This window comes from Grampus griseus (assembly GCF_964374135.1).
Source record: "Grampus griseus genome assembly, chromosome: 13".
Taxonomy (NCBI): domain Eukaryota; kingdom Metazoa; phylum Chordata; class Mammalia; order Artiodactyla; family Delphinidae; genus Grampus; species Grampus griseus.
In genome coordinates this window covers 58,813,922-58,958,100 of record NC_139007.1, presented here as the reverse complement: position 1 = coordinate 58,958,100, position 144,179 = coordinate 58,813,922, and the positions used below count along the sequence as shown (strand labels likewise).

The 144,179-nt window shown below is 39.3% G+C and overlaps 4 protein-coding genes and 1 pseudogene across 10 annotated transcripts; 2 read left to right on the top strand and 3 right to left on the bottom strand.

Moving 5' to 3' along the window:
* Positions 1 to 25,420: 25,420 nt before the first annotated feature.
* On the bottom strand, positions 25,421 to 25,842 carry RPS12 (ribosomal protein S12; the record flags this gene model as incomplete). Its single annotated transcript, XM_082669061.1, has 1 exon — positions 25,421 to 25,842. Exon 1 carries the CDS (start codon positions 25,775 to 25,777, stop codon positions 25,421 to 25,423), a length of 357 nt encoding a protein of 118 aa, XP_082525187.1. The 5' UTR covers positions 25,778 to 25,842.
* Positions 25,843 to 33,696: 7,854 nt separating this feature from the next.
* Positions 33,697 to 34,559, bottom strand: LOC309831737 (small ribosomal subunit protein uS2-like; annotated as a pseudogene). Its single transcript has one exon. The product of its transcript is annotated as a small ribosomal subunit protein uS2-like (transcript).
* A 27,687-nt stretch (positions 34,560 to 62,246) lies between these two features.
* Positions 62,247 to 64,921, bottom strand: LOC309831738 (small ribosomal subunit protein eS12). The gene is made up of 6 exons (XM_082669060.1): positions 64,825 to 64,921; positions 64,645 to 64,695; positions 64,348 to 64,464; positions 63,301 to 63,403; positions 62,747 to 62,848; positions 62,247 to 62,340 (listed from the first exon to the last, which is right to left on the bottom strand). The coding sequence occupies exons 2-6, from the start codon at positions 64,656 to 64,658 to the stop codon at positions 62,278 to 62,280; spliced, it is 399 nt and encodes a 132-aa protein (XP_082525186.1). The 5' UTR covers positions 64,659 to 64,695; positions 64,825 to 64,921; the 3' UTR covers positions 62,247 to 62,277.
* Positions 64,922 to 65,875: 954 nt separating this feature from the next.
* On the top strand, positions 65,876 to 114,310 carry SLC18B1 (solute carrier family 18 member B1). 6 transcript variants are annotated; one of them, XM_082668929.1, is made up of 14 exons: positions 65,876 to 65,972; positions 85,699 to 85,838; positions 93,068 to 93,163; positions 93,483 to 93,556; positions 94,279 to 94,426; positions 96,571 to 96,727; positions 100,679 to 100,815; positions 103,938 to 104,039; positions 105,347 to 105,438; positions 107,853 to 107,948; positions 109,584 to 109,658; positions 110,355 to 110,448; positions 110,545 to 110,597; positions 110,825 to 114,310. In XM_082668929.1, exons 2-14 carry the CDS (start codon positions 85,797 to 85,799, stop codon positions 110,889 to 110,891), a joined length of 1,233 nt encoding a protein of 410 aa, XP_082525055.1. In that variant the 5' UTR covers positions 65,876 to 65,972; positions 85,699 to 85,796; the 3' UTR covers positions 110,892 to 114,310. The 6 variants fall into 6 exon arrangements, with proteins under 6 accessions (XP_082525055.1, XP_082525053.1, XP_082525054.1 ...); XM_082668927.1 differs by lacking the exon at positions 65,876 to 65,972 and adding an exon at positions 84,349 to 84,529; XM_082668928.1 differs by lacking the exon at positions 65,876 to 65,972 and adding an exon at positions 84,349 to 84,529 and having other exon boundaries at positions 110,552 to 110,597; positions 110,825 to 110,912.
* A 7,894-nt stretch (positions 114,311 to 122,204) lies between these two features.
* On the top strand, positions 122,205 to 138,534 carry LOC309831883 (pantetheine hydrolase VNN2-like; the record flags this gene model as incomplete). The annotated part of the gene is made up of 7 exons (XM_082669227.1): positions 122,205 to 122,417; positions 122,536 to 122,666; positions 128,645 to 128,837; positions 130,786 to 131,074; positions 132,401 to 132,771; positions 134,151 to 134,321; positions 138,343 to 138,534. 7 exons carry the CDS (start codon positions 122,205 to 122,207, stop codon positions 138,532 to 138,534), a joined length of 1,560 nt encoding a protein of 519 aa, XP_082525353.1.
* Between the last annotated feature and the right edge of the window lie 5,645 nt (positions 138,535 to 144,179).

The window sequence follows — 144,179 nt, the reverse complement described above, 5'->3', positions numbered from 1 at the left end:
AAATCTGAAAGGAAAAAAACTGTGCAATGATAAGAACATTGATGTCTATTTAGAATCCATACAGGTCAGCACTATGGGAGAGAAGGAAGGGTAGGGAATAGATTTGGAGGAGCAAACAGAAGATACCCAGCACGATACATGCCTTTTGCTTCTTAGCATCCATTCTTATCCTTTGTTGGGTGAAAAGTGTGAAACACCAACACAGGGAATTCAAGAAGTCCTACCAAGTTACTGTACAATTGCAAAGTATAATCAGTTTGGTCATAATTCCATGTGAATCCTAGAATATTAGCCGTAACATGTTCTTCACATATTGTTGTGAGTAAAGAAAGGATAAAATAAACAGATAACCACAAATAGAGTATGCAGGAGTGTCTCACAGAATCCAATAGCAGAAATATAGCTAAGTCTCCAGAAGGAATCAAAGTAGAAACTGGGAGGCTCTTGGGAGTCAGAGGACTGCTCTTTCCACCTCTTCTCACTGTTTCTCTCAGTACACCTACTTTCTTCTATATTCTTCTTTTCTTTTGGTTGCAATTCTATTCACCTAACAAAAAATGACCACACCATACATACCAGACTTATACACCTCCTGTGTTTAAGAGACTTATTCAGATGGAGACCTAACTCTTTTAGTCTCAGTTGATATTTCCTGAAAGAGACAATATGACTACCCCAGCTTAGGTCCATATATCCACCTCTGAACAAATGAGCTATGTCCAGGGACACCTGCTTTGAGACCATGTGCCAGAGAAGAGGAACTGGGAAGATAACCCAAGAATGTCTATTATAGCATTAACTCTAAAACCAGAAACTAGGTTTCATATATTCTTGCCTCCTTTAGAAAAGAAACCCCTGTTTGGGGTTTATAAAAATATTCAAAAATGTTGGTTGATTTTAATTTTCATCAGCTTTCTATTCTTAGTGGAGAAGGAAATATTTCATACTTGAGGATTGTGACACAATTATTCCCCTAAGATTCACTTCTCCATTTTGAGTAATTCCAGTGCTTTTTTTCCCCCCTGTGTCCTTCCTACTTGTATTTTCCTAGTCTCTAAGAATACTTTTTAAATTTTTGGTAATGGTTTCATTTGTCTCACCAGAAAAGAACTAAGGGGACTTCCCTGGTGGCGCAGTGGTTAAGAATCTGCCTGCCAATGCAGGAGACATGGGTTTGATCCCTGGTCCAGGAAGATCCCACATGCCACAGAGCACCTAAGCCCATGTGCCACACTACTGAGCCTGCGCTCTAGAGCCCACGAGCCACAACTACTGAGCCCATGTTCCACAGCTACCGAAGCCCACGCGCCAAGAGTCTGTGCTCCACAACAAGAGAAGCCACTGCAATGAGAAGCCCACGCACCGCAACAAAGAGTAGCCCCCGCTTGCCACAACTAGAGAAAGCCCACGCACAGCAACGAAGACCCAATGCAGCCAAAAATTAATTAATTCATCAATTTATTAATTAAAAATAATAGTAATAAATTTACATTTAAAAAAAAAGAAAAGAACTAGGGAGTATGCATGGTGTTCTGGTTATAATTTCACCACAACGGACCAATGCAAAATATAAAGGAATTGCTTTTCATTACCTACACAGTTCCTCACATTGTGCTTAACTTTGTAACCATATAAACTTCTGAGGCTCTCTAGAGAATTTTCTCCTATGTTTGAACATGCCCTAATTTTATTTTTGTAGTGGTTTATTGCCATCTCCAAGTAACTGAAGAAGAATTAAATTAAATAATTTATACCCCAAGGATAAAAAGAACCACACACTGACCCATACACACAAAAACACACAATAAATTTAAAAATTCTCAGCAATAATATTGTCAGTGATATTGTTGGTATTGCTATTCTGAGGCTGTTATGTGGGTAATATGTAAAAGCAAATTAGTCATTAGCAAATTAGATCATATTCTACTTCTAACAAACTCTTGAGCACCAGGAATTTCAGCCTGAGAGAAAAGAGATACACATTTACCAGAGAGAATAAAATCCTGTAGTCCTGTGGAAACATCAGTATAAACTTAAATTTCATCTTTTGTATATGTGTGCATGTGTGTGTTGTATGTAATATCTGGGGTTTACTTCAAAATAATATGGGAAAAGGAAAGTAAATTGGGGTGTAGATGGAAAAAAGACTGGTTATGAGTTGATAATTATTTAATCTGGATGTTGAGTATATGAAGGTTTCTATACTATTCTGTAATTTTGAATATATTTGGAATTACTTCACCTTTTTAAGTGAAAATTAATAAATTAATTAAAATACAGTGTGATGCAATGAGGGAAACTCTAAACAGGATGATGGGAAACCTACCTGCATTCTAGTCCCCCATTTACAATATATAAACAAGATGCAAGGCCAAAAGCAAGTCACTTAACTTCTCAAAGTTTTTTTTGACTCATTTGCAGAGACGGGATAAAAGGTACCAGCCTCAAAGTAGGGAAACTAAACCAAATTGTCCATGGAGTTGATTTGAAGCTCTCAGGATGATTATTTGATAAACATCTCCAAACTTATCACAGCCTTCATGATTGAAATTAGATCACAACAGCACAAACTGGAATTTAATAAGTCATTATCCATTGGATTCAGTATTAGCTCATATTATTCAGACCCACAATTGGTAAAGCTCATACCCTTAACTAAAAAATACAGTTAATAAATAGCCAACTATTGTAATTTAATCATAAAATTAGGTTTCCATTGATATGTGCAATTACAACCAATTTTGTCTCAAAAATCTTTACTTAAATCAGTATTCAAAAAAAATCAATAAGATCTGAGACATCTTCATTCTAACTTTAGGGTAGTTTAATAATTACAACCAAGTCCAAATATAATAGAAAATACAAGAAAAATTGCAAAGTATTCTTTCAGAATGGCATTTTCAGGATCAACTTTACAAACATCCTTCTTAAAAAGTGAATTCTATAAAATTAATATTAAAACTATTTTTTCAAATCAGGCCTAATCCACCCATATGACATAGTAAAGAGCTCATCTTTCAAATCTCTCAGTTATGTATTTCTGCATCTGCTTGGACGAATTTACAGAGTATGCTTTAAGTTGTAAAACTTTTTCTCGCTTAGTACCTTATACTTACAAAATAACCAGAAAAATTTGTACTCTTCCAGCCAACTAAAAAATTTTTAAAAAAACCTCATTTTAGGATTTGCCCTTACTCATATACACACTCATTCAGCAAGCACACACACATATGTGCACACACACATTTTAGTTGTACTAAACTTAATGTGAAATTTTAGATTAGAGTCTCATTTATTGGCAATTCTGGGAAAGGGTTTTAGCTTAATCCCCAGTTAATGAAACCCTTGCTAGTGAATTTCCTTTGTCAACACTGCATTTAATGTATAGTGCTTCATACCTGCTGGATCATCAAAACCTGCAAAGTGATTAGGCTCAATTGGAATGTGAAAGTTGGAAGGAAGGATTTTTGTAATATTTTATAAAAAGATTATGCTCATAAGTTACATGGGCTGGCTCTATTTAAAAAAATGCATTTTTCAGCTCCTGTATTTTTCTATTAAAAGTAGTGAATAGTTATGCTTCAAACAACAAAGCATGTCTTACAAATTAAGCCTGATTGATAGATAATTCCTTGGGAGAAAGAAATCAGGTCAGATACTGGCTTAGAAAAATCTGGCCACTGTTCTTTCTTTTGCTTTGTCAAGGATGGACACATATGTGGAAATGACTCCCAGAAAGTTACAGCAAATGCCTACCCAGAAGATTTGGGGAAATGTACATATGATAATCAAATGTACATATGATAAACAAATCAAAAATGTACATATGATAATAAACATATGATAATCAATCAAAATCAAAAGAAAGCTATCAGTGATTCATATACTATTTTTATATTACCCATTTTCAAAAATATGGGCTACAGGAACATTCAGTAAGTACAAAATGCACATCACATTTTTTTTGAAGGATAGAAGGCACTTCCAGATTTGGCGTTGTCATCCAATAAGGTACCCTAGGTGGCTAAAGGAGAATTCCCACTAACCGTGGTAACAATCACAAGGCAGAAACAGGCATTACAGAGATCACCAAAGGCAACAACACTTGGCTGTTAGTGTGACAAATGTATGATGAAGTTAAAGTTTAATTTTATTGAATAGTATAAAATATAGTTCTTTGATATTAAAGTATAATGAAAATTCTACCCTGACCCCTTCATATTTGGTGTTTCTTCAAGGAAATGAATCCATAATTTCTACACAGTATCACCTTAAACCAATAAATATCGATTCCTATTCAGAATAAAGCAAGGACCTAGCTATGGAACCCAAAACTGACAGCAAAACGGTAAAATAACATCTATATCTAAAGTTTGTCTGCTAAAAAGACCTTTCTTCTTATGTTTCTATGAATGGTTTCCTTATTTAAAAGTTGCAAATAGTACAGCCAAGTGCTTTTTGGAAATTCTTGAGTCGTGTCAGTTTGATGGTTACCATTTTTATTGGAAGAAAAACTAGGCAACTGAATAATTATGACTTTAATCCAAAACACTCTACAATTTCAGAGATATAATTACTTTGAGTGAACTTCTTCAAAGCTTAGCTACATACACACAAAATCTAAAAAGCACACAAGGAACAAAAAATCCAGATGGAGGCCTAACCCCCAGGTGTAAAAGAAAAATGTCCGCCTGCTCTTCAGAGGGATTGGCTTAACCTCTTACGCAACGGTGTGAGGTTTGATAACCCTATTCTGCCATTTTAGGAATAAAACCAAACATTTGTCTCCACGACTTCTGGTCCTGAATTTATCAGCCTATTACTTCAGTTTGTGAAAAGGTAATCTTATTTCCTCTAGCAATACTACTTATTAACAAAACAAAATGTTTTTTTCCTAGGGAATTCCCTGGCAGTCCAGTGGTCAGGACTCCGCACTCTCACTGCTGAGGACCCAGGTTCAATCTCTAAAATCCCACAAACCACATGGCCAATAAATAAATAAACTACACAAGTCAATGGTTTAAAAAAAAATTTCTAGGTTCTTTCTTCTACATGAAGGGATGTCACGATAAATATGACTTTTGACTTATTACAAAATACCAAGAGAAAAAGAGGTACACGTACATATGTTCACATACATATATTTATAGCACCTTATATTACAATGAGGTTATTAGCTTTTAAAGAAAGCCATTCATCAAAAGAGAAAGTTGCAGGAAGGGGAAAGGAGCATACAGCCCTTTCTCCTGATACATGTGTGTAGCTTGTCATCACCTTATTCTGTCTGAAGGCAGAATGGTCTGTGACATGTCAGGAGACTTTGCCCAGTGTGACTAGAATATCTTTTCCTTTCAGGCAGCTGTTTAAATATGGGATCAGAACTCTTTCTCTTCCTTGAATTGGGGAAGAGGGACTGTGGTACACTCATTCTTTAAAAGAACATTTTGGAATATATAACAATGCACTAATTTAAATCTTTGCAATCTGTGCTGTAATACTAAGAGCCCCCGAAGAGCCTTGAGCTTTTGTGGAAGTAAAATCTCTATCAATAGTAATGAGGTCAATTCTCTCATATTTTGAAGGGCGTGAGTGAAGGTTTATAGAATGAATGGAGCAAAGGCAGCTTAGCCCTGGATGTAGTGGTTTTCAAGTGTTTACAACACTCCTGCTCCAGTGGCAGAGCAAAGCTGAAACTTACAGTCTCTTTAAAACATGAGACTCAAGCTCATTATTACCATAGTGGGTATTCTCTCCATTCTTTTACTGCTCCCTGAAACCATTCCTTCAGTTTATAGGTAAGTGTGAAATATGTTAAAATGAAAGACAAAAAAATCACAAATAAACCATTTAAGGCAGCAATTTAAACAGGTATCAGAAACTCCCTTTGGATCCAAGTATGTACTCATAGAAGAAAAGTCAAGAAATTAGGAATTTTTAAAAATCATTCATTAATGATTGGGGACCTGAAGGAATAAATGAAGGAATGGGATTCACAAATTTGGCTCTATGATTTCAAACAACAAAAGTACAAATTCAAATATAGTAAACTATAAGATTCAGTATCCATAAGATTAAAACACAGCATCTATTTGGGAAAAGCATTCCTTATAGTGAGGCTAGAGAAAAAAGTTTCCCATAGATTCTCACAAGTAAGACCCTACATAATGTCACAAACAGCATCCTTAATGTTGAAACAGCAACAAATTTAATAGAGGCATCTTTTTAATAATCAAAGCTAATGGCCTCATCTAAAGTACAATTTCATAAGCACAGTGAGGCTGGATTTGTGCAGAAGAGAGAGGTAATAATAAATATTGTACAGAACTGTGGCCCTCTGTGGCTTAATCTTGGCTTAGAATTTAGAACATCTATGACTGGGTAAACAACATGTATTTCAAGCAATATTCCATACACATTCACCTAAGCTTTTGGGGCCATTGAGTGGTGTTAATATAGAGATGAACATTCCTGTAAGTACCAAGAGTTATCAAGTAAGAGAAATATATAACTTTAATAAAAGATAATTCTAAAGGATTATTAGAATCTCAATGAAAATATCAATGTGGTATTCTTTATACAATGGAGGTAGAAATGAAAAAAGATACTAACACTTATTTAAGAAGAAAACTTATGTAATAACTTTTTAAAGCCAATGGAAAATGAGAACACTGATGATTAGAGTCATCATATATTAAAATCCGTTACAAGTCTACAATTGTTAAATTCATATGGATCTGGTACAAGATCAATGGAGCAGAGAAATTATCTGAAACAGATTCTAGTTAATATGTATATGAACTTAATAAATGCTAAGATCTTAGAAATAAGATTTTAGAAATAAGTGAGAAGTTCAAGAAACATTTATAAATTTTGCTAGGAGAAAATAAGCTACTTAGAAAGAAAAAATAATCTGAGATATTCAGCAGTCATCGTAACCCAAATAAATTCCAATCGGATATGAAAATTTGTTGTTAAAAAAAAAGAATTAAAAAACTAGTAGAATATATAGGTGAAACCTGTTTAATCTCTTTTTAGGAAAAGACTTTCTTAAATTTTTTAAAGTATTTAATAAACTAAAGAGACATATGATAAAACAATATATGAAATTTGATTGGATTCTGGATAAAAAATAAAAGAATATAAAAGGTTTATTGGCGAGATAAGAGGGAAAATTCAAATATGAAATGGACATTAGATATTACAGAATTGCTAATTGTCTTAATTGTATTATTAGTAGTATGTTAGTAGCTAGTAGTAGTTAGTAGCTAGTTATGCTGAAAAATATCCTTATTCTTTTTGTTTGTTTGGGTTTTTTGTTTGTTTGTTTGGTTTTTTTTGTTTGTTTGTTTGTTTTTTGGTACGCGGGCCTCTCACTGTTGTGGCCTCTCCCGTTGCGGAGCCCAGGCTCCGGACGCGCAGGCTCAGCGGCCATGGCTCACGGGTGTAGCCGCTCCGTGGCATGTGGGATCTTCCCGGACCGGGGCACGAACCCGTGTCCCCTGAATCGGCAGGCGGACTCTCAACCACTGCACCACCAGGGAAACCCACCCTTATTCTTAAGAGAGATACAACGAAGAACTTAGCAGTCAAGTGTCTGAAGCTTACTTTCAAATAGTTCAACAATAATAAATAAATATCTTTCACTGTGTGTGTATACACACACACAAAAATATATATTCACACACATACATATGTATGTATGTGTCATATATATGAGATAGAAAGAGTGGCGGAGAAAAATTGATAAAACATTGTCAGCTAGTGAATCTAACTGAAGAGTATACAGGGTTCAGTGGATTATTCTTTTGTTTTTTTCTGTAAGTTTGAATTTTTTTAAATAAAAAGTCAGAAGGAAAATTTTCTAGTAAGAATAATAGATTTAATGAACTAAAAATGTAAATCATCTGTATGTAAAACAACATGATACTTCTAAATTATATGACAAATGGTTATACACTTAATAAATAGAAAGTTCATAAAAGTTGTTAAGGAAAACATTAGGACCTCAAAATAAAAAATGAGCAAAAGATACAAACAGATGCTCCTCAGAAGAAATTCAAGTGACTAAATGTGGAAAAAAAAAAAGTTAACCTTGCTAGTTGTCAAAGAAAACAGAATACTATTTTTCCCTATAAAAGTAGCAGAGGGTTGTTTTGTTTTTTTATTTGTTTTGTTTCTAATGATTATACTTTATACTACAAGGGTACAAGGAAAGACATCTTTTCAATGTTGATGAATTTGTAAAATGGTACAGAGAGTCTGGAAAGAAATTCGGAAATGGTTTCAGAAGCATGAAAAAAGTGTATAAACTTTGATCAATCAATTCTTTTCTGGCAATTTTCCTTATGGTAATAACAAAAATTGGGAAACTGTATGCTAAAAAATTGTCACATATGGCAGTTCTAATAAAGTAAAATAGAAAACAACCTCAATGTCCACTGTTAGGATAAAGGTAAACAAAACTTTTTACTACAGGGCACATCCATTTGGCAGAACATTATGACACTATTAAAGATGTTTATGAGGCATTTAATGACACAGAAGCATCACATAATAAAATAGTAAGTGGAAAAAACAGGGTACCAAGGCATATAAGCAGTCTGAAAAAAATTCATAAAAAATATTGAAAAAAATACTGAAGTATGATAAAATATGAACAATTGGTGCCTATAAGTAGTATGATTATCTCTGGCTTTTTTCCATTTTTTATACCATTCCATATGCCCCAAACTTTTCTCTATAGCCACATATGCAGTGAGATATGAGTAAAGTTCATTTAGAAATCTTTGAAAAGAGACTTTCCAGAGTACTCAGGTAACCAAAAGCACACTGGAGTCCAGTCAATATTAATTTGGTAGTGTGAGTGTGTATAGATATGTTTACATAAAATGAAATAAAAACAAATTATTTGAGATAAATCATATACCCCAGAGATATAACTTTTTGAAAACATTTCCAGCAAGCTCTTTCTTCCTGTGTTTTTATAAGGATCTAAATATTTCCCAGAGTTTTTTGTTTGCTAGTTTGCTCTGTTTCATATTCTCTTTAATATCAGATAAAAGGAGTTGAAAGTTAAGTGAGTGGGTGTCACTGAGGTGATGGGAGAAGGAAGTTGTGGTGTTAAAACCTCAAATGAAGCACTCTGAACACTGCCCCCCCACACACTTTATAACTCCATACTTGTAAATTAGACACTTCTCTGAGTAAGTTAACCTTTTCAGGTCGTAGATAATCAAGTCAATTTTCTTGACAATAGAAATGTTTTACATCAAGTATCAATATACTGGGAAAAACACACAGATAATCAATTTAAATTTTTCATATATTTAATTTTAATCTCCAATTAAGTTTATACATGAACTGGAAAAGCTAATCATTTTGTTTGCACACTGACACTCTTTTAAACAGTCTACCCATAGTTCCCTCAGAACCCACTGAATGAGCAGCAAGAAATGTAACCCAAATCTAAGCCATGGCTGATTGGACCAGAGAGGACACCTAATCCAAGCAAGGTCTCTGAGATTCTCTTTTCTGGGAATTTGCTGTAAAACACAGAGAGACTGAATTGATTTTCTGAGGGCACTCTACTTGTCAAGTTGCTAGATTAGTGGCTAAGACTACGAACTGAAGACTTGGTGTGATAAAGAGCCAAACAATAGAGCCAATCTATGGGGAAAACCAAGAAAATGAATTAGAAACACAAAGCAACATAAAGAACAAAAGTGGTGCAGAGAAGAGGCAGTTGATTAAGGAGCTATGGTTTCTGAGGGCTTTCTAGTTCTCTGTTCCAAAACCTCATTCACACCTTAGTGACACATCTCATCTTTGGTTTCATGAGATATGCCTGTTATCTTATTAAAACTCACCCTTTATTTAAACAAACTTTAGATGTTATTTTGTTGCTTGAAACCAAAGCATCCCTGGGTAAATAAGTACTTGTCCTTTCTAAATTACATTAAAATATGGATAAAGCATGTACTTTCTATCCACCTTTAATAGATCAGGAACTGAGTCAAATAATTTAACATCATATGTTTACTTACTGTAGCCCTGTGACTGGAATTTAGATATTTCAATTCCAGTTCCTCTCCTGTTAACTCTTCTGTGTCTAGAGGTAAATATGGCCAACACTGTGCTGGTAACCATTGAACACATCAGCAAAGATCTGTCTACAAGGTGGTGTAACTGGATAATTGCTACATCTGGATTCTGCTGTGGTAGCACTATGTGAGGAGACCGTGGGTTATCAACTCAGTTAAAAGCATCAGGACCATTAACTTGTAGTTCTACCATCAAATTCATAGAAAAACCAAAGGAAATTGTATTTTGACATTACTGTTAACAAAAATGTACTGCAGCTTCTATTTTAACCACAGCTATAGTTTCAGTGTTGAATGGTTCTTGTCATCAAGGGAAAAGCAAATAAAAATACTTTCTGACTCTACATTTAAAATTCTGATTTATAAACTCAATCAAACATCTTTAATTCTATCCAATAAAAAACAACAATTAAAGTCAGCTAGAATCTACTATATGCCCTTAAATCTCCAAGTGTTCTGTGTAACTAAAGATATGTAGTTAATTTGCTAATAACTATCATATAGATACCATTTATTGAGTGTCTACACTGTGGCATGGGCTGGTCTATGTATTTTACACACATTATTCATTCATTTAACAAGTATTTATTTTATTGAATAAATACTGGATACACACTGTTCACATGTCATACTTACTGAGAATATAACAGTGAACAAAACAAAGTCCCTGCTCTCAAAGAATTTTTTAGACTTCATTTAATCATCACAATTAACCTGCTGTTGTTACCATTTTTTTAGACCCAATGAGGTTAAATAATTCACCCAGGGTCACACAACAGATGAGGGGTAGCTTAGGCTTCTTAAAATCTCAGGCTCTTTCCATTTGACTACAGTGTTGTCATTAAATCATTGACTATGGAAAGAACCATATTTACAGCCAGGTGAACACTGTTGAGAAGCTGATAATCACTGATAATCCATGCCAGGGCCTTCTCACATACACTAGTTCCTTGATGCATTTACTACAAATGTAGAATACTTCCCATAAAGTAATGTTCTCATTGAAACCAATATTTCTTAAAATACTTAAACAACCTTTTTTTTTTAAAGTTACCAACCATACCTCCCAAGTATATTTTATTTATTTATTTATGTTTTTATTATTATTATTTTTAGCGGTACGTGGGCCTCTCACTGTCGTGGCCTCTCCCGTTGTGGAGCACAGGCTCCGGACGTGCAGGCCCAGCGGCCATGGCTCACGGGTCCAGCTGCTCTGCGGCACGTGGGATCCTCCCGGACCGGGGCACGAATCCACGCCCCCTGCATCAGCAGGTGGACTCTCAACCACTGCGCCACCAGGGAAGCCCCTTAAACAACCTTTGAAATTTATCATTGGATTATCACTGGATTGGAATCTAAAATACTCTACAGTCAATATGAACAAAATTCCAGATGTTCAATATAAGGTGAATGCAAGTAATTTTATTCAACCAAATTAGGCTGAATTTATTTTTAATTTGATCCATTCATATATATGAATGGATCAAATTATACATATAATGTGCCAGAACAAGTTCTAGGTGCTGGGATACAGCAAAGGAAAAAAATCCCTACTCTGATGGCATTTACATAAAATATATATTTCATTATATGGTAGCAAGTGCAGTAACGAAAAATAAAGCATGGAAGAGGTCTGGGAGTATAAAGGGCTAGGACTTACAATTTTAAATAAGCAGGCCAAGGAAAGCTTCATTGAAAAGGTGAAATTTGAACAAACTCTTAAAGAAATTGAGAGAGTGAGCCACAAGGAGATCCAAGCAAAGGACACAACAAGTTCAATATCCCTGACACGTGTGTATCAAAGCTATCGGGGTGTCAGGATTATAGAAGTAGCAGGCACCAGATGATACAGGACTCATAGGCATCATGAGGAGATCAGCTTTTACTCTGAATGACGTGGTAAGTCATTGGAGAATTTTGAATAAAGAAATGATATTATATGTCTTAACTTCTTGAAAGCATTCCTGGCTGTTGTATGGAGAATGGACCATAGGAAAGGACAGGGTGGAAAGAGGGAGACAATTTGGGAGATCTGTAATAATCCAGGTAGGAGATGATGGTATCTTCCATCAAGAGTAGAAGTGCCCAGATTTCTGGATATACTTTGATCATAGAGCCAATAGGATTGGACAACAGATCAGATTTGGGGTTTAAGAGAAAGAAAGAAGTCAAGGATAACACCAAGAATTTTGGTCCAAGTAATGGGAAAGATGGAGTTGCCATTTACTATGGGAGGAGCATGTTTTAAAGATCAAGAGTTCAGTGTGGGGCATGGAGAAAGCATTTTTCACAGGAGTGATCATGTGCATCAAATGCTACTGAGAGGCTGAATGACATAAAGACTGAGAATTTACTATTGGATTCAACAATGTAGAGGTCATTGGGGACCTTAACAGAGCTGTTTTGGTGGAGTAAAAGGATAAGAGTGAAAGGCTGATTAGTGTGGATTCAAGAGGCATGGGGAAAGAGGAATCAAAGGCAACAAGTCAACTCTTGAGAAATTATTCTATAAGCAGAGAAAATGGGCAAAACCTGAAAGAGAAAGTGGGGCTGAGGAAGATTTTCTTCATAACAGGTTAAGACTGAAGAAATAACATGTTTGTCTATTGATAGGAATGACTCATTAGAAAGCAAAGAATTGATGAAGTTTGTTTTTGCAAAAAAAAAGAGGGCAATATAGTGAAGAAGATGGTCTTAGAAGAGTGGAAAGTTCATCCACATCCATGCTTTTATGATTATAATCTCTCAATATATTACATGATTTTTATAATTATTCCTACACTGCTCTTACTGAAATTTAGAAGTTTATTTGTTAAGAAGACTGCCAATTTTCTCACACAATATAAATTTAATTTATCAAGAATAAGTAATCTTGCTCAACTTTTCATCACTATTTTTTGAAATGTATTCAATAATAAATATTGTCATGTTTACACTATGGTTGCATGAAGTAGTAATGTATGCATGAATGTTAAGAGACATGTTGTTGGTTAAAAAGGACATGGTTTCCCCCTAGAACCTGTCCCCCCTTCTCTACTATATGGTGTACATTCAAACTCTCTCTAGATTTCTGACCCCTAAAAAAGTTTCAGAATTATTTTGAAAGGCTTTATATAATTTACTATGACAATGAGTTACCTCTTTTGATATTTCATACCTTACTGAAAACAAACTTGATAATTACAAAGGTCACAGATTATTTTTGTTTTGAATTTTTTAACAAGAACCTTCCAAATTTAAAAAAATAATAAACATTTATTTTTAAAACTCAAGAATTCTATTTGGGGATTTTTAAATATACATAATAATCTTAAATTATTTTAATTAGAAAATAAATCTTACAGCTTTAGAAAGCAAAGACTCCAGGATCATACACTGTAGCTCTCAAAGGTATATAATTGTCAATTAATCATTTATCTATTCACTCAGCACCTTATCCTCATGTACAATTTTATGAAATTGATATTAAAGTGAAATTCAACATATTATATTTTGACAATAACATGCATATATCAATTATTCTCTGTAAAACAGAAAATGTTCTAACATTTATTAAACATCTAATGTTAAGAGATAAGTACTATCATTTACTCTCGTTGTATAGAAGAAGTTAGATAAACTTCCCAGATCACATAGATAGAAGTTCTGGGATTCAAATCAAGCCTGTGTGATTCCAGAAGCCAGATAGAAACCATTACCTCACACTGTTATCTGTACCATGGTACCCCTTACACATCTACTAAATCAAGATACAATTCCAAGACACTTCACCTACCTAGAAAAAAATGTATCCACAAGAGAACTACAGTTAAAAATCTATTCTTTCCAAGAGACCTTCAAGATGGCAGAGGAGTAAGACGTGGAGATCACCTTCCTCCCCACAAATACATCAAAAATACATCTACATGTGGAACAACTCCTACAGAACACCTACTGAACGCTGGCAGAAGACCTCAGACTTCCCAAAAGGCAAGAAAATCCCCACGCACCTGGGTAGGGCAAAAAAAAAAAAAAAGAAAAAACAGAGACAATAGAATAGAGACAGGACCTGCACCTCTGGGAGGGAGCTGTGAAGGAGGAAAAGTTTCCACACACTAGGAAGTGGTGGAGACGGAGGGTGGGCGGTGGGGCGGGGGGAAGCTTCAGAGCCATGGAGGAGAGCACGGCAACAGGGGTGCAGAGGGCAAAGCAGAGAGATTCCCGCACAGAGAATTGGTGCCGACCAGCACTCACCAGCCCGAGAGACTTGTCTGCTCACCCGCCGGGGCAGGCAGGGCTGGGAGCTGAGGCTCGGGCTTTGGAGGTCAGATCCCAGGGAGAGGACTGGAGTTGGCTGTGTGAACACAGCCTGAAGGGGGTTAGTGTGCCACAGCTAGCTGGGAGGGAGTCTGGGAAAAAGTCTGGACCTGCTGAAGAGGGAAGAGACCATTGATTCTGGGTGCCCGAGGAGAGGGGATTCCTGCTCTGTGCACCCACAGAAGGCAGAGCACTGCCTAAGCGAGCTCCAGAGAGAGGCGCGAGCCACGGCTATCAGCTCGGACCCCAGAGACAGGCATGAAACGCTAACACTGCCGCCGCTGCCACTAAGAATCCTGTGTGCAAGCACAGGTCACTATCCACACCCCCCTGGAAGCCAGTGCAGCCCACCACTGCCAGGGTCCCGTGATCCAGGGATAACTTCCCCAGGAGAACACATGGAGCACCTCAGGCTGTTGCAGTGTCACGCCAGCCTCAGCTGCCAAAAGCTTGGCCCGCACTCCAGTTATGACTACCGTACCCCTCCCTCTCCCAGTCCTGAGTGAGCAAGAGAAACCTAATCAGCAGCTGCTTTAACCCCCTCCTGTCTGGGCAGGGAACAGACGCCTGAGGGCGACCTACAAGCAGAGGTGGGACCAAAACCAAAGATGAACTCCAGGATCTGTGCGAATAAAGAAGAGAAAGATAAACTTCTCCACGCAGCCTTAGGAGCAGTGGATTAAATCCACACAGTCAACTTGATGAACCCCGCATCTGTGGAATACCTGAATAGACAACAAATGTTCCCTAAGCTGAGGAAATGGACTTTGGGAGCAACTGGAGACTTGGGATTTGCTTTCTGCGTCTGATTTGTTTCTGGTTTTTATGTTTAACTCAGTTTAGTTTTTAGTGTTTGTTATCATTGGTGGCTTTGTTTATTGGTTTGGTTGCTCTCTTCTTTCTTTCTTTCTTTATTTTTCTTTTTTCTTTTTTTCTGAGTGTGTATATGTGTTTCTTTGTGTGATTTCGTCTGTTTAGGTTTGCTTTTACCATTTTTTCTAGGGTTCTGACGGTTCGTTTTTTGTTGTTGCTGTTTGTTTGTTTGTTTTCTTTTTATGAGTGTGTGTGCATATGTTTCTTTGTGTGGTTTTGTCTGTTTAGTTATGCTTTTACCATTTGGTTTCAGGTTCTATCTGTTTCAGTTTTTTTTTCTTCCTTTTCTTCCAAGCTGTGTTGCTGGCAGGGTCTTGGTGCTCCAGCCGGGTGTCAGGCCTGAGCCTCTGAGGAGGGAGAGCCAAGTTCAGTACATTGGACCACCAGAGACCTCCCAGCCCCACGTAATATCAATCGGCAAGAGCTCTACCAGAGATCTCGGTCTCAAATCTAAGATCGAGCTCCACCCAATGGCCAGCAAGCTCCACTACTGGATGCCCCATGCCAAACAGCTTGCAAGACAGAAGCACAACCACATCCATTAGCAGAGAGGCTGCCTAAAGTCATACTAAGTTCACAGACACCCCAAAACACACCACAGGATGCAGCCCTGCCCACCAGAAAGACAAGATCCAGCCCCACCCAACAGAACACAGGCACCAGTCCCGTCCAACAGGAAGCCTACACAAGCCACTGAACCAACCTCACCCACTGAGAGCAGACACAAAAAACAACAGGAACTACGAACTTGAAGCCTGCAAAAAGGAGACCCCAAACACAGTAAGTTAAACAAAATGAGAAGACAGAGAAATATGCAGATGAAGGAGGAAGGTAAAAACCCACCAGACCAAACAAATGAAGAGGAAATAGGCAGTCTACATGAAAAATAATTCAGAGTAAAGATGATCCAAAATCTTGGAAATACAATGCAGAAAATACAAGAAATATTTAACAAGGACCTAGAGGAACTAAACAGCAAACAAACAATGATGAACAGCACAATAAATGAAATTAAAAATTCTCTAGAAGGAAGCAATAGCAGAATAAAGGACAGATGAAGCAGAAGAAAGGATAAGTGACCTGGAAGATAAAATAGTGGAAACAACTGACGCAGAGCACAATAAAGAAAAAAGAATGAAAATAACTGAGGACAGTCTCAGAGACCTCTGGGACAACACTAAATGCACCAACATTTGAATAATGGGGGTCACAGAAGAAGAAGAGAAAAAGGAAGTGTCTGAGAATATATTTGAAGAGATTATAGTTGAAAACTTCCCTAATATGGGAAAGGAAAGAGTCTGTCAAATACAGGAAGCACAGAGGGTCCCATACAGGATAAAACCAAGGAGAGACATGACAAGACACATATTAATCAAACTATCAAAAATTCAAATCAAAGAAAAATTATTAAAAGCAGCAAGGGAAAAGCAGCAAATAACATACAAGGGAATCCCCAGCAGATCTTTCAGCAGAAACTCTGCAAGCCAGAAGGGAGTGGCAGGACATATTTAATGTGATGAAAGGGAAAATCCTACAACCAAGATTACTCTACCCAGCAAGGATCTCATTCAGATTTGACAGAGAAATCAAAAGCTTTACAGACAAGCAAAAGCTAAGAGAATTCAGCACCACAAAACCAGCTTTACAACAAATGCTAAAGGACGTTCTTTAAGTGGGAAACACAAGAGATGAAAAGGACCTACAAAAACAAACCCAAAATAATTAAGAAAATTGTAATAGGAACATACATATCGATAATTACCTTAAATGTGAATGGATTAAATGCTCCAACCAAAAGACACAGACTGGCTGAATAAATACAAAAACAAGACCCATATATATGCTGTCTACAGGAGACCCACTTCAGACCTAGGGACACATACAGATTGGAAGTGAGGGGATGGAAAAAGATATTCCATGCAAATGGAAATCAAAAGAAAGCTAGAGTAGCAATTCTCATATCAGACAAAATAGACTTTAAAATAAAGACTATTAAAGAGATAAAGAAATAGTGATCAAGGGATCAATCCAAGCAGAGGATATAACAATTGTAAATATTTATGCACCCAACATAGGAACACCTCAAAACATAAGGCAAATGCTAACAGCCACAAAAGGGGAGATCGATAGTAACACAATAATAGTAGGGGACTTTAACACCCCACTTTCACCAATGGACAGATCATCCAAAATGAAAATAAATAAGGGAACACAAGCTTTAAATGACACATTAAACAAGATGGACTTAGTTAGTATTTGTAGGACATTCCATCCAAAAACAATAGAATACACTTTCTTCTCAAGTGCTCTTGGAACTTTCTCCAGATAAATCATATCTTGGGACACAAAACAAGCCTCAGTAAGTTTAAGAAAACTGAAATCATATCAAGCATCTTTTCTGACCACAATGCTATGAGACTAGATATCAATTACAGGAAAAAAAACTGTAAAAAATGGAAACACATGGAGGCTACTAAATAACCAAGAGATCACTGAAAAAATCAAAGAGGAAATCAAAAAATACCTAGAAACAAATGACAATGAAAACATGACAACCCAAAACGTATGGGATGCAGCAAAAGCAGCTCTAAGAGGGAAGTTTATAGCAATACAATCCTACCTCAAAGAACAATAAAAATAGCAAATAAACAACCTAACCTTACACCTCAAGCAATTAGAGAAAGAAGAAGAACAACAACAAAATAAATTTAGCAGAAGGAAAGAAATCATGAAGATCAGATCAGAAATAAATGAAAAAGAAAAGAAGGAAACAACTGCAAAGATCAATAAAACTAAATCTGGTTCTTTGACAAGACTAACAAAATTGATAAACCACTACCCAGATTCATCAAGAAAAAAAGGGAGAAGATTCAAATCCACAGAATTAGAAATGAAATAGGAGAACTAACAACTGACACTGCAGAAATACAAAGGATCATGAGAGATTACTACAAGCAACTATATGCCAATAAAATGGACAACCTAGAAGAAATGGACAAATTCTGAGAAAGGTACAACCTTCCAAGACTGAACCAGGAAGAAATAGAAAATATGAACAGACCAATCATAAGCACTGAACCTGAAACTGTGATTAAAAATATTCCGACAAATATATATATATATATATTCCGACAAACAAAAGTCCAGGACCAGATGGCTTTACATGTGAATTCTATCAAACATTTAGAAAAGAACTAACACCTATCCTTCTCAAACTCTTCCAAAATATTACAGAGGGAGGAACACTCCCAAACTCAATCTATGAAGCCACCAACACCCTGATACCAAAACCAGACAAAGATGTCACAAATAAAAGAAACTATAGGCCAATATCACTGATGAACATAGATGCAAAAATCCTCAACAAAATACTAGAAAACAGAATCCAACAGCATATTAAAAGGATCATGCACCATGATCAAGTGGGGTTTATCCCAGGAATGCAAGGATTCTTCAATATACGAAAGTCAATCAATGTGACACACCATATTAACAAATTTAAGGATAAAAACCATATGATAATCTCAATCGATGCAAAAAAAAGCTTTTGACAAAATTCAACACTATTTATGATAAAAACCCTGCAGAAAGTAGGCATAGAGGGAACCTACCTTAACATAATAAAGGCCATATATGACAAACCCAGAGCCAACATTGTTTTCAATGGTGAAAAACTGAAACCGTTTTCTCTAACATCACGAACAAGACAAGGTTGCTCACTCTCACCACTATTATTCAACATAGTTTTGGAAGTTTTAGCCACAGCAATCAGAGAAGAAAAAAAAAAATAAAAGGAATCCAAATGGGAAAAGAAGTAAAACTGTCACTGTTGGCAGATGACATGATAGCATACATAGAGAATCCTAAAGATGCTACCAGAAAACTACTAGAGCTAATAAATGAATTTGGTAAAGTAGCAGGATACAAAATTAATGCACAGAAATCTCTTGCATTCCTATAAACTAACGATGAAAAATATGAAAGAGAAATTAAGGAAACACTCCCATTTACCACTGAAACAAAAACAATAAAATACCTAGGAATAAACCTACCTAAGGAGACAAAAGACCTGTATGCAGAAAAGTATAAGACAGTGATGAAAGAAATTAAAGATGATACAAACAGATGGAGAGATATACCATGTTTTTGGATTGGAAGAATCAATACTGTGAAAATGAATATACTACCCAAAGAAATCTAAAGATTCAATTTAATCCCTATCAAACCACCAATGGCATTTTTCACAGAACTAGAACAAAAAATTTTAGTTTGTTTAGAAACACCAAAGATCCCAAATAGCCAGCACAATCTTGAGAAAGAAAAACGGAGCTGGAGGAATCAGGCTCCCAGACTTCAGACTATACTACAAAACTACAGTAATCAAGACAGTATGGTACTGGCACAAAAACAGAAATATAGATCAATGGAACAGGATACAAAGCCCAGAGATAAACCCATGTACATATGGTCACCTTATCTTTGATAAAGGAGGCAAGAATATACAATGGAGAAAAGACAGCCTCTTCAAGAGGTGAGGCTGGGAAAGCTGGACAGCTATATTAAAAGAATGAAATTAGAACACTTCCTAACACCATACACAAAAAATAAACTCAAAATGGATTAAAAACCTAAATGTAAAGCCAGACACTATAAAACTCTTAGAGGAAAACATAGGAAGAACACTCTATGACATAAATCACAGCAAGATCCTTTTTGAAGCACCTCCTAGAGAAATACAAATTAAAACAAAAATAAACAAATGGGACCTAATGCAATTTAAAAGCTTTTGCACAGCAAAGGAAACCATAAAAAAGACGAGAAGACAACCTTCACAATGGGAGAAAATATTTGCAAATGAATCAATAGACAAAGGATTAATCTCCAAATATATAAACAGCTCATGCAGCTCAATATTAAAGAAACAAACAACCCAATCCAAAAGTGGGCAGAAGACCTAAATAGACATTTCTCCAAAGAAGACATAGAGATGGCCAAGAAGCACATGAAAAGCTGCTCAACATCACTAATTATTAGAGAAATGCAAATCAAAACTACAATGAGGTATCACCTCACACCTGTTAGAATGGGTATCATCAGAAAATCTACAAACAACAAATGCTGGAGAGCGTGTGGAGAAAAGGGAACGCTCTTGCACTGTTGGTGGGAATATAAATTGATACAGCCACTATGGAGAACAGTATGGAGGTTCCTTAAAAAACTACAAATAGAACTACCCTATGACCCAGCAATCCCACTACGGGGCATATACCCTGAGAAAACCATAATTCAAAAAGAGTCATGTACCAAAATGTTCATTGCAGCTCTATTTACAATAGCCCGGAGATGGAAACAACCTAAGTGCCCATCATCGGATGAATGGATAAAGAAGATGTGGCACATATATACAATGGAATATTACTTAGCCATAAAAAGAAATGAAATTGAGCTATTTGTAATGAGGTGGATAGACCTAGAGTCTGTCATACAGAGTGAAGTAAGTCAGAAAGAAAAAGACAAATACCGTATGCTAACACATATATATGGAATTTAAGGAAAAAAATGTCATGAAGAACCTAGGGGTAAGGCAGGAATAAAGACGCAGACCTACTAGAGAACGGACTTGAAGTTATGGGGAGGGGGAAGGGTGAGCTGTGACAGGGCGAGAGAGAGTCATGGACATATACACACTAACAAACGTAGTAAGGTAGATAGCTAGTGGGAAGCAGCCACATGGCACAGGGATATTGGCTCGGTGCTTTGTGACAGCCTGGAGGGGTGGGATAGGGAGGGTGGGAGGGAGGGAGACGCAAGAGGGAAGACATATGGGAACATATGTATAACTGATTCACTTTGTTATAAAGCAGAAACTAACACACCATTGTAAAGCAATTATACCCCAATAAAGATGTTAAAAAAAAAAAAAGAAGTTGCGGTACATATATACAATGGAATATTGCTCAGCCATAAAAAGAAACGAAATTGAGTCATTTGTTGAGACGTGGATGGACCTAGAGACTGTTATACAGAGTGAAATAAGTCAGAAAGAGAAAAACAAATATCGTATATTAATGCATGTATGTGGAACCTAGAAAAATGGTACAGATGAACCAGTTTGCAGGGCAGAAGTTGAGACATAGATGTAGAGAACAAGCGTATGGTCACCAATGGGGTAAAACCGTGGTGGGGTGGGGATGGTGGTGTGCTTAATTGGGCGATCGGGATTGACATGTATACACTGATGTGTATAAAATTGATGACTAATAAGAACCTGCAGTATAAACAAGCAAACAACAACAAAAAAACAACTAATAACAAACTTTCTTTGGGTTATTTGTATGGAAATATGTTAATATAAACGTTTCAGACATTACATGAAATTTCTAAAAATCTTATATGTTCTGGTATAATGTTATAAGTCATAATTCTAGTTATTACTCTAAAATGTGTATCTCAGAAATAATTAAATTTCCTTGTCAATTGCATTATTACGAACTGTCATCAAATCGTTAACCATGGTCATTTTTAAGTCTTTTGTCATTTACAGACAGTTCTGGGTGTACTCTGATGCTTTTGCAAAAATGTTCATAAAAGGGTTTCATCTTCAAGGAATTCATGGAAAAGACTCTGACAAGTACAAGTTTCTGGTAACTGACTATACTGCTGAACTGAATGAATAAGCATTTTCAGAACTCTAATGGAAAACTGGTAAATTAATAAAAGTGCTAACAAAAGATCAAGATAAAAAAAATTAATTACATGGGACTGAGTGAACTGATGAGGATGATTATAATTTTTGTGACTTTCTGTTTGAATAAAAAAAAATTCCCACAAGGACTCAGAGGCAAAAAATATACAAATCAATTTTCACTGTAAAGTAAAGGAGCTGTTACAGTGGAGGATTACTGGACTGAATGTCAATATTATGACATAGTATGAGTGTGTTTCATGTTTGGTAATTGCAATCATTGTTGCTTTTGTTGTGGTCATCCATTTACAATGCTTGGTGTCAGTCTATTTATCTCTTGTAAAAATAAAATACAGTGTGTGTGTGTGAAAAAAAGTCATTTGTATAACTGATTACTTCCTTAAAAATAATGGAATTTTTGGGTCAAGGAATGTGTTTTTTTCTGCCTTATGAAATATATTACTACATTATCCTCCTGAAAAACAAAACAAAACAAAACAAAACTCAAGAAAAACAAACAACCCAATCCAAAAACGGGCGGAAGACCTAAACAGACATTTCTCCAAAGACATGCAGATTGCCAAAAAACAGATGAAAGGATGCTCAACATCACTAATCATTAGAGAAATGCAAATCAAAACCACAATGAAGTGTCACCTCACACTGGTCAGAATGGCCATCATCAAAAAATCTACCAACAATAAATGCTGGAGAGGGTGTGGAGAAAAGGGAACCCTCTTGCACTATTGATGGGAATGTAAATTGATATAGCCACTATGGAGAACAGTATGGAAGTTCCTTAAGAAACTAAAAGTAAAAAAAAAAAAAAAAAAAAAAGTAGAACAATCATATGACCCAGCAATCCCACTACTGGGCATATACCCTGAGAAAACCATAATTCAAAAAGACACATGTACCCCAATATTCATTGCAGCACTATTTACAATAGCCAGGACATGGAATCAACCTAAGTGTCCATCGACAGATGAATGGATAAAGAAGATGTGGCACATATATACAATGGAAAATTACTTAGCCATAAAAAGAAACGAAATTGAGTTATTTGTTGTGAGGTGGATGGACATAGAGTCTGTCATACAGAGTGAAGTAAGTCAGAAAGAGAAAAACAAATACTGTATGCTAACACATATATATGGAATCTAAAGAAAAATGGTTCTGATGAACCTAGGGGTAGGACAGGAATAAAGAAGCAGATGTAGAGAATGGACTTGAGGACACGAGGAGGGGGAATTGTAAGTTGGGACGCAGTGAGAGAGTAGCATTGACATATATACACTACCAAATGTAAAAGAGATAGCTAGTGGGAAGCAGCCGCATAGCACAGGGAGATCAGCTCGGTGCTTTGTGACCCCTCTAGAGGGGTGGGATAGGGAGGGTAGGAGGGACTGCAAGAGGGAGGTGATATGGGGATATATGTATACATACAGCGGATTCACTTTGTTATACAGCAGAAACTAACACAACATTGTAAAGCAATTATACTCCAATAAAGATATTTTTAAAAATCTATTATTTCCTTATAGTAAATATTACTCTATACAAATGTGTGTATTATATAGAATATATTATAGGCTACCAACAAAATTTAATACATATCATATTTGTAGAGATTTATTAATTGAGTCCCTGAGATATGGATTGGATGGTTTAATTCAATTGGGGGAAATTCTTGGTAAAGATATATTTTGAATTTTGATGAATTAGATGGATCCAAATTAGTAGAAAGATGAGACGAACTATTTAAACATGGGAGATAGATGCACAGATGTGAATAAAGAATATGAAATAGAAAAGAGAGTGTTCAATGCAAAGCATAGGGCAGGAGCATCCCTGGCCAAAGAAATGACAGATACGGCTGAAAGAATGAGCAGCATAGCTAAGTGACCACAGAGACACATCTAGTGCCATCATGAGTCAGAGTTACTCAAGTGACATCTTGGTAAGATGGCTTTTTGGAAATAAATTGCCCATACATTTTCAATTAATTTTTATTTATGTAAGGCAATTAGGTTAGAACCTTGCTATTCAAAGTATGGTCTAGCAGGAACCAGCCATATCAGAATCACCTAGGAGACTGTTAGGAAGGCAGAACCTCTGGCCACATCGTCGACCTACTAAATCTCAAGGTGATTCTTGGGAAGCAGTGCACCTGTGTCCTAATGCTGATTTGGTTATTTCCTTAGCATGTAACTCTAGGCAAGTGCTTTCATCTCTAGACCTAAATTGCTCATCTCTAAAGTGGAAAGGATTCCTGCCACGTTAATTCAGGGGGTTGATAAAAGGATCAAATGCAATGAACTATGTAAAAGCACTTTGAAAGCTATAAAGCACCACTAGAAATCTCCCCTAAAACAGGCGTCTGTGTTCAAGGAAAATCCAAGGGGCCAGGGCTGGTGCCTGGAATGTCTTGGCCACGTCCCTCACAGCTGCCTCCACTATCCCTGTATATAAACAAAGCCTCAGAGAAACATCTCACTTGGTAAAATAAATACTCAGGTTTATGAAAGTGTCATGGAGCTGAGTTACCCCAGGAGATTCATAGGGTGATGCCTGACCCAGCTGCTCTCCAAATCAAGCCAAGGAATTTGCCCTCGTGTCAGTGCACCTGTCACCGCTCTGTGACGTTCCTGGTTACTCCCTTTCTATTTTTCCCATCTCTTATCATCGGAGGACTATGGGATGGCTGAGGAAACAAGGCAAGGCAGGAGCTGGGATCTTCTGAGGAGTAGCACGTCAGGTAAAAAGTTGACAGGCTCAGGGCGCTCTCCAACCATGAAAGCAAACTGTCACGCAGCAGATCTTTCAGTCCCCTGAGAACTGTCACTTGGAACTTTCTAGTTCAGCAAGTGTCCTTTAACAAAAGTTTTAAAGTTATTAAAAATGAATATTTCATTGTTAAAAATTATTTTCCACAAGACCCTGCTCCTGGAGGTGTTTAAGAATTCTGAGCTCAGGTAAACTGGGGAGGCTGATCACCACCCCGCCTCCTGGAGGAGGGGCACAAAAAGAATCCGATTTAAATTTGCCTAATCAGCATTCTCCAAACTTACTTGACTGCAGAACACTTCCTTGCAGTATTGCCTATTAATACACTGCAGTTTAAACAGTAGTTCCACTAAGAACGCATCTTGAAAATCACTGTCTTTTTTTGGTTATAATATTTAATGTAATCTTAATCGCATAGCACTACTTTTGTGGAAATGAAATATTCTAGCCTGGAAACTTCTTGACTACAGGAGCTGTTGTTTTTTACTCTCCAGCACTTAGCAGAGTACAAGGCATTTAGCCAATTCTCAGTGAATGTTTGTTAAATTTTAAAAATCAAAATAGAATCCATTTTTCTTTTTGCATGAGAAAAGCTATTCTCACTCTATACCAAAAGGATATGACGAGTTTTTATGTGTGTTTGTTTGTTGAGGAACAAGAGCCCAGTTTGTTTATTTGATCATTTCTTGCATTTGACATACTCCTCGGTGACATCCTTGGCCTGAGCCTCTTTGCCATTGTCCTTAACCACCACACAACTGCAACCAACCACTTTACGGGGTTTTCCCTCTCTGTCAGTTTTACAGAGGCCTACCCATTCCCCTAGTTTCTTGTCATCAACCTTAATCAGGTTGATTTGGTGCTCAGCACAAAGGGCCTCCACCAACTCGACATACATAGGCTCATCACAGTTGGATGCAAGCACACAGAGCTGGGCATGTGCTAGGCCATCGCGGATGAAAGCGGGCCTCAGCACCTCTTCCAGAGCAGTATTAACGTCCATTACACCCCCAGCAGCAATGCCTTCCTTGGCCATGGAGGTGGGTTACAGGTGGAGCTGAATCTTAAGTGCACCCGCGCCTCTACCTCCACGCGACTCCGCGGCGGCAGTGAAAGAGCTATGATGAGTCTTTTAATGGGTTTTATGTGATGGATATGTACATTCAAATAACTTATTTGGGCTGATTATTTGCTACTGTAAGTAACAAATAAGGAAAGGCCATCCTAAAAAGGAATTTATACAGAAAAATACTGTCAACCATCATAGTTTTTCAACATTTATAACATATCATGTTTCAATTTTTCTAATGAACCAGAAGTTACTTTTTTTAAAAAGGCAGGAGCTAGTGTCATTCTCTATAAAATAGTGTGGAAGGTGAATTGTAAGCCTGACAGTCTATGGGGACTTGGAATCACCGTTCAAAGTTTATAGTCCTTAGTTATCAAACTGCTGGTAAAGTATAAAAATACATCCAGGGGGTCTTGATTGTTCTAAATCACCACTGGTGGTTCAGCATCACATCCCAGACCTCTGCACTGTGTCCTGAGAGAGGCATTTTGAGTCTGCAAAACTATCAGAAAAAAAAAAAAAAAAAAACAAACAAACAACAACAACAAAAAAAACAGGAAGGGAAGGCTGAGTGGGGAGGAGAAATGAGCATTCTAAACTAAAAACAGAAATATGGATGCTGACGCTAACAGAGTTTCCTCAAGGAGAGAACCCTAGGTAAGCATGCATAACTTTGAAGTGACCCACAAACTTCTCCCCTTCAAGAACCTTGTCCATCTTACCCAGATTGTATTTCCCATAACGGGAAATACAAGCCCTTTGGGTTCTGCTCAAGTGGATGATTTGCTGCAATCACAAGACCAAGTGACTAAATATTTCTAGCAAGCCCGTGTATTTATTGAATCTTGCTTTTAGAGATTTTTTTCAAACCTTGGCCTTAGAAAGATGAGAGAAATACAACCTGGGAGCAAAAATCTGGTCTTCCTGAGCTCAAAAAAGGATTTGACATAAATTGCTCTATTAACAAAATGCTCTTTGTTACAGCCCGAAGGAAAAAAAAGAGGTCATCCTGTGCAAAAGCATTTTCTAAAGGTTATCCCAAGGACCCTACTGGTTTCTCACTAAATCTCAAAAACTACCTGAGATTATAGCCCCTCTCCCATTTGTTTAACCTTCTATAATATTATTTTCAAATGTTTCTTTGATGCTACTAACAATTGAACAATATTATTTTTAGTCTCAAATTTCAAATCTAGCATTTCTTTAGTATTTTTATATGTTAAATCAGATTTTATACACTATTTAGGTAAGCATTTGTATGAATACACACACACACACATATATTTACACAAAACCTTTCAAACAATGGTGTTGAGAACCGGTTTTAGATTTTTAGGTATACCTGTTATCACTGTAATATTCATACAAGACAAATAAAATGGAGAGAAAAAATCCAAAGGAGGCTCAATAAAATATGCATTAAGAACATGGCAGATACTTAACCTCTTGAAACCTCAGTTTCTTCAGCTGTAAAATGGAGATAATATTGATAACCTACAATCATAAAGTGCTTTAAGGATAAAAAGAGGGTATATTTAAAACAATTAGCCTTATAAATATTAGCTAATATTACTGATGTTGCTGTTGTTGTTTTTTATTATCATTATTATTTTAAACTTCTTAAAATTAAAATTATTTTTAGTGAATCCCTATAGATTGTTATTCAATAGAAATTTACCAATGCTAAATATGGAGAAGCAAAAGAATACGGCTAATGTTACAGCCTAAATTAGAACTAGGAACAAGGTTTTCTATCTGAGTTCTGAGCCTATTCTGAGTTCCATGCTGATCTCTTTTTAGAATTTAACCAACACCGACAAGTCAGCACTTTTGAAAGGCAAATATAAGGGAATCCACCAAAAAGTGAGTTACACAAGTTTCCTGGTGACCAAAATTGAGTCATTCATATATATATTGGATTCATCCAAACCATTGTTTGAATTTGACATTAAAATTCATATAAAATACAAAATTATTAAATATGTTGTATATTTATATTCATTGTACATTATTGTGACTTTCAAGCAGAAAAAAGACAAAAATAAAAGAAAAAATGTAAAAAGGAAAAATGTATATATTTCCTCTCATACATGATCTTTGCTTTATTCTGTTGAGAAAATCAAATAAAAATATTAACAATATTCCTAGAATAAAAGTTTCTCATTTTGTTTTGTTGTTCTGTATCTAAGATTCTGGAATATGAGAAACTTTCACACAGTTATTTTGGTAAAATAAACACAAAGAACTTTCTTAGAGGCTTTAACTTCATATTTTACATTCAACAGGATTCTCCCAAGATTTTAGACAAAATATCAAATCTTCCATATAGTACACAAACTTGACACATAATAAGTTCTCAAGATAATATACTTGTTGAAATAGAGAATAACAATTTATTATGAAAGCGCCTATCAGAGCGCCTATACTCAATAGGCCCTCAATAATAAATGATTGTTGGATCCGAATGTTATCACTTCTGCACCAAAATGACAGCACAGAATTGTAATTAAAGGATTATAAAAAGGTTGACCATCCCTCAAGTGGAAAACCTTCTAAACTGTATTAAATTTTATGCTGTGATAGGAAGGTTCATAAGTACTCTAAATGGGCCTTGAAGGGCAAATTGGATGAAGTGGGCTTAATGGTATTTCTTTAGTGCAGAATGTTACATTAAGACCTTCCTGAAAACCCCTCTTTGAAATACACTGCCCCACCATCCTCATAATAATCTTGCATTTATCAGGCCTTGATTCTGTGGTGTAAAGAGTTACATTTCTTACCCCATATTACACATGACAACTTCTTTTGGCTAGAGACAAAAGTGATCTCAGGTATATTTAAAGCAAGTGTATAATGAGAGTGATAATGTACAACAACTGATAAATATCATGCCCAACACATTTATTAGATGTCCTTACATATCTCTTGAAAGTACTAATGTTGGAATGGGTGATAAATTGACTTAAGGTTGAACACTAGTGTGAAAATTGAGAAGTCCTGGATAGAACTGGAGAGCAGGGAGCTTTGAAAGACTAGAGAAGAAAGGATGAATGAGAAATACAAATATACAGGACTTCCCTGGTGGCACAGTCGTTAAGAATACGCCTGCTAATGCAGGGGACACGGGTTCGAGCCCTGGTCCGGGAAGAACCCACATGCCGCAGAGCAACTAAGCCCATGCGCCACAACTGCTGAGCTTGTGCTCTAGAGCCCTCAAGCCACAACTACTGAGCCTGCGTGCCACGACTACTGAAGCCAGCGTAACCAGAGCCCATGCTCCGCAACGAGAAACCACCACAATAAGAAGCCCACGCACCACAACGAAAAGTAGACCCACTCGCCGCAACTAAAGAAAGCCCATGCGCAGCAACGAACTCAACACCGCCAAAACTAAATAAATAAATGTATATATTAAAAAAGGAAATACAAATATACGATGGAGTTTTCTAGAAATAAAGTAATAAGAAAAATATAAAACCTACAAAAGAGCTTGATAAAGTCAAAGGGATGCCTAAGGAGACAGAGTATCAGAAAGCTTCAGGTACCATCCTAAACTTGAGAGTTAGGCTTGCTCTCTACAAGCTATGGCTATCCGAATTTAGTAAAGCCACATGGTGGAAACTATCCTAAATCAACTGGCATAGTGGATATTGATTATAGCAAAACCCTTGATACAGTCTTTCAGGATAAATTTGTAGATGAAATAATGATCACAGACCATGTTTTATTTTTTCCCAAGACCTATCATATTGCCTGATATATAGAAGGCACTTAATAAATTGAAAGAATCAGGAATGTGACCTAAGGAATACAACACTAAATGGATTCATTGCTGGCTGGAATATATTTATCAATCAGCGCATTACTAACATCCCTATTGAACTCTAAATAGGGCAGAGACCATGTAATATTCTTTATCTTTGCATCCCAAGGCTGAGCAGAGAATGCACAATAAGTATTTTCAGATCAGCTGAACTTTGAGGGAGATGCTCAGTGGCTCATCACAGAACTCAAATGCTCAACGTTTTTATCTGTGATGTGAATGAATACCTTAGAGGTTTAAGCTAGTCAAATGTGCAGATGATACAACTTTTGGATGGTTATCATTACATAAAATGCTCAAATACTTTATTATCAATAGAGCATCTTAATACATATTAAATATAGCAGTTAATGGGGTGGTAGCAGCAATATTAATTGAGTAAAGTCAGAACCATTAGAAACAACTAGATCCAAAGGTAAATTTAGGGAAAACTGTGTTACCTACTCTCAAACAAGATTACTTTATTTTCCCCCTCTGGATGCCATTTAAATAGGTAGTGAAAATTTGAAATAGAGTCTAATGTAAATATGTAATATATTTAATTATGTCTGATTTAAAATTTTGGGTGAGTTTGAAAAAAAGGTTTGAAAACTTGATCTGAAAGCATTTAAAGGAGCCATTTCATGACAGTGCCCAAAAAGTAATTTGGCAAAAATAACACTTATTGAGTGGTCACAAAAAACATGTGCTGAATGATCATCTAATTAAAAACAAAAATTGTTAAAATTACAGCATAAAATAGGTTGTGAATAGGCCCTTGGCTGGGAATGCACCAAATTAGAACACAGGGTCCATCTGGCAATCTCTGAACCTGAGCCAGGGCCATGAAAACCAAGAGACTCCGCCCTACATTTGGCGGCAGTTCTACTTCCTAAGCAAGAGGATCTCAGGAGGCCTCTGAATCTGTAGGGCGATGGGGACCAAGATGTGGGGACAGTGTTCCCGGGCCATGATTCAGCGAGGAGAGCCCATTTCACATCACACGAAGATCACAACAGTAAAGATGATGGTCCTAGCCTCCACATTTTTTTTTTGTTTAAACAGTTTCTTTCCTGCCATTTCCCACAAAATAAAAAGATGTATTCAGAGGTAAATTTCTATAGTAGAAATTTCTGACATATGCAGAAACGTGCACAGAGTTAGATTCTGACTGTGTAATTTTATCCTGTCTTCAGCAAGAAATTTGGAATTTTCTCCAAACTCATAATTTTTTGAGAACACTGTCATCTCACCATGACAGCAACTTGAAGGAGTAAAAAAATTTGAGGGAAGGAAAATTAAAACATTATTTTAAAAGACTAAGGATTGCTATGGAGCAGTCGGAGGAGTTTAGAAAAATAGTCCAGTGACTAGCATTTTGCCAGATCATTTGCCAAAATGTTGACATGAAAGTTCCCTGAAATCTTTGTCTTAGGTTTCCGAAAATTTCTCTGAGGAAATTGCTAAAAGAATAAACAATCAGTTCAATTGCATACAGTGAAGAATAAAGTCCACATCCAATGTGCATATTCTGTTTATAGCTGGGAAGAATTTAAATTACTTGCCTAGCACTCCTTTTTTCTTTTCAAGTATAAACTAACTCAAAAAATTAAGTAAAAATTGATGATCTAGCAATGTTTCTCTGGCTGCCATACAGTACGGGCAATGAGTTCTAGACTCCAATTTATAGGTTTGTCAGAAAGTTTGGTTATTTTCATCAATTTAGCTTTACATTTAACATTCCTCCACTTAATTGAAACCATGCGGACACATTTGGTTAGCATCCACATTCCTACAAAAGTAAAAAGGGTACTTTGTTTCAAATTCTGCACAGTTTACTAGTAAATTCTATTTTTCTTGCAGTAACAAACACAGTTGGCACTTAATAGCGAAAGCCTCCTAATCCCTATTGTCAATGGGTACAACTCAGCTTTAGCAAATATCCAGTCAGGTGGAGGAAAAAGCATTATCCATAACTTTGTCTTAATAATTGAATAAATGATTTTCCAGGGACTAATCCCAGGGTTTCAAAGCATGGCCCTTGGAAAATTATAGCAGTTTTGAAGTTTATTTAACCCCCATTCTCTACTTCTTGCCCTCCTGAGATCCTGCACCAAAGTGCTAGCTGAAGGATGGGATCTGAAGGGTAAGCTAGTAAGTGCTACGCTTCTTTACTGACTGTTCTTTCTTTCTCAATCCCATTGTGGAAAATGACTCTGGATTGGTTTATGAAGCGAGTTTAGAGAGTAACAGGTTTCTAGGATTTGTACTTTCTCTGCTTTGGCAAAGTAATTCCAAAAAGCCCAAGATACAACAGCAGGATAACATGCATCGCTAAAATAACAATATTTTGAGGTTGACTAACTAATGAAAAAATGATGTCCAACCGCCTTTCCCTGTTAGGAAATATGCAAAGAATAAGGAGAAAAAAAGAGAAGAAAGTATGAATTAAAATGACTCCTAATTGACAATGACAAGGTTGTAGCAGTTAGAATTACCCTCGGGTATTTACGGATGGGTCCACTGTTGCAGGCAGAGCTCTCCTTTCAGCAAGTATTTGCTGAGCACCTACTATATACTACTCCCCTAGACGCTATTGCTACACGTTGCCACTTCTGTAGCCACAAAGAGATGGACATGACCTGCCCTCTCACATCTTACATTAGAGTCACCTCCACCCTCTCCCTCCTCTTTCTCTTCTTCCTCAGGCACCCATGTGACCAGGCACTGAGACCAGTGCATCTTTCTTGCCAGAGACAGGAGCAGGGAGGCCACACCTGATGTGAAGAAAGCCAATAAGACCTGAGTGGCTAAGCGAGTCAAGAGAGGTCCAGGGGGTCAAGAGAGGAAGGAGTCAGGGAGAGTGCCAACTGCAAGAGTGAGGACAGAAGACAGGCCACCTGTCAAGGTAACAGTCTTCACTAGTGAACCCACTGGCTGGCCTCCTGTCTCTGACTTGCTGGACTTCTCCCCTTTGCACAAAACCAGAGCTCTTCCGGTGTGTGAATACAATCCTGTCACCCTTCCTTAAAATATGTGATTTCCTATTCATTGCCCCAAAGATAAAATAAAAATCCATGGCTTACAACGCCTTTATGACCAGAGCCTTTCCCGTTGCTTCCACCCTTGTACTCAGTACTGCAGCCGTTCTGAACTTCTCTCCCTTAACTTCTGTGCCTTTGCCCACAATGTTCCCTCTGAGAAGAATAATCTTCTACTCCATTCTGTTCTCTCCATCTCCTTGCCTACAGGAACTAGAATTTCACATCTTGGTTTAAATGTTACTTCTTCTAGATGACCTTCCCTGACCCTCCAAATCAGAGTTTCTCAGACAGCAGACCAGCAGTGGTTGTATAAAATATTTCTGTGTCCACTCCATGTTAACTGAATCAAACTCTCTGGGCTGGGGTCCAAGAAATCACATTTTTAGCAAGCATTCCACTTATTCTAGTGCATATTAATGTTTCAGGACCAATGATTTAGACTCTGGGATGATATAAATAATAATAAACAACCCACACAGCACAATTAATTCTCCACCAATCAAAATGGACATACTGGGCTTCCCTGGTGGCGCAGTGGTTGAGAGTCCGCCTGCCGATGCAGGGGACACGGGTTCCTGCCCCAGTCCGGGAAGATCCCACATGCCGCGGAGCGGCTGGGCCCGTGAGCCATGGCCGCTGAGCCTGCGCGTCCAGAGCCTGTGCTCCGCAACGGGAGAGGCCCGCGTACCGCAAAAAAAAAAAAAAAAAATGGACGTACTGGCCAATCAGGACAGATGCCATGACCAGTCAAAGTGGACTCTGGCTATCAGACTCTCATATGTACTAGTCTGTAGCAACAATAATCGGCTGGCCCATGCTCTGTTTCACTGCACCCCACCTTTCCTCTGGGCTGGAATATATTAGCTGATACTTACCGAGTACTTCCTTTGTGCCAGGTATTGTTCTAAGCACTTTTCTTACATCATTTCAATTAACTTTCAAGATAATCCTATAAATTAGGTGCTATTATTATTTTCTTTCTTTAGAAACTGTTTATTTTCCATCAACCTGTTTCCATTTTGAGTTTGTGGAAGAGCAGCTTAAGACCACTCAGCGGTTGTTCCTGCCCATTCAGTGGCCTGAGCAGTGGTGGGCTGAGCACTGCAGTCTCCAGTGGGAACTGCAGAATAGGCCCAGAGGGCACCTGCACACCTTCGGACCCGTCCACCGCCTCAGGCTGAGGAGCGGTGAACTCAGGAGCTGGAGCAGCCCATTCACCCTGAAATTCCTCCTTGGTCACAGCCTTCTCAGCTGCCACCTGCTCTTCCTTTTCAACCTCTTCAGGATCTCTGTAGAAGGAGACATCAGGCATGACCTCCCATGGGTGTTCACGGGAGATGGTGCCACACGCATGCACAGAACCTCCCGGGCAAGCATCCACCACATCAGACCCAATGAGTGAGCTCCCTTGTTGTTGCACAGGATGGCAATGTCCACATAACACAGAGGAGAGTCTGTGTTACACAGAGCAATGGTAGGCAGGTTAACGTAAGAGGCCTCTGTGAGAGGCTGGTGGGCAGCCCTGGGATCAGTAACCACTGGAAGTCTTGGCTCCCGGAAGGCTGCCTGGATCTGGTTAGTGAAGGTTCCAGGAGTGAAGCAGCCAGCAATAGGAGTGGCTCCAGTGACAGCAGCAAACTTCAGCCCAGCTCGCTGGCCAGTATTCCTGGAGGATACGACACTGACATCAGCTGGGTTTTCAATGGCAACAGTGGCACGAGCTGCCAACAGAAGCTTCTCCCAGGTCCTCTTCAGATTTATGATGTAGATGCCATCACTTTTCCTTTTGTAGATGTACTGTTCCATTTGGGAGTCAAGGTTGGTGCCACCTAAGTAGGTTCCTGCTGCAAGGAATGAGGACATCCTGCTGCTTCATTTTCAGGACATCAAGAGCTCTGGACATTGTGAGAGCTTCCCTTTAAGTTACAATGAGAATGCAGAACAAGCCATGTGGACCCCTGTCTGGGTAGTGTGGAAAGGCGGTGCTATTATTATTTTCATTTACAGATAGCAAAACTGAGACACAGAGATGTTAAGTTACCTGGCCAACATTACACAGCCAGTAAGTGGCAGAGCTAGAGTTCAAATGCAGTAAGTGGCAGAGCTAGAGTTCAAATGCAGTCTGGCTCCAGAGCCCTAACCTACACTGCACCTGTCATGGTATGTATGAGGCTTTATTTTATTGTCAGTCTGGTTATTTGACTTTCTCACTACCCTGTGTTCTCCATGGGGGTAAACCTGATACATAATAGGCTGTCAATAAAAAGCTGGAGAATAAATGAGATCATGCTAATTTAGTTTAGGATCAAGAAGAGGGGACAGTAGAAGCCTGACCAATTGCTTACATTATCTCCTAGGGTTTTGAGGCTTGCTTTTAAAGAACTTCAAGGACAAGAAGCTTGGGAGCTTGCAGGAATTATGGTGTGGCAACCATCTGAGGCCACTGAAATCCATGCACCTAGAAAGCCCCGGCCATAGAATTGGTTTTCCTGCTCCAAACATTTTCAACCAAAGTGATGAATATAAAACTGACATGCATACTCTTGGCAAGTAAAATCATGTCAGAAAGATTAGAACCAACAGAGAGGTGACAGGCCTCAATATTCCATGGAGTTAATTTCTTAGAAAAACCTTTTCAGAATGCCTGTTAGTGGAGCCAGCTGGAGCCCAAAGCCTCAGTAATGAAACTAGCTGTGTCATGCAGATTCATCACACAAAACCAAGACACTGAGTTGCTTTCTCCAAATGTATAAAGTCGGTTTCTTCTCCCAGGGTGGAGCACTATGATGGTCACTCCCCAAAACCCAGATTATTTTTTTTTTTTAATTTTTATTGGAGTATAGCTAATTTACAATGTCATGTTAGTTTCTGCTGTAGAGAAAAGTGAATCAGTTATACATATACATATAACCACTCTTTTTTAGATTCTTTTCCCATATAGGTCATCACAGAGGTTTAGGAAATTTACCTGTCTAGCAGAAATGCAGTTTGGCTTGGAGAGTAGCAAAACTGGAGTCAGGGAAGCCATTGAGGAGAAATCCAGGTAGGGTGACAAAGGCCTAGGGAAGGTAAGATGGGTAAGAGGATGAAGCGAGGTAGCACTTTTTTTGTGTTGCAGCAGTTTTGAAAGAAAGGTTCAACACAGGACCTCAGTTACGAATAATTGGGGAGGGGGCATACATACCCTTCTTACCTTCCCTAATTCAACGTGTAATGAGAATAAAACCGTTCTCTTAGTGGTCTCTTGCTACCTTAAAATTATTCAGGTATTTGAGGAAAATACGGCAGTATTTCTTGACTGTAATTCTTCTAATAAAAATCAGCATCTTGGCATCCATGTCAAGGGAGAAATCCAGAAATCAGTGTACAGAAGAATTATCTGGTAGACTTCTGGGGTTGCAGTGAGACATGGAAAGAGAGGAACTAACCATGGACCAGAATGAGGAGTTTTGACAATGTTCAGAAGTTATTGTATGTTCTTCCAGCTACCCAGGGAAGCCACATTCCTTCCTACCCATCCAAATACCTCATGGTTCCCACATTGTTATCCAAGTTACAAAACTTTGGGATTAGGTCCTGTTCTGTTTTTTTTTTTTTTCCAAGCTCAGTTTCCAAAAGAAATGCTTGAAGGATCCAGCTCTGCCTCTAACACTGAGTGCCCCTCACCTTAATCCTGGACAGCTCCCATCTTAGTCCTCTGAGTTTCCATTGTTTTCCATGGCTGGAGGGGACCTGGACTACTATATTATCTTGTCCCTGTTTGGATTTGGTCTCATAACTGGCCCTCTCCCAGAGTGGGGAAACAATTAGGAAGAGAGGAGATTTGGGGACATAAGATTTAAAAGATTCACTTCCTTAATGTCACTTTGACCTGAGAGTCTATTAGCTCCCGGCTAATGGCCCATTTCTGAGCCTCCCTTACCCACTACCGCTGCCCACCCCTAATCCTCACTGTTGCTTGCACCAAGCTTTGGTGCCTGTGCCACCCAGAACTGGGATCTAAGGCAATGATGGAAAGGAGCAAAGCTGATCTAAATAGAGAACTTGAATGTTAGGAATAAACAAAATTCTTACATTACACTGGCATAAGCAAGTATCAAAACTATAGAAGTTTGTTTGTTTTTTTTTTTTGGTTTTGGTTTTGGTTTTGGTTTTACGAATGGGTTGCATTGCTTTCAGAAGTAGGAAGAGAGAAAGTGTTGAGTTCTAAGTGGAAAATTCCAGTTGGATGAAAAGACTAGGGAAGACTTGTAAGTAACACGGTGACTACCTAGAAAGATTCATTTCGATAGCTGCAAGATTTTTAGTCTGATGCTAAAGCACACATTTCTATTATAATCCTGTTCACTGCTTTTAATGAGCTACTTGTTCATAGAACAAAGATTAACTGACATCTAGCCCATGTTTGAGTTGCCACAGATCTTTTATCCCCTGATCTAAATAAAAATTTTCACTCTGTTACCTAATGAATCAGAGAAACTAAAAACTGGTAGGAGGGACAATCAACAATAATTCCAAATGCCACTCTAGCCCTCTGGTGATTGGCCTTTCCTGCAATGTCCTCTACCACCCAGAGTTCACACCTCAAGATCATCTCTGGCCTACACTTCAGTATTTGGTTAGCCCTTTCCAGAAGGCAATTCTGTTTCACATATACATTTAATACAGATATGCCTTTTAAAAAGCAAATTATTATAATGAAAAACATATACACACTTAAGGAGTTCTTATGTGACTCAAGTTTTATCTACTTAGTGTTACTGACACTGAAAAACCACTCGACTTTGGGGATTTTTTCGTTTACAAGGTCATTAGGCAAGTTCAGTGGAAATACAGCCTATTTGTACAGTGGGGCACATTTGAAGATCCTTATAATTTGTCAATAATTAGACTCCTCCAAAGAAATATTTTACATTTCTTAAGGACTTGACTCCCCCAAATCTTCTGATTATATTACCTACTATAAGAATAAAATCTGGGCAGTTTATCATTGTCAATAGATTTTTCCCAGGAGAATAATTTTTCTGAAAAATAATATCACCCATTTATGTTGGTAACTTGGTTCTATACCAGATGAATTAGAATTTCTAATTTCTAAATTATCCATGTTAGGTAGAGATACAATTAAGAAAGTTTTTGTCAATTTGAAAACTCTGGGATGAGGGAAGAGGTTGGAATAAAAGTTAAGACCATTTAAAACCTAAAATAAATGTCTAATTAATTTATGAAAAAGTATGCAGTACACATTATTGCCACAGCCAGTCAGTATGAATACTTAAATGGCAGTTTCTCCAAACTATTATCTTCTGTATTTTTATTTGTGTTTTTGGCCACTTCACTCTCTACAATCAGGAAATCAGTTATAATGTTTAAAAGGATCATACAAAATACATTTCAAAGTTTACTATCTTAAAAATATGACTCCCTTCGGAGAGTTGAATATGGCTTTCTTGGATTCTTGCCTTTATTGATATTTCCTGAGGGCTACATCCATGAGTGAGGTCTTGGAAATCGGGTAACCAACCCATTTTTCATGACACAGTGTAACTCCCTTAGCAACGTGGTGCTAAAACCGGGAAAGTGACATTTCCTCCATTGTCTTTGGCTGTAGCTATGAGTTTCCTTTCGAAGAGACCACAAAGCAGGACCCAGCCAGTTTAATAATCCTGATAGAACCAGCATGAGTGAAAGTTATAAGCACAGACGGAGAAGCTTGGGAAAAGTAAAACAGTAGGGAAGGCAGTCAGCACATGGAGGCAAAGACCATCAGTCACCAGCATCAATTTTCCACTGGTTTATAAACCAGGATATTGGGGAGAGTGGGGTTTGAGAATAGGAGCTGGGAGGAGAGTCGTTTTTAATATACTGTTTTTCCTTTCGGTTCTTCCTTTTAATCCTGTGGTGTTGAAAGCACAGCTTTCTCAAAGACAATCTGACCTATAGTCAACATTATAAATCACTCTCTAACCTCATAAACTGAGGGTCTGCAATGAAGATCTGTAATCAACACTGTAACTCATTCTTCTAACCACATAAGTTAAAAAAAAACAGACCCTCTAACATCCTTATGGTCAATTCTAGAAAACAAATACAAAGATAAGGTAGGTGTTTTTTTTTTTTCTCGGAAAACTTTTTATGCATCAACACTACTTGAAGCTATTACTTGTTAGTTCAGGGCTTAATATATTGAACATGGATCCCCACCAACACTTTCTGAAATCGATAAATGTAGGGTACACAGTAATGAGAATACTGTGAACAGCACAGTTAACTATTGGATTACCCCTCAAAATCTAAAACAGAATGAAAATCCTGCTTTTAAAATTCCAATTAATGTAATCAGAGTTTTTCCAGTTAATCTGGAACTATTCCTGGATGTAGCATCATATCAACCTACCAACGTACTAGTAAATTGGCTAATTTCTGCCTACCACTTATACCAACAAGCATGAATCTGTAGGATAGGATGTAAAAAACTCTAAGATACAGAGCAGCCCAAGCAAGGTGCCAGGCAAGTGCCAAAGACAAGAGCTCCGAGCAAGAACATAAATAAGAAAATATATAACAGGACTGTGAAGTAACAGTATGGTTCCAGAGGTAGGAAAATTTTAGTGTCATTCTATTCTATGTGGATCAGAACAACACTCAATGCCTGGATCTGGGTGTTACATCTTTAAATAGACAATACAAAATAAGTGTCTACTGGAGACCAATCAGTTTAGAAACCATTAGCTATGAAGAAAAGTTACACGAACTAATTTTCGTGACAACTTGGCAAAGAAAAGATGGTGATAGACTATGGTGATATATATCAAAAATTGGAAGAGTAGACCAGTCTCTGTAACTTCAGAGAACGCAACCGAGCAGTTTTGCTAATATATTTTACTCCACATAGAGCAAAAACGAAGTGGTAAAAAATAAATAGAGGTGGCTGAGTATTACTACTTCGAGCATCCAAGCAGAGATCGTGTGATCATGTGCCAAGGGGGATGATGAAGAAATTCTTAACTTTTCACCCAGCACTGTGATTTCGTAGATCTCAATGCATGATCCTTTGCCAAACATAACTTTTTATTTAAAATTTTTAGAGATTAAAAAGCCAGAAATCACTTAAAAGTTTAAATCCAGCCTATGACAAGATGCATATCCATCCTTTAATATTCATTAAGTTTATTCTGGGCTTATGATACAGTTCACTGCACATTAGATACTGTTACAACTTATACACTTAAGATAAAATAATAAGGAAAGGCAATAGAGTCAACAGCACTTATATTTTGAAACATGTTGATAACAGCTTAGTAACAATACTTCCTAGCAGGTGGAGACTGTATTGCATGCAGTGTAAAATGAGAAAAAATTTTAAACAGTGGCACAGAATTTGAAGTTGGCAAGACTGATGCTATCACTAACATTGCATAGGAGATTTCCATATGCTATTTCTGTATATAAAAAAGGGTCACAAATTTGCTTAGATTGGACCACACACACAGAGGGATAATTCAAATTCCCTTGCTCTTTATAATCTCTTCTCCATGTCACTAATTAATCCACTTAGTCAACATTTATCTAAACATATGTATGCCCTCACTATCGAACGGCATCATTTAAATCCATCTCCTTGGACTCCACATGCTTTAAAAGCATTAATGTCCTACTACATCAGGCCGTAATTTTAATAATATTTTCCACTGTATTTAAGGAATTACTTGGTGGGCATGGATTAGAAGTTTCAAAATTAGCATGTTCTTTTTGCATAACTTATTTGCAAAAGCCCCTCTGTCTTGTACTGGTGATTACATTCCCTGCACGTTAGTGAGCGCTCCCAGAGCTGGATGCATGCTGAGGACAACAGCAATCATTAATGTTTATGATCTACATAGCATTCCGTGTTTGTCTCTCATCCTTTTCCCTTGATAATTTTTCTTCATAGCGCTTAGCAACCCTGACCACAGATCTGTATCCCTTACCCAAAACCTTTGGGACCATCTATGCTTCCAAATTTAATTGTTTTAGAATTTTTAGGAAGGCTTTATGGCATACTCCCATCAAGTTTTGTGACAGCTCCTCATAAGCAAACATTAACATTTCTTCAATGCAGTTCACGGGAATTCATACCAAGAGGGATAAACAAAGACTACAAATAGCTTCATCTTTCCCCAGGTCACGTTCTGCTGCCAGAGAAGTTCAAGTCAGGTCAGGTTTTGCTGCCAACTGAGTTAGGAAATACCTTTCAGTTTGAAGAGCTTTTTGAATTTCAGAATTGCAGATAAAAGATTGTGGACTTGTAAATATTTATCCTTTGTCTATTTTCTGTCCAGATTTAAGAGCTGTGGAGACCTGAATATTTTGTTTATCTTCTTTGTTGTGTTTCCAAAGTCCAGAATAATGACAGACACAAAATCTCAGTAAACAGTTGTTGAATGAATGAATGAATGAATGAATGAGATGGTCTGGCACTAGAGCTCTGCCTAATGGAAGAACTCTATAATGTCTACCAGATCATCTCTTAGGGATTTTAAATAGTAATACACGGAGTGGGATACAGGCCGTGAACTATGCAGAACCTGAGAAACAAGACAAAACAAAACGAAACTACCAATGGAAAGGAAAGGCATTAAGCAAAAGCAGTTAGGCAAGAAAAGATGTAAGCAGAAGCCATGAGGTAGAAAGAGAGAAGGTCCTTCTTTAGTCAGAAGTATTAGAAATAACAGAGATAGTGGAAAAGATGCCAGAGTCCACACAATAGATTCTAAGACTTGGTATCAGTGACACCACACAAAATGTCCATTAACTAAATCGTTGTTTGACTTTGTTTCTTGCAACTTGAAACACCACCTTAGATGAACTATATAACTTCTCTGAGCCTAAATCTTTACCTATTAAATGACGAGTTTGGAGAGAGGATGCCAAAATTTCCTTCCAAACAAAATAATTGTGTACAGCGGTGGTTCTCAAACATTAGTATACAGAATCACTTGGAGGGATTGTTTAAACTCAGATCACTAGACTCCACCCCCAGAGGTTTTTTGTTTGTTTGTTTGTTTTCTTTGGCTGCGCTGCACAGCTTGTGGGATCTTAGTTCCCCCACTGGGGATCGAACCAGGCCCCGGCAGCAAAAGCACCGAGTCCTAACCACTGGACTGCCAGGGAATTCCCCAGGGTTTTTGCTGTAAGATGATTTGGGTGGTGCTTGAGAATTTGCCTTCCTCAGATGAAGGTGATGCTAATACACTGGTTCAGGGACCACAGTTTTGAGGGCTGCTGGTCTACTACACAAGCAGCATTTATTTTACAAAACACATGTAAGCCATTATCCAAATTCTGGTGCCCTCTGCAAATTGTTTGAGTTTGTCCATCTACAAAGCTATGTGCAAGCTTCCCATCCACTCCTGATATTCAATTTGATTTGCAGCCCTGAAATGCGAAAAACAATGACAGAATTTCTTTTCATCGTGACGGCTATTTAACCATAAAGTTAACGTTTTTGAAATTAAATGAAACTGATGTTTAATACTGTCTCACAGACACCCAGAGACAGGCTTGAAAGAAGAGAAATTTCAGTATTTTTATTCCCTTTGGACCTACTTGTGGCAGCTGCTTATTTTCTGGCATTCAGAAATTTTTAACTTCAAATGACACGGCACGGCCAATCTATGTCCGAGTTTAAGGCACAAAGTTGCTCACTTCCCTAGCAAGTTTTTATGAACTGAAAACTTTACAGAATAATTCTGATTACTCTTACCAGTGCAACAAAGAAGCTACACAGCTTGGTGGGTTTTTTTTGGTCAGATCAAAATTATCATTAGAAAAACGGATTTCCAGTGGGGCAGGTTCAAAAGTAAAGTCTCAGAAAATCTAGAGCCACCAAATTAATAGAGTGACTTCTTCGGGCATAATTATACTTCAAAGAAAGTAAATGCTATTACTCGCTTGCAAAGACAAGAAAATAGGTACAGACCGCTGTAAGTGCTCCACAGCTCACTAGAAAACATCTTGGAAAAATCTTTTATTACCAAATGACACCGTGGCAAAGCTATCCACCCTGCTGTCCTGGGGGAGGAAAATGGTGGTGGGGGCAGAGATAACCTGGGGCAGTGTTGTAGCTGACTGATCCATGCACGATTATCACGTACAAATATGGGTGTGACAAAGCATGTAAAAGGCACTCAAAGTGCACGTGTGGGTCACCTGACGCTCTTCCAGAAATGAACAATGGATCCCTGAAGACTGAACTATGCATGGTACCACAGTCAGGAAAAAGAAGATGGAAAAGGAAGGATTAAAAGGTTGACAATGATTTTTTTTTTCTGAAGCCAGTTTATTTTTCTTTGAGCTAAAAGTGTTCTGCCTCAAGGCTGGCATAAAGCAGCCTTTCCAGGAAGCCACATTTATCACACCAAAGAAAAGCACCACGAAGGAGACAGCATGATAAATACCTGGTTTGGGGATCCCAGGATAGAGTGTCCAGAAATGAGGATAAGAATTTATCTCCTTGAAGCCTGGGCTCTAGCTCAAATAATATTCTCAGCAAAATTTGCTTCAAAATACCCAAATCTACTCATTGGTTTAAGACATCAGATATATTAATTACATGATGCTTCATCATATTCTAAAGAAGGTTTATAGAGTTGTCCTCTGATCCAAGACACACATGCAAGTTATTTGTTATGGTGACTGCTTGCTTTGCAGAGTCTCTGCCCTTGATCCAGTCCTATAGATCAATGTCAGGCCAAGTGAGATCTCCAGAAAGGGACAGCATGAACCCTCTCGCCAAGGTTAGGCTTTTGAAGCTAAAAGTTGGTCCCTGACTCTGGGATCAGGCTGACTTGGGTTTGAATTTTATCTCCAAACTGAAAGTTGTATGACCTTAAGTGACTTAACCTCTGGAAGTCTCAATTCCCTCCAGCGTAAAAGGAGGCTAATTATAAATCATGCCTCAAAGGATGTTTGTGAGTGAAAGTGAGGTGTGATAATATACATATGTGTTTATGTCTGGCACATAGTAAGTGTTCAATACATATCAGTTACTATTACTATTATTAACACCACTGTTTTTATAATAGAACTTCTCTCAATGACCTTCCATTAACTGATTTGCCAGATTAATTCACCATACTATCCATTCCTCCTGTTAAGCATAAAGACTGATGTCCACAGCACTCTGAATGCTCTCGACAGCAACCTACATCTCGGAAACCTGTACACTGAGTTTTATGCTTAACAAAAGCCACATAAACTTATTGCCAAACTTGATTGTGACCATTGTAATAGTTATTGGAATTTTGTAATTTAATAAATATTATGTAAACTTATAAAGCCTAAGAGCAAAAACAAAGAGTTGTTATCTCTGTGGAAGCTAAGTGAAATGCTTTGGAAAGATAAGTAGAAAAACAATTTCTGCCAAATTAAGTGACAAAACTACAGAAGGTTAGGGGAAAAGATCACAATAATCTACAAAGTACTGCACGTAGATTGCCTCATATGTATGTTTAAGATCATTCTACATTTTAAAGAAATACAAGTGGAAATTGTAAAGAAGGCATTTTGTATGTTGCTTGTGAAAGATACTGGAGAGCTCTAATCAGCAGACCAGTATGTCAAGAAAACACTCTGGCCCTACATCAAAAGATGACAATGGAATGTCCGTACATATTTTTTAAGTTAAAATGTTTGGTGTATGAATATATCATTCCCCCCCCTACCCAGTTGCTATTTTTGAAAGCAAACAATACAACACCAAGAGTGAACTCTAAGGTAAACTATGGACTTTGGGTGATGATGATGTGTCACTATAGGTTCATCAATTAATTGTAACAAATGCATCACTCTGGTGAGGGACGCTGAAAGCAGGGGATGCGATGCATGTGTGTGGGCAGGGAGTATATGGGATATTTATGTCCCTTCCTCTCAGTTTTGCTGTGTACCTAAAACTACTTTTAAAAAAATAAAAGTCTTAAAAAAAAAAGAAAAACGAAAAGTAAATGACCATTGCTGGTCCCAACTGACTTAGATATATCATTATTCAAGTACCCTTACTCACTAAGCCGCTTTTCAGAGTTCTAAATTTAAATACATTAGGGAAAGGGAACTACTTCAGCAAGTAGGTAGGGACTTGTTTTTGTGATTTACCCACACCATATTCAGTCACACAAAATAGCATTTCCTGTAATACATGAGATCCAGGCCAAGAAGTGTTGCCCTGAGGTAGCAAAAGAGGGGCATTTGGAATAGAAGTTTACAAGTGCTGCTCTACTAACTGGCATCCTCAAAACTGTCAGGAGAGCTTTCTGAAAGTACAGATTCCTAAGACCCATGTCCAGTATTTGGAAATCGTAGGTCTGGGGTAGGACCCAGGAAACTGTGGGGTTTTTTTAAGTTTCCTAGATGCTTCTGATGGGTAACCAGGTTTGAGAAAGATTGATGTTGAGCAGTGCTGTCTAACCTAAATATAATGCAAGCCACATTTTCTGGTAGCTACATTTTCCAAAGGATTTTCTAGTAGCCTCATTTAAAAAAGAAAACTTAAGACATTTTATTTAAATCAATAAGCTCAAAATAATTCAACATGTAATCAACATAAAAATTATTAATAGGATATTTTACGTCCTTTTTATTTGTACTAAGTCTTTGAAACCCAGTGTGTGTTTTACACTCAGTGCATCTCAGTTTGGACCAGCCCCACTGTCAGTGCTCAACAGCCACCTAGGGCTACCGGCAGCCACACTGGGAAGAACAGATCCGGGGTGTAAAGCGGTATTCATCTTAGCGATGTACGCTGTCTTGGTGATGGTACTATACTTTGATGGTTCACAACTACTAAGTGATGGAGGAAAGAAGGTGATTAGAAAAGTCAAAAAGGAGAATGAAACAGCATGAAAAATGAAGGATGAATATGACACTTAACTCTTTAACTGGGAGGGTTTTGTACTGTAAGTGAAGGAAGCACACATAAATATTCAAGGAAAAACAAATAGAACTGATGTCTGTGTACGCAAGAAGGGGAAAAGCTGGACAATTCAATTAGACAAGAGTAAAAACTGTCTACCACACAACTCCAGTTTTTAAGTCCAAAAAGAGAATTCCTACGGAACTCATGTTCACCTTTCAGAAACCTGTGCGACAGTAGAGTATGGAATAAATACCTTTATGGAAAAAGTAAACTGCCCAGCATAAAAGTAACTTATAGAAGCATTTCCAAATGTTTTAAGCTGTGCACACACTTTTTCATCTATCACGCTATAATGTTAGTGAAAACACATTTTGGAGGCTGAAATCATAAATCTGAACAAAGAGCTTAACATAGAACTGATGCACATTATCCTTTGGGAATTTAATTAATTTTTTTTTTTTTTTTTAAGATTTCAACAGTAAAGTATTCTAACCAGGACTATCACAGCCAAAAATGCTGTAAATCAAACAAAACATTTGTGAAGGAAAGCTCCTTAATTCCTCACCAAACACTTGTATCAATGAAAAAACAATCAGAATAGAACAAATTCCGTGTCAGAGGTTAATGGGGATGTGTGAGGTATCATATTGCAGACTTTTATTATACACTATGTAAAAAATCTATGGGAGCCAAGTGTTTCTTCTGAAGCCTACAACTGCACTCAATTTACGTATGAATTTAACATATGAAATACATTTTTTCATTTTCCTCTTACCTAGTAACTTCAGATGGCACAAAATCAGCTTTTGGAGCAAATACAGAGGCAATGATAAAGTTCTAACAATTCAATTTAAAACTGAATTCTTTAACATGCCAATTCAACAATACATAAAATGATGTTCTCGATCCTCCATTTGGAGACACATCTTTTACTCGTTCATCCAATAGAGGCATTGGATTTTCACTGCTCTGCCATCTATACTTTTGCTCAGGTTAGAAGTGGCCAAGGAAACTCAGGATCCAAATTATAAATAAGCAGTAACTTGACAACATGAGCATCTAGTTTGTATATTTATACACCTAAGTCACAATGGCTGTATTATTAACGATTAACAAATGAATAGATTTTTCTGTAACTTCTTTAGGGATAGATCCAAAAGGTGTTTGAAATCACAGCAATTAACTTTTAGCTAAGAAAACAGATATGTATCTCCATGTATCTCTTGGATAGGTTAAATTATTGACTATTAATTGACTATTTTCAATTAACAGATTCAATCAAGACAGCAGTTAAATAAGAAAAACATTACACTGATAACAAGTGTTAATTTATTAATATGCTGTAGTTTATGCTCATTTTTCAGTAGATTTTTATTCATTCAACTAGTGCTTGCATTTTTAATACGCAAAGCCCTTTGTTAGGTGCTGTACTAAGTTAAAATTATAATAAAGAACAATTTGTTCTTTTTAATTTAAAAAAAATTTTTGTACTTATTTATGGCATGCGAAATCTCAGTTCCCCAACCAGGGATTGAACCCGTGCCCCCTGCAGTGGAAGCCAAGAGTCTTAAATCACTGGACCACCAGGAAAGTTCCATAATAAAGAACCATTTGTTCTTTATGTCCAGTCTATGAGCACTGTGCATACTCGCAAATACAAACACAAGACCAACACACACATATTTGAAAAACTATACCTACTGATCCCCTAAGTGCCCAGCCTGCTGCTGTCCCTATCACAGGTGAATATGAGACTTTCTCCTGAATTTCCCTCTAACTTTGTAGAACTGATATAAAATTGCTTCCCAAGTTCTGCAGCATCTCAGGTTTTTTTTTTTTTTTTTTCCCTTCTGTTTATTTTAGGTTCCTCTGGCCATGTAAGTGCCTCTCATTTATCCTCTGCAGATGGCTTCTCCTTTAGAGCTATTCTGACACAGGCGAACTGGTGGTGGCCTGTTTGTTACTCCTATTTACAAATCAATATCATGCAATCATAGGACATGCTAAATAAATGTAACAATGAAGGAGATATTAAGGTTGGAGAGCGCAGATGCCAAAGAACTAGAAAAAGTGAGTTATTATCACCTTTCTGTGAACATTTGACTGGCTGGAGCTTGATATTGAGAAAAAGGCAACATCGGTCTATCAACTTCTCCAAAATGTATCCTAATTCCTGTTCCTACCTTTGTGATGATCAGCATGGATTTGGACCATGTGACATCTGGCTGCTCTATTTTCTATGTGAAGGGGTAAGAGATGACCACATGTTGACTGTATCTTGAAGGTAAAAACAGGATACTCTGACAGAACCGAATGTGGAGTATACAGGAGAGAGAGGAGGCAAGCTTGACTCCCAAGCTTTTATCTTGAGCAATTAAGAGGATAAAGTTGTGATTTCCTGCAATGGGGAGGAATCAGGAGCAGAGTAAGTTTTTTGAGGAAATATCAGAAGTTTGATTAAAGAAGCCTGTTACATATTCAAGTAGAGATGTCAAGTGAGCAGTTGGGTAAATGCTTTTGGAGTTCAAGGGAAAGGTCTGTGACCAAGATATAAATTGGAAGCCCTCCACATCTATATGGATGAGACCAAGAGAGTGGGTGGATAAGAAGAGATCCAGGGAATGAAAGCTGAGTTCTCCAAGACTGGGTCAGAGACAGGATGAAGAATTAGTAATGCAGACCAAGAAGGAAGAGCCAATGAAGTAGCAAAAAACAGAAGACCAGAAAGTACTTCAGAGGAGGGAGTGGTCAACTGTCAAATGTCACTGAAAAAAAGTTAAGGACTGAGAATTGACCATTAAGTTTAACAGCATGTAATTCACCAGTGCCCTTGACAAGAGACATTTAAGGGGAATTTTGAGTGATTACCTGATTGGAGTGGTTTTAAGATGAACTGTGGAAGCAGTACTGAAGACGGAGAGTATAGACAACTCTTGTGGGTAGTTTTGCTGTAAATGGGAATTGAGAAATGGGGACAGTATCTGAAGGGGATGTGGGATCACATGCTTTGCCCATTCACTCTGTCACTCTCCTCTCACCTCAAATCTTCATCACCGCCTCCCCTCATGCTGATTCTAGCTGGTAACTTTGCTTTCTTATTTCAATGAGAGAAAACAGAAACAATCAGGAAGAATTACACCAAGTTGCCACCACAATTTCTAACCTCCTACCTGCATCCATATTCAATATGAAACTAGTTGGTTTGGTTGTGTGCTGTTCTGTGATGGTGTTTAGCTATGTGGGTGCAGGGATGGACCAGAACTATTGTATTATCCAGGGTTGGGGTTTTGCTAGGGGAGAATGAAGAGTGCTGGGGACAAGAACAAAACAATTATAACTGATACATTATTTTTGATTCCTAAAAATATAAGAACTGTCCTACTGTCAAAGCCAGGGCCCTGCCAGTTTAATAGAATGACTCAATCTTGGCAGAAATGCCATAAGATGGCAGCAGCTCACATTAGCTTTAAAGTTCAGATTTCTTAAAACCCACAGCTTCCCTCAACTATTCCTTCTACATCTTGCCTCTACACTTAACCAAACTTACTCTTTTCAGCCCATATCACCTCTTGGAGTAACATGTTCTCTACTCAATATGTAAAGTAGCTGTTTAATTTCTTTTCTAAATTAGCTGAAATTAAAGACTGTGTTTGTTAATCTGTACCATACATATTCCCTATCATAGTATTCAGTTGTCCTCTTTCCAGGATCCTTGGCGGTGCTCACATCCCTAATACATAAAATATACAGTTCATATTCACATTCTCATTTTTTAAGCACTATTTGAACAAAACATCTTATTAGGCATTAGGGAAAGCACATAAGAAGAGTGTTTCCTACCTTCAAGAAACTCAAGTATGCGATCTATAAGCTAACATGGGCAGTGCAAATGGGCAACCAGAATGAAGGGCAGGGAAAGAATGATTATCTGACCTCGTTGCTCCAAGACCTAAATTGTAGTTGAAAGAAAGCACAAAGGACCCAAAATCAAAGAGCTTTCAAGTAAGAAGACCTAGATTTTCAAAATACTTAAACTCATTTTGTTTCTTAGGTAAAAAACAACAACAAAGAGATTCTAACAGAATTAAAATGAACACATTGTGTTAAACATAGAGTATGTTAGCATAGTGCAAAAGTTTCCTGTTCGGGAAATACTGTTCAGGATAAAAGCTCCAAACGGCCACAACCAATGCTCTTAAATGAACATGCTATCTATGGAGGCACAAAGCCACAGTTGAGAGCTGAAGCCAAGAACAGGAGTCTGAACAGACATAAACTCCCACTGGGCAGAACAGTTTTCTATAATCTTTCTAAATAATCTTTAGACCAGCTTCGATGAATCCCGTAGGATTGGGACCCTAATAAAGTCCATGGCCTATGAAAGCTATTTATAAAACTTTCCTGAGAAGGTTACACATACATATTGTCTCAAGCACTGTGTAACAAAAAGTTATAACCTATTCCTTAGGGGATACCTGAGTTTTTAACAGATCTTAAAGCTATCTTTATGTAGGTTAGGGATTTGGAAGGAAAAAGTAGTCTGATTATACTTGCTGTATGTACTTAAATCTGCTGTGCTAATTCTATTATCACCATAATAACCACCATCATTTATGTTCTGGACAGTGGACTAAGCACTTTACACATTATCTCAGTTAATCTTCACAAAAACAAGAAAACTCTAAGACGGTATTAGTATTCCTATTTTAGAGAAAAAGAATTGGGATTTAAATAAGCTAAATAGGGCTTCCCTGGTGGCGCAATGGTTAAGAATCCACCTGTCAATGCAGGGGACATGGATTCAAGCCCTGGTCCAGGAAGATCCCATATGCCACGGAGCAACTAAGCTGTTCACCACAACTACTGAGCCTGTGCTCTAGAGCCCACAAGCCACAACTACTGAACCCACGTGCCACAGCTACTGAAGCCTGTGTGCCTAGAGCCTGTGCTCCACAACAAGAGAAGCCAATGCAATGAGAAGCCTGTGCACCTCGACAAAGAGTAGCCCCCGCTCGCTGCAACTAGAGAAAGCCCGCACACAGCAACGAAGACCCAACGCAGCCAAAAATAAATAAATAAAATAAATTCAAAAATAAATAAATAAGCTAAATGACTTTTCTAGGGTCTCACAATCACTAACTGGCAAAGCCAGGATTCACACCCAAGGACTCCACCCACTCACCTGACTATAAAGCCAGTGTGGGCTGAACAACCACTACAACGTATGTGTCTCTGTGTGTGTGTGTGTGTGTGCGCGCGCGCACGTGTGTGCACCACTGCCATCCCCTTTTCAAGGGGATTGGTACAGACACTATAACAACCTTTAGTAACCAATCTGATGCCCAGCAGTCGGCCCTACAGACACACCAAAAACCTGTCAAATCCCATTTTGAAGTCCTTAGTATGTCAAAAGGGATGAAAATTAGTACCAGTGTCTTTGTTCACAATTATTTAATGAGACCCAGCATACTGAAAAAAGGTGAAATGGGTTTTAACATTAGATATTCCCTCCCTACTATGTATGGAGGCCAGGATAAACCTCTGACTGCATTGTGATTCAACATCTATGGTTTTCACTCATTCAAATTCACACTCAAGTCATTATTTCTGATGTAGTAACCCTGCCAGGGATATAAGCCACCAAGCGGTAGATGAAATTTCAGGTTCACCTTTGGATCTCTGCTGAATCCATAAGTGCTGTATTATGCATTTGTTAGCCAAGGATTTTAATGGAAAGTGAGCATATTAAAAATGTTCTGTTCAGTGCACAAAAGTCAAATTTATGCCATTACAAAAGGGTTGCTTTCTCAAATTGGTGGGGTGTGGGAAGAAACAGCAAGCATTGCCCAAAGCAGATTATATGCAGACATGAGGAAATTAAAGCTCAAAAGTTAATGCAAATGAGCAACAGAGATCCATATTTTAGAGGTCAGATTTTCGGAAATTATCTCCTAAACGAGATTTCTAAGAATATAGAATTTTTAAGTGAAAGTTGAGGCTGGAATGCAACTCGTCAATTTAAAATAATCCTTTGAATCTTTTCTTTCCTAACCAGGGTAAAGACATAACATAAGCAGCAAGAAAACTTTCATATTTAGGCCTTCATTTTCTCCTCTTTTTTCTTAAAGCCAATACATGTTGATTCTCCAGGAACTTTTCCAATAGCTGGTTAAATTTCCTGAAGGAAGCTAAGAAAGAATACAAGTTCTTTATACACATGCGTAAATTTATTTACACACACACACACACACACACACACACACACACACACACACACATATTCCAGCAAAATATATCCAGGTTGCACACTGCAGGTTTGTACTCCCTGGAAGCTGCCTCCTCAAGGAGAGGTACAAACTGGATGTTAAACAGAAGCTGAGGTCTTAAGACCTTGAGATCCATGGATTTACCAATCTAACCTTTTCTCTCCTGCACTAATACTACAACAAAACAGACAGTAGCAGTTCAGGTGCATATATGTACTTTTACTGACCTGAGATCTGGTTACTTATTATTATTAAAATTGGTTCAGAAATTTGAGAAGAAATAAGGAAGATGAGTGTCTAGTATTATTAGAAAATTACTACTCCATAAAAAAAAGAGAGATCAGAAAACCCACAGCTGTAGAGCCAAGTTCTTTGTTAGGCATGTACAGCTTTCTAAATCCCATAAAAATCTCAACATCTGACCCATTTCATTTTTACAAGGGAAGGGGCTATTACTCTGGAAAATACGCGTAAAACTCCGCAGCATTCAGAGGCATTAAACAGTTTTACTTCACATTTGTTTCCTGTGTATCCTGCTTGATAGACACACTGCAGCACCTGCTGCTATAACTCTGCTCTTCATCAGCTCCCAGCCTTCTCTGTTCAGAAAGACTGGTTTGCACTGCTTTTCCAACAGCTGAGGTTATGCTGCCCTCTCCTGTTCACTGCACAGAATGTACTGAAATGACGCTCAAAAGGAACGCAAAGTGGTGTTGGATAAAACTAACAACTAGAGATTGTTCACTCTTTATTATAAAGGTTTTTTAAGCCAGTAAATCAAAACCAATTTTAATCAAGATGGCAATGCCATAGTAATTTTAAATTTGGTTTTAGATAGAAGCTATTCCAGAGAATTTCTGAAGTCTTTATTTAAACATTAAACTGGTAGTTGACTTTTCTGAATATTGTTTTCATATTACCTAAATTGTAATGATCTATTTTGTACAATAAAATATTTTAAAACATTAAAATAAAACATTTTAAACATATAAAAATAAAACATTTTAAAACATTAAAAATAACATATGTTAAATTTTAATATTAGCTAAAGAATTCTCAGGAAATCGATTTCTCTCCAATGAATCCAAATTTAGAAACACTCAAAAAGAAGCAAGTAAGGGCTTCCCTGTTGGCGCAGTGGTTAAGAATCCGCCTGCCAATGCAGGGGACATGGATTCAAGCCCTGGTCCGGGAAGATCCCACATGCCGCAGAGCAACTAAGCCCGTGCACAACTACTGAGCCCACGCGCCACAACTACTGAAGCCTGCGAGCCCTAGAGCCCGTGCTCTGCAACGAGAAGCTACCACAATGAGAAGCCTGGGCATAACAATTAAGAGTAGCCCCTGTTCACCGCAACTAGAGAAAGCCCGCACACACCAATGAAGACCCAACACAGCCAAAAATAAATTTGGTTAATTTTTTTTTTAAAAAAGCAAGTAAGTGGATGAGAAAAGCTAACAACAGAAATTAGTCTTCCTTTGGAATTTTACCGAAGCACACATACAAGAAAATAAAGGAAGTTTTCAAAAGGTTCTTTTCATCTCTAAATTTCAGAATCTGAAAACATACCCACCAGAATTCCGTATCTCCAAAAAGTAGTTTTTCTTCTGCTCTCAGAATCAACTATAAATCAGTAACACTGGCGTGTTAATGCAATTGTCTCCCCAGATTTTTGTGGACAGGAACTGCACTGTAGTCTAGGATGAGAATCTGCATCTTATGCTCATTCATCTTAAAGAGATCTTTAAGAAGCAGGTTCTTCTCTGCCAACACTATAGAATGGATACCTAATCCAGGATTATTTTTAAGGCCAATTCCCCTACCAACCAACTATAGATAACGATACTCCTTTAAAGTTATTTATAACTGCTTCTGAAAATTAACATAAATTTATTAACTTTAATGGCAAGGCAAAGAACTAGCTGCAATCTTTTGTAAAATACACTCATTATTCACTTTGAGACAGGTTTTCTTCAAATCACGTTCTTATGGACAAATGCCTCCCCTTGTCTTCCCTTCTCTTTTAAGACACATCCTCGGATCTGCTAGTTCACCTGTGTATTAGGGGCCCAACAAGGGTTCCGTGGTAGATCCCTAGTTCTGGAGACTTCATCGCTCTACATCACTGTTGGTGGCCTAAATTAATGGGACAAGTACAGATCAGGAAACACTGCACAAACTCAAAGTGCACAGTGCAAATGACCTGTGGGAGATGATGCTTGTGTATTCTGGCTTTGTATAAACATTCTTCCACATCTGTACACACCTCTTGTGGAAGCCAATATATTGCCCTTGTTAGCTTATTTTTCATGCACTAAAAAGTGTCTCTGGGGCTTCCCTGATGGGGGTCCGCCTGCCGATGCAGGGGGTGTGAGTTCGTGCCCCAGTCCGGTCCGGGAGGATCCCAGGTGCCGCGGAGCGGCTGGGCCCGTGAGCCATGGCCGCTGGGCCTGCGCGTCCGGAGCCTGTGCTCCGCAGCGGGAGGAGCCGCGGCTGTGAGAGGCCCGCGTAACTCAAAAAAAAAAAAGTGTTTCTGGACTCATAGTACGTTTGTTTAAGTCCTCATCCCTGATATTCTTCACCAATACACCCATATCAATTTACAAAGTATATTCCTTCCACATATATTAAATATAGAATATTTTAATCTTCAACAAAATGACAAATCCTATAATCAGTTTACCCACATGTCCAAGTCTGCTTGGAGCATACCCTGGGATGTGGAGGCTCTGTCTTCTCAGCCGGAAAATGAGGGAACCAATCATTTTTCAGGTCCTTCCAACTGAAAAATTCAGATTCTAACTGCAAGTAGAGTCTGCAATGCGAGACTCATCACTTCAGGCCTAAACTCCCAGCCCAATTCTCTCTGGGCAAGAGAGAGCATCTTCTCCAGAAATACAGCAAGAAAGTAGCAAGGCCACATTTTGGTCAGGCCACAGTTACTTCTAGAAAATAACACAACCAGTAATGATACTACTAACTCTAGAAAGTAATTTACCACAATCATCATTAATAATTACTTTAGATGACAGTATTAAAGAATATCACTTGTGTTATTAAGTAGAAGACTGTAATCATTTGTTTTAATTCCCTAAATTTTGTATCATTTAGCAATAAACTAAGTTTGAGAGGTAATCATGTAGATATTATAGAAACATACTTTTTTTTTAACACAGAGCCCAGAATTACATAAGAGCCCCTTCCTGGTAGGGCCTCTTCAAAGGACTAAAATCAAACATGAAGCAGGTTGGGCTTCCCTGGCAGCACAGTGATTAAGAATACACCTGCCAATGCAGGGGACATAGGCTCAAGCCCTGGTCCGGGAAGATCCCACATGCCACGGAGCAACTAAGCCCGTGCGCCACAACTACTGAACCTGTGCTCTAGAGCCTGCAAGCCACAATTACTGAAGCCCACGCGCCTAGAGCCCGTGCTCTGCAACAGAAGCCACCGCAATGAGAAGCCCACACTCACTGCAACGAGAAAGCCCACGTACAGCAACAAAGACCCAACGCAGCCAAAAATTAATTTTTTTAAAAAAACAGAAAACAAAAAACATGAAGCACGTTCATGCCCCGTGGGTGGGTTCAATCCCACCCACGGGGCGTGGGTTCAATCCCTCGTCAGGGAAGTTCTCCATGCCCCGTGGTGCGGGCAAAAACAAAATCAAAAACATGAAGCAGTTTGGGAATCGCATAGGAGAGCAAAATGTTAAAAGAAACAGCTGTATTTCTTTGCACAACTGTTTACCTTTCATTATCAAAGCATCAAAGCAAAAATCAAGAAATCAGAATTATAGGGTTAAAGGAACAGTTTACATGCTCTTCCACTCAACGCTACATAGGGGTTCTGTTTTTGTTACATATTGTTTATATGTTGGGGAGATTTTGCTTTGGTTATTTTCTAGTCTACATAAAGCAATATCAATCTTATTAAATATATCTTCTCCCTTAAATAAGAGTTTGCATCTCTTATCCAGAGAGTTTGCATCTCTTATCCAAACTGGCTGTTAATTTCTAAATGTGAATGCCTTACTAGGAAGACAAGAGTTAAACTGTATAGGTAGGGTAAAATATTTTACTTTGCTGCTGAGAAAAAATTTCAACACACAAGTACACGTCTGGGGACTGGCAATGATTACGAGCACTTTCACTTGATTAATATACCATTTCAGTTGAGACTCACCAAAGAAAATAACTACTGGGGTTCTACCCAATGCAATAAAAGATAACTGGTCAGCTAATATTCAACTCAATTATACTTATTTTCGACTGATTTATGTTAAGTGAATGCTCACCTTCCAAAATCAAAGGTGAATGTTCACATTTTCTTTAACTGAAGAAAATAATGTGTAGAATAAATCAATCCTTTGTACTAGTTTATAGGCAACTGAACGTCCTCTCTCCCTCCCTCCCCTCCCATCTCCCTCCTTCCATCTCTCTCTCTGTCTCCCTCTCCTCCCCCCACTCCTCTCCCCCACCCCTCAGAAATACAGCTTGCTTTTAAAATGTTGCCTTCACGTCCCACAAATGATCTGTACTCTTACTTGCAAATGGTCATTATGCCCCGGACGGTCCTGGGATTTATCAGGCAGGCAGGTTTCTGCTTCATTGAAGAAACTTGCTGCGCACTGTTATACGGCTCTGACTGTTACACGGCTCTGACGGGAGAAACACCCTCAGCAGTTTTACCAAAACACAGAAGTTTCTTGAAGAGCAGCTCATTTCTTACCTGCTTTATTTTTACTACCACCCAAAAGGAAAGTTTCAAACTGTAACTGAATGTTAGCTAAACCTCCATCTGCCCTGCAGTCTATTACCCGAGACTCCACATGGCAGCAATGCAACCTGCGACACTTTGAATGAGCCTCACTTCACAGGGCAACACTAGGCAACAATAAAGGTAATAAGTATATTTATGCCTTGATAAGTTATTTTAAAATGTAAAAAATTTCACATAAACTGTTTCCTCTCCACGTAGGGCTCTGAACTTTGCTTCTGCATGTTAATATCATCCACATTATCATTTTCATGTTTATTTGAAAATTAAATTTCTAGACTCTTTACATGACAGAAAATTGGAATATAAAATTTTGAACTGGATAATTTCAAAACCCTAGCTTGTGGGTGGGGATAGAAAAGGTTTTATTTCTGCTTAAAAATTATACATGTACTCCCTCCTGAAACTGGGGTAACTGCAACACTTTATGACGTGTGTGGGTAAACACCTCCCAGCAAGACACAACATGCACCTATTTAGCAAAACATCTGCTGAGCCCCGGAACTCACCAAGTATATGCAAGCATCAAATCTAAGAGAAGACAGAATGTTTAATTTGCAGCATTCTGTATGTCAATACTTCATTTTCCCCTTACGGATCTCATATTTATGTGCATTTTGCTCCTTTTAATCTGGTGGCAACACTGTGAAATATCACAGGTCTTTTACCCCACATTTCTCTAACAAGCCAACCAGGTACAAACAGGATTTTTTATCTGTTTGTAAATTTTAGTTGGGAGCAGTTGAGTTGAAAGAAGGAAAAATAAAAAGCCAAATACTACATTTGTGTAAGGTTTAGTTCACATCACTCATACAATACTGTGCTGCTGGCATGTGTCTCAATAAACAAGCTTCAAAGAGAAATTACTGCAGTGTAAAGAGTTTCCCTGAATTCACATGCTTTTTACTGTTCCCAAGCCTCATACTGGCTTTTAAATTTTCAGATTCTTAGAGGTGTGTACCCCATATTGTGATAGGATACGTTTCTCTACCCTGCTCCCTAGAGTAGAGCTGGAGGGATGGGAAGTTGAGACAACTTGGCACCATTCTAGTTTAGAAGAGGCCCTGCTTGAGGTTCACTTTTGTTGCCAGAAAAAAAGGAACATGAGAAATTAAAGTGTCAAAAGAGGCTGGGGAGTTTAAGCCCGAGAAGGAAACCCACAAATTAAATGACTAAACAAATAGGCAGGTCAAATCTATTCATCCAACAGATTATAAGAGTGCCTATTACACCAAGCACTACTCTAGGCACCAGAGATTACAGCACAGAACAATGTCAGTGCTTCCATGGAGTTATACTGTGGATTATAATCTCCAGAGTATGGCTGTTGCCTTGATGCTCTCCAAATTATGCCCATTTTTCCAGAATACGCCTGCTCTGAAACCTTTTAGTCTTCAGGTAGCTTCAGACAAATTCTCATTTAGTGGAAGAGAAAGGGGCCTAACATACAGTCCACTATCACAGAGCAAAACCTTTTCCTCTAGGAATATGTTGTAGTCTCTATTTCTTAATTGTATATAAAATAACTAGTCACCTCTACTGACAACCTCCCAAAGCACAAGTTGAATTGACCTCACCAGCTGGGGAGTGTGGATTCTACAGTATCAAGACAAAGAGCAAGAGCAACGAGAAATAGTAAACTGAAGCCCAACAATTTTCAAGGAGCGGAAGGAGAATCTTTTCCTAAGGGGAGCCTGCTGTACAGTCTGTGCTTATCTCCACTTCTTTTACTGATAGGTCCCTCTGACGCTAGCTTCTTACTGCCCTCTGCTGGGTAGGTCTGAACTCCCTCTCAAAGCTGCCCTGTCGTATCCACGTGCTATTTGACAAGTAAATTCACATGTTCACAAAACATACAAAAATGTTTAGTTTTATATTAATGCTACTTAAAATTAATCCTAAGACTATCTTGTTCCATTCTTTCATTTAAGAATGTTTTCTTACTACAAAAGCAATACATATTAAAGAAAAAAAAAGGAAAACCAAAATACCCACCTTTCCAGACGTAACCATTAAAACCTTAATGTACATCCTTCCAACCTTTCTTTTCTCTGAAGGCATGTGCCTTTTTTTTTTACAAAATGTGGTCTTACTGTACGTTTTAACTATTGCTTTACGAATACACTGACAAATACCCTCCCATTCTGTCCATTTATACGGCACCATAATACCCCATTATGTAGATGTATCACATTTTACCTAATTGTTCCCCTCCTTCAACCAACAAGTCCTACCAAGAGTTCTGTAGTAAGCATACTTACAGCTATAACCATTCTTTCATTTGTAATTGGTCAATGAATGGGTTAACTAAATTGATGCTTTATAATTTTTCTCACCCTTTATCAGAAAATGAAAGGTTAACAGAACCTCCCGGGTTGGTAGGGCCACAAAATAACCACCAGTCTCCACCTTCACGTTTCACAACTGAGTTTAGTTCCCAAAGAGGAAACCACAGACTCAGCTTCTACCTATAAAAGCACTTCTCTACTCGTTTATCCCCTTCCCAAAGCCAATTTGCCACTGGAAACAAATTAGGAATGCGGTGATGAAAGTGGTCAGTGAAAAAGGGGCAAAAGAAATGTCAAGAAACGACACTCTTAAGGCATGTTTCATAAGAGAGCTTAAAAGATTGCCCCTTTAGTGCAGGTCTTAATAATTCCTAGGGTCACCCACCTCCCTCATTTCTAAGCCTTTTCAAGCAAAAGCCAGGTTGTAATGCAACTTCAATCAGCAGACTCGGCCCTGTTATGTTTTGGGTAAAAAAACTGGCTGAGACATCTCACTTGTGGTATGATAAAGCTTTAATTTAGGTGTGCTTATGCCATTTGAAGTGTAAGCCGCTGTTGTTTAAAAAGGACTGATTTCTGCCTGGGGAGCACCAGTACCACCAATCCTTCTGAACACTGATGTGTTAATATTTATGTAGCCCAAGCCCTAAATACCTGATCACCCTCTGTACAATTATTCTTCAATTCTGACTGTGACCATCCCCCCTCTGCCCCCAGCACCTGGCCACGGGCAACGAGTCAGACTTCATCCAAGTTTCTCTCTGGGAGGCTGGGGAAGCCTGGTGGCATCTCTTGGGTACCTGCATAGCCCAGCCATGATGCCTCCATTGCTCTTGCTAGAAATTACTCCTGAAATTCCATATTGCCTTGTGGATTGGGCTTTATGAGGACCCCAGCTGGGAGGACAATGCCCTACCCCACTGAGCCATCACCCTGCCCCACCCTCAGCCTGGAATGAAGGCTGTGATCTTACTTCCCCTCCTTGGTTAAATGTCCTCTCCTTCCTCCTCTATGAAGAGGGCAGGAAGACGCAAAGCTTGCCTGTGCTTAACATATTCCTTGATCCCAACTTTTTGCACTCTCATCCATAAAGAAAAAAGAAATTCAAGCTCCATTTAAAGGGCTAGTCTTTAGTAAAACAGATGTTTCCACATTTCTAGGGTTCCTAACACCTCTGCCTATGTTTTCATTGCCTCAACAACCCAGTTTAAGATAAATTCTTGTTTTTAATGGACACCTACCTAATACAGCCTTTTTACAATTTTTCTATGGATGTCCTGATTATTTTTAAAAGAATTTAAAGTGGTTTACCAAAAACACACATAATAGAAATTTTAATAAAATCAGGACCAGGCAAAAATTTTTTAAGTGTAAGAGTTAAGAACAAAGAAAATGGATTTGGCTTGGAGGTTTTCTTGCAACCCAGTGAAAGGGTAGTCTCATGAGGGATGCCCTCAAACTATTATTTTCCCCAGTAAGAGAATGAAGACATCTGCTTCTGCCCTGGCACCTTTGCATGGATGGCCTCCCTCATGAATCCCATAGAAGCTATAGACAAGTCACAATTTCAAGGCTAAAGCTATGTTCCTTTGAGCTGGGTTTTGAAGACTGCCAGGTAGACAAAAAAGAAAGGTACTTCAGGCAAAGACAGAAAGACCTAATAGATTTAGTCATGAGAAAAAGGATAATCACTTCACTGCAACTGAGCAGTGCGGATGAAAAACTGGGGCCATTGCCACCTGGAGTCTACAGGCTATAAAAGGCAGAGGTGGGGCAGAGGACATCCGAGGGCTCTGGCTTGGGAAAGCGACAGAAGTAACACAAAAAAATGTTAACACTTGGTGCAGAGCTTGGCATACATTAGCAGGTCAACAGCTCTTCCCCTTCCTCTCACAAAAAGCACTGACCTTAAGGGGAAGATAAAATTCACTGAGGCACACAAAACTTGAAGGTTTTCACAGGGTGCTGTCTAGTGCGCACCATTAGTGTACTGCTGATCAAAGACAAACAAGTGGAAACTGTCCCAGGCTGGCCTTAGAGAAGTAAATAGGACCAGTCTGAACTCTGGAACTATTACAATAGAAGGCGTGGGCAGAGGGAGAAACAAGGGACTGAGGTACAGCATGGCAAAGGCCAAAGGAGACCACAAATAAAATTTTCTAAAAAGTCAGGAAGAGGGCAAAAGAAAAAGGTCATTAAGAAGCTAGTTTGACCATAAGTGTCTTGGTGACCATAACATTCTAGCAGACAGAAGCCAGAAAACACACTGAAAGTTAATTTTCAACAATGGACTTAGCCAGGTAGTATCTACAATAAGATAGGGTCAAGGATAGAATATTTCTTTAAGTGTGTTTTGTAGCTCAGCTGACAGCAAATATGGAAATATCGAAAAACCAATGCTGATGTAATCCCAAATCAGAGTTAACATTCAGCAAACAGATTAGCTTCAAAAAGTCTTCCCAGCACTAATTTCAAAAAGGGGTGAATATGAAAATGCACTTTGCTGTAATCCAACAGTTTTCCCTAGCCTGAATTACACAATTTCCCATAAAGGATCAAACAAAAATATGGTTTTTCCACTGCATCAACAGACTCAAAACAGCACCAAATACAGCATAGGGACTCAAAATGTTAAGCAGACAGTGATATAAAGAAATCACAATTAAAAGCAAACTAAATTCATTTTCCCTTCACATGTGCCCTATAACTGTATAGTAGGACAGGCAAACCAGGGGAGAGAAACTCAGAAGTACCCCAGTTGGCAATTTACGAGGGATTCCAATTTTAAGACTTCCATTAGTCCTACCTGGCTCAACATTTCGTACTCACACAAACCCAACTTGATCCAGGCTTGAATGGGTCACCATTCAATGGGTCACCATTACTTCTCCCTACTGAGTTTCTAGAGGGACTAGAAATACATAGAAACACATCTTGTTTGTGGCTAATATTTAGGTAAATAAGACACTCTGACCTTCCCTAATGGGCATGTGCATAAGCGCACCTGGACTTCATGTACCTTCTAGTGTCCCACAGCCTAAATCCAATCCAGCTTTAGGATTTTAAGTTATTGACACCCACACTTGACTAGCCTCAACCCATTTCTCTTGGTCCTAGGATGGCCTCGTCATAGTCGTGATGAATGTCCACACCCAAGAAACCCTGTCACCAATACCTCACTGTAAGCCTATCTTCACTTGGGCTCTTCTACTTGCCAACACTGAAGTTACTTACTGGTTGGGAGAAAAGGCTTTCACTTAGAACCAGGCGACAGAGAGCATGCTTCCAGTTATTTTGCAATGAATATCTTTTGTTCTTCATTAACAGGGACCTTACTTTACTGCCCCAAATAAAAAACCAGAGATGAGGAACAAGAGCCTAGTTTTTTTATTTGATCATTTCTTGCATTTGAAGTACTCCTCGATGACATCCTTGGCCTGAGACTCTTTGCCATAGTCCTAAAAAAAACATATGTGATTTTACTAAAATTTAGAAACTCAACTAAATTGTTAGCACTAGTTATAATGAAGCTTTAAAAAAAATCAGCACGTCTCGTGAAAATGCTTCCCACCATTAAAATGTCTTGTAGCCATTTTCAGGGACCTTAAAGACTTCAATGTCTTTAAGGCTCGTAACACGGCTTTCCTATTGCCAGCATTTTCTAAATTTCTGCAGAAACACATTCAGATAAGCAGATTCATTGGCTGGCTTAATTATGTCTTATTTCCCTTTTCTGCAAGGCAGAAGGCTTTTTCTAAGTTTGCTGAGGATTACGCATTTTTTGCTTCGAAGAGATTGACTTAACTCACAGTGAAGCGCATCTACCCAGCGCAGCCTTCACCCCGCACACCGGTACCGACTTACCTTAACCACCACACAGCTGCAGCCAACCACTTTACGGGGTTTCCCCTCTCTGTCAATTTTACAGAGGCCTACCCATTCCCCTAGTTTCTTGTTGTCATCAACCTATCAGGGGGGAATAAAAACAAAGATCACCACACTCCAAGGCTTTAATGCTATTGGTAACACAGTACATTATATGAAAGGGAGCTGTAGTCAGAGAGGGTGACATGGCAGTTTCCTCATATCAGTTCAGTAGAGGGAGCCAGTTGTCATCATGCACAGCACCAAGACCCCCTATCAACACCCTTCCTATCTTTTGTTCTGTACCAGCATAAAATTAGCATTTAATTCTGCAGGAATAAAAATGTTTCTAGAACTAGTTTTATCATAGCCAACAATGCCAAATTTGTGACGCTTTTCACAGCTGCAGAAAACAAAGAGCTCGTTACAAAATTTGCTCCGGTATGACAAAAATCATTATGGATAGCATTTATGTGGACACATGTCCCTAACTGGCCCAATTTCCATTAAGCTACTTTGGCTTTCAGAAAAACCAAATTCAATGAGAAACTTACCTTAATCAGGTTGATTTGGTGCTCAGCACAAAGGGCCTCCACCAGCTTGACATACATAGGCTCATCACAGTTGGATGCAAGCACACAGAGATGGGCTTGGCGCCTGAAATGCAAATCCAACAGTAGATGTTAAAATTCACATCTAAATCCACTACTGTGCTCTAGAAGAGTTATCTTTGCACTGGCTACACTGGCAAAACATAAGCAGCCACTGAAGAATATAACTTTAGTTTGACGTAGGTACCACCAGGCATATGTTCCTTAACTTCATCTACAGAATCACCCTGTCTTCAGTAACTCTTAAAACTTCAAATGTTATATATAGGAACTAGTGTCCTAAATTGTTACCTGTTACTAGCCCAGACCCTTAATATTGCAGAGTATTTTCAAGGTACAAATAGTAGACTCGTATCAGGAACTTTCCAACAAGTGCTGTCTTCACTGGATTCAACTGGCCAACCTACACCAAATTGAATAAACTTAAATTTACCTAACTTAATAACCCTTTCACAACATTTTTCAGCTCTAATAGTTAACAGCTGTTTTGCCAATGTTACCCACCCAGAGACCTCACTGAGTAAATTTACAATTATCCCACACCCACATTGGTCTCCACAGCTACTGTACAAAGTTCATACCAAAACCAGATGTTTCTGCCACTTTAATATAATGGTTCTAATTTGCAAAGTGCTAAATAAAAGTTCCCACCTATCCCCTAAATAACAGTGAAATTAGCCCCAAAAGCTACAGGTTTGTCAGACTGCTAGTTTTCACTCATAAAAGGAGTGAAGGGGTATCCGACAATTTAAGTCATCATTCAAACACTGTAGTTTCACTTTAGGAATCAAGTGCTCATCCCCATTCCAAACCCACACACTTTAAGTGGGTCATTAGAGATCTGAGTTCTGATACCTTTTCCTAGGTTTCCTGTAGAACGGATGCCATTCAGAACCTCTGTGCTAACACCATGAACTTCACGCTTTCTTCCCTCGGCTGCAGTTTTGTTCCGGTTCCAACACCCCACCGTATTGAGACTGATACACGTACTTGTCTAAGGCTTTGGCAGCTTCGCGAATTCCACGTGCTAGGCCATCGTGGATGAGGGCGGTCTTCAGCACCTCTTGCAGAGCAGTATTAACGTCCATTACACCTCCAGCAGCAATGCTGAAAAACAAAAAAATTAAGCTATTAATAAGTTCCCGCACACCATCTAACGCCTTGCACTTGGCAGTCATCAGCGAGGTAGGTCAGACGCGCTTAAGGCGCCACGGCCGACCCAGAGCCCGCACTACCGGCTCGAAGCCCACGCCTGGGCCGCACCACCACCCCGGGCCCTGGGCTCACCCTTCCTCGGCCATGGCGGTGGGTTACGGGTGGAGCCGAATCTTGAATGCACTACAATACAAAAAGCAAAAAAGTGGTTGATAAATAGATTCAACTTAGGTGCAAATATTTAACGTCAATCCCTGGCAAAAAACAGCGAGCCACGCTTCGTAAACACCACCCTAGCTTTCCTCCACTCACCCCGCGCCTCCGCCTCCGCGCGGCTCCGCGGCGGCAGGGAAAGAGAACGAACGTACCCTCAAGACGGTATTTAAGGGTTTCCCAGGACCCCTAGGCGCATGTGCACTCCCTTCCGTGCAAGAGCTGGCTCTGGCAGTGCCGGTCTCGAGAATTTCTGTTTCCGGACTGAGGTGGTTCTGAGACAGGGGTCCTGCTAGCCTTCTAGCAGGACCGGTCATGACTCTGTTCGGCGGTCATTGGACCGCACAACAGGCACTAACGCGGGCAGCCTCCCAACGTCATTCCCAGCCGGCGCCCGCGGAGGCCCAGAGAACTCGTCCTACGGAGCGCGAGAAGGGCCAAGCTCTCCTGTCTGCGCGATCTTGTAAGTCCCGCGGAGCCCAGGCTCTGTCGGAACACCAGTTTTAACCCCTTCTGACACTATAATTGTAATTTCCTATCGACCCCACCAACTGGGCCTCCCTGAACTGCACACTCTCTCCCTTCAATTTTAAGTCATTCTGAATGTTCATGAATTTTTCATTCTGTGGGTGATCTTCGCCCGCGCGCGCATCTCTCTGTTCTCATGAAACGAAAGCTCGCTACTTCTGAGCGCATTGCAAATTCCACTTTCCCGGCGACTGTTAGTTAAGTGGAACCTCTGGCCAGCCCGGTGGTTGGTTACGGTTTCCTAATATAGTTCGTTTTAAAAGAAGGTTTGTTTGTTTGTTTTCTTTTTCTTTTTAACACTAAATTGTCCCCTGGATTCGTAACCCCGTCCAAATCGGGATTTAACAGGTGCATTGAAACACCTGCAATGTTTCAGGTAGGGACAGGGACAGGGACAGGGTCTGGAAATACAGAGATGAAAACGTAGTCTTTGAGAAATCCGGCGTTAATTTCGCCTTCCAGGACTGACGGAGTTAGTGCAATCTGAGAAGTCAGTTTTAACTCTGATTTTCCCGGGAAGCAACATTCTGAATTTTGCATTTATTGGCCATTCCCCTACCAGCACTTGCAACGCAAATACATGAAATACAGCCAAATGTAATCAGTACCGTCCTTTTTCTAGTGTTTTGTCTTCCTCTTCTGACAAGTCGCCAAGACAGCAATTAAGCAGTTCCTAGGTGCCAGCACTGTGCATACAGTGAACAGCGAAGAGCAAACAGGTAACGTTAGATTCTTGAGTGCTGTGAAGAAAGCAAAAATGAGTAACGTGGTAAGAGTGTGAGGTAGAGTTAGCCAGAATAGTGATATACTGGAATTTTAATAAATTAATATCGTTCATTTTTAACTATTAAGTTTTCATTTTAAAAATGTTGAAACTGCTTCTTTTCATCCATGACTCATCCTAAAATGTTGTTCACTTTACTTATTCATTTAACTATTGAACTTTTGCTTTAAAAAAAAAAAGTACTGCAGGGGCTTCCCTGGTGGCACAGTGGTTAAGAATCCCCCTGCCAATGCAGGGGACACGGGTTCGAGCCCTGGTCCGGGAAGATCCCACATGCCGCGGAGCAACTAAGCCCGTGCGCCACAACTACTGAGCCTGTGCTCTACAGCCCGTGCGCCACAACTACTGAGCCTGTGCTCTACAGCCCATGAGCCACAACTACTGAGCCTGCGTGCCACAACTAATGAAGCCCGGGCACCTAGAGCCCGTGCTCCACAACAAGAGAAGCCACCACAATGAGAAGCCCGCGCACCGCAACAACGAAGAGTAGTGCCCACTTGCCGCAACTAGAGAAAGCCCATGCGCAGCAACAAAGACCCAACGCAGCCGAAGATAATAAATAAATTAATTTTAAAAAATACTGCAGAGTTTATGAAGATGAGAATGTTTATTTCTGCTGCTCTCATGTTTGTGGTGGGATTAAGATTTGAGCCAAAGATGAGGATACGTAAAGGCCTCAGGGGATGTACAAAGTGGGAAGGTAAGAAGGCCTTTAGGCTGTGGCAGCGTTAGAAACTGTCTAAAAAAAAAAGAAAGAAACAAAAAAAAGAGAAAGGATTTCAAACAGGAAGGGTAGAAGGAAAGAAATTATTCTAAGTGAAGAAAAGAGTAAGGCCAAAGGCATGGATACCCCCTTGTCTTTTTTACCTTAACACGTATTTTTTTTTTTTTTCTGTACGCGGGCCTCTCACTGCTGTGGCCTCTCCCGTTGTGGAGTACAGGCTCCGGACGCGCAGGCTCAGCGGCCATGGCTCACGGGCCCAGCCGCTCCGCGGCATGCTGGATCCTCCCGGACCAGGGCACGAACCCGTGTCCCCTGCATCGGCAGGCGGACTCTCAACCACTGCGCCACCAGGGAAGCCCAACACGTATTTTTGAAAGGAAATGTGATAGTGTTTCAGCAAATTTTTCATCTAAAGTTAATAAAAGTTAATATGCTAAGCATATTAGTAGATTTCTAACCCACCCACCCCCAAAAAAATCTTAAGGAGGAGGCACGGAATTTGGTAAAGACATGGGAAAATAATCATTGCCAAACAACGTATTTATGTAGGGGAAAAATGATTAAATACCTTTTAGACTCAGGTATCATGGGCGTTAATATTTCACCTTAATAAATGCTTTTTCTATCAGTTTGAAACTTCCCTTCTTAGAACTGGAGCTGCATTTTTGTTTTGATGTCCTAGTTATATAACTGGTTCTAATCTCAGGGATAAAGTTAAAGGACACACTAGTGATTCAAGGATTCTCTAATATAGATTCTCCTACTTCACTATTTTAAGGTCACGCCCTCTCCATTTTAGATATTGCCAAAGGTGAAAGACAAACCAAATAGAACATGATAGGTAGAGTCACTCTCATACCAGCAGATCATAATACTTACATAATGTACACAAATGTGTATCTGAAATACATATGAGAAATAAATTCTAAAGTTTATTTTAGAAACAATAATGATAATAAGTAATTTTGTTTAGTACTTTCTACATGCCAGTTTGTGTGCTAAATTATTATCATATATTTTCTCCCTTAATCATTGAAATTCCATGTGATAGTGGTGGTGTTAGCCCCCTTTAACAGGGAAAGTAACTCAGAGTTGCCCAAGATCATACAGCTAGTAAATGTGGAAACTGATATTTGAGCCCAATGGACTTCAAAGCTCATGCTTCTAACCCTTCAGCCATTTGGATGATTGCCCAACTGTGGGAGGGAGATCGTAGATTTCAAAGATAACTCTTTGCACCTCACATTTGGCAACGGTACGACTGGTTCTACCTTATTGTGCTAAAAAGTCACGCAGTTGGAGAAAGGGAATATTGGAGTGTTAGAAAAAGAGAGAGCAGTAGAAATGTGGGTTTCTGAATCATCCAAGTGTAGATGTATTAGTTAGCTAGGGCTGCCGTAACAAAGTATCACAAACTGGTAGCGTAAACAGCAAAGTTATCCTCTCACAGTTTTGAAGGCAGGAAGTTTGAAATTAAGGTATCTGCAGCATTGGTTACCTATAAGGCAGTGAGGGGGAATCTGTTCCATGCCTTCCTCTTTATTTTCTGAGGTTTGCCAGCAAACTTGGTGTTCCTTGGCTTGTGGCAGTGTAACTCCAATCTTCACCTGATGTTCTCCCTGTGTACATATCTGTCTCTGTGTGCAAATTTTTTCCTTTTTATAAGGATACCATTATACTAGATTAGGGGCTCACCCTATGCCAGTATGACCTCATCTTAATTAATTACATCTAGAACAATTCTGTTTCCAAATAAGGTCTTGATATGGGGTGCTGAGGTTGGGACTTTAAGCTTTGTATTTTGGGGGGACACAATTCAACCCACGACAGATGTGAAGAAGGGGATGTAGAACAGATTAAATGATAGGAAAGATCTTTGAGTTGAACTGCAAAAAGTTTAGTTGAAAGACTAGAGCTGGCACTATGGAAAACAGTATGGAGATTCCTTAAAAAACTAAAAATAGAACTACCATATGACCCAGCAATCCCACTATTGGGCATATACCCTGAGAAAACTATAATTCAAAAAGACACATGCACCCCAATGTTCACTGCAGCACTATTTGCAATAGCCAGGTCATGGAAGCAAACTAAATGTCCATCAACAGAGGAATGGATAAAGATGTGGTACATATATACAATGGAATATTACTCAGCCATAAAAAGGAATGAGATTGGGTCATTTGTAGAGATGTGGATGGACTTAGTGTCAAACAGAGTGAAGTAAGTAAGAAAGAGAAAAACAAATACCGCATATTAATGCATATATGTGGAATCTAGAAAAATGTTATAGATGAACTTATTTGTAAAGCAGAAATAGAGACATAGACATAGAGGACAAATGTATGGATACTAAGGGGGAAGAGGAGGGTGGGAGGAATTGGGAGATTGGGATTGACATATATACACTATTGATACTATGTCTAAAATAGATAACTAATGAGAACATACTGTATAACACAGGGAACTCTACTTAATGCACTGTGGTGACCTAGATGAGAAGGAAATCCAAAAAAGAGGGGATAGATGTATATGTACAGCTGATTCATTTTGCTGTACAGTTGAAACTAACACAACACTGTAAAGCAACTATACTCCAATAAAAGCTAACTTAAAAAAAAAAAGAAAGAAAGAAAGACCAGCACTGGTAACAGAAGCTAAACCAGTACACACGAAAGATTTTATATCATGGGGTGGTGGGGTCCAGTTGAGCTGAGTTCCAATTCCAGCCCTCTCTGTGGCCTTTGGCAAATGACTTATTTTTCCGAGTCAGTAAAGTGGTGATAATACTAGAATATCGTGAAGAGTAAAAAGAGATAGTTGTTGAAAGTGTTTGCCACTGTGCCTGTTAAGTAGTTACTTACCTTATAAAGAACTTCACATGAGAATATATGGAAAGATTCTTAATATTACCTTCCTCCTGTCCTAAAGCATCTGGCATTTAATACAGTGACTTACATATTGGAGTCATTAAACCAACATGTACTGAATGAATTCATGGAATGAAATAAGATTAAGCATCTGTGTAGTCGGCACACCAACAATAAAACCATGTTGGCAACTGTTGTCATAAATGAGTGCCTGTTGTGAGTTAGCTGGAGGCTTTGGGCATCCCAGAAAACCACTTTTCATTTGAAAACTTTTAAAATGTTCCTACCTTTGGGGGTAGAAATAAATATAATGGATGGAAATGGAAGTTAAGAAACATGAGAAAACTCAAAAATATTATCCTGCTGCAGCTCCAGAACATATAGGTCTAGCCTTGGCTTATGTAGCATATGGTTTTAAACATAGTGAAGAAAAATAGTTGTAGCTGAAAAAAGGTTTGGGCCAAAGAAAAAAGAATCCTATTATATCAAGAGATGAATCAAAGGAAAAGGAGAAAGTTGGTGAGAGGGAAGAGGATAAAAAATAAATAAAGTAGACGAATAAGAGTGGAATAGATTAATAAAGGCTGTAAGTAGTAGTTCGGAAAATTACTATTTAAAGCCTTCCATTGAAAACCCAGTTTATTAAAGGAAAAAAAAAAGGTTGTGCGGGACAGTGGGGCTCATTTATTGTATTGCCAAGTATGAAGCCTATATATTTTGAGGTTTTTGTGTAATTCTCACCTAAGTGTTCTTAAGTATTACTAACATTGTTTCCTCAGCCCTTGTTTTTCTTGCTACCGGATGCTACGCAGAGCTCTCTGGGCACCATGGCTGCTCACTACAGGGCTGATTCGGGACGTGTAGGAACAAAACGTACCGAGGAAGATAATCAGAGGCAATACTTAAAGTTTATGAATAAACTAATTATAAACCAACAACACAAGCAATTTATAAATGAAGTAAATAGTGGCTAATAGAGCAAACCCTAAATTAACATTAAATTTATTCACTTGGGGTACAAGGAGAACCTGGGTGTGCAGGACTCCGGATCCCAATGCTACTTCCTGTAGACCAGCTCTGCTGTTATCTGTGTAACTTTTTTTTGAAAAATGGGTCCTTATGATCTAACATGTGTTTGACAATTGCAGTTCTTATTGCAGAATCATTGAAATGAAGCCAGGACCACTGCTGTGCTTAAAACTAGAGCTATATTAAAGAAAAAAAAAAAGTCCTAGTTCCATAATCACTCCTCTACCGTTTTCTGACTCTGTAGTTCTGGTCAAAACACTTCTAGTCTCTGCCTCTCAAGTGCTTCATCTGTAAAATGAAGTAGAGAATTGAATGAGATGCTTTTAAACACTCTTTTGGTTTGGATATTCTGTGTCACCACTTTGAAACAATAACTTTTTAATTAATTAATTTATATATTTATTTTTGGCTGTGTTGGGTCTTCGTTTCTGTGCGTGGGCTTTCTCTAGTTGCGGCGAGCGGGGGCCACTTTTCATCGCGGTGCGCAGGCCTCTCACTATCTCAGTCTCTCTTGTTGCGGAGCACGGGCTCCAGACGTGCAGGCTCAGCAGTTGTGGCTCACGGGCCTAGTTGCTACGTGGCATGTGGGATCTTCCCAGACCAGGGCTCGAACCCGTGTCCCCTGCATTGGCGGCATATTCTCAACTACTGCGCCACCAGGGAAGCCCTGAAACAATAATTTTAACTTTTAGTAAATGTTGAACATCTGTGTGGTCTGCCATAGTCATTTTCTGATATCATATGACTTCAGCCACAAGACACTGAGCTGTAGCTGATGCCAGCTTCCCTCCTGTGTCTCCAGGTTATAGGTGATTTCTTTATTTGTAAGTACAGCTGTTCCTTTTTTTTTTTTTGGCTGTGAGCGCATCATGGGGATCTTAGTTCCCTGACCAGGAATTGAACCTGCACCGCCTGCAGTGGAAGGGCAGAGTCTTAACCACTGGACACCAGGGAAGTCCCAGCTGTTGCTTTTTTATATTAGGACAAGTAAGCATGTTCATTATAGAAAACTTGGATAATATTGTATCAATTATAGTCCTTATGTATGGAACAGAATAACCTATGGTCAACATTAAACAAACAAAAAAGTGGCTCAGGAAATAAAAGGGTTTGCTGAGCAATCAGGTTCAGGGAGTGGTAGAAACAGGATAGTTCCAGGGATCTTGGTTACAGGAACTTTTACAAAGTCTCTTAAGTTAGTGCTTCTCAAACTATCTGACTAACTGTTTGACTAAATGAAGATTTTTCACCCAGTCCGTAACAGATAATTTAATAAAATACAATAAATATTAATTACTAGTGGTTCTGCAAGACTAACCCTCTTGCAGATAATAAATGTAAGCCTAAACATTTTAGAAACAACTTCCTGAAGATACTGGAGAGTGACCAAAAGCAGACAGAACTGGAGGGCGGGGAAAAGGAATGGCACTGGCTGAATTCCCATTTTTATGGCTTTTAGTATGAGGGGAGCCCCCAGTGCCACATGGAACAACTAATAGTCAGAGGTCCTCAGTTTTACTGCCCTGAAAACCAGAGGACAGAGTTTAGAGCAATTGCAGCTGCTGAAAATGGAGGGCAGGGGGGAAATCCCAGAAAGGAGAGAGCCAGAGAGGGGCAGACCGATATTCTGTGTATAGACCCAGCTAAATCTCTGACTGGCCCCAAGCTACACATGCATGGGGTAAACTCAAAGCAGCACAATTAAAGCTAAAGAAAATACACAGAGATTTCAGCTACTTCCCATCACTGGAGAAACAGATTATAAAGTTTGAGTCAAGGTGGATTACCTCTGCTGAAATTTAAAAAGAAAAAAAAAATCAATATTCTTTGAAAGAATAAAAGAGAATCCAGAGTCTCTGCAATGTATCATTCATGATACATTATTTTTCTTATTAATTAAAAAATACATGTAAACATTTAAAGCAAAAATTATAACATTTTATTATGGACTTATATCATTTCTAGATATAATGCTTATGAAAACTAGAATATAAATGATTAGAAGCTGGCACAGCATAAGTGGACCTATATGGGGGTAAGGTTCTTATGTTTTGCATGAAGTGCTACAATATTAACTCAAAATAGATCAGAAACGTTAGAAATGTGTTTTGTAAACCCTAAGCAAACACTAAAATATAATTCAAAGAGACATACCTAAAAACACAACAGATAAATTAAAATGTAATTCCAAAACTTGTTTTCAATTAAATAAAAAGAAAAGAAAGAAGAAATTAATAAAAATAACAGATGGGGAGATATAAAACAGTAGACTTAAATCCAACCATGTCAATACTCATCTTAAATGTAAATAGACTATCTGCTCAAATTAAAAGACAGAGATCATTAGAATGGATTTTTAAAACATCAACTATATTCTGTCTATAAGAGATGCATATTTATTTATTTGGCCGCAAGTCTTGTGAGATCTAAGTTCCCCGACTAGGGATTGAAGATTGAACCCATGCCCTTGCAGTGAAAGCAGATGGCCAGGACTTTCCCTTTTTTCTTTTGGAAGAGATGCAATTTTTTAAAATTTAATTTAATTTTTTTATACAGCAGGTTCTTATTAGTTACCTATTTTATACATATTAGTGTATATATGTCAATCCCAATCTCCCAATTCATCCTACCACTTTCCCTCCTTGGTGTCCATACGTTTGTTCTCTACATCTGTGTCTCTATTTCTGTGCTGCAAACCAGTTCATCTGTACCATTTTTCTACATTCCACATATACGTGTGGAATATTTGTACGATATTTGTTTTTCTCTTGCTGACTTACTTCATTCTGTATGACAGTCTCTAGATCCATCCACGTCTCTACAAATGACAATTTTGTTCCGTTTTATGGCTGAGTAATATTCCATTGTATATATGTACCACATCTTCTTTATCCATTCGTCTGTCGATGGACATTTAGGTTGCTTCCATGACCTGGCTATTGTGAATAGTGCTGCAGTGAACATTGGGGTGCATGTGTCTTTTTGAATTATGGTTTTCTCAGGGTATATGCCCAGGAGTGGGATTCCTGGGTCATATGGTAATTCTGTTTTTAGTTTTCTAAGGAACCTCCATACTGTTCTCCATAGTGACTGTATCAATATACATTCCCACCAACAGTGCAAGAGGGTTCCCTTTTCTCCACACCCTCTCCAGCATTTGTTGTTTGTAGATTTTCTGATGATGCCCATTCTAACTGGTGTGAGGTGATACCTCATTGTAGTTTTGATTTGAATTTCTCTAATAATTAGTGATGTTGAGCAGCTTTTCATGTGCTTCTTGGCCATCTGTATGTTTTCTTTGGAGAAATGTCTATTTAGGTCTTCTGCCCATTTTTGGATTGGGTTGTTTGTTTCTTTAATATTGAGCTGCATGAACTGTTTATATATTTTGGAGATTAATCCTTTGTCCGTTGATTCGTTTGCAAATATTTTCTCCCATTCTGAGGGTTCTCTTTTCACCTTGTTTGTAATTTCCTTTGCTTTGCAAAAGCTTTTAAGTTTCATTAGGTCCCATTTGTTTATTTTTGTTTTTATTTCCATTGCTCTAGGAGGTAGATCAAAAAAGATCTTGCTGTGATTTTTGTCAAAGAGTGTTCTTCCTATGGTTTCCTCTAAGAGTTTCATAGTGTCCGGTCTTACATTTAGGTCTCTAATCTACTTTGAGTTTATTTTTGTGTATGGTGTTAGGGAATGTTCTAATTTCATTCTTTTACATGTAGCTGTCCAGTTTTCCCAGCACCACTTATTGAAGAGACTGTCTTTTCTCCATTGTATATCCTTGCCTCTTTTGTCATAGACTACTTGACCATAGGTGCGTGGGTTTATCTCTGGGCTTTCTATCCTGTTCCATTGATCTATATTTCTGGTTTTGTGCCAGTACCATATTGTCATGATTACTGTAGCTTTGTAGTATAGTCTGAAGTCAGGGAGTCTGATTCCTCTAGCTCCATTTTTTTCCCTCAAGACTGCTTTGGCTATTCGGGGTCTTTTGTGCCTCTATACAAATTTTAAGATATTTTGTTCTAGTTCTGTAAAAAATGCCATTGGTAATTTGATAGGGATTGCATTGACTCTGTAGATTTCTTTGGGTAGTATATTCATTTTCACAATATTGATTCTTCCAATCCAAGAACACGGTATATCTCTCCATCTGCTGGTATTATCTTTAATTTCTTTCATCAGTGTCTTATAGTTTTCTGCATACAGGTCTTTTGTCTCCCTAGGTAGGTTTATTCCTAGGTATTTTATTCTTTTTGTTGCAATGGTAAATGGGAGTGTTTCCTTAATTTCTCTTTCACATTTTTTATTATTAGTGTATAGGAATGCAAGAGATATCTGTGCATTAATTTTGTATCCTGCAACTTTACCAAATTCATTGATTAGCTCTGGTAGTTTTCTGGCTTCTTTAGGATTCTCTGTGTATAGTATCACGTTATCTGCAAACAGTGAGAGCTGTACTTCTTTTCTGATTTGGATTCCTTTTATTTCTTTTTCTTCTCTGATTGCTGTGTCTAAACCTTCCAAAACTATGTTGAATAATAGTGGTGAGAGTGGGCAACCTTATCTTGTTCCTGATCTTAGTGGAAATGGTTTCAGGTTTTCTCCATTGAGAATGATGTTGGCTGTGGATTTGTCATATATGGCCTTTATTATATTGAGGTAGGTTCCCTCTATGCCTACTTTCTGGAGAGCTTTTATCATAAATGGGTGTGGAATTTTTTCAAAAACTTTTCTGCATCTATTGAGATTATCAAATAGTTTTTATCCTTCAATTTGTTAATATGGTGTATCACATTGATTGATTTGCATATATTGAAGAATCCTTGCATCCCTGGGATAAATCCTACTTGATCATGGTGTATGATCCTTTTAATGTGTTGTTGGATTCTGTCTGCTAGTATTTTGTTGAGGATTTTTACATCTATACTCCTCAGTGATATTCGTTTGTAATTTTCTTTTTTTTTGTAGTATCCTTATCATGTTTTGGTATCAGGGTGATGGTGACCTCATAGAATGAGTTTGGGAGTGTTCCTTCCTCTGCAGTTTTTTGGAAGAGTTTGAGAAGGATCGATGTTAGCTCTTCTCTACATGTTTGATGGAATTCGCCTATGAAGCCATCTGGTCCTGGGTGTTTGTTTGTTGGAAGATTTTTAATCACAGTTTCAATTTCATTACTTGTGATTGGTCTGTTCATATTCCCTATTTCTTCCTTGTTCAGTCTTGGAAGGTTATATCTTTCTAAGAATTTGTCCATTTCTTCCAGGTTGTCCATTTTATTGGCATAGAATTGCTTGTAGTAGTCTCTTTGGATGCTTTGTATTTCTGCGGTGTCCGTAGTAACTTCTCCTTTTTCACTTCTAATCTTACTGATTTGAGTCCTTTCCCTCTTTTTCTTGTTGAGTCTGGCTAAAGGTTTATCAATTTTGTTTGTCTTCTCAAAGAACCAGCTTTTAGTTTTATTGATCTTTGCTATTGTTTTCTTTGTTTCTATTTCATTTATGTCTGCTCTGATCTTTATGATTTCTTTCCTTCTGCTAACTTTGGGTTTTGTTTGTTCTTCTTTCTCTAGTTCCTTTAGGTGTAAGGTTAGATTGTTTATTTCAGATTTTTCTTGTTTCTTGAGGTAGGCTTGTATTGCTATAAACTTCCCTCTTAGAACTGCTTTTGCTCCATCCCATAGGTTTGGATTGTCATGTTTTCTTTGTCATTTGTCTCTAGGTATTTTTTTATTTACTTTTTGATTTCTTCAGTGATCTCTTGGTTATTTAGTAACATATTGTTTAGCCTCCATATGTTTGTGTTTTTTACACTTTTTTCCCTGTAATTGATTTCTAATCTCATAGCGTTGTGGTCAGAACAGATGCTTGATATGATTTCAATTTTCCTAAATTTACTGAGGCTTTGTTTGTGACCCAAGATGTGTTCTATCCTGGAGAATGTTCCGTGTGCACTTGAAAAGAAAGTGTAATCTGCTGGTTTTGGATGGAATGTCCTATAAATATCAATTAAATCTATCTGGTCTATTGTGTCATTTAAAGCTTGTGTTTCCTTATTAATTTTCTGTCTGGATGATCTGTCCATTGGTGTAAGTGAGGTGTTAAAGTCCCCCACTATTATTGTGTTACTGTCGATTTCCTCTTTTATAGCTGTTAGCATTTGCCTTGTGTATTGAGGTGCTCCTATGTTGGGTGCATATATATTTATAATTGTAACCTTTTTTATTTTAAAGTCTATTTTATCTGATATGACTATTGCTACTCCAGCTTTCTTTTGATTTCCATTTGCATGGAATATCTTTTTCCATCCTCTCACTTTCAGTCTGTATGTGTCCCTAGGTCTGAAGTGGGTCTCTTGTAGACAGCATATATATGGGTCTTGTTTTTGTATCCTTTCAATGAGCCTGTCTTTTGGTTGGAGCATTTAATCCATTCACATTTAAGGTAATTATCAATATGTATGTTTCTATAACCATTTTCTTAATAATTATAGGTTTGTTTTGCAGGTCCTTTTCTTCTCTTGTGTTTCTCACTTAGAGAAGTTCCTTTAGCATTTGTTGTAGAGGTGGTTTGGTGGTGCAGAATTCTCTTAGCTTTTGCTTCTGTGTAAAGCTTTTGATTTCTCCATCGAATCTGAATGAGATCCTTGCCGGGTAGAGTAATCTTGGTTGTAGGTTCTTCCCTTTCATCACCTTAAGTATATTGTGCCACTCCCTTCTGGCTTGTAGAGTTTCTGCTGAGAAATCAGCTGTTAACCCTATGGGAGTTCCCTTGTATGTTATTTGTCATTTGTCCCTTGTTGCTTTTAATACTTTTTCTTTGTCTTTAATTTTTGTCAATTTGATTAGTATGTGTCTCGGCATGTTTATCCTTGGGTTTATCCTGCCAGGGACTCTCTGCACTTCCTGGACTTGGGTGGCTATTTCCTTTCCCATGTTAGGTAAGTTTTCAACTATAATCTCTTCAAATATTTTCTTGGGTCCTTTCTCTCTCTCTTCTCCTTCTGGGACCCCTCTAATGCAAATCTTGTTGCATTTAATGTTGTCCCAGAGGTCTCTTAGGCTGTCTTCATTTCTTTTCATTCTTTTTTCTTTATTCTGTTCCGCAGCAGTGAATTCCACCGTTCTGTCTTCCAGATCACTTATCCATTCTTCTGCCTCAGTTATTCTGCTATTGATTCTTTCTAGTGTATTTTTCATTTCAGTTATTGTATTGTTCATCTCTGTTTGTTTGTTCTTTAATTCTTCTAGGTCTTTGTTAAACATTTTTTGCATCTTCTCGATCTTTGCCTCCATTCTTTTTCCGAAGTCCTGGATCATCTTCACTATCATTATTCTGAATTCTTTTTCTGGAAGATTGCGTATCTCCACTTCATTTAGTTGTTTTTCTGGGTTTTTATCTTGTTCCTTCATCTGATACAAAGTCCTCTGCCTTTTCATCTTGTCTGTCTTCCTGTGAATGTGGTTTTTGATCCACAGGCTGCAGAATTATAGTTCTTCTTGCTTTTGCTGTCTGCCCTCTGGTGGATGAGGCTATCTCAGAGGCTTGTGCAAGCTTCCTGATGGGCAGGACTGGTGGTGGGTAGAGCTGTGTGTTGATCTGGTGGGCAGAGCTCAGTAAAACTTTAATCCACTTGTCAGCTGATGGGTGGGGCTGGGTTCCCTCCCTGTTGGTTGTTTGGCCTGAGGCGACCCAACACTGGAGCCTACCCAGCTCTTTGGTAGGGCTAATGGTGGGCTCTGAGAGGGCTCACGCCAAGGTGTACTTCCCAGAGCTTCTGCTGTCAATGTCCTTGTCCTCACAGTGAGCCACAGCCACCCCCCGCCTCTGCAGGAGACCCTCCAACACTAGCAGGTAGGTCTGGTTCAGTCTCCCCCGGGGTCACTGCTCCTTCCCCTGGGTCCCGATGCACACACTACTTTGTGTGTGCCCTCCAAGAGTGGAGTCTCTGTTTCCCCAAGTCCTGTCAAAGTCCTGCAATGAAATCCCACTAGACTTCAAAATCTGATTCTCTAGGAATTCCTCCTCCCGTTGCCGGACCCCCAGGTTGGGAAACCAGATGTGGGGCTCAGAACCTTCACTCCAGTGGGTAGACTTCTGTGGTATAAGTGTTCTCCAGTTTGTAAGTCACCCACCCAGCAGTTATAGGATTTTATTTTATTGTGATTGCGCTCCTCCTACCGTCTCACTGTGGCTTCTCCTTTGTCTTTGGATGTGGGGTATCTTTTTTGGTGAGTTCCAGTGTCTTCCTGTTGTTGATTGTTCAGCCACTAGTTGTGGTTCCGGTGCTCTCACAAGACAGAGTGAGCACATGTCCTTCTATTCTGCCATCTTGAACCAATCTTGAAACTGGAAGAGATGCATTTTTAAATAGTTTAAGAGTAAAAGGATGAGAAAAGATATACCATGCAACCAATAAACAAAAAGGCTGTAGTGACTATGTTAATATCAGATAAAATATACTTCCAAACTATTACTAATGATAGAGGTATTTCACAATCAGAAATGACAAATGAGCAAGTTCACTGGGGAGACATAACAAATATATATATATATATATATATATATATATATATATGCAGAAATTAAATGGTATGAGAAACAAACTCAAAATTATGGTTGGAGATTTGAACATCTCCCTCTTAGCAATTGACAGAAAAATTAGACAAAATAAGTAAGATCATAGAAGGTATGAAAAAATCTATCACTCTGACCTAATAACTTTTATAAAATACTACATCCAACAACAGTAGAATATTATTATTTTCAAGTGCACATGATACGGTTTACAAAGATGGATGCATGCCATGCTATAAGACAACTTTCAATAAATTTTAAGAGATTGAAATTTCCAGGATAGAAATATTCCACAATAAAATTAAATCAGAAATCAATAATATAAAGATATCTGGAAAATCCCCCAATAATTGAAAATTAGAAACACACTTCTTATTAATCCATGGGAAAAATAAATAAATAAGGAAAATTAGAAAATATTTCAAATTATATGATAATTTGCAGGATGTAGTGCATAGAGAGAAATTTAAAACCTTTTGTGCTAATATTAGAAAAGAAGAAAGGGCTAACATCAATGATATGTTTCTAAAGTATAAAAAATAAGGGCAAAATAAGTCAAAAGAAAGTGAAAGCAGTGGTTTCGCTGGTGAATTCTATCAGACATTTAAGGAAAAAATAACACTAATCTCATACAAACTCATCCAGAAAATATTGGGAGTAGGCAAAACTTCCATCTTGTTTTACAAGTCCAGGATTACCATGATACCAAAACCTGACAAAAGAAAAGAAAATTACAGGACAACATTACTCATAAGCATAGGTAAAAAATCCTTATCCAATTTAGCAAATTGAACCCACCTTATATAAAAAAGATAATACTGTATGTCCTAAATTGGGTTTATCCCAAGAATGCAAGGTTGGATTAACAGTAGAAAATTGATCAGTTTATCATATCAGAAAAATAAATAAGAAAAATTATTTACAATAAATTCAAAAGACACTTCTGATAAAAATCCAACACCAATTCATGTTAATGTCCCTCAATACATTAGAAATATGAGAATTTCCTCAATCTGATAAAATGTACATATGAAAAATCGACAGCTAGCCTCATACTTAATGGTAGAAGACCTAGTGTTTTCTTCCTAAGATTGGGAACAAAGTGAGTATCTCCATTCTCAACCCTTCTATTCAACATTTTCCTGGTAATCCTAGTCAGTGCAATAAAGTAAGTGAAAAATGAAAGCATACACTTCAGAAAGGAAGAAGTAAAACTCATTCATATATGACATGATTATGCAGAAAATCTAAAAGAATCTATAAAACAACTGTTTGAACTAATGAGGAAATTTAGCAAGATTGCAGGATACAAAATTAATATAAAAATTAATTTACTTTTATATATAATCAACAAGTGATTGGAAAAGTTAATGTAAAAAAATCCATTTTAATAACTTCTAAAACCAAAATATTTAGGAATAACTTGACGTGAGGCATGTCATAGATACCTCTACAATGACAACTGCAAAACATTTCTGAAAGAAATTAAAGAAGATTGATGTCAGTGGAGAGATATATCACGTTCATGAATAAAAAAACAATATTAATTGGATGTCAGTTCTCTCTAAATTGATCTATAGAGTCAACAAAATCCCAATAAGAATCCCCCCCAGGTTTTTTTTGGAGAAATTGAGAGCTGATTCTAACATTTCTATTGAAATTCAAAGGACCCAGAATATTTAGACTGCTCTTGAAAAAGAGCAAAGTTGGAGAATTTTCACTCCCTGACTTCAAACATACCAGATTTTGACACGTGATGGAAGCAAGTAAGTGGAAGCAGATGGCCTCACCTGAAATCCCCCCGGTGCAGGGAGGGCAGCATTCCAGGGGAGTAGGGATGAGATTCTGACTGTAGTGTCTGGTGCCTACCTCCAGCAGTGCTGACGCAGTCTGGGTACTGGGCCGCTCCTGTGCTGTGATTTTAGGCACGTAGCCTCTAAGTGGTGTGCATAATCCTCCTGATAACCCTGTGCCTTACCTAATAACCTGTGATACATTCAGTGTCTGCTTAAATGAGCAAAAGTTATTTCTTTTAATAGCAACAGGGAACCCTGATTGCTACAAATGCTAGGAAGAAAAATAAAGAAGGATTAAGGGACAAAGGGTTATGGTGTCCCTTAAGCCTTCTTTATTTTTCTTCCTAGCATTTGTAGCAATCAGGGTTCCCTGTTGCTATTAAAAGAAACAACTTTTGCTCATTTAAGCAGAAAATGAAGGGTGGGATTGGGAGGGTGGGAGGGAGACACAAGGGGGAGGGGATATGGGGATATATGTATGTATATGAATAGCTGATTCACTTTGTTATATGGCAGAAACTAACACACATTGTAAAGCAATTATACTATAATAAAGATGTTAAAAAAAAGGTTATGGGTCTGTGTTTTGATATGGGGTAAGAATGATCTCTGAGGAAGTGACATTTAAACAGAGACGATATTATTCCATTTTAGTTTGTAAAGAAAAAATGTTTCACATGTGTATATATGTCTACATGAACATATAAAAATATGAATAGGTGATTGTGGTAGGCTGATAATTGATCCCAAAGATATGTCCATATCCTAATCCCTGCAAGTTATAAATGTTACCTTATTTGGAAAAAAGGGTGATTAAGTTAAAGATCTTGAGATGAAGAGATCATTTTGGATTTTGGCTCAGTGAAATTCATGTTGAACTGCTGGCCTGCAGAACTGCAGCTTATTTTAAGCTCCAAATTTGTGGTTATTTGTTATAGCAGCCACAGAAGACGAATGAGATAATATTTTCGACCGTAACACTAAGGATCTGGAAGGAGGATGGGAAAGAGAGGTTAGATGTGAGAGGAAGATAGGGGTATGAATATGTGTACCACAAAATCTTATTGTAAATTAAAAGTAGATGGATGTGGGCTTTCCTGGTGGCGCAGTGGTTGAGAGTCCGTCTGCCGATGCAGGGGATGCGGGTTCGTGCCCCGGTCCAGGAGGATCCCACATGCCGCGGAGCGGCTGGGCCCGTGAGCCACGGCCGCTGAGCATGCGCGTCCGGAGCCTGTGCTCCGCAACGGGAGGGGCCACAGCAATGAGAGGCCCGCATACCGCCAAAAAAAAAAAAAAAGTAGATGGATGCAAAACAAGAACATGCATTTTATTAAAATATATAAAAACAAAAAATTTGTATTAAACATGCAAGAAGGATTGCTGATGGGGAGGGAATGGGAATGAGGATAGAGGGAAATACATGACAACAGAAATGAAAAATTCAGTTGAAGGATTGGAACATAAAGTTAAGGAAACTTCCAATAAGATGAAGCAAAGAGAGAAAGAGATGAAAAGTAGAAGAGAAAAAGAGTAATAAGTAAGGGGACCCAATAGTCTAGCGACCCAATAGCTACATAAAGAGCAATCCAGAAAGAGAGAAAAAAAAAGGGGGGTGTAGTCATCAAAGAAGTAATTCAAAAAAATTCTCCTCTATAACTTGATGTTAGACTGGAGCGAGAATGCAGAATAAAATAAGATTGGGGAAACAGGCAGGGATTAGATCATAAAGATTCTGGAGGCTGCTTCAAGGAAACTTTGCTAGAGCTAATCCTGTTTAGAATGGCTCTAAAACCTCTTCTAACCTGCCTGCTCACCCAGGAATTTTTACATAATCTTCAAGACCCACTGTAACATCACTTCCTCAGGAAGCCAGCCTGGACTCATTTAGCCAAAGTAAACAGTTCTTCCAATATGTTTCTCTTATAGAACTCATTGCATTATAATAAATAGTTAATCAGTGTCTGTTTTATCTGCTAGAAGGAGGTATGTATGCTTAGGGGCAGAGGCTGGATGGGGCTCACTTATCTTTGAACTTGCAATGCTTGGCACTAGGTAGTAACTCAATGGTCTTGAGTTACTTTATTTCACCTTGGCCCCAAATTAAGAATTTCCCAGTCTTCAAACATTAACCCTTCCCAAATAGTAAATAAGTTGAAGATAAGGGAAGCCTCTTATTTTTTTGTGCCAGAAAATTGTGAGGGTGAGAGTAACATAGCAGCCGTCATGTTCGAGTGCCAAGCCCTTCACATAGTTTATCACCAGTGCTCACAGCCATCTTACAAGATAGGCATTATAATCCCAGTCACACAGATGGAGAAACTGACCTGTGGTCCAAAGTCACATACAGCTAGTACAGTCATCCCTTGGTATCAGAGGGTATCGGTTCCCCAGTGCATATGCTCAAGTCCCTTATACAAAATGGCATAGAATTTGCATATATCTTACAGCACACCCTTCCATTTGCTTTAAATCATTTCTAGATTACTTATAATACCCAATACAGTGTAAACGATGTATAAATAGTTGTAAACAGAATTTAAATGATATGTAAATCGTTGCTACTGCTTGGCAAATTCAAATTTTGTTTTTTGGAAATTTCCAAAAAAATTAAAAAATATATTTTCAGTCCCCTCCCTCCTTGGTTGAATTCGAGAAATGCAGAAGCAGGATACAGAGGGCCGACTAGTGCCTTGAACTGAACCTCAAGCCTCTGCCTCAGGGGGGATACTCCCAGCCACTCCGCCATGCGTCTTCAGCATTCCCGCAAATATTTTTCTAATCCGGGTACTTCACATCAGTTAATTCATTGCCATGTTACTAATGTCTGGCTTCAGTGATTACAAACACCACATCGTTTACCCACTACGAAAAATAACACACTTTAAATAAAAAATCTGGGCTGCTCTTGCCTTCTGAGACGGACTGCATTCTGCCTATGGAATGTGTATCTCTCTAAATAAACTTGCTTTCACTTAAAAAAAAAAAAGGGGTCGTTATGAACCTAATTTTCTAATTCACATTTGTGTTTTTAAGTTTAGGTGTTCCCTATCTTTTCTGTGTCTACCTAGCTTCCTTTCTTACTCTTAGTATTCCTAAATTTTACTCATTTTAAGGTAGGGGGTTCAACTATATGAAATATAGACTCATCCTTTTTTTTTTTTTTTTTCCTCTCATACAGAGAGAAAAAGTACAGCACATCCTAAGCGGTGGACATAAACAGCCTATGCCTTAAAAAAAAATTCCTTGCTCCGCCCTCCGCCCGCCCTCGCCCCCCCTCCCGGAGCTCCTCCCTATCCTCTAGGGCCGCGTGGAACTCCCGGGGGCGCTTCCCGTAGGGAATCTGGGATGCCTGGGCCCGGCTGAGCAATCGCCGCCCGCCTTTCCGCTCGTTCAAGGTCGAGTCCGAGGGTGCGGGCTTGGACCCGGGAGCTGCGGCGCAGGAGTCCGCGCACTGCCCATGGACTCGTCGGGGGACCCCGAAGGCCCACGCCCCCCAGGAGGTTACAGAGAGCAGCGAGGCCGGATGTACCTCTGTGGCTTGGGTCGTGTCTCTTTAACAGCAATTCAATTAGCTTTAGCGTGCTTTGTTTGCGAGAGATTCGAAAAGGAGGGGCCTGGCAGTGGGGCTCGGGTCAGCGTGTTTTTTCTCTCTGGAAAGGGTTAAAGTTTGCGCACTGGGGTGGTGCGGATGTGGCCTCTAATGACTTTCTCTCTGTAGCTCTACTTTTAAGTACTATGTGTTTAAGAATGCATTCAAATAAGTGTGCCTGTTAGACAAACGAAAACGAGCCCCACTGTTGTCCCTCTCGCCCCTTTAACTTTCTCTCAGTTCCCTTCCTCATCCACTACCAGAATTTTTAAGTTTTAAGACTTCTTCCTGTTGCACAGATTTTTTTCTAGACAACAATGGCAACCTCTGAAAAAATAGAGCAATTCAAATATACTTTTCTTACTTAAATTTCTTTTATCTCAAAATCATTTAATTTAAAAATAGCAAATAGATTTACTGGATGTTTGGAACTGAGTAAATGACCTCGTGTCTTTAAATTAAATGGAAATTTAGCCCTGGGAATAAGTATTAAATTAATTGATGCAGAAGACCTGTAATTATTGTAAAACACTGATTTACAGATTCATGGCACTTGTCTTTCCAGGAGCTGCCATTGTAAGTATTAATTCTCCAGTTGAATGATTTAGCTTATTTTCTCCTACTTACACTTCACTTGACTTCAATAATAAACCGCTAACATGACATGCTTAAAATGTGATTGAGTCCATGTAGCATATGAAGCTAGTAACTTGAGAAAGCACACTATACTTCAGAGAACAGTACTCTGGAGATCACCCTGTGGCCTCGTCCTTCTTGAAGGAATCTATTAAAGGTGAAAGAAATAGACCTTATGGTGAAGGCAAAACAAAGCAGATGGTTTGATAAATTGTGCACTGAAATCCTAATAGGGAATAGTATGTAAATGAAAGTGATATATTTTGAAAATTGCAGTGATATACAGGGATTGTGTTACATTTGATCAAATGTGCTGTATTCAAAATAGCCCTTAGCTCAGCAAATGTTATCTTGAGTGCATTTCTGTGCACAGAAGTGACATTTCTGTACTTTGATCAGTAGCCCCAATTACATGTCTGTAATTACAGCATGTTTGCCTTCAAGGTGATGGCCCTCCAGGAGGTGCAAGGGAGACAGCCAGGCAGCTTTCAAGAGAACAGATTTTTGTACTGATATCAGCAGCTTCCATTAACTTAGGTTCCATGATGTGCTATTCTATCCTTGGACCTTTTTTCCCCAAAGAGGTAAGACATTTTTATATCCTTATGAACTATTAGTGCTTTTAAAAAGCCTTTGAAATATTTTATTTGGGGGATGTAAAAATCTGCATATGGCAAAGACGATGTATAGAACTTCAGCCAACAGAAGACTTCTTAGAGAATATTTGATACCAGAAAAAAAAAATTCAGTAAAAATAACATCATCTTGGGAAGTAATTCACCTAAGTATAATTGACCTTCTGAGGATTACTTTGCTTACCATGTAGTCTGATTCATGTGTTTGGTTTCTGCAACTGAAAAAAAAAAAAAAAGGAAGTGCACTGAATAACTGAGATTTTAACGTTATTGCAAAAGATCTACGTGAAGACAGTGTTTCCTGGAGTTTGGGTTTATTAATATTTTGGAATTAGGAAGGCATGGTCCACTAAATGCCCTTTTCTGACTTGAATTTCATATGGAATGTAGTGGCAGTGTTTGTGCCAAGGAGGAATTCTGATTAGTATTGATTAGGTCCTTCTAATCATAGTGTTTTATGTGGTGTTAGGGTCTATGGATAATGGCACAGACTCGAATGAATAACCCCTAGAGAATCCACCTGGAATCTGGAGGTTGGTGAGGTATAGTATGGAAGGAATGGTACTGACTTGGCTGAGTGGAGATAACCTGCCCATGTGTTTTGCTTCATGCTCTTTGCCAAAGCCTCATGATGCACGGTCCCCTCCCAGTCCTCTGACTTCTTTGATAACATGTGGTCCTTCCTTCTGTGTGCTACAAAAGACGAGAAACATGGCTTCTCTGCTAAAGGAGCAGTACAGCTCTGTAGCCATAAGTGCTTTTTAGTTTTCAGTGTACTTTCCCACACATTATCCCATTTGGTTTCCATAGCAACTCCATAAGATAGGCAGAATAGCCAGAATCTCATAATGTTGCAAATGAAGAAACAGATTCCGAAGTTAAGTGACTGGCCCAGTTCAATTCCGTTTACTGAACGGGAATGGGAGGTTTAACGACTTCCCACCCTAGAGTGTGCTAGGCGCTGGATGTGTTAGGGCTGGAAAAAAGATGAGGAAAATGTCCCTCTCTCGTCTGTCCATTGGGATTGAAAAAGTATGACAACAAAAAGTTGCAGAGGGGCTTTCCTGGTGGCGCAGTGGTTGAGAGTCCGCCTGCTGATGCAGGGGACACGGGTTCGTGACCTGGTCGGGGGGGTTCCCACGTGCTGCGGGGCGGCTGGGCCGGTGAGCCATGACCGCTGAGCCTGCGCGTCCGGAGCCTGTGCTCCGCAACGGGAGAGGCCACAACAGTGAGAGGCCCGCATACCGCAAAAAAAAAAAAAAAGTTGCAGAGTATTTGGATCTCCTTGAAGAGGATGTCCAAAATGTTAGGAGACTCTAGGGAAGGGAATGGTTAATTTTGCCACGGGAGAGGCTGGCTGGTGTGGAAGGGAGGGAGAGAAGGAGTAATACTGAAAGGGGCTTGGCGGAATAACCCCAAGATGAGTCAAAGAGGTGTTCTAGGTTAGAAACCCGCAGGGGATAGTCACGAGATTAGCAAAGTAAATAGCGTGTTCTTAGGGAAGCACGGACGAAGGTGGGGCTTAGGCCTGGGGTTCAGTTAGGTCTGATGGGAGCAGAGGATCTGAGAAGGCAGGTTGGTGCTCGAATGCAAGGGTCCTTCCATGCAGGCCAAAGATGTAGTCAGTAAGAAGTCATCAGAGGTGCTTGGGCAAGACAGAGTAAGTAGACTGAGTAGATATCGGTTTTGGAAAAAAATAGTGATGGATGGAGCCTGTAGAATTACGATGGAGAAGAACGGGAGTAAGTGGGCCATCAAGTTAGAAGGGTATTTCCCTGTTCAGCTGGAACTCAGCAAGGGCACCTAGTGTTAGATTCCTCTTAGTGGAGTACAGACAAAGGGAAAGGAGGCTGTTGCTGTGTGCCTTTTTTGTTTTTTCTTTCTCAAAGTTTTTGATTTAGTTTATTGCGTCCAAGAGGCAGGGGAGAGAGCATTCTAACTTTAATAGGTGTAGATTTGAAGAGTGGGCTCTTTTTCATTTTTAATAACAGCCTTAGGGTTGACAAATGCACTGTCAAAACTTGCTCTTTCTCCTTCGTATTCTGTTAACCTTCCTATTAGCTAGAGCCAACTAGGTCAAGGGAGAGCAAGGCCCTTCTTCTTCTTTTTTTTTTTTTTTTGCGGTACGCGGGCCTCTCACTGTTGTGGCCTCACCCGTTGCGGAGCACAGGCTCCGGACGCACAGGCTCAGCGGCCATGGCTCACGGGCCCAGCCACTCCACGGCATGTGGGATCTTCCCGGACCGGGGCACGAACCCATGTCCCCTGCATCGGCAGGCGGACTCTCAACCACTGCGCCACCAGGGAAGCCCAAGGCCCTTCTTCTTAATTTCTGGCACAGGATTCTTATTTCTACTCATCCTTTTTGTGGCCCCCTCCTTCTTTGGCAGAGGATTATAAGTGAACTAGAAGTTGCTTTTAATAGCTGTTCTTGCTGTCCTAATGTGAAGCAGGATCCGCATGCCAAAAGTGGTATTCAGTTACTGCTGTGGTATGTGATTCTAGGACATCCTAAGTCACCATCCTGCTTCCACAGAGAATGTGGGAACCCGTGCAAGATGGAAGCTGACATGACTGCTGGGACCATGACACAAGTAACTTTTGCAAGTCTGTGTTCTCATCTGTAAAATGGGGCCAGCTAAAAATACATCCCTTATTTAATTGTTGTTAGAAACCATATAGAACAGCGTGGCTCATAGTGAGGGTTCAATAAATGTTAGTTGCTGTGACTATTATATATTTTCTGCCAGACTCTAGAATTAAATACCTTTCAGAGCTATTAAGCAAAGAACATGGATGTGACTTGACCAATGAATGTTCTTTGTACATCTTAATTCACCCCTTTGTTGATACCTTCCCTTCAAGGTACCTGTTTTATGTTACTAGGGCTGTTGTAACAAAGTACCACAGACTGGGGACAACAGAAATTTATGGTCTCACAGCTCTGGTGGCTAGAAGTCCAAAATCAAGGTGTCATTGGCAAGGCTGGTTCCTTCTGAGGGCCGTGAGGGGAAGATCTGTCCCAGACCTCTCTCTCTGGCTTGTAGATGGCCAATTTCTCCGTGTGTCCTTTCATACCATCTTCCCTCTACACGTGTCTCTGTGAAGAAATTTCCCCTTTTTACAAAGATATGAGTAATATTGGATTAGACTCCACCCTTAACGACCTCATTTAAACTGATTACCCCTGCAAAAACTATATCTCCAAATAAGGTTACGTTCTGAGGTACTGAGAGTTAGGACATCAACATAAGAAGTTTGAGGGACACAATGAACCCCGTAACACCACCTGACCTTTGTGTAGTAGAAATGTGGACTCTGTGTTCCTGTCTACACACAGTGTAACCTTTTGCTAGGATACCAATGAAGGCATCGTTCATAGTGAGATCTCTCTTTTCTCCACACCATTATCTCGTGTGATGATTAGTAATGGAAGGGGATTGGCTAATCCTGAGTCTCATAGAATTATGGGCTGAAATCCTGCCCAAGCAGTTTCTACAATGCTCTGGGTTCAACTTCTCCACTGTCTCCCACCACCAGGCACTTAGGGACCACACTTCAGGGGTAGGGGGTGCTTCCTAGAGTGAGGGGACCTTTCCTGCCTATAGTTTAGCCATGAAAAGTAGAGCTCACCTATCTGATTTCCTGTGGTATGCTGCTTTGAGAACTGTAGGGTTTATTTAGAGACATAATAACATAAGAAGAACATTTTCTTTAAAAGACAAGGTTTGAATGATGATCATAACTTCGTATGGGAAGCAATAAAGTAAATTTTTATCTTAAAATTGTAGTTAGGGAGAAAAGGTAAAGAAATAGAATTATGGCTGTTGTCGAGGACGGATTTTAAAGGGAGTGTGTGTATGCACATGCATTTCTGTATTCAGAGTAAAGTGATTTGTGGAAGAGCTGAAGCTCTGGCAGAAGGATGAATCTAAGTCGGATCTTCTGACCATAGCTATTCACTGCTGGCTCCTGGGTACCACGCGTGATGCATAGAAGGTGCTCGGTAAATGATTCCTGACTGCCTGAGAGGACAGATGTGTGTTTCAGGCTTAGTGCTTCATGGTATGCCAAGTTGCCAATCTTATCTTTAAGAAATTAAACTCATATTTTAACCCCTTACATGGTTATAGCTAGAACCTGATCTAAGGATCTACCATAGTTCCAGGGTTTTAAAAAGGTTTTCAAACCTTTTGTCTATTCATTTGTACATCACAACTAATAGTAGCATTTGAAGTTCAAAAGAAGTAGATTTAGAATAAATACTATATCATCTGTAGCAAATTTAGGAGCTCACTGATAGAATAGGCTACAAATATTAATAGGGATCATTGATGGGCAATAAACTACTCCAAATGTTTCAGGAGAACAGAGAGAATGTCGGGAGCTGGGGGAGCTTCTTTCATCTGTGTTATTGATGTCAGGAAAGGAAACTTCATCTTCTCTGAACTGTCAGGTGGTTGAGAGTGGGTGTTAGAAACAGAACCACACTGAACAGTCTTTGGGATGACTCATGTGCCAGCTTAAGGAGCTTCCTGTTCTTGAGTTTTTTTGACCAGCAAAGTGATTTTTTAATTTATTTGCACTCAAACCTTCCTCCTGTGTGTTTCTCCTTTTTTAAAAAAATTTAATTTTATTTATTTATTATACAGCAGGTTCTTATTAGTTATCTATTTTATACATATTAGTGTATATATGTCAATCCCAATCTCACAGTTCATGCCCCCGTCCACTTTCCCCCCTTGGTGTCCATACGTTTGTTCTCTACATCTGTGTCTCTATTTCTGCCTTGCAAACTGGTTCATCTGTACCATTTTTCTAGATTCCACATATATGCATTAATATACGATATTTGTTTTTCTCTTTCTGACTTACTTCTCTCTGTATGACAGTCTCTAGGTCCATCCACATCTCTACAAATGAGCTGATTTCATCCCATTTTATGGCTTTATATATTCATCTGTCAGTGGGCATTTAGGTTGCTTTCATGACCTGGCTATTGTAAATACTGCTGCAATGAACATTGGGGTGCATGTGTGTTTTTGAACTATCGTTTTTTCTGGGTATATGCCCAGTAGTGGGATTGCTGGATCATATGATAATTCTGTTTTAGTTAAGGAACCTCCATACTGTTCTCCATAGTGGCTGAATCAATTTACATTTCCACCAACAGTGCAAGAGGGTTCCCTTTTCTCCACACCCTCTCCAGCATCTGTTGTTTGTAGATTTTCTAATGATGCCCATTCTAACTGGTGTGAGGTGATACCTCATTGTAGTTTTGATTTGCATTTTCTCTAATAATTAGTGATGTTGAGCAGCTTTTCATGTGCTTCTTGGCCATCAGTATGTCTTCTTTGGAAAAATGTCTATTTAGGTCTTCTGCCCATTTTTTTTTTTTAGAAGATGTTGGGGGTAGGAGTTTATTAATTTATTTATTTTTGCTGTGTTGGGTCTTCGTTTCTATGTGAGGGCTTTCTCTAGTTGTGGCAAGCGGGGGCCACTCTTCATCGCGGTGCGCGGGCCTCTCACTATCGCGGCCTCTCTTGTTGCGGAGCACAGGCTCCAGACACGCGGGCTCAGTCGTTGTGGCTCGCGGGCCCAGTTGCTCCACGGCATGTGGGATCCTCCCAGACCAGGGCTCGAACCCGTGCCCCCTGCATTAGCAGGCAGATTCTCAACCACTGCGCCACCAGGGAAGCCCCAAGATACTTCATATAAATGGAATCATGTAGCGTTTGTTCTTCTATGACTGGCTTACTCCGCTTAGCATAATTTCCTCAAGGTTCATCCATGTTGTTGCAAATGCCAAAATTTCCTTCTTTTTGAGGCTGAATAATATTCCATTTTATGTGTATACCACATTTTCTTTATCTATTCATCAATCAATGGACATTTGTGTTGTTTCTATATCATCTTGGCTATTTCGAATAATACTGCAGTGAACATGGGAGGTGCAGATATATCTGAGACCCTGCTTTCAATTCTTCTGGATATATACTCAGAAGAGGGATTGCTGAATTATATGGTAGTTCTATTTTTAGTGTTTTCAGGATCCTCCATATTGTTTTCCATAGTGGCTGCACTATTCTGCATTCCCACCAACAGTGTATAAGGTTCCAATTTCTCCACATCCTCATCAACACTTGTTATCTTTTGTTTTTTTCAATAGTTGCCATCCTAACTGGTTCGAGATGATATCTCATTATGATTTTAATCTGCATTTCCCTGACGATTAGCGGTCTTGAGCAGCTTTTCATATATCTGGTGGCCATTTGTATCTCTTTTATAGAAATGTCTGTTCACGTTCTTTGCTCATTTTTAAATCAGGTTCTTTGTGGTGGTGTTTTGGACTATTGAGTTGTAGGAGATTCTTACATATTTTGGATATTAACCCCTTATATAGAGGTGGTTTACAAATACTTTCTTCCATTCTGTAGGTTGCCTTTTCAGTCTGTTGATTGTTTCCTTTGCTGTGAAGATTTTTAGTTTGATGTAGTTCCATTTGTCTGATTTGTTTTGTTGCCTAAGATTTTGGTGTCAAATCCAAGAAATCATTGCCAAGATCGATGTCAAGAAGCCCTCACCCCCTGTTTTCTTCCAGAAGTGTAACAGTTTCAGATTATATGTTTAATTTGCTTTGAGATTATTTTGTGAGTGGTGTAAGATAGGAGTCCAATTTCATTCTTTTGCATGTGGGTATCCAGTTTTCCCAACACCATTTGTCGAAGAGAATATCTCTTCCCCATTGTGTGTCCTTGGCACACTTGTGGAAGATCAATTGACCATATTTATGTGGGTTTATTTCTGAGCTTTCTATTTTGTTCCATTGGTCTATATGTCTGTCTTTATGCCAGTAACACACTGTTTTAATTACTGTACCTTTGTAACTTATTTTTGAAATCAAAAAGTGTGATTCCTCCAGCTTTGTTCTTTTTTCTCTCAAGATCGTAAAGCTAACAATTTTTTATAGGCTTGGTGAGTGAATTACTTTCATGTCAGAGACTAGGTTTAATAGTGTCCTTTCCTTCCTCACCCTGTTTATTTTAAAATAATAATCTTTGAAATTACTCTACAGGTAAAGGTTACAAGAAGATGATGCTCTGATCTAATAGCTCCATTTTTCTATATTGGTGCTAATTTGCCTTTCAAACTTTGTTTTCTTTTCTGTTTCTTTAAAGGCTGAAAAGAAGGGAGCCAGCAATACAGTTATTGGTATGATCTTTGGATGTTATGCTTTGTTTAACTTGCTGGCATCTTTGGTATTTGGAAAATATGTAAGTATTAATTTTTTAAAATTGTGTAATGAGTCATTCTAATTTACTAGTCTAGAACTTCCACTGATACAGAAATAACCACCATTATATTTTATGAATCATGCTTCAGTTGACAGTTCCATTCTTAAAGTTGATTGATTTTTAACTTCTTCCATGTTTGTAAGCAATGCATGTTGTCATTTCATTAAAGACTTATAATGTTTTGTTAACTGTACATATCTTCCCCAAATCTTTTGTTTCCTGATACAGTGGATTTGTTTATGTCACTATAGACTTGTAGCAGTCATCAATTTACACTTTTCTTTGACATTTATTATAGCTTGTACATATTGGAGCAAAATTTATGTTTGTAGCAGGAATGTCTGTCTCAGGAGGAGTTACAGTTCTCTTTGGGTAAGTCATGTTCTGATATATTTGGGATCTTGAAGAGATTTCATAATTTATCTTCAGTTTAAAATGTTAATGGTTTATGTAAATCAGTCAATACCATGTGACTAATGTTGAAGGGAGTTGAATGATACAGTGAATGGAATGAATGACATTGATCTTAAGAAAGGAGTCCTCTAGGGGATCACCATTAAGCCGGCTGCTGAATCTGTTCTTTAGGACTCCTGTGATCGTGAGAGACAGAAACTTAACTCCCTTTTCTGAGTCACAAAAACTTTTTGGCTTAAGCAGAAAGGTGAATTTCTTACCTAAAGAATCAGCTGAAGAACATAAGGATACAAATGTTAAGATAATGTCATCAGAAATCTTTCTCAGGTTCCTGGTTTTGCTTTCCTCTTCCTGTGTTTTTTTTATGTTTGGGGGGAGACCTAAAACTAAGAAGGCTTTCTACGTATGTTCTTATCAGAGTGGCTCTACATTTTTCAAAAGGCCTACTTAGGATTATTATTTAGGGCATCAAATATATCAGTAAAAAAGCGCAATGAGGCTGTCATTATGACTCAGATTCTTCCTACTAAAAATATAACAAAGAAACTCTTAAAATATTTGTATTCTGAAGAGATTTATTTTAATAACTGTGGTTGAGGTACTACTGTTTTCAGTGAGTACAGTTAAAAAAAAAATCAAAATCAATTTGGCACTTGAGAGTCATCTTATTCTTTTTTTAGTGTATTGGACCAAGTTCCAGAAGGACCCGTGTTTATTGCTATGTGTTTTCTAGTGAGAATAATTGACGCAATCAGTTTTGCTGCAGCAATAACCGCATCTTCTTCTATCCTTGCAAAGGCTTTTCCAAATAACGTGGCTACAGTAATGGTAGGTATTTTATACATTTTTCCTATTTTCCTTTTAGTGTAGGCTAAAATATTTATTTGGCCTTTCAAGTTAAACCTGGGGCCCATTCTTCTAGACCTGCCTTTTTTCTACTTTCTGTTTTTGTTACCTTTTACCCCAATTTCTGCCTGTAGCAGCAAGCTGTCAATAAATATACCCTTAGTCTACTTAGGTGCTCTTCCTGGGCTTAGAAGCCCCTGAATGGGCAAAACCAAATGTTCTTTTTACCCCTTAAAAAATGAAAAACCCTCTCTAGTAGTATTTTGTTGTCTCTCTATAGCCTAGATTGTAGCTAGGCCGCCTGAAGCAGATTTATACTAGAGTCCTTCCTCCACTTTTCCCAGGTTCACGGAAAGGACCTTAGAGATCATTCTGAAGTCCATAACTGCTTCTGTGCAGTCAGTCTGAGGAGCGCCCTCTTATTTTACCAAAAAAATCCAGAGCCTGGTAGCATCGTATTGGCGTACATTCTCATATATTGCCTCCGCGCCTCGACACCAGGTATTAGAGACATACCAGGTTCCTGTCCTAGCTCTTGGCTGCTGTCTCCCTGATCCCAACTAGCCTTTCCCATAGCTCACTCCTCTGGACCCAGACATCCCCGAAGGACTCCTGGTTTGCATCACAGAGCAGGCACCACCCTCAGAGACCTCAGGGTCTAATCAGCTCAGTACCAAGGATTCTCCCATTTACCCATATTAATACTACAGTTTGAAAGTTTTGACACTCAGGTAAACTGTTTGCTGTATAAATATAAATCTTCACACTTTTATTAAATATATGTACACATATATTTATACACCCATGTAAGTATATATATATATATGTATGTATATATATCTGTATAGATTCACTTTAGGTTCTGTAGTCATTTGCCATGCAATGGTGGCCACTGTAACAGGTGTGCTGTTTACATTTCTCAAGAAGGATTCAGAAGGATGCTAATCCATTGACATGCTCTGTAAGACAAGGTTTTGTGGCTAAACATGTTTGGAGTGTGCCTTTGCTGTCCTGCAACTTAGAGATGGCCAGTTCACGTTAGAGCTAGTTGTATTTCATTTTATGTGTCAACAGTCTATTTACAACATTTTCCCATAGGATTGTGTTTTTTCTTTTCTCTAAATTTTTTTAAATGTTTATTTATTTATTTGGCTGCATTGGGTCTTCGTTGCTGCACGCAGGCTTTCTCTAGTTGCGGCGAGCAATGGCTACTGCTTGTTGTGGTACACGGGCTTCTCATTGCAGTGGCTTCTCTTGTTGCAGAGCATGGGCTCTAGGTGCGTGGGCTTCAGTAGTTGTGGCATGCGGGCTCAGTAGTTGTGGCTCGTGGCCTCAGTAGTTGTGGCGTATGGGCTTAGTTGCTCCACGGCATGTGGGATCTTCCCGGACCAGGGATCCAATCCGTGTCCCCAGCATTGGCAGGCAGATTCTTTTTTTTTTTTTTTTTTTTTTTTGCGGTGCGCGGGCCTCTCACTGCTGTGGCCTCTCCCGCTGCGGAGCACAGGCTCCGGACGCGCAGGCTCAGCGGCCATGGCTTACGGGTCCAGCCACTCCACGGCACATGGGATCTTCCCGGACCGGGACACGAACCTGTGTCCCCTGCATTGGCAGGCGGACTCTCAACCACTGTGCCACCAGGGAAGCCCGGCAGGCAGATTCTTAACCACTGCACCACCAGGGAAGTTCCTCCCATAGGATTGTTGATTTTTCTCATTGATTAGTTGTTGCTCTTGTGATGCATTTGGGAAATTAGTTCTTTGTCAATATTTTTTTCCCCATTCTTCATTTGTCTTTTGATTTTTTTTTGCCATTCATAGTTTTTCATATTTTCATGTAATCAGATTTATCAGTCTTTTCTTTTGTGTCTTCTAAGTTTTTATGTCATAATTAGAAAATTTACCTCACCATAAGGATTAGAAAACAAAAAACTCTCATTTTTAATTTTTCTAGTACTTATATGATTTTAATATGTATGTTTAAATTTTTGGTCCATCTTGGGTGTGTGTGTGGTATGTGTATAAATTGTAAAGTGGATAGAATTTTTTTCAGATCCTGCCCATTAAATCTTTGTTCATTTTTCAAACAAAACATATTAACTCAATTTTCTTTCATTTTCCCATTTGTAGGGAAGTGTTGAGTCTTTTTCTGGACTGGGTCTAGTACTAGGGCCTCCTTTGGGTGGCTTATTGTATCAATCCTTTGGCTATGAGGTGCCTTTCATTCTTCTGGGATGCATAGTTCTGCTGATGGTTCCCCTCAACATGTGTATTTTACCTAATTATGGTAAGGCCTCATATATTACTCACTTTAAGAACCTTAAATTTAAGTATTTTTATGCTTTTGTAGGAGACCAATATCTCCTCCCTCTTGCCTTTCCCTCCCATCCTCCCTATCCCACCCCTCCAGGTGGTCACAAATCACCGAGCTGATCTCCCTGTGCTATGCGGCTGCTTCCCACTAGCTATCTATTTTACGTTTGGTAGTGTATATATGTCCATGCCACTCTCTCACTTTGTCCCAGCTTCCCCTTCCCCACACCCTGTGTCCTCAAGTCCATTCTCTACGTCTGCATCTTTATTCCTGTCCTGCTCCTAGGTTCATCAGAACCATTTTTTTTTTTTTTAGATTCCATATATATGTGTTAGCATACAGTATTTTCTCTTTCTAACTCACTTCACTCTGTATGACAGACTCTAGGTTCATCCACCTCACTACAAATGACCCAATTTCGTTCCTTTTTATGGCCGAGTAATATTCCATTGTATATATGTACCACATCTTCTTTATCCATTCATCTGTCTATGGACACTTAGGTTGCTTCCATGACCTGGATATTGTAAATAGAGCTGCAATGAACATTGTGGTACATGACTCATTTTGAATTATGGTTTTCTCAGGGTATATGCCCAGGAGTGGGATTGCTGGGTCATATGGTAATTCTGTTTTTAGTTTTTTAAGGAACATCCATACTGTTCTCCATAGTGGCTGTATCAATTTACATTCCCATCAGTAGTGCAAGAGGATTCCCTTTTCTCCACACCCTCTCTAGCATTTGTTGTTTGTAGATTTTCTGATGATGCCTATTCTGACCGGTGTGAGGTAATTCCTCATTGTGGTTTTGATTTGCATTTCTCTAATGATTAGTGATGTTGAGCATCCTTTCATGTGTTTGTTGGCAATCTGTATATCTTCTTTGGAGAAATGTCTATTTAGGTCTTTTGCCCATTTAAAATGGTTTGGCAAACTTTCTGTTTATCTAAAGAAGGATCTTCTCTTTAGATTGAATGGAGAAATCTGGTATTTTTTTTAAATCTCAAAAATTGATAATGTTAAGGGTATAAATATTGATTTAGGGGTTCCCATTGAGTACCTTTAAATATTAATGTTTTAGGAAAGCTTATAGATAGAAGCTAGAAAATTAAATTTCCTTTTATTTTGATGATATTGGCAGAATTTTGTTCTATAGGTTCCACCTCACTCATTTAACTGCTTCTAGACCCATGAACAATGTAGCTTTAGGTTTGGGTGTCTAAGAGTCAACTTCGGTCCCTCCCTCTCTCTCATCCTTTATATCTGCTCGCCAAGTCACCTCTTCCATACTGCACTAAAGAAATATTTTTAAAACACAGTCAAGTACATGACAATCCTCTTAATAAAAATCCCTAAATCCATGAAATGAGAGCTTTATCCTGAAAGCCACTAGGAGCTGTTGTTAGGTGTCAGCAGGGGAGTCACATGAGTTGAACTATCTCCCACTTCTACTCTACCTAACTCCTACTCATCCTTCAAAACTTAATTTGTATGACCTCTTCTGGGAAGTTTTTCTGAACCTTCTCAATCAATGATCTAAATGCTAAGTCACTAGTGCCACAGTGCTCTGCATTTTTCCTGCCCCTTCACACCTGAGGGCCACACCACTTCCTCATCTCTAAGAGCAGTTTCCTGTGGCAGGCATTGTCAACCATGGAGTTCTGTCCCTCCAAGAAGAATGTATCAGAATTGGAGGAAGCAGAGAGAATACCTGAGTAGCTTGGAAAAGCTTCCCAGGTGATTTTGTCACGTGCCTCTGGAAGTAGGTATCACCATAAGTTTTCATTGCGTGGGCTTCATCAGCAGCTTAGTTAAACTCATTATGTGTTCATTTTCATGTATGTTCCTGTATGTTCTTATTGCGATAATCCCCTTTCCCACTGGATTTAGAGAAAGGGACCATTTATGCCATAATAATTTGTCTTATACCATACATCCATAATACCTTCTATATGCATAATAAATGTAATTGATTACAGTTGATCTTTTATCATTTATATTTTAAAGGTGACTAATAAACATCTGTAATATACAGTCCAAAATCCATACCCAATGAAGTCTCCCTGCTGGCACGGCCACACTGAGCCACATGGTGGTGCCTGTCCCCGTTCTAAGTCAAATCTGTAGTTAAACATCCTAGGCTGGGCTCACAATTGGTTCATCATTGAATATTTGGCTAATAGTTAAGAAACTAACACCACAGTTTAACTTTATCCCTCATCTCCTGACAAAGTCCAAGTGTAGTACTTAAAATAGTTGAACCACACTTTATGCTTTTCTGGTACTTTGCTCCCTACTGGATCATTATTCACCAAGAATTTATTGAGTAATGAACTGTGGTGGGTGCTTTTGGAGAAATGAGGATATGTCAGTGCTGATTTGGCCCTCAGAGAGCTTCCTGGCCTGGCTCAGTGCACAGTCTCCTAACTCGTCCCCCTGTCTGCATTTCCCAGGAGACCACAGAGGGGTCTCTTTAAACCACAAATCTGATTCTCAGTCTTTGTTTGCAGTGTCTAGTGATTTCCCGGGCTTCTTAGCCTATTTTACAAGTGCTGCATAATCTTATCACTACATCCTTCTCCAATGTGATCTCTCTTCCCTACCCTCCAATTTCCATCCTCCACCTTTGCTTCTGCTCTTTCATTTCCTCAAACAGAATAGTTTTCCCTCACTTCTGAGTCTTGGAATGAGCCATTCCTGGATAATATGCCTGGATTATTCTTTCCTCCTTCTTTGCTTGTTCATCTCAAGCTCATCTTTTAGGCAGCAACTTAGATAGTACTACTTTTGGAAATTCTTTCCTAAACAGCTTTCCCTGTTTTTTTAAGGCAACCCTCTCATATGCTCCAATCCATACCCTCCTAGCTCCATCCTAGCTCTCTCCACACGTTACTGTATCTTCTCTGTGAGGTCAGGGTCTGGGTTTGTCTCCTTTGCCTTTGTCTGCCCAGCATTTTGCATGGTATCTGACTCAGCATAGATTTTGTTCAGTAAATTAGTTGGAAGATAGGAAAGTCATCAAACAGTAGTAAACCACGTAAAATGAAATACAGTTTAAGTGCTAAATTACATGGTATAGATTAGAAGTGCAGTAGGAAACAGAAGTAAAATTTGTGGGGTAATTAGGGTCACAGCCAGACTTTACAGAGTGAATAGAACTTGAAAAATTAGCAGGGGAAAAAGAAGGGAGTTGTAGGATATGATTGGCGGCTTGGGAACAACCATGCCTGGTGTTTGGGACGGTGCAGAAGTTGTGTTGCTGTTGGAATGGCAGGACATGAGGTTGCTGTTCAACTGACCTTTACTGCCAAATGGAAGGTACACATGATTCAGTAGCATCTCATTCTTTTTTTTTTTTTTTTTGGCCATACCACACGGCATGCAGGATCTTAGTTCCCTGACCAGGGATCGAACCCATGCCCCCTGCAGTGGAAGCAGGGAGTCCTAACCACTGGACTGCCAAGGAAGTCCCGAGCATCCCTTTCAATCCAGTGTTTTTTTTCACGAGCAGAAAAGAGTTCTTTTGTATTCTTTGATTAACTCAGATTCCTCCTCAGCACACACACATTGTTCCCTGATAAAGCGTCTGGCTTTTACTATGCACCAAATCAAACTTTACATATTCTCTACCCCATCTGGGAAGGCCTCACTGACTTCTAGGTTATGACCCGTAACCAAGACTGCTTCTTCTCACACTCTGATTCCAGTTGATTCTTTTTGAATTAGAGAAATTATTTTTAAGAACACTGAAATGGCCTCTAGGTTTGAATAACTCATATGCAAATTTTAGGCAAACTCAAAAGTGTGGTTATTTTGATTACTGGATAAAGGTGACCTTACCAATTTTACTTTTCAAAATAGATTGAAAGATAAAGTTAAGCAATTTTCTTTACTCTAATTTCTTTTTTTATTTTTACCCCACAGAGTCTGATCCAGGGAAACACTCATTCTGGAAACTCATCATTTTACCCAAGGTTGCCTTTATATCCTTCGTCATTACCTCACTCAGCTCAGGTTTTGGCTTCCTTGATCCTACGCTGTCCCTCTTTGTTTTGGAGAAGGTGAGTAGCCTGGTGATGCAGACCTCCCCATTGTAGCGAGTGGACATATTTGCTTGCTCTTGGGCCCTGCTTGATGGAAAATCCTAGGAGTGGCTTCAAGAAGGAGGCAGAATGAGAGCTACTCACCAAGACAGCCTGTACCTTCCCTCTGTGATGTCCCTATAACTAGGGGTCTGATTTGGTGTAAATGAAAGAAGCCTTTCATCTGGTCTCCTTTTTCCAAGGCCTTGCTCGAGTCATCATAGGTCTGGCTTGGGCAACATCCTGGCTGCTTAATAAGGATACTTTCCTCTGTTTTGATTCCAGTGAGGCATTTGGGATACTTAGTGGCTCATTTAATGTGAGGTGTCCCTTCTTTTCTAGCAGATCCCCTCTGGGTCCATTTACTTTTTAGTCTATTGCATACATATTCAAAAGACTGTGGGCTATATTAATCTGAGATGAGAGAAAGGAACCAAGAATCTCTCTCCATCTTTTTTTTTTTTCGGTATGCGGGCCTCTCACCGTTGTGGCCTCTCCCGCTGCGGAGCACAGGCTCCAGACGCGCAGGCTCAGCGGCCATGGCTCACGGGCTCAGCTGCTCCGCGGCATGTGGGGTCCTCCTGGACCGGGCCACGAACCCGCGTCCCCTGCATCAGCAGGTGGACTCTCAACCACTGCGCCACCAGGGAAGCCCTCCATCTTTTTAATGCTGAAAATTATATACTGAATTTTAAAGTTTGATGTTATAGCAATTTGTTCTTAGATATTTTTGAAAAAAGATTATTAATAAATAATGCAATAAATTACTAAGTCTGATAGTTAATTATCCTGGAGAATTAATCTATGTTTATAAAGACAGAAATCTACTAGCTGCAGTCCATACTCACTTTATTTGAGGCCCTAGAATGAAAAAAGCACTGTTACCAGAAACACAACCCCTTCAAGTCAGTAAAGACAGTTTTGGGTATTTCACAGGTAAACTTGGGGACTGTTATTTTAGTGCCGGACCCAAGTTTTAGAAAATAATATAATATCACACTTAAGAAGTAAGCATCAATGAGGTAATGCATAAGAAAAATACTTTGTATTTATGGTGACACATTCCATTCACATTATCAACAACGTGTCTCTTTTTTTTTAATATAAATTTATTTATTTATTTATTTTTGGCTGCATTGGGTTCATTGCTGCACGCGGCTTTCTCTAGTTGCAGAGAGCGGGGGCTACTCTTCATTGCGGCGCGCGGGCTTCTCATTGCGGTGGCTTCTCTTGTTGCGGAGCTCAGGCTCTGGCTGTGTGGGCTTCAGCAGTTGTGGCACATGGGCTCAGTAGTTGTGGCTCGTCGGCTCTAGAGCACAGGCTCAGTAGTTGTGGCACACAGGCTTAGTTGCTCTGCAATATGTGGGATCTTCCTGGACCAAGGCTTGAACCTGTGTCCCCTGCACTGGCAGGCACTGAACAACCAGGGAAGCCCAACAACGTGTTTCTTTAAGTCATTTTTCTGTTCTTTTAAGAAGTGTGTCCAAACAATGAAAAAAAAATTTGTAACCAATCTCTCATAAACCCAAGTTGCTCGTGTCTAACTTATTAAAAAATCCTTAGAAATGTACTTTCTGGTTTTTCTATCACATTTTTGTTCCTGTTGCCCTTCTTCTGCCTTCTTAACAGTTTTTTGTATTGGCTGTTTGCTATCCAGTCGCTCAGCCTTTTAGGGAAGGAGGGTTCCACCCTGTCTCCCCCGTTGTAAAATCAGAAAAGGACATTTCTGACTTTTGTATCTTGCTACTGTCTTTAAAGGGCTGATTTTTAGCTTGAGTTATGTCATTAAAATTATTCAAACATATACTGATGTATAAATGGATCTCATGGGCTTAATTAAGGATTAGTTAAGGAAATTAAGGAAAATGAGAACAACTCAGATAACCAAGAAAGGCATGTATATCATGTTGGTAACAGGAACAGCAGCAGAGTTATGAGGTAGCTTACTACTTTAGAAGGCTTTTAAAATGTGTCATACCATCTAATTCTTTAATTAGAAATTTATATCTCTTTGAGATGGATAGAATAGATATTCTTGTCAGTGTTTTTGACACCAGTGCACTTCAGTCTGCGGGCAGTGAGCATCACCTGGGATTTTTGTTAGAAATGCACATTCGCAGACCTCATCCCAGACTTTTTGAATCAGAAATTCTAGGGCTGGCGTCCAAGAACCTCTTATAACAAGTTCTCCGGACTTCTCTTGTGGTGCAGTGGTTAAGAATCTGCCTGCCAATGCAGGGGACACGGGTTCGAGCCCTGGTCCGGGAAGATCCCACATGTCTCGGAGCAACTAAGCCCATGCACCACAACTACTGAGCCTGTGCTCTAGAGCCTACGAGCCACAACTACTGAGCCCGTGTGCCACAACTACTGAAGCCCACACACCTTGAGCCTGTGCTCCACAACAAGAGAAGCCACCACAATGAGAAGCCCACGCACCTCAAGGAAGAGTAGCCCCCGCTCGCAGCAACTAGAGAAAGCTCGGGCACAGCAACGAAGACCCAATGCAGCCAAAAATAAATAAATAAATTTATTTTTTAAAAAACCCACAAGTTCTCTAGGTAATTTTTTGTGCATACTAACGTTTGCAAAGCACTGATTGACATGTAAAAATGCTATGATTCATAAAAGGATAATTATACTATATTTAATGTCAAATGCTACAAATCAAAAACATCCAGGACTTCTGACCTGTGGTTAGGTTTTTTCCCCTATAGAGAAAATGTAATCCGTTTATAAGAGTAAGACAGGGCTTCCCTGGTGGCGCAGTGGTTGGGAGTCCACCTGCCGATGCAGGGGACGCGGGTTCATGCCCCGGTCCAGGAGGATCCCACTTGCCGCGGAGCGGCTGGGCCCGTGAGCCATAGCCGCTGAGCCTGCGCGTCCGGGGCCTGTGCTCCGCAGCGGGGGAGGCCACAGCAGTGAGAGGCCCGCGTACCGCAAAAAAAAAAAGAGTAAGACAAAAATTAGGAAGGTTGCTGACTGTTAGTAGTAGCCTCATGGCAGATAGTAAGAGCTGAAGTAATGGTAGAAGGAAAAGATAGATATTTATTGAAAAAATGACTTAACCATGTAACTTTAACACAGGATTTCTTTTACAGTTTAATTTACCAGCTGGATATGTGGGACTGGTATTCCTGGGTTTGGCACTATCCTACGCCATTTCTTCACCACTGGTGGGCCTACTCAGTGATAAAATGCCAGTATGTATGCTTTAGCGATATTTAAGAGTTACTTTTGTATGTCTAGACTGGTGGTTGTCCAACTGTACTTCCTGAACTCTAGAGGTCCACTGATTAGAATTAAAATATTCAGTTTTTTAAAAATTTTATCTTTATTGAGGTATAGTTGACAAATAAAATTGTAAGATATTTAAAGTATACATCATGGTGATTTGGTATACATACACCCTGAGAAAGGATTCCCTCCACCTGGTTAATTAACATATCCATCACCACAGTTACCTTTTTTGGGGGGGGGTGGAGAGCAGTGAGAACATTTAAGTTTTAATATATTCAATTTTTTAAGCTGATGGAGAGGTTCCAGTGTGAGGTCTCAGTATGTGCCAACCTGCCATCACCCTGAACAGGTTCACTTTTTAATTGCTTCATCTGGGAAAAGAGGAGGAGTCTTATGCTAAAACTGTTGAAAAACTCTTGGACTTTCTAAAGGAAAAAATTCCCTTGATGCAAAAAAGTGGTTTGACCTTAATAAGTAGGGCAGAGCCCCCAAAGTAGTTAGGACTTGACCAAGTTGAGAGGATAGAATTTAGTTTTTCTGTGGGAGTGAAAGGATTGGTCGTGTAAATATGCCTCAGTTATCCCATAGCCATCCTGACAGAAAATCCTTTCTAGTCTCCTTTAACTAGGTCTAAACCACTCAGTCCAGATGGCTAGTATACAGAGCTAGTACTGTTAGCCAGGTCTCAAGCTTCTATGACTTTAGTGCTTATTTTTGTGTTTCCCCTCTTAATTAGATGTGGGTATATACTTATGAAGACTTATCACATGGAGATTACTTGGTAATCCAGGTGGAAAAAAACAAGTGTCTTAAACAGTGTTTGTAACTTAGTGTTAAGGCATAGCCTAATATAACTGAACAGATACCGTACCTCTATAACTGTTAGCCTGTGTTTGAGTAGTTTATAAGGAAACATTTTATTTGGAACTTTTTAATAATGTGAATTTTCTAGATAGTGCATCTACTTGGTCATTCCTTGTGGTGACTGCTTTTTAAATTGTTATATTTGGAACAGTTTATCATGTGCAAAATCTACAATACAGTCCCTTTCCAAGGAATACTTGTCCTTTGCTCAACCCCTGTCTTGGGGTATATTGCACTTGCTTTTGTGTTTACCATCTACCTGTTTTCTCTTACATGTAAAATTTTGTTTTCTCCAATGTATTTGGATTTTTTAATATCATGACTTGTGTTCTTCAATGATTTCTTTATTTTCCTGAACTATGGAAGATCTTTACCTCTAAGAGTTTCTGTGGTCTTTCTTTATCAGCATCTAAGGAAATGGCTTCTCGTTTTTGGAAACTTAATCACAGCAGGGTGCTACATGCTCTTAGGACCTGCCCCATTCTTGCACATTAAGAGGTAATTTTTTTTTCTTCTTTTGAATTTGTGGCAAAATAACATTAGGAATTATTTTAAAAATTTTTAGTGTAACACTGATATGCTTAGTATCTTTGAATCTTATTTAAATAATTACCAGATTTAGGACTATATTGAATTGTTTGTTTTACTGACAGTATTACTGGATGCTAGCAGTGATCTAGGCAAACAGGAATGCATAAAATCTGAATCATATGATAAAAATGCTTATTCTCCCTTTGTATTTCAATTGCACATTTGTACTTTAGTTAATTTTTTTAAAATTTATTATTTATTTTTGGCTGCGTTGGGTCTTTGTTGCTGCACGCGGGCTTTCTCTAGTTGTGGCGAGCATGGGCTACTCTCTGTTGTGGTGTGTGGGCTTCTCCTTGCGGTGGCTTCTCTTGTGGCGGAGCACAGGCTCTAGACGCACGGGCTTCAGTAGTTGTGGCACACGGGCTCAGTAGTTGTGGCTCGTGGGCTCTAGAGCTCAGCCTCAGTAGTTGTGGCGCACGGGCTTAGTTTCTCCACGTCATGTGGGATCTTCCTGGACCAGGGCTCGAATCCGTGTCCCCTGCATTGGCAGGCGGATTCTTACCCACTGCTCCACCAAGGAAGTCCTGTACTTTATTTTAAAAGTAGCATTTGTTATCTACCTTTAGCTGATAGTTCTTAGAATATACTTTTGTTTTTTCTATTCCTTCTTGCCCCTTGAGGAGGGAACTAGATCATTTTTGTTTCTGTATCATCCTTAGCATATGGTAGCTACTTAATAAAGCTTGTTTATTTTTTATTTTTTTTAACGAAGATGTTGGGGGTAGGAGTTTATTAATTAATTAATTTATTTTTGCTGTGTTGGGTCTTCGTTTCTGTGCGAGGGCTTCCTCTAGTTGTGGCAAGCGAGGGCCACTCTTTATCGCAGTGCGCGGGCCTCTCACTATCGTGGCCTCTCTTGTTGAGGAGCACAGGCTCCAGACGCACAGCCTCAGTCGTTGTGGCACACGGGCCTAGCTGCTCCACGGCATGTGGGATCTTCCCAGACCAGGGCTCGAACCCGTGTCCCCTGCATTAGCAGGCAGATTCTCAACCACTGCGCCACCAGGGAAGCTCAAGCTTGTTTATTATCATTTATTTTCTAAAATAAAATGAGCTACTTAGAGCTTTTTAGGTACCTCTGGGACAAAACATGATATGGATAAAGGAATGATTTCAGAGTCTTTCAGATTTGGGTTTGTATTTGGGCTTTGCCCCTTCCTTGGTATGTGAACTTGAGCAAATAATTTAACTTCCAAGAGCCTCAGTTTTCTTATCCACCAAAAAAGCCAATAATAGTACTGTTGAAATAATTTTCTAGGCTCAAGATAGAGTGACTGCAGCCCAGGGTGCCATGTCAGCAAACCAAAACTTAGAAAACTTTCATGTCCCTGTAAATGCTCCTCTTGACCAGAAAAGCAGCCTATCCCGTCACCCAGTCACCCCCAAACGCCAAGCCACCAACTGTGGGCCGCTCACCCCAAACAAGATGGACTGCGTAGCCCCAGACAATCAGATATTACCTGTTTTTCTCTTCCTTGTTTTTTTTTTGTGTGTGTGTGGTACGCGGACCTCTCACTGTTGTGGACTCTCCCCGTTGCGGAGCACAGGCTCTGGACGCGCAGGCTCAGCGGCCATGGCTCACGGGCCCAGCCGCTCCGCGGCATGTGGGATCTTCCCGGATGGGGGCACGAACCCGTGTCCCCTGCATCGGCAGGCGGACTCTCAACCACTGCGCCGCCAGGGAAGCCCCTCTTCCTTGTTTTTTTTTTCCTTATCCTGTCAAAGCTTCCTGCCTTCTATCCCATTTTTCAGTTCTCCAAAATGAGACCATCCACTTCATGAAGTGTTAAATAAAGTTTGTTTGTATCACCTAGATTGTCTTCCTTAATCATTTTTAACAGACTTACATGGCAGGGTTGCTGCAAGCATTCAGTAGAATAATGGATATGAAGTAACTGACGTAGGGCCCGACATGGAACACGTAGCAGGTTCCTGTCACTTCCTTTACCATTTTCCGTCTCTGCCATTTTTCAGTCAGTGGAATTTCAAAGCCAAGTGCTTGAAGGAGCAACATTAACATTGACATTTTAACCAACTTTGAAAGGCTTTTACATGGTGATGAGAAGGCAGGTCGACTCTGGGCATGTGACATGTGTGACCAAAGATATTGGGATAGCAGGAGAAATTGATCGTTGGCCCCCCTCAAAAACGTAAGGAGTTAAAAGGTGCTTTCACTGAACAAAATGGGATCAGATGGGGGTAAGGACCAGACTAGTCATGTCATCCGTGAAACGAACTTGTCTGAGATCCTGCCCGCCCTCCTTGGCGTGAAGCTTTGCTGTCTCTTTAAATGTTAATTTTTCTCCCAAACTCTCTTGCAGTCAGCTCTGGTTGTTGGTGCTGATATTAGTCATAAACGGTATCTCTGCTGGAATGAGTTTAATTTCAACTTTCCCAGAGATTCTCAGCTGCGCACAGTAAGTTACTTCCATGGCTTGAAAAACTGTATCGTGATTAGCAATAAACATCACAAGCTTCCTTGACTTTCTCAATGTTGTAGGATGTTGGATATTTTTTTACAATACTAAATCTTCATGATTTCGTGTCATGCAATATTGTGATATAAATAGTATAAGCAAAAGTACAATAATATAAATGATAATATATAGTAATGTTAATACAATGGTAGGTAAAATGGGTTGTGGCTAGAGGCTTGGCTTAGTTTATACCTCGGTACAGGTATACTTCTGAAAAGCCAGAGCACATGTATGTATAACTGAAGCACTTTGCCGTACAGTAGAAATTAGCACAGCATTGGAAATCAACTATACTTCAGTAAATTAAAAAAATAAAGGCAAAGCACAGTGGGAAGCCCTCAGCATCATTTCCCTCTCATCGAGGAGGTCCACACACGGGCACAGAGCGACCAGGTAAATGGATTCTAGTAGCAATTCCAATTCCCTCACACCACCAAGCTGGGTGTCCTGCAATTCAACTAATTCTGACACTATTTACCGGGAGATAACACCAGATCCCACAGGTTAAGGGCTCAGTCCCACGAGAGCGCCCTCTGCTTCAGATGCCAGTTTCAAATGCAGGTTGTTACCTATGTTTCTGACCGACTGGCTGTAAACCAGAGGTTCCAACGACCCCCTCCGTGGGTTCTCTTCATTTGCTAGAGGAGCTCATAGATCTCAGGAACCCAGTTCACTCGCTAGCTACTGGCTTACTGCAAAGGATATTAAAGGATACAGATCAGCGGCCAGATGACAAGATATACAGGGCGATAAGGTCCCAAGCAGCAGAGCCTCTGTCCTTGTGGAGTTGGGGGCCCAGCACAATGGCATATGGAAGCATCTGGCTTCCCAAGCATCACTACATATGCATGGCTGGTTAAATCATTGGCCATTGGCGGTTGATTCAACCCCCACCCCCTCTCTTTATGGGGGAGGGATGTGTGGGCCTTGAAGTTCCAGCCCTCTAATCATATGTTGGTTCTCCAGGCAACGTGGGTGCTAGTCCCAAAGTCATCTCGTTGACATAACAAAAGACATTTTTTTTTTATGGCTTTCATCACTTAAGAAATTCCACGGGTTTTAGGAGCTGTGTGCCAGAAATGGGGAAGAAGGCCAAATGTATCTTTGTCACTTGGCCATCAGTCTTTTGTTTAATAGGCATAAAGATGAAGCACACAAAGTGAACTTGAGCAGGGAGAACCCTGATGGCTCTGCTGTTGTCAGTTCAACAAGCCTCAAAGCAATGCGGAGCTGCCTCTGTATTTTCTAAAGGTTGCCCATCGTTCTCTCTACCTGTTCATCTCATTTGAAGGATTTCTTAGTTAATTATATACTTTAATAAACATTTAATGCAAGTGGGTCACGATTCTTAATATTGTATCCTATATATGCAGTAGAAGTATTTTTAGAAAACCCTGGAGGAAATATTACTAGAGTAATATCTTCAAGTGAGATTAGCTTTTTATTTTAGAAATGGAATATTCTTGCTGTTGGGTTTATCCAGATTATCCCTGGTTTATTTTTATACCATACACTATTCTTTTGTTTCACGCAGGTTTCCCTTTTAACCACAGACACACTCGTTTCTCTTTGCAGTGAAAATGGATTTGAAGAAGGATTAAGTACCTTGGGACTTGTGTCAGGTCTCTTTGGTGCACTGTGGTCAGTTGGGTGAGTAGCTATTGAATTTCATTCACACCTGCAAGTTGGAAAATGCTATCCCCATTTTACAGATGAAGAAATTGAGACACTGAGAGGTCAGATGAGTTGCCAGAAGGCACGTAATTCATTTAGGGCAGAGCTACAGTTCTAATCCAGCTGTCTGACTTCAAGATCAATGGTTATACCAGCAGTTTTAATACATAATCAGAATGGTCTCATATACTTTGTCTTATTTAAGTGATATTTTAAAGTTCCTTTAACAGGAGCCTGTCTCAGTTTTGAAAATGTATTCTTTTATTCATTCATTTGTGTATTTATTTTTAACTCTCTATTATACCAGAGGGATAACTGTATGCTGGCCATGTAGCTATCATCACTAAGTATGTACTGAGTTGTTTTAAATACAAATAGCTAGAAGAGTAGAGAGAATAATATAAAGGTTCTTTTGAATGCATATCATCTTTTAAAAATTTTCATATAAGGCACCAACTTTTCAGAAGCAGTTATAATTTTAGGATTGTTTAAAAATTTTAAACATCATCACTATCAGGTAGAATTATTTTCTTACACCTAATGCTCTGTCCAGGAATTGGCTTTTTTCGTTAGTGTTTATAGTTTCAATATAATGAATTGAAGCAGTCATGCAGCCTATAAGGAGTAACTTTTTTTTCGCACTATAATCCTCTTTCTTCTTTTCATTGTTAGTGCTTTTGTAGGACCAACGCTGGGAGGATTTCTGTATGAGAAAATTGGTTTTGAATGGGCAGCTGCTCTGCAGGGTCTCTGGGCTCTGACAAGTGTGAGTAATTAGTCTTTTACTTTCATTTTCCTTATGTTTATGGAGAAATGTGACTTGGATAATTGACATTAACCAGTACCTTTCATTGTGTTCAAGGGACTAGTGATGGGCTTGTTTTATCTATTGGAGCATTCAAGGAGAAGAAGGAGGTATGGTCAATTCTTGAGTTTTTTTCCTCCCTTTAAAAGTTGGCTTGTGGGAGTGGAAAAAAGGCACCATTTTACATCCATTCTTCCACTCTGGAGATTTCTGGGCACTCTGAGCCTCATCACTTGATAGACACATTTACAGAAATAGTTGGATAGAGATGTAGGTACTGAGTTTTTTTTTTAAGGTGAGAAATATTGAGGTTGGCCTCTTCTTTCCTTCAACGTAGATCTAAACTTCAAAATAGCCTCGGCACAGAGGAGGAACGGACTGCTCTCTTGCCTGATGAAACGTAGCCTTACCTTAGGGATCCCTACTGATACGGGGCTGGGAGATGGATGCTCCTGGCCTTGAACTTCATCGCTGGAAGGATTTTCCTAATTTTTACACACAAAACTCCATGGACTTCACACCAGCATCCTGAAATTGTTAACATAGTTTTGGATGATCCTGTGTTGGGCTGCACATACTGTTGTCCTGAAGAGCTGGCCTGCTGAACCAGCCGTATTTGAAACCTTAAGTATGCAAAGAGTTGTTGAAAATCAACAAAAGTTTTTGGTTTTGAGTGACCAGATTTGGCCCTGAGGATGTTACTGACTCTAGGTGTCCTGTTTCCTCTGTTTACTTTTTATTCTGAGGGCACTGATTCTGTGACTGTACCCTTTTTATTAACAGGGAAAGAAATGAATTGATTTGATATGCTTAAAAATAATATAAAGATAACTCAAAATATACATAATAATTACTGTGAAATCAGTTTTTAAAATATTTGTTTTCTCTGTGTCCTAAGATTTTTTTGTTTTTGTTCAAAAGGCAAAATTCCAGCCTACCGTGGAAAAACTCTATTGCATACCCTGGCCATCAGCTCTTCTAAAACTATTGTTTGTGTGAAAGATACAAGAATAATATTACTTAACACTTCCAATTTTGTAACATGCTGTGAATTAGGATCTGGATTTATAAATAATGCTTTGTATAATATTATTCATTTCCCTTAATGTCTCTGTTTTAGTTCTATCATTTAAAAAAAAAAAAAAGTACTCCCAATAGTTGTATCCCATTTCCAGAGCAAGTGAGCCCCCAGGAATGCTTGTTCTATGTTAGGGAAGGGGTTCCTCTGACTTCAGGTAAAATCCATGCTGTCGTTTGAAGTGAGTGAATCTCTGCTGTGCAACTCTCATACCTCCTGGTCCATTTTCATGCTGTAGTAGCCCCATTTACCCACCCACCCCTTTTTAGTAGAAGAAATGTTTTTTATCTGTTTATTAATTCAAAAATATTTATTGAATGCCTTCTCTGAATTGACATTGCACTTGATCTTACAGATTTAGCTGTGATCAAGATAAACAGAGTCTAGTCTTTATGGAACTAATATTCCAGTGGAAGGAACAAGCAAGAAATAAATACCAGAATCTCTATCTTGCAGAGATGCTATGATGAAAAACAAAAACCTGGTGATATGAAAGAGTAATTGGCTGGAGCTGATTAGGTGTGAGGATCCTCATTTAGGTAAGGCCTTGAACTGAGCTCTGAAGGATGAGAATGAGGCAGCCATTCTGAGGGGAGAGCCCTCCCTAGCATGTGCAAAACGGCTTGACATGGTCAAAGAGAAGGCCGTGGCCCACATGGCTGGAGTCTAGTAAACAGAGGAATTTGGGCGGGGGAGAGGAGCTGGCTTTTGAATGGAGGATTCTAGAATTTGATTCATATTTCAGGAAGGTCATTGTGTTTGCATGGCCAAGGTGAGTGGGGATGCAGATTACCAGGGGTGGAGGGAAATCTTTGGAAGCTTTGAGAGAGACATTAATGGTTTGGATCAGGAAGGTGGTGCTGAAGTAGAGAAAAGGATGTGTTTGGAAGTAGAACCAACAGGGTTTGCTGATAATGGACAGAGAAGGGGAGAGAAATTCAGGAAGACTCCTAGGATTTGGCTTGAGGGCATGGGTGGTCAACTGGTGCCTCTTAGTGAAACGGGGAAGAATGGGAGAGAAACAGATCTGGAAGAGGCACATTAAACCATGCCCTTTCACACCACCATAAGGAAAAAATAAATAAAATTTAAAGGATCACAATACCCAGGTTGGAGAAGATGGACAGCAACTGGACCACGGACTGTTTCGTTAGACTGTTTGGCATTAATTCCCCAAACTGAATATTCACAGTTCCCATGAACTCTTCACTCTCCTCCTCCCCGCAAGTCCCTTCGCCCTGAGAACTCCAGAGGCTGGTCCCTTGCCTGCCAAGCACAAGTGGCCTGTCACCCGCTTACCGGAGCGGCACCAGGACGAGTGTGACCCCAGCCCCCTGCACTCGTGTGCACTGCGGAAAGGGCCAGGCCTCGATCTCCCGGGTTAAATCGTCCTGGCCCCTCTCCAGGGCTTTCCTTCCTTGGGCGCAGGATGCAGGCTAATGCGGGGCCGCCCCTCGTCCGCCCAGTGGCCGAGGAAGCCGCCGAGTGCCTGTAGTTCCCATTTGTACCACGTGGGGCCGCTATTAAAGCACCGCGGGGATCCAGCAGCTCAAAGCCGGGCCGCGGCGCCCGAGCTCGCACCGTTCCCACCCGGCGTCCCGGCGTCACTCAGGGCGGTCAGCCTATTACCGTTACCAGCGCTGTTGACTGTTGAGACTAGTTCAAGGTCAACGCAAAGATTCCAGACTTACTGGCTAGAGAACTTTTTGTTCCCCCTCCCAACATGCCGCTGTCAGTACCTACTGTGGATACCAGTGTATTTAAAGCCGCTTTGTACAAAAACAACTTTGCCCCTTCCTCATTTTATGATTTTGAAGTATTAAGATAAATGACAAAAAAAAGTTAAAAATATGAGAAACAATAGCAGAACTTTGAACCTTTTGAAACCAAAAGGTAGGTCAAAATTATCAAAGGAAACCTGTGTATGTGTTTATATTTATATATATTTATATTCATCTAAATGTAACAAAGTGCCCAATTTAAAAGCACTTTTTAAAAAATGAGACTGAATGTAGAATATAATAAATTAAAAAGTATCTTTTATGTTAAGGTCACGTTGCAACCTATACATATATGACATACAGACTAATCCCAAGGAAAAATAAAAAGGACAAATTTTTTAAATCACAAATCGTTTTTTCAATTAAAACTTTTTAAAAATGTTTGAGATAATTGTTGATTCACATGTAGTTGTAAGAAATAATACCCAGAGATCATCTGTCCTCTTTACCCAGGTTCCCCCAATGGTAACATCTTGCAACACTTAGCAGTACAATATTATAACTAGGATATATTGGTAGAGTCGAGATAAAGAAAGATTCCCAGTCTTCAGTTGCCCATGCCCATACTTTTCTCTCACCCTCACTCCCTCCTTACTCTCTGGCCATCACTAATCTGTTCTCCATTTCTGTAATTTTGTCATTTCAAGCATCCTGCGTGAATGGAATCTATTGTATGTTATTTTGGGGGATTGTCTTTTTCATTCAGCAGAATGCTCTTGAAATCCACCCACATTGTTGCATGTGTCCATAGTTCATTTCTTACTGAGTAGTATTCCACGGCTTGGTTATTCATCCATTGAAGTGCATCTGGATTGTTTTCAGTTTGTGGGTAAAACAAGTTAAGATGCTATGAACATTCATGTACAGGTTTTTGTGTGAAGATGTCTTCATTTCTCTGGGATAAATGCCCAGGAATACAACTGCTGAGTTGTGTGGTAATTGCATGATTAGTTTTTTTCCCCAAATAACCCATATATTTTACAAGGGAAATTTGATTTGGACAATAAATATTAAATATCATACATCAATGCAATATTCTATTGTTTATTAAGTTATCAAGATTTAAATATGTTAAACATACCTTCTCATATCTAGCTGGCAAAAGAGGTGGGTAATAAATACTGACATAGCCAACTAGTTTTCATTAAGTACAATTAATAAGTGAGAAGTAAAACCGATATCTTTTATTTATATACGATCATAGCAAAAGGGAATGATCCAAAGACTATGATAGTTAGCTTTCCTTTGGTCTCACTGTCATATGTCCTCAACTTGTGAAATAAACACACAGGAGAGTAAGAAACAACATACTTAAGACAGAAAAAATAAAATGTTATCCAAAGTACTAACAAATGAAATAAAAGCCTATTTATTCAGTTTTTCATTAGGAACAATTAGCAGCTCTTAAAATATTTGCACTAGTTTCTTTCAGAAAATCCGCAGCTCCACTTCGAATCCCAGTTTGTTTATAGGTGACAATCTGAGAAAGCATGATGTTCAGTAATAACTTCTGGTTTATAGTTTAGTGCAATTGCATCAACAGTACTAAAATAAGCCAAATGCATTTCTGGTTGATCATGGTCAACAGTAGCACAAGTACAAAAAGCAGTATATTATTATCATTTTTTAAGTTTTTGTCATTTAAGATAAATTTGAATACCAAATCAGTTAAGTCACATTATTATATGTTTCAGAAATGACGCCGTGAGGGACTTTCCTGGCTGTCCAGTGGTTAAGACTCTGCGCTTCCACTGCAGGGGCACCAGTTCGATCCCTGGTCGGGGAACTAAGATCCCACATGCTGCCCATTGAGGCTAAAAAAAAAAAAAAAAAAATGACAGCCATGAAATCAGTTGTTGGATGAATATGAATAGGGTTTTTTTCTTTTGAGAATTAAAACCATTGCAGGTATATATTTCATTTGAACATATTGACCTGAAACAAATAGACAGCCAGATATTTCTTCAACAAAGATGGGTTTATTTAGAATCAATAGAGAATTGCAATTCAGGGTTTGTACAAGTGCCCACACAGCAAGGGAAGGAGAACACTTTTATAGATGGAAAAAGGAAGTTGGGAGGGCTCTGGTAAAAAAACAGCCCATGGGGCTTCCCTGGTGGCGCAGTGGTTGGGAGTCCGCCTGCCGATGCAGGGGACGCGGGTTTGTGCCCCGGTCCGGGGGGATCCCACGTGCCGCGGAGCGGCTGGGCGCCTGAGCCATGGCCGCTGAGCCTGCGCGTCCGGAACCTGTGCTCCGCAAAGGGAGAGGGCACAACAGTGAGAGGCCCACGTAAAAAAAAAAACCAAAAAACAAAAAAAACCCCAAAAAAACAGCCCATAGTGTTTCGTTGGTTGAGTTCTTGCCAGGAAAGAAGATGAATTTTTCTTTTCCCTGTTGGGCTCTGCTATCCTCGCAGGGTGTGAGAGCTTCCTCTCTGGTCTCCCAACTTTATTGAGATTTCTGTTTATTAATTTTTTGCAAACATCACACTAATACTTTTCACTTTCAGAACTTAAGTGAAATGAATGGCTATATTCATTTCCTCTGTTTTTTTCTCTTGCTGTTACTGGTTTGCTTTTCCCTCTTTTATTTACTTATCTGATAAAGATCAGAGTTACCTGGTTGTCGATGTGTCCATTCCTAAGAGCTGGGTCCAACCTCTAGATCTGAAACACGAATAGTGTGAGGAGAGGGATGTGCATTAAGTGGCACTGCCGTCTGGTAGTAAGGAAGCTGCAGGATTTAATTTCATGCGTGTCACTGAAAACTCTCTGAAAGAGCAAATATTCTTGAGGTGAAACAGCATTATTAATTGGAAAGAAAAACTGCATAAGAAAGGAAGATCTGCCCACACTTTTCCATTCCTGTACCTGGTGAATGTGTCTTAATGCAGCTCTCAGGACTTTGGTTAGTTGATTCAGAAGAGCAAGAAATCCCAAACAGGGCTTCCCTGGTGGCGCAGTGGTTGAGAGTCCGCCTGCCAATGCAGGGGACACGGGTTCGTGCCCCGGTCCGGGAAGATCCCACATGCCGCGGAGCGGCTGGGCCCGTGAGCCATGGCCGCTGAGCCTGTGCGTCCGGAGCCTATGCTCCGCAACGGGAGAGGCCACAACAGTGAGAGGCCCGCGTACCGCAAAAAAAAAAAAAAAATGTCCCAAACAGATGCTGCACATTAATTGATCTTCCATATGAACAAATTCCATTTAACAAAGCATAAGGTTTGGATTCTGGGTGGTCAAAGCAGACAAATGCAGACTTTGGCTTTTCTTCTCTGTCTTTGAATATAGTCACTTTGGTTAATGGCCCAGCTTATAAGAACCTGAAGAAGTAGCTCATATAGAAATTCCCAAGCTGGTTTCCAGAGTGGCTGTATCATTTCACAATCTTCCCAATAGCAACGCAGAAGTAACCCAGTTTCTTGGTAAATTTTGTGTGTGTGTGTGTGGTGTGTGTGTGTGTGTGTGTGTGTGTGTGAGGTTTAAAAAAATAGAATGATGTGTGAAATAGGGAGAGCTGTTGATCAGAGGGCGAACCTGTGGGACTGCTGGAGGAAAAGCCATCCAGATGAGCTCGTAGAAATGGACTTTAAGTTAATAATCCCTGGAGAAGCCATTCAGGTCAGATTGACATAGAAGACAGGAAACATGAAGGACTTTGCGGAAAGCGACAGAACGATGAGAAAATAGAGAATGTGAACGAATTGACATCCTTTTAGTGAGTTAGTGGCCAAGAACAGGTGAGCATCTGACCAGAGAGATTTAAAGACGTGGGTCAGCACTGCACTGGGCATTGCCCTCACAATAGGGCCTCCACCTTGCGGGCGTGAGATAATAACACCAGCCAAAACTATTCAGCACATTTTAGCACCATTTTGCAGGTGAGGGAAACTGCAGCCCTGAGAGGACATATAACTTGCTCATGGCCACACAGATAGGAAGTGTTTCAAACCCAGGCATTCTGGCTACAGGGTCCATACCTCTAACCATCACCCAATATCATCTTAGTTCAGGCTGCTACAACCGAATACCATCAACTGTGTGGCTTAAAAACCACAGAAATTTCTTTCTCACAGTTCTGGAGGTTGAGAAGTCCAAGAACAAGGTGTTGGCAGATTCAGACCTGGTAGGACCCAGTTCCTGGTTCGTAGATGGTGGTCCTGTGTCCTCACATGGTGGAAGGGGCAGGTGGCTCTCTGGGGTCTTCTCTCTACGGGCAGGAATCGCATTCAGGAGGGCTTCACCCTGAGGATCTAATCACCTCTCAAGGGCTTCATCTGCTAACACCATCACACGAGGGATGTGATTTCATTGCATGAATTTGTTGGGGGGGGGGGGTGGACGCAAACGGTCAGTTTATGACACCAACTAACAGACATTTCAGAAGTTCCTGTTGGTGAAGTCAATGAACTTTGGCAGAGTTGGATCCGAACAAAATAAAGGATTTGCAAGTGAAATCATCAGGAAGAGAGCTTGTTCCTATTTTTCTTTTGAGGAAGTGGGGACCTTCAGACAATGGGGGAGCACACTGCCAGTTCAAAGGGGCTTCTGCAGCCCGGCAAACCACGATCCTAAACTTCTAACAGCAGAAAGTAGAAGGGTAGTTTGAACCACATGAAATCACTGTTGCCACAGGTCCAAAACAGGTGGTGATTAGCAACTTCCTGTGGCACAAACCTTTCCATCCGTTTTGGGAGCAGCAGGCTGTGATGAATCATTACTCTCAGATTCTCTCTTGGTTTGAGTTGCATCAACTGTCTGAAGAGCTGAACACCAATCCAAGTCCAGAGCTGGAGGAGCACCTCACCTGGGCTGGGATGTGGCCCCAAAAGATGGTTAAAGCTCAGGCTGGTTCTGCTCAAGCAGCCATTTCCTTTCTCAAACGCTAACTTAGACAGGCTTGCTAAAGACCAATGCAAGTCTCCGATGCGGACAGGGACAGAAACATTTTTCTTTACCACCAAGTACTTTTGGGGGGGGGAGGGGTACAGTATCATCCTATTTTTGGTATACAGTATCAAGAGAAAACAGTTTTAAATGTAGGGCCTGGAGCTTCCCTGGTGGCGCAGTGGTTGAGGGTCCGCCTGCCGATGCAGGGGACACAGGTTCGTGACCCGGTCCGGGAAGATCCCACATGCCGCGGAGCGGCTGAGCCTGCGCGTCCGGAGCCTGTGCTCCGCAACGGGAGAGGCCACAACAGTGAGAGGCCCAAGTACCACAAAAAAAAAAAAAAAAAAAGTAGGGCCTGGATTTTCTCTTTTGCTTACTTATTTTTTGCTGTCATCTTTGCTGCTTATGAGGAAACGCCATCAGTGACTGTACATGCTATTTCCAACTCTTTGTTAATGTCATTTCACACCTGGGAGAGGGGCCAGACCAGGAAGTCCTGAGGCCTGAATCAGAGCCGGGAGCCACCCCCTGCCTTTCTGGGGCCTTGGTGCTCTTACGATGCCTTCGCCATGCCGAGGATGTACGTCTGCCAGGCCCAGCTGGGCATGGTCCAGGAGTAAGTGCCCAGGGGCTGTGTTCCCCATCCCATCCTCAGCACAGTGCCGCAGATAGACCAGATTTGTCCAGCTGAACAATAGTAGCTCTGTGGACCTAACGATGAATTATGGAGTCAGGATCATTACATTACTAAATTGTCTCCCCTTTTTGTTAATTATTGTCATCCCATCATAATCTTGCAGAGGACTTTCATATGTCTTTGACTCTCAGAATAACTTTGTGAAGGTGATGGAGCAGGTATGATTACCTGAACTTTTAGGTGAGAAATAGAGTTTCAGAGAAGTGGAGTGCAAAGCAGAAACTACACTTCTACTCTTCTTACTTATTACAGCTAGAAAACCAAGTCCAGTTGAATACTATTTTAAGAGATGATCGGATTCCCAGTTAGAAACAAATATTTGAACTATGTCTATTTTTTTTATAGTGGCCCTTTGACCATATAATTTTGAATTGATTGGAATTTTCACCCTTGTAATCAAGTCCATTAATCACAAATTGGTAAATTAGTAAATAGGTCCTATTAGCAGTGACTAATACTTAATCAATGTACCCTGTGGCCAGGTAACATTATTTTATAACAGAGTTAAAGAAGTTAATTAAGCCTTACTTAATCAACCACCTTTATGAGCATAAAAATGTAAACTCTTAAAGTTCTATGTCCTGAATTTAGTCTTTTACCTCTGAAGATTTAAAACAATATCAACTGCTTCTATGACAAATATATGTAAAAAAATTCACTTTTTTCCTTATGTCTTATGGATTTTTCCATATTTAAATTATTGTTTCATTTACTAGCTTCTGACTCTTCCATGCCATTGTCTTTGTTACTCAGATTCTCAGTTTTTATGACAATTTCAAAATGCTGCAGAGAAAAAAAGGAGCTTAATCACCTTGCCTTTGCATCAGAAACCATTTCCCCTTTCACCCTCCAGCCAAAAAACCTGAATAAACACGACACTATTTCTCTTGTTTATAGCCACAAAGAGAGAAAAACGTCCAGGAAATTTGGGGACACTGAGATACGAGAGACATATGTGATTGTTTCTGTTCTTACTCTGCAAAAGTAAAGATGTTAGCTTATCTTCACCAGCTTACTTAACTATTTACGAGCGAAAGAGATAATGAAGTATTACTAATTGGTGAGATTAAATCACAAAGAAGTAGATCATGATCCAAATTATATTGATACTTGTAGAAATGAAAGAGCTTACAGTTCTCAATTGCATCAAGTACTCACTCAGTATTTAGATTTATCTGTGGTCTTCCTAAGGTGGTCATTTTGAATGGGGTTCCTTAAAAGATACAAGTGAGGGACTTCCTTGGTGGCTCAGTGGTTAAGAATCCTCCTGCTAGTGCAGGGAACGCAGGTTTGAGCCCTGGTCCGGGAAGAACCCACATGCTGCGGAGCAACTAAGCCCGTGCACCACAACTACTGAGCCTGCGCCCGAGAGCCCGCGAGCCACAACAAGAGAAGTCACCGCAATGAGAAGCCCGCACACCGCAACGAAGAGTAGCTCCCCTTCTCCACAACTAGAGAAAGCCAGTGTGCAGCAACGAAGACCCAATGCAGCAAAAAATAAATTAAAAAAAAAAAAGATGCAAGTGAGTGTCCAGACACTTGGATGCAGACATTAAACCAGAGTACAGACTCGTGCATGATGTCTTGGGTATCGGGGAAGATTCTGGAATCAGGAGTGAAAAGTCCTACGCCCTGCTCTAAGTCACTCTGCCTCTCTATGCCTCAGGTTCCTGTCCTGTAAAGTGTGGACGTTTGCGTTACATGCTCTGTAGATTCTAAAGGCACTCATAATCTACTATATAAAACTAGATTATAAAAATCTCTTTCCCTTCACACTATCCACTAAAAACCTTGACCATTTTTCTAAAAATTATTTTCAGTTTTCTATTCTATAGAGGTAAGAAGTTATTTCGTTACTAAAAATTTCTATTCAAAGCAGAAAGTTTGAGCAGACCTCGTTTATAGCCCTTAGATCTCACCTATATCAAGACTTTTATCTCAGTATGAGAGAAAATATAAAAGAATTTTATTCTTTTCTTTCTACTCTTCTATGCCGTCTAAAAGCATTTGAATGAAGAGACTCAGATTAAAAAACAAAATCAAAAACCGAAAAACCCCACTAAACTTGTGTGATAGGATTGGGACTGGGGAAGGGAGAATATGGATGTCCTAGGAGGTTATCAGAGGTCACATAACATATGCGTTTTTTTTTTAAGTTCATTTATGTGGTTATTTGCCTCTAACAAAAATGAAAATTACATTTTATCTGGGTTATAATAGAGATGATCTTTATAATCACCAACCGGAATGAGATGCTTCCCTTCCCTTCCATCTATCTCCAAAGAAAGGAAGGGGGGAAGGAGGGAAGAAAGGAAAGAAGGAAGGAAGGAAGGAGAGAGGGATGGGGCAGAAAGGAGTCGGGGAGGAAGGAGGCTTAGTCCCCGGAGGGCTAGGGCCCCCTTAGCAGAAGTACTTGATTTCTCCTCTGGCCAAACACCAGGGACCAGCACCCGGAGGATCAGTTCTTTGGGTACTAAGGATGCAGCAGTGAGCAAACCGGACACAAAATCTTGTTTTTATGGAGTGCAAGTTCAGAGTCTTTACTAGGTAAGTCAGAGTGTTGACTTGGGTGAATTTTCTTCCCAATATTGCCCTGTATTGCATTTTCCTAGTAGCAAATATTTTTAAATTTTTTCTTCTCTTCTAAAAATAAACATGATGTAGATCTGTCAACAGAACAGAAAAAAATTATTATCTAGTTTTTGTAATTTAATAAATGAGATTTGTTGTATTATGGTTTTTCACATGAGAGTTAATTTAGTTACTATTTTCTTTCTATTAATAAAAGGGTACAATTGTACTACATTTGAATTTTGTCTTTTTGAAATTTGACATTAAATCTTATCAATAGTACATGTACAATCCTTGTAATACCTTTTTTTTTTTTTTTTTTTTTTTTTTTTTGCGGTACGCGGGCCTCCCACTGTTGTGGCCTCTCCCGTTGCGGAGCACAGGCTCCGGATGCGCAGACTCAGCGGCCATGGCTCACGGGCCCAGCCGCTCCGCGGCATGTGGGATCTTCCCAGACCGGGGCACGAACCCGTGTCCCCTGCATCGGCAGGCGGATTCTCAACCACTGCGCCACCAGGGAAGCCCCTTGTAATACTTTTTGATTGTATTCAGGGAACTGAAATTTTTTTCCTCCAAAATGATCAGGCATAATATTCATGAGATTGTAAAATAAGAGCTGGCAGTCATGTTACCTAAATGTTCCTTCCTTTATAAATACTACATGAATGTTACTTTCACTTGCAGAACTCACTAGACCTTGACCATGATCATTTCCTCTTTTCAAACCTCCGTGGCAGTTTTTGCGCTAATTATTCTGCATGTCAGTGCTTTGGCTACTTTCAAAGCTGCAGTATATGAACATGCTGTCATATTGCCAAATGACACAGAAACACCCGTTTCTCAGGATTATGCCTTGCTCCTCATGAACAGGAATATAGATATTCTGGAGAGAGCAATTAAGCAGGCTGCTGAACAGGTATTCTTTTATTTCTGCTAATCATAATTTATGAGGGGCATGAGAGCTGGTGAAGATTGGAGTGTTGAATTGTCTACATACATAGGGAAATAATTTTGATTTAACTTGTTTTGAACAGGGTGCTCAGATCATTGTGACTCCGGAAGATGCAATTTACGGATGGAAATTTACCAGGGAAGCCATTTTCCCTTATCTGGAGGATATTCCAGATCCTCTGGTGAATTGGATTCCATGTCAAGACCCACACAGGTATTTGAGTTATCCTAGGTGTTTGTACAAAAGTGCTGTGGTTCTCTAAAATGTACACGTTCACTTCAGCAAAATGATAAATTCTGAATGATCACGTATGTGGTGTATGTTATTGTTTTATATTTATATATATATCTTGGCATTCATTAGATTTTTAAAAATTGTACCTAGATGCCATTTAACAATTATTTATAATCTAGTATCTTTATTAAATTTGGAGAAATATAAAAATATTTATTACTGGGATTAGAAACTAAGGGGAACACGATCTCATGAATATTAATTTCTCATGAAAATTAATTTCTGAAGTGGACACACGGGGTTGTGTTTGGAAAATATTCCAAGGTCTCTATTGAAGGTACTATATTTCAATTCATAGTCTCTCTGCTCTAGAATCTGTTTCCCAGGCAGAAAGACCTCACTATCTACTTTCTAGTGAGACTTTATGTTTTGAAACTTTGCATTTTCCTAGGCTCATAAAGCTAACTTTCCTGGGAAAAAGTAACCTAGAAACTTTCTAATGTAAAATATTTAATATATGTGTGTATATTTAATATATAACTCCTACTATCTACTAAGGCTTGAATTATTGAGGCATGGATTGCACAATTCCATACTGGCAGTAAAAAGTCCCTCACTCTTTCACACTCGTTCTTGCACTTTCTTTCACCCTCTTGCACTTTCTCTCACTCTTGTACCTCAAATTAAGTTTGTTAAACATCCCTTTGCCATGTTCTTGCTGGAGGATTATGGATACCACGCTTTTTGAGGCACTCGTGGTTAGTGTAAATTTTATATAAGGGTTATCAGAAAACAGCTTTTCTCAGCTCTAAAGAGACTAACCGCGCAACGAGGAGAATATCAGGTTACATGACAGTCAACCGCTCCACTTGCCAATCATTCCTGTTCTGAGCTGATGCTTCCTATGATGTTTGTAAGAAACACTTTTGTGGAAGAAGAGGGGCAATAGCTGGACAGTCTTTCTTTTTTTTTATAAATTTATTTATTTATTTTTGGGTGTGTTGGGTCTTCATTTCTGTGCGAGGGCTTTCTCTAGTTGTGGAGAGCGGGGACCACTCTTCATCGCGGTGTGCGGGCCTCTCACTGTCTCGGCCTCTCTTGTTGTGGAGCACGGGCTCCAGATGCGCAGGCTCAGTAGTTGTGGCTCAGAGGCCTAGTTGCTCCGCAGCAGGTGGGATCTTCCCAGACCAGGGCTCAAACCCGTGTCCCCTGCATTGGCAGGCAGATTCTCAACCACTGCGCCACCAGGGAAGTCCTGGACAATCTTTCTGCCTAGAAGTTTTGAGAAAGGGGACAACCCATTTGTTTTCATCTCACAGTAGGATTGTAAGATGGACTTCCTGTTAAAAACAACATATGTTGCAAATTTATGGACTAGTCAAATATCACAGTAGCTTTGGAAACTGGTGAAGGTTGGGAGAGAGGTCTATTCCATATGGTTAGTAAATACCTCTTTCATAGCACTACGCTAGAAAAAAGAAATTTTGTCAGAAAATGGGCTTGCGTTGTCACCCAATACAGTTACATTTAATTCATTTAACTATTACTTATTGAGCATCTACTGTGTGCCAGATACTATTTTAAGAATAGGAGATATAGCACTTATTAAAACAAAGTCTTTGCCCTCCCTGTGGCTTATGAATATTCTAGTGGGAGAAGATAGATGTAAACAAACACATTTATTATATAGAATGTCATTTGGAGATAAGAATAGGGATGCTGACTGAAAAAAAAAAAGCACAACCTAATAGTTGACAATTATGTTTTCTTTGGGGCTTTACCAAGGACTTTAGCCTGGGATACAGCCCCTCAGATACCTCTTCGGACAGTTCCAAGGAGGTAAGGTAGGAACCAAGATATATAGGAGTTTTTGCAACCCCCCCCCAAAGGAAAAAACAAACAAGGTAGCCCAACATCAAAAGATTACTGCTAATGAGATGTCCCCGGCGGTCCAGTGGTTAGGACTCCATGCTTCCACTGAAGGGGCGGCAGGTTCAATCCCTGGTCGGGGAACCAAGATCCCATAGGCCACTCGGCACGACCAGAAAACAAAAGAAAACAAACAAACAAACAAAGAGGGACTCCCAGGTGTTTGGCCTGCGCAGTTGGAGGCGTAGAATTGCCATTTACAGACATAGGGAGTGTTACTGAACCAAACTTGGGTCCACTTGCCCAGGCACAGCAAAGCCTATCTACTGACACCGGGCTGTGGTGAAGGAAAGTGCAGGGCCAAGCAAGGCATACAGGCAGCTCATGCTCAAAAGACCGAAACTGCCCGATGGATTTTAGGGAAGGGTTTTTAAAGGCAAGGTGAGGGAGATAGTGGCAGGGTGTGTGATCAGCTCTTGCACAGTTCTCTGATTGGTCGATGGTGAGGTAACAGGGTGATGTCACAGGGGTTAACATCATCTATCCTCAGGCTCCAGCCAGTCTGGGGGTTATGTGCTCATGGTCATCATGCAATTAGCTTCTTCCATCTGGTGGGGATTTTAGTATCTGCAAAACAATTGAGGAATGTGTGTCAGACTCTGTTGTTTATGTTCTTTGGGGAGGAACTAAAGATTCTGTGACTCTGCTGTATAGCTAATCTATTATTTAAATTGTTACCAGTTCTCCCCGCCCAACTGCTATTTTTTTGTTACTATGTGTTTACATCCTTCCAATCATTAATTCTTGAGCCAGTTTTTTGTGACTCAGGGGAGGCCTGGAAGACTAAAGCTTTTCCACAAAAAAAGAGGCAGGTAGAGGGCATGGAGGTTGGGGGGAGTCTGTCCTGGGAAGGTCCCATAGGGTCCTCTCGGTTACAGGAGCACTGAAGGAATAGAAAGTCTGGGATGGAACTCAGGAAGTCAGTTTTGTGCATCTGAAGTTGGAGCTGTGATTTAATAGATATCCAACTGGAGATGTAACCCTGGCAGTTGCATATTCGAGTCTGGCATGAAAGAGTCTGGCAAGGTCAGTGTTGGAGGGGGAAAGTCAGGGAGAAAAAATTTTTAAATCAGATTTACTAACCTGGATAAGAGTAACTATCAATCCATCCCTTTTCATGCATTCATTCACTCATTAACCCATGTAACCAGCAAATGTATAAAGAGCTGCAGTAAAGAAGCAGGAGGTGCAGTCATGATAAAGAAGCGTCTGAGGTTTGAATTCAGATTGCCTGTTAAATGCAAGCTCCAAAACATATAATTGTGCTGTAAAAATCAAAGGTGAATCTTACTAGATTCTCATTGGTGAGGTCGGGGTTGTGCTTTAGCAATGACAGCTCAAATGAGGAATAAATATCTCCTAAGTAAATCTAGGTCCACAGTAATCTTCTCACATACAGGCCTTTTTTTTTTAATATAAATTTATCTATTTAAATTTATTTATTTTTGGCTGTGTTGGGTCTCTGTTGCTGCACGTGGGCTTTCTCTGGTTGCAGCGAGCGGGGGCTACTCTTCGTTGCAGTGCGTGGGCTTCCCACTGCGGTGGCTTCTCTTGCTGCGGAACACGGGCTCTAGGTGCACAGGCTTCAGTAGTTGTGGCACCCGGGCTCAGTAGTTGTGGCACACGGGCTTAGTTGCTCAGCGGCATGTGGAATCTTCCCGGACCAGGGCTCGAACCCATGCCCTTACATTGGCAGGTGGATTCCTAACCACTGTGCCACCAGGGAAGCCCAATACAGGCCTTTTTTTCAAATCACGTTGCTCTTAATGAAACTAATGTAATAATGTAGTTTATAGGATGGATAAGTTTATCATCATTCTATTCAGACACTCACGTTTATAAATTTCCTCTTGTTTGCCTTCTATAAATAAACTCCATGTTCAAACCTATTAAGCTTTAGGAAATAAAACACAATATCTATCATCTATGCAAGAATAATAAAGTTGCATTTTTAAATATTGATAATCATATTTAGTTTTAAAAAGATACCCTAACATGGCTCTCACTCTGTTCCTTTCACATTTAGTGTGACTATTCTCAAGTAAGGTTAATAACTTATCAATAAGTATATTGCCACCTCCACATTGGTCAGTAATGTCAAAGAGCAAAGAATCTTGGTCCTCAGTGGAAGCAGAAATGTCTCAAAGAGTTACCTATTCACAAATGAAACCACAAAAATAAAAAAACACTCTACATATTCTTTATTCAGGGTAAAAATAGAGACCTTTCAAGCACATTTTAATTTTTATTTTTATTTAGAGATTACTTTGTTAGTTTTTGTAATCAAACCCATGTAGATGAGACCTTACATATTGAATACAGTGTGTTACCCCTGTACAAATGGAAAAAATTATGTGTTAACGTTTCTAGACCATTATAGCTGTTAATTTCTGTACAGTGCCAACCCAACACAGTACAACTGGGATACTTTTTCCAAAGTTGACAGCACAGCTAAAGTTTCCAAAAATTCCAATTTTATGTATATACATATATATGTGTATATATATATATTTATTTATTTATTTATATTCAAAGACCAAGAGCAGTATTTTATACGTCACTAGCAGCAACAGCGTTTCCAGGTTCTGCAGGCATCTGAACAAAATTATAGAGACATATAGCGCACTCCATTCAAGAAAAAAAGGTAAAAAAACAAAACCTCAGAAAACAGCAAAGTTCTGTTACTGTAGTGGTACCTGGCACCATTTTCTTTATTAGCTTCTCAATCATCATCTGGAAAGAAGACATTCTAGAATAACATCATTATAAATAGATCTGATAAAGCATGGTCACTACTATGTATCATAAAGCAGGTACAAGATGTTTTACATTCACAGAGGTATGATACAGTACTGTCCTACATCTGTAATGCTATAGGATATAATTAAAAAGATATTATTTGAGACTTGATTCTACTTTTCCAGCAGAGGGCCCAAAGGATGGTTACAACACAGCTCTGGTACAGAAATGTACCTTCTTAGATAGGATTTCCCTTCTTTAGTGTCACAGTTCTAGGCACTCACTGTCAAGCACATTTTTATGTCCTTAAACATAAACTTTTAAAAAGTATTTCTATAGTAGGAAAGTTAGTTTCATCATATAAAGTTATTCAATTCATTGTAAAGACACAGTAGTCAAATTTTCTATAAGACCTGCAAACATTTCTGTTCATACTCCTTTCATCTCCAAAAATAAGAATTATAGACCGCTTTGCATAACATAAGGCCACAGAGTTACAGCTAAAAAGAAAGTCACAAAGGTAAGAATAATGTCCCTTCTGTTGTAGTCTGCTATTTATTTGTCAGTTATCTTGGTATCTTCAGAGTATGGGCTTCCAAAGTGAGAGTTGTCGGGTGGGATGATAGCGATGAAAGCTGATGTGAGCGCTTCTAAAGAGAACGGGAGAAGATGGGCTGAGGATTGCAAAATGTCCAGCTCTTCCAGGGAGTTTTGTTGTAGGGTGGACCTAAGGTATGGAGCATAAAGTAGAGGGGCATGGGGGACAAGAGAGGTTTTTGTTTTATTTTGATTAAAGAAGAGAGGTACTAGAGCATATTTGCATGCTGATGGAATGAACTAGTAGAGAGATGACAACCGTTGGTGCAGGAGAGTGAATAATAAATTGCTGGAGCAATAGATACAATGTGGAAAAAAATTCATCAAGGTTAGGCACAATTTGTGACTTCTACATATAATCTCTATCATATCACATAATTATCATTTCTTTTTTGTATGAGAACAATTAAGATCCAGTTTCACAGCAACTTTGAAGTTTATCATGCAGGATTGTTGACTATAAGTGCTATGTTATGCATTCAGTCTCCAGGACTTATTTATCTATTAGTTGCAAGTTTGTACCCTTAAACTTCATCTCCCCAGTTCCCCACAATCCAGCCCCTAGTAACCACCATTCTATCTTCTGTTTCTACAAGTTTGACTTTTAAAAATTCCACATATAAGTTATATCAGACAGTATTTGTCTTTCTCTCTCTGACTTACCGAAATGTCTTAATTCAAACTGGATTTAGATTTGGTCATACACCAGTACAAGCAAGACTCAGCTGCCTGGCCAAGGACAACTCTATCTATGTCGTGGCAAATATCGGGGACAAAAAGCCATGTCATTCCCGTGACTCCGCGTGTCCTCCTAATGGCCATTATCAATACAACACCAACGTGGTGTATGATGCAAATGGAAAGTTGGTGGCACGTTACCATAAGGTAAGAGGGGGTGGGTGTGTAATATGGAGCCTGCTATGAGGGGGTGGATGCTGTGTTTAAGAGTTAGAGCTTCATTCTCTTATAACACAATGTTACCAAGATTTTTTTAAAGCGAGCAATAAAGAAAATGACACTTTAGAAACGCGGAAAAAATTGTAGGCAGAGACCTCTAAGAAAGGTTTGGTAATAGTCCAGGATTGAGGTAAAGTTTTTGCGTATATAAAACAAGTAATTTTAATATTGATATAAAAGATACTGTGATGACTGTAGTCTGGATACCATTTAATTTTGAAATGATAAAAGATGTTTCCACATTGTATGACTCAGTTACATGGAAATTAATTTCCCTGCTTTCTATCAAGTCACAAAAATGATCTTTCTCTTTTAGTTTCTATACCAGTTAACTTAATTATCCTCTTGTTGATTTAAGGTCAAATCATAAGATTTTTACTTTAAAATCTGAATTGAAAGAGTAAAATAACCTGAAGTCATAATTTTGTACTAAATTGGACCGGGAGAGAGGCTGACCTTTTAAATGGTTATGGGATGTGCAGGTCAGTGTGAATGTTCCTTTTCCTCTCCCATATGTTTTCTAAGCATCTTAATTGTGGCTTCAAAATCTTCTGACTGGAGAAATTATCTCCTGGAACTCCTAGTGAAAAATAAAAATTACTCAAGAAGAGTGATATTGAGCCAATGACTTTCAAATGTTTTTGATCATATACCTCTATATGGAAAAAAATTTTAACGTGAGTCCTCAAAATAAAATATATTTATGTTTACTTGTGTGTTTATTTGTGTATTTATAAATAAAACACAAAACTTTCAAAAAGTTTTCTTCATAAACTTGTGGGTTTCCCAACTTGTTTTTATATGTAATTAAACTTCTGTGTTCTCAAAAATGTGTCTCAGACTGGAAATAGAAATGTCAGTACTTCCATTTTCCTTGTTTCAGAGACTGTGTTTGCATTGTGAGTATCATTTTTAAAGGCTCTTTCTTTGCAGCTACTCTTCCATTCTGTAAGTGTTGACCTAGTTAAACTGGTAGCATAGTTGGTCAATCCATTTATCCAGGCCCAGTAAACGGCAGGATGGCACAGTGCACTGGATGTGGACAGCTAATGAGGACCTGGGTCATCCTAAAGTGAGAAGCTCTCACTCTTCCATCAGGGTACCTTGGAACAGTTCGTGACCCACGCTCTCTGACATATGGATCTGATAAGAGTACTTTTGTCAATCAATTCTTAAAATGCTAGTAAATTTCAATTAAAAATTTTTTTTAGGTAGAAAATAAATTTAGAGAGAAGTTTTATTAGTCTGGCTCCCAACCCTCAGTTTTTTCTACTTCGCAAATCATTTTATTAAGCTGTTGACCCTGATTATTAAGTTAGAGTAGGTTCATTTCTCAAGTTTACTTGGAAGGAATCAGAGAGAATGAAATAAAATATTTATTTTTAACAACAATTTTGAAAGCTGGGTAAGAGTCCCTGAAATTACTTTGGATGGGACACTGTAAAGAGGGAGAGGGCCTCCCTCATCTGATTAATAGATATTTGTTGTGCATCTATTATGTTTCTAGGTATCAGGGACTCAAAGAAAAATGATGTATGTCTTCAGCTTTCAAGAAGCACATAGTGTTTAGGATTTATGGGGAGGTATTTGGCTCCTCATTGAGAGAGGGAGGAAGATAAGGAGAGAGAGGGAGGGAGAGAGGGAGAAAGAGAGGGAAAGATAGAGAGAGAGAGAGGGAGAGAGGGAGTGAGAGAGACTATATTTCTTCGTATTTTTCTTTGGAAATTAACTTCCACTCACCAGAGTCATTCATCTTCTATAGATTTCCTGCTCTTGAGCATTGCCAAATCTCAAAATTACTAACTTGGACAGTTTTCATGTGTCACCTTTTCAATAAAAAAGCCGTTCCTGGTTTCATCCTGTGTGTTTGTTATAGTACAACCTCTACTCTGAGCTTCAGTTTGATGTCCCCGAAAAGCCAGAGCTGGTGACTTTCAACACCTCCTTTGGGAAGTTTGGCATTTTCACATGCTTTGATATCCTCTTCCATGATCCTGCTGTGACCCTGGTGAAAGATTTCCACGTGGACACTATATTGTTTCCCACAGCTTGGATGAATGTTTTGCCCTTTTTGACAGCTATTGAGTTTCATTCAGCTTGGGCAATGGGAATGAGAGTTAATCTTCTTGTGGCCAACACACATAATGTCCGCCTAAAAATGACAGGTAATTCATGACCACATGTGGTTTGCTGATTATATTTCTAAATGCAGAGAAATTTGTGCCTCAGATATGACCTGTTGTAATTTTTTGGTTCTTTGTTGAGACTTCTCACTATGTTTGTATCCTTTTATTAAAAAAAAAAAAAAAAAAAGGAAGAAGAAAACAAAAGCTACTGCTTGATTATAACAGCTATGGCTGTGTTAAGACTTTTATATGTATTATTTCATCTATCCTCACAACAACTCTATGTATGCACTGAGTACTAGCATTCCAATTTTGCAGATTAGAAAACTGAGACACACAAAGATGCAAGTAACTTGCCAAAGGCCACGAGATAGTAGGGGGCAAAGCGGGGAACTAAACAAGATATGCTCTATAACTGGCAAGGCAGAGTAATGTATTATTGACATGTTGCTGTATAACAAGTTGCTTTAAAAGTAAAAAGTGAAAGTGGCTTAAAAACAATAAACATTTATTATCTTACACTTTGTGTTGGTCAGGAATTTGGGAGTAGCTTAACTGGGTGGTCCTGGCTCAGGCCATCTCTTCAGGCTACATTAAACTGTTGGCTGGGCTAAAAGTCATCTGAAGCCTTGATTGGGGCTGGCAGGTCTGCTTCCAGGATGGCTCACTCATATGGCTATTGGTAGGGTTCCTCTCTTTCTCAGTGGGTGTTGAGAGGAGACCTTCATTTCTTGCACATGGGCCTCTCCATAGGGCTGTGTGATGTATCCTTATGACACAGCAGCTGGCTTCCTCCAGAACAAGTAATGGGAGAAAGAGGGAGAGAGAGAGAGGGAGATAAAGAGAGAGAGAGAGAGAGAGAGAGAGAGAGAGAAAGAGGAAAGCTGCATTGCCGTTAATGACTAGTCACAAACCATTATTTCTACCATGTTCTATTGATTAGGAGTATGTCACTAAGGCAAGCCCACACTCAAAGTGAAGGGAATTAGATCCACCCATTGGAGAAAGGAGTGTTGAAGAATTTTGGAACATATTTGAAAACCACCACAATGGAGAACAGGAGGGAATTTTGCATTAACTTCCCTATCTCTCAGGAACGCCTGAGTACAACGATTTTAATATTTGGCTTAATTTTCTATAATGCTAGTAAATTATATTCAAAGTTTATTTGAAATGAGACCACTGATCATATAGTTTAATCTCCTCCAGTAGAGAATAGGAGAAGTATTATACTTAGGTGTTCAGTGCCTTGTGCTTTCTCATTGTGACTGATATTGTGACATGATCACATGCTCAATTCTGATGGGGAAACTGGTGGTGTTGGGTTTGCTTTTTGTTTTTAAAAGACTTGTCTTCCATTCACAGGCAGTGGTATCTATGCACCACACTCTCCCAAAGCGTACCATTATGATATGGAAACAGAGTTGGGAAAGATCCTCTTTGCAGAGGTGGATTCGTATCCCCGAAACTCTCCAACCTACCCACCAGCTGTGAATTGGAGTGCCTACGCCACCACCATCAAACCATTCCCAGGACAGAAAAATTCCTTTAGGGGCTTTATTTCCCGGGATGAGTTCAACTTCACAGAACTCTTTGAAAATGCAGGAAACCTTACAGTCTGTCAAAAAGAGCTGTGCTGTCATTTAAGCTACAGAATGTTAGGAAAAGAGAATGAAGTGTATGTTCTAGGAGCTTTTGCTGGACTTCATGGCAGAAGGAGAAGAGAGTATTGGCAGGTAATCTCAGCTCAAGAGAAAGGGAATGTTTGGATGTCAGTAAATTCCAGGGTTAAGTTTTCATATTTGTCCCAGGGAACCAAATGCTTTTCCTTGGCATGACTTCATGCATTGCCAGTGTCACACACACACACACACACACACACACACACACACACACACTTTGGGATTAATCATGTGATATTTGCAGGGGGGCTAAGTATCATTGATTGTTTGCTTTGAGCACATTAAAAGAATACCTTAGCCTGACAATGCTGATTTTCTATTTGACTAATGAAACCAGTTTACATATTGAAATGAACTTCAAGAAGGCTTCTTTAAGTAGCTTTGCTGACACATCTGAATATAAAGTCTTGTTTTAACTTTTAAAACCAACAATAAGTAGGGATATCACTTTTATTTTAACTTCTCTTGTAACCAAATGTCCTGATCATTTAATGCCCTTCCAGTGACAAATTTTTTAAACTTTTTATATAATGTTGGCTATGCATTTGTTTTTTCTTATTTTACTCTGTGCCTCACTGCCTTCTCCTAAGGAAAAAGATATGAAAAAAAAGAGAGATGGTCAAAATTTTAATCATCCTTTTGGCTTTTGTACTCCTGTTTCCCAAATACCTCTACTTTCTTGGGCCAAATGCCATCATCTGACACGCCAGACTAATGGTTTATATCTGTTACCAAGTCCAAGCTTGTACTGCTTGCTGTATGACAGACCAATACATTGAAAGATGAGTTGTTGGGACAAGAAATAGTGACTTTATTTGGAAAGCCAGCAGACTGAGAAGATGGTGGACTAGTGTCCCAAAGAACCATCTTCCCTGAGGTAGAATTCAGGCTTCTTTTACACTAAATGGGGAGGGCGTAAAATCCTAGTTCCATTCAGGCTCTGGAGGGGATGTGTTTATTTTTTTCCTTCCTGCAGCCATTCATAGGTATGCCTGGTCTGGAAGTTTCCTGTGAGCTAAACAAAGGTATTTTAGCTCATTACATGAAAGGCAGGATTCTCAGAGATGGTTCATTATGTATAATTTAAAGCTTCTAGGCAGCATGCCTTTAGTGATTAACTTGTAGCAAAAGCAGTAGACTACAAAGGTTTAAATAAAAAGAAACAGATCCAATATGGAGTGGATTTGTTCTTTCCTATTACAAATCTAGTTTTAAACTGGCTTCTTTCTTTCAATCCCACTAGTTACCCAGGAAGTGGGAATTGGTTCTTAATCATTTGCCATTTTCAATAAAGCAGGTAATTATATGATCCAAATCCCTTTATCAAATGGTGAAAATATTTACTTTGCTACGTTTGTAAACTGAGTCAACAGTTCTAGTACAAGTAACTTAGATGCAAGACATTGCATTTTATTTGTGTCTTTTCTACACAGGTATGCACAATGGTGAAATGTAAATCTACTAATCTGGCAACTTGTGGACAGCCAGTAGACACTGCTCTGACAAGATTTGAAATGTTCTCCCTAAGTGGCACATTTAGAACGGAGTATGTTTTTCCTGAAGTGCTACTTACTAAAATCAATCTGGCACCTGGAAAATTTGAGGTAGGATAACTTTAAGAGTGTCTTCATTTTATCTGTTTTCTGAAGTCAAATAAAACAGTCTATGACAACTGTATCTGTTAACTTTTGCTGTGTAAGAGACTCCTCAAAATTTCATGGCTTTACACAATAACTATTTCTTTAGCCCTGATTTTGTGGTTGGTGATGTGAACTGGGTGTAGCTAGGCTGTTCTTCTGGACTAGAAGAGGCTCGGTTGATCTTGGTTGGGCTCATTCATGCATCTGCCGCTAGCAGGAGGGTTGTTTGGGGCTGGCTGATTTGTGATGGCATAGTCTTGGAGAGGTGAGATGATTGGGGCCACTCTCCCTCTGTGGTCCTTCATCTTCCAGAAAGCCTTGTCTTGTTCACACGTTAGATTAAGGAGTCCGAGAGCATAAATAGGGAAAAACACAATAGGCCAGTTCTTTTCAAGTCTCTACTTGCAACATGTTTGCAAATATCTCATCTACCAAAGCAAGTCACATGACCAAGGTAGATTCAAAGGGTGGAGAAATAAATGCTGCAGAACTCTCAATGGGAAGAGCTGTAAAATCATACTGCAAAGGGTATGGATAAAGGAGGGGAAATTTTTGTGACCATTTTTGCAACATACAGCAACTAATTCTAAAGTGATGACACATTGTTGGAATAACACCATAAGATACCTAGACCCTATGAGCCTGAGGCAACATTCACTGCAGAATATTTACTTACAGATTTTTAGTTTCTTTTTGTCACATGTGGAGACAAACAGAAAATCAAATATTTATTTCATAAACCATAGTGACCATAGCCAATTAATCCACAAATTAAGCTAGTCTCAAATTAAAATTAAGATTCTGTAGGTTTGTATCTTCTAGTCAGTACATGGCACATATACACATGTACATACACATACTCTACAAGTTTGGCCCTTAATGTCTTCACTGAACTGTGACAAACAGTGGCAGAGTTTCAGAACCTAAAGTGAAATCACTGCATTTTTTTTTATAAAAGAAAAAATAGGATGTAAGTTAATTAATCCGAAACATCAAGCAAGGAAATCTTTAAAATTGCAGATTGCTTATGGTCATATATCTGTGTCTGCCTGTTTTATCAGATTGGAATTGGTCATATTTATAAAAATATTTAATTCTGTGATACCAACAGTTCAACATACAGTGCAGCCTTAAGGCTGGGAAACCCAGAGAATGGGAATCCTTGGCTGCCATAGAACCCAGTTAGGCAGAATCTCATCAGCAAATTGAGGCTGGAATAAAAGCTTAAATGCCAACTACAGAAAATCTTGATCAGATCTGAAGTAAGGGGTCTGGAACTCAAATCCAGTAGTTGAAAGTTGGCTAGAGTGGCACAAATATGTGTAAATGAACTGAAAGTTTCAGGGGCCAATTCAAGGAAGTCAGAGATGGGAAAGTACGGTTCACCCAGGTAAGCTTAGGTATGGGTGCACTATACCTTGTAAGCCCTGCCATTTACATTTAGCACACAATCTAATTTTCTGAGTATGATTTTAAAAAATAGATCAGCGGCGGCATTAGATTCTCAGAGGAGGCGGAGCTCAGGCGGTAACACGAGTGATGGGGAGCGGCTGTAAATACAGATGAAGTTTCGCTCACTTGCCCTCCACTCACCTCCTGCTGTGTCGCCCGGTTCCTAACAGGCCACGGACTGGTACTGGTACCAGTCCGTGGCCCGGGGGTTGGGGACCCCTGCCATAGATGACAAGATTTTTACATGAGTCACACTGACCATGTCTTCCTGAGTATTTCCCCAGTTTCCTTGACTAATGGCCTCTCCATCAACACATATTTACACGTTATCTTTGAGGATCACTTCTGCAGAGATTCCAACATATTCATTGCCTATCTTTTCCCCATCCTTAGTTCTACGCTAAGAGCATGAAGTGTTACTGACCATCACCACAACTGAGGGAAACATCTTGCTTTAACATTGTAGGTTAACTCTGGTATATTATCAGAAGTGTGGCTTCTGCAACTAACTAGTTATGTAAGTTTGTGCAAGTCAGTTAACCTCTGAATTTCCTGCCTGTAAAATGGGGAGAATATCTTCCTCACTGATTTGGTAATGCATGTGAAAGCACTTTGTGAACAGTGAAGCATTATACAAGCATCAGGATGTATTTTTAGGTACTTACCTCAAAAGGTTTACCTAGTTAACCAAGTTCATCAACAACTGGAGGAAAAGCTTGCCAGAATTAGGCCACGTGTACTGAACATCATGTAAGTACACATCAATGTGCAGACAGAGTGGGGGAGTAGGAGGCCAGGTTCCACTGTAGATACAGTAAATCAGAATCTCTGAGGATGAGACCTATATTTTTCATAGTCCTACAGGTGATTTTGATGGGTAAAAACTACCAGTTTAAGGGAATAGTCAAAAAGGTCAAATTATCTTGAGTGTGTAACTTAGAAGGCCAGCTATATAGTATACTATTATACTATTATATAGTATATTTTAGGAAAATTTGTAACAAGAAAACAGTAAAAAGCTAAGTTCTAACTAGAACCCAAGGGACAATCACCGATGTGGAACAATTAATTCCAAGAAGGTCAAAATAGACAAAATTTTACTATATTGATGAAAAGTCACAAGAAAACTAAATATTTGTGTTTAACTTGTTTCAAACTTTCACCCAAATGTAATTTGAAATATACCTCTGTTATTTCATTTTTGTTCTTTAAGGAACAATTTAATAAACAAGGGACTATTTAGAAACCATGAACACAATAAACAATGAAGATTTAACATTTTATATTTGTTCATTTAATTACCAACAGGTTGTGTGTTTGACGACTTGTCAGTGAGCTATGTATTTGTGTGTATGTGTCACCACAATAATCATCTTTGAGGATATTTAGTTATTTTCTACTTCTAGTTATAAAGTATCTAATTTCTCACCTTCTAAGCTCTTCCCCATCCAAACTGTCCTTCTCACAACTTATGATGAACTCATTTTCTTTAATTCTTGTTCTATCTGTTGTCTATTTGTGTTTTTTTCTATTCTTGTTCCATTACTTTGCATACATTGCTCCCTTACAGAGAAGCCTCTTGCCTTCAGGATATAGATCTGCTCATTCATGGCTTTCACAAATCCGATCCCTACAGTTCTCTTTGACCATATGGCTTAGTCTCCTCTTCAATAATCTTCAACTCCAGCTAGTGATGTGCTGTAAATTGTAACAAGCCACTCTCTGAGGAAGAAAAAGAAAAGTTCAGATTTGTGGCATTTGCCAGTTATCATGATGTAAGTATTCTCACCACCATCAATTTCAAGAACAGCCATGTTTAACAACCAGCTGTCAAAGTTCCTGGAGATTTAACAGTCTGTTGTTGTGAGCTTACACACCACTGGCTCCAGCACACAACTTGTTCTAACCATATTGGAGTGAGAAAGCACATTGCCTGGATCTGTCACATACATTCCTGTCTCAGAATGAGCCTTTGCTGCTTGATTTCCACTTGGCACAAAGTCTTCCATCATACAGCCCCAGGGAGAAATTCCTAACTGCTCCTTGTAGCAGATTGTATCCCACCTTGGGAAGCAGAGCAGTTCAGCTATTCCTTCTCAGACCTCCTAAGCACATACCTGTTTCTCTCTGCAGTATACTAATATACTGATTTCTCTCTTTATATGTGGGATCTTCTCAGTTTCACCATTAACTTTTAAGCTTCTTGAGGGAAGGGTGTTATTTGTGTTCCTCTGGTTCCCGGTTATCTTGCATATAATTGGACTCAATAAATTTTTGCTACTGATGATTTCTGACTTTTCATTAAGGGTTACATCTGATTGTTTAAACTCAATTATTGAACCCTCTAGAATGGCTCTAGTCTTCCTTACATATAAAATAGCTGTTTCCTATCTTTCCCATCTGTTCCCTAACCCCCAACCCCAGCCCTAGCCCCCTTACCTACCATGATATCTAGGATGGTTTCAAAATCATGAGTCTGCTTGTAATGTATATTCTAATCAAGTTGACTATACTTTTCCCACTTTTTCTTTAGGTACTAAAAGATGGGCGTTTGGTAAACAAGAATGGATCATCTGAGCCTATCCTAACAGTGTCACTGTTTGGCAGATGGTACACTAAAGACGTACGTTCCATCTCAGGCGGGACCAGCAACTCAGCAACGACTTACCTGATAATATCCACATTATTAATGATCATAGCTTTGCAAAATATTGTGATGGTGTAGGACATCGCTTTATCACATTCATTGTTGCATCCCAAGTTTACTAAGAAACTTCGAATGGCTCGCTCCCCAGTATAGACCAAGGATTTCCAAATATATATTTTTTCTCATCAAGGATTATATTTAAGTGTTATGGTAATTTCGCCTCTTTTTTGGCTACGCTGAAATAATACAGTATGGTATAATGGTATAATTGAGGTTTGGGTCATGTAAATGAGAATTAATCCTGGCTCCAGCCTTATTAGCTGTGTGTGTGAGCATAAGCAGAGTGAAGAGCTTCAGGGACATTGTAAATATAGTGGTAGCCTTGGGAGAGAACAGTGATGATGGGAATTGAGACGTTTATGACTGAATTTCCTTTGACATTAAAGACAGTTTGAACTCATCTAGTTTTCTGTGCTAATGATTGGGGAGGATTTGCTTTCTAATCAGATGGAAATATAAACTCATTGGAGTTTCACTGGAAACATAAACTCCAACGTTGATGTTTATCTTAACAATGAAAGTTGTTTTGAGATGTTCTAGAAGAAATAATAGCTAGTCCAGGTTAATGGGTATTCATAGCTCCAAACAGTCCTGCCTAAAGGCTGTGGTGTAATCTAACAGGCACAAATCCCATAACACAAAGACCATGACTGTTTTTTGTTTTTTGTTTTTAATTTAATTTATTTATTTATTTTTGGCTGTGTTGAGTCTTTGTTGCTGCGCACGGCCTTTCTCTAGCTGTGGCGAGCGACGGTTACTCTTTGCTGCGGCGCGTGGGCTCCTCATTGCGGTGGCTTCTCTTGTTGCGGAGCACGGTCTCTAGGCACGTGGACTTCAGTAGTTGTGGCTTGCAGGCTCAGTAGTTGTGGTTCGCGGGCTCTAGAGCACAGGCTCAGTAGTTGTGGCATACGGGTTTAGTTGCTCCGCAGCATGTGGGATCTTCATGGATCTGGGCTCGAACCCATGTCCCCTGCATTGGCAGGTGGATTCTTAACCACTGTGCCACCAGGGAAGCCCCACCATGACTGTTAATGGTAACACTATTTTCAACATTGAGTATCTGCTTTTTTAGTGATGATGAACGTATATGTATGTAAATAGTCCAAAATCACATAATCATCAAAATTGTGTGTTCTTTTATCTCTTCATAAAATATAGAACATTTCAGATTTGCCAGGTTTCGCTTGAGGAAGTTAGACATTATGCAATGGTTTTGCAATGTGTTCTGTGACTCTTGGGCAACGGTATTTCACTCCCAGTCGACTGCTGAAACTAAACCCACAGGTTTGAGAAAGATACAAGCAAGGATATCCTCACAGATTCGAAGGGACAGTTCTTCCCTTCATTCACACTTAGAGCTGTCAGCTGTACTTCAACTCATTAAAAATAAAAACAAACAAAAAATTGCACAAGTCCCAAGGAAAATAAAGAGTACTTAATTGCAAAATTGCATCACAATGTTTTAACCCATATCTCATCAGTGGTTTTCACACACCCACTGTGTTTTATCAAACAACTCAAGTAGTTTCATTTGGCATTGATTTAGGGAAATACACCTGAGGGAGTAGCTCTTTAGTTTCTAACGAATCTGATGTTAGAGTCCAGTTTCTGTGATAAGCGTCTTTCTGTCTCACCTTAAAATTTGTTAGTTCTCGAGTCTCCTGTGGTTCTGGAGGGAATAAACAAGGTGCTGGTTTCCACCTATCCTGAATTTCACCAGGATTCTTCCTAAAATGCGCTGTCACAGCTTCCCAGTTGCGGGCACCTGTACTGCAAAGCTGCTCCTTCAGCTTCCTTCCCTCAGGGCTCACTCTCTGTCTTTTGTTCTTTCATTCACATAGCATTTGTTGATTTCATACTATGTTCCAGGCACTAGGTACTGGGACATGGTCTATGCATTCTCTTTGATCTTTTTACCATTCATTCTGTGGCACTGCCCCTGTCATATCTAGTCCAGTAATTTCTGTGATATATTCGCAGCCTACTCTACAAGGATCACTACCTCTACTTTCTACTTTTTTATTCCTTCTTTGCATTTTGACCCATCCTCATGGTGTTAGCATTTTCATCTACATAAGTGATTTCCAGTGGCATTTTTTTCTCAGTTTTGACCTCTCTTAAATTCCATTCACATTCTTTAACTCCATTCTGACCATCTCTCTTAGGTATCTCATAGATGATAATGTTCTAAAAATATCTTAGGGCTGATGCCTGCTTAAGTAAATATGGTCATAACACACACACACACACACACACACACTCAAGCACTTAGCCACACACAGATACCTCTAACAAAGGCATTCTTAAAAAGATATTTGGATGTACTGAATAAAAACAGTAACAACTGGGAAGAGGATTTCTTGAGTTACTGGACCTGGAGACATGAAGTAGTACTTGGAGGAGGAAAGAAGATATTTTAACAATCTCCTAGAGAATTTCCAGGTCACTTGATGATAAGTCAAAGGAGAAAAATAATACGGGTGAACTGCATGATATTAATTTACCTGTCCTCAAATATCTTGTGACACCTCATATAAATATGGATCGAACAACCCTGATGATAGCTTTGATCAGTTATAAGAGTTGTGAGCCCTTGTTTCCCTGCTCCTCTTATGTACTTTTCATTTTTCTTTTTATCCCAGATGTTAATTTTTAGAAAGATACGCTACCCTTCACTTCTTCCTGTTGAACTCTCAAAATTCAGTCCATTAGCTGGAGACTCAGGAATTCTTATGCTAAGGTCATTTTACACTATAATTTCAATCTTTTTAATAAAATAAATAATAAAGAATGAAAATGTTTTAGGAGATTGCTAATATTGAGTTTTTCATTATACTGTTTGAAGATGAGTTTCCTAAGAGAGTCTGATTTTTATGAACAAAGAGAAAAGAGGCAAAAAGGGTCAATACTCATTTTTTATGATAAAGAAAAATGGCCGTTTATATATCTTCTAGAATCAGAAGTGCAAACTTAAATGCAGTTACCCAGGATGACTAATGAGCCAGAAGGGCTTTATAAATGAAGAGCGGGTATAGCAGACATATAAAATATTTGAATTCCAGAAGGCTAAAATGGGGGTTTTCATAGACAACTTTACAAGGACATTCACGTGGTTACCAGTGATAGGACAGGAATTTAATGTTTTGGGCATCAGACCTTACACAGAATACACTTCAGGTGGCTTTTTTGTTTGACTTTCATTCCCCACCCACCTGCATTTAGCCTGCCCTTCTCTTATCTGTAATTAGGAGGTCCACCATAGCAACTTCAAGATTACAGGTAAGGTTCCATGTGCTAGAATTGAAAAGCCAGAGCTAAAGAAATCTAAGACTTATTTAAAAATATAAGAAATGGTAGATTTTAAAGCAAAGAATGTGAGGCCTAAAATAAATTATTCCTACAAGACTTTACATCCATTTTAAATTCTTACAACCCTCATGGCATTGGTAAGTACTAGTAACACTTCATGTTATAAAAAGCGTCACATTTGATATATTTACCACTGAAATGAACTTCTCAGGGACAGAAATCATGCTTACTCACCATGATGTATTTCTAATGTATGGCACAGTGCCTGAAACAAAGCTGCTGAATGAACTAAAAAAAATTACTAAGAACAGAGAGAATGGGTGCCCAGAATGGGTGTCTGTTTGTATTTAGGACATGATGGTTCTGTAGATCCTACTGTACAAGATATAAATCTTTCACTGACCAGATCACGCTTCCAATATGACCATATATGAATTTAGATTTAAGTATCTTAGCAATTCATAGAACATATCAGTGAATTGTGAGAGCACTGTCATTTGGACATGACGGAAAAGCAATTGCTTATAATATATTCCTGCTGGGAGACATCTAGTATAAACATGCTCTTGACTACATGAAAATAGAAGTACGAAGTATGTAGTTGGAGGGCAAATATGTGCCTTACTATTAAGTCCTAACTCATGCCTCATGGCTAGGAACCTATTCATCAATTAAACATCTAACTAATTTGAAAGGAATCCAAATATACTAGAAAAGATGATAAAGTGATAGTACAAGAAATTAAGTGAAAGAATATGTACCCTCTGCTCCGTTTATGGAATAAGGTGTTATGAATAGAATGGGCTCCTTTTGTATTTCCTTCCAATTGCATTCTTCTCCTTTCCCTGTTTGCTTTTATTAGAGGAAGTCATTATCCTAAGGTTATTTTAGATCATTCCCATGACTTCTTGGTAGTTTATTACATATGTACATAAATACCTTAGTACTATTTTGCATTTTTTAAGATTTTGTATACGTGGCATCAAATTATACATATCATTCTGCATATTTCTTATTTTTACAAGAGAAACTTTGAGCTTTATCTATGCAAACAAGCATCAACCTACCTCATGCATTTTCACAGTGTACGTTGTACAGTTGCCTTAGTGTGCCAGTTATTCAGCTATTGTCTCTCAGCTCCAAACCCACCTTTCTGTATTCTTCTTTGTGATGATGAGGCTGGGACTAGGCAAACATATTTCTCCTTTGTCACCTGGCTCCCTGTTAGGTTCTGCCAATAGAGGACGCTAGAGGGAAACAGAAGATTGGACGAGGAGTGGAGAGACTTCCGTTTGCTCACCTATCAGTGTCGTCCCATCATCAGTACCGTACCTGACAGCAGTAGTTTGTTCCAGTAGCACTTGGTTCTAGTTTTCAGTTTTTTCCAGACTTTCAGAACCAGCGTCATTACCCTCCCTCAAAAATACCGGCACCGGGGCTTCCCTGGTGGCGCAATGGTTGAGAGTCCGCCTGCCGATGCAGGGGACACGGGTTCGTGCCCCGGTCCGGGAAGATCCCACTTGCCGCGGAGCGGCTGGGCGCCTGAGCCATGGCCGCTGAGCCTGCGCGTTCGGAGCCTGTGCTCCACAACGGGAGAGGCCACAACAGTGAGAGGCAGGCGTACGGCAAAAATACCAGCACCAACCAGTGTCTCCTCAAGGGATGAGTCCCAGCTCTGTGGAGGCCCTCCTCTGAGGTGCTGGCTTATCGGCAGCAGCTGAAGAGCACCCTCTCCCTAGGGCTCTGAGCCTCAGCTCCACAGGGCCCCCTGGAAAGCTTCTAGCTCCTGCACTGTGCTCTTCCCTTTGTTCACGTATATAAGGAGTGGTAGTTGCTTTCCTCAGTTATCCTGTCTGTGTTACCTCAGTGTTCCTTTTTTGTCCTTCATTCATCAAATACCTGTTTAACCAAATCCCTATGTTAAATTCTCTTAAAATAACTGGTGTGGATTCCGTTTTCCTGGTTGCATATCGTCTGATACAATGGATAAGACAGTGTTCATTTGTCTTCTCTCCTACTGACGAATATGGTGGGCATGGCCAAACCCACTGCACTGAAATCTTGGGTAAGCTTGATAATATAGTAAAGGACAAAAAGTGGAAGCAGTCAACTGTGACGCAGTGGTGGTCCCAGGCATGTTGTCATGGCCTCTCACACAGACATCAGTGAAAAAGCAGCAGGCCCATTCTCTGGCTTCCTCTGAGCTGCTATGCTCTTCACTACAGGAGGGCTCCTGAAACCATAAACTCTGGGTGCACCTCTGGGAGAAGAGGCTTTGTGGACACGTATATCGTTGATCTCAAATATATACTTTGTGGAACTTACGTGAATTCTCAGTGACAAACTGAATCAAA

Excerpts from the sequence above, each read along its gene's own strand:
- LOC309831738 (XM_082669060.1), bottom strand. Across the intron at positions 62,849-63,300 it reads ACCAAATCAACCTGATTAAG|GTTGATGACAACAAGAAACT; the intron begins GTAAGTTTCTCA and ends CCCCCCTGATAG. Across the intron at positions 62,341-62,746 it reads GCAGCTGTGTGGTGGTTAAG|GACTATGGCAAAGAGTCTCA; the intron begins GTAAGTCGGTAC and ends TGTTTTTTTTAG.
- SLC18B1 (XM_082668927.1), top strand. The coding sequence starts at position 84,487 with ATGGACTCGTCGGGGGACCCCGAAGGCCCACGCCCCCCAGGAG. Across the intron at positions 85,839-93,067 it reads GACCTTTTTTCCCCAAAGAG|GCTGAAAAGAAGGGAGCCAG; the intron begins GTAAGACATTTT and ends GTTTCTTTAAAG. Across the intron at positions 110,449-110,544 it reads GTCTCTGGGCTCTGACAAGT|GGACTAGTGATGGGCTTGTT; the intron begins GTGAGTAATTAG and ends ATTGTGTTCAAG.